Raw genomic sequence first — 127,986 nt, 5'->3', positions numbered from 1 at the left:
AAGTTGATCTGATGGAGACAGGGTGCATATTCTAAAGAAAGTTATGGGGGGATCGCTATTTGTGTACTTTGTGTGTGTATGGTGTTTTTTTTTTTATCCACTTTTTCTCCCATTTTCTATTTTTCTCCCATCCCAATTTCGTATCATCCAATTCAACCCTCCCCTGTCTCGAACACTGTTTCTTGCCTCCCACAAGCCGGCTGCAATGTGGACTAAGTCATACATAGCACGAGTCCCCTCCGATACTCGAGGTAACAGCAGTCGCATCTTTCCACCTGCGCGGCTTGATCTTTCAGCATCAGGGGTCTGCGCTTTGGAGGGGCGCCGCCCCCATCGCTTCCTGATTCTACTGCGCAGGCGCACCAACCGACCTGTAGGAGTCGCTGTCCACCACGCCCGATCCCCACCCATCAGTTTCCCACCCCCTAATACTGCCAATGTGTGTTAGTGCGGACGACCAGCCAAACTGAAAGCAATGTGGAGCGCTGGGCTCGAACAGGCGAACCCAGCGTCTCCAGTATTCGTGGTGAGCGCCTTGCCCACTGCACCACGTAGCCGCCCGTGTGGGTATGGTGTTTGAAAATCAAGATGGCCATCCATGTCACAGTGGCATTTTTTGTATTTTATTTTTTTATTATTTTTTTTAAACAAACACATAAACAAACATGACAACACACGATAAGATATACAAGCATTAGTTGACAGTGCACATCCAATGAAATCACATTTTAGTTAATTGTCATATATAGGATATACCCTTAATACCTGTTATCTAAAAACCTACACACATATGCTCCAGCTCGTACCCCCCCCCCCCTCCCGGACCCCCCATTGGATAATCCATCCATTTTCCCTCGCTCCTAACCAGACATTACCATTATATGCTAGCTTTTATTTTCTCCACCACTTCTAACCACAATGTCATTTTGGATTCATTGAGACCCAAAATTCTTGCTGTAGATATTTCTTGATAGATCACATCGAGATATGTAATAATCCAGACCTTTCGGCACATTTTTTCCGGTTGGAACCATCGTGATGCTATCAGCTTTTTAGCCACTGTGATACCCGATAAAACCAATCTCTTTAGCTGTGGATGTACTGCACACTCAAAAACATCATTCAGCAGTAATACAGAGGGGTGTACAGGTATATTCCAAGTTAAGAGATTTTATAATTGCTGGGTCACCTCTTTCCAGAATATCTTAACTGGTGGGCAGTCCCAGTACATGTGCATAAATGTCCCCTCGTCCCCATTTGTACATAAAGAGCATTTGGAGTCTTGTATAAGACCCATTTTTTTCAGTCTTATAGGAGTCAAGTATGTCCTGTGAATATAGTTAAGATTGATTTGTTGATGGTCCGGGTTCCTTGATGTCTCTCTTTCATAGAAGAATTTGTGGCATCTGTGGTGTTCAATTGGTTTCGTTAATGGAACACCTTGAGTCTTCAAACATAACAATAACTGTAAGTAAAAAAGATGTGTGGACTTGGTGAGATAAAATTTCTTCTGTATTTCTTCATAACTACAGAAACCCTGTTTGTTAAAAACATCCCCTAATGAGTGTATGCCTTGCTTTTCCCATATAGGGAATCTTATAGGTCGTTTTCCAATCAAGAGTGCATTGTTATTGAATAAGGGAGTATGATTGTGCCATTTATGTGGGTTAGGATATTTTTTTTGTGTTTCACGCCATATCCGGATCGCATGAGTAATTATGGGGCCAAATTTCCGTTCGCAATGCTTGATTGGTAGTTTAGTGTATGCTATGTCCTTCAGTCTATGTGGGTCTACTATGTTTTCTTCTAATTTTCTCCAGGATACTAATGCTTGGGGATCAAACCATGTTGTCAATGGTCTTAATGTGTACGCCTTAAAATAGTGGAACAAATCTGGAAATGCCATGCCACCGTCTGCTTTATTTCTCTGTGCGGTGGATCTTTTTATACGTGGTGGTTTGTTATCCCAAATAAATTTGTATGTGGAGGAGTGTAATCTTTTCCAGTAACCCTCTGGAGGGGGTAACGGTAGCATTGAGCTGAAGAAGTTGATTCTAGGTAGTATGTCCATCTTAACTATTGATATCCGTGCCTGTACTGAGTTTTTAAGTTTTGCCCACCTATCAAGGTCGTCTTTGATTTTGTTTTGGATTTTTGTGTAATTGTGCTTCACAGTTTGTCTTATGGTGGGGAATATTTCCACTCCCAAACATCTAAAAATGTTTTACCATAGGTATCTCTCCTGGGAGGGTTATATCTTTTTTTGCTAAAGGTTCTAATGATAGATCGAATAGTCCGGGACTAAGAGGGCAACCCTGTCTAGCTGAGCGTGATACCGGAAAGATTCCTGTTGTAATCATGGCCGATGGGTCTTTGTATACTACTTTAATCATATCAATGAAACCTTTACCTAACCCCATCTTCTCTAATACTGCCCATAGATACGACCATTCCAGCCTGTCAAAAGCTTTCATTGCATCCAGGGACAGCATCGCCTTAGGTATGGTGTCGTCCTTGTCGGCATCTAGTACGTGCAGTATTCGTCTTATGTTATCAGTGATCAGGCGGCCTCTTATGAAGCCAGTTTGGTCCGGATGAACTAAAGACGTCATATGCTTTTGTAATCTGATGGCTAATACCTTAGAGTACAGTTTGATATCGGTTCCGAGGAGGCTTAAGGGTCTGTAACTACCGCACTCGGTGGGGTCTTTGTCTTTTTTGAGAAGGACTGTTATGAGTGCAATATTGTCGTACTTATGGAAGTTCCCCTCCTTGACTGAGTATAAGATCATATTTAGTAATAAAGGGGTCCCCACACGGCGAGCGATTTTAGCCAGGCGACCGATTTTTTTAGCGAGGCGACCGACAGAATTGTATTGCCTCCATTGTTATGAATGGGAGAACCCACACGGCAGGAGATTTTGAAGCGACGGTCGCGCAGCTATTTCTGTTGCCTGGCTAAAAATCGCCTTGATCCTATTTTTTGAGGCGACACTGAAAGGACAATGAGGAAATAACATGACTTCTACTGGTGTATCATTTGTACACCATTAATGTATCAATACATTCATTGATCAATAACCTACATATTATTACCATGCTACTTATGTTAATTATTATTAACAGGAACAATAAAAATAAATAACGTTAGTTGGAGAACTTAAGGTTTAGTGGCCGCTTGTCATTAACTAACTGACAATGCGCCACGATGCACCTACTAGATGTTTTTGTACTCGGGTAACAAAATAAGTTGTGGATGTTGACAGAGTTTAATGTCCAGGCTGCAGCTGATGTGGTTTATACAGTTTATTGTCCAAAGAAATGATGGTTGAGAACAGAACAGCGTCTTCAGTGAAAAAACATTCTCTCTCAGCTGCATAATAATACTTGTCCAATCGGTGCCTAGTGAACGTATTGTAGCGATCAGTAATGTCAGGAAGAATGAGGAGAGGTTGTATTCGTATATGGTGGTTTAATTCCAGCTCAATATGGGTTTTACAGGTTAATATTACCTCGTAACGCGCAACACAGCTACCTGCTAGTGCTAGTGAAGAGCTGCTAATATGCTCACTTCACAACAACATGACGTCCGGTCCCGGCGGTCCGTCCTCCTATATCTCCCGGGGGGAAACAAGTAACCACACCCCCAGCTAGACAGAGCGACGGTCGCCTCTGGTGTGGGGGGACAAGCGATTGTCGTTGAGCAACAGGCGATCGCATCGCCAGGCGACGTTTGTCGCCCGCCGTGTGCAGACCACTTAAGGGTCCAATTATGTCCCAACAAGAGATACATTTCTGGTGGGATACCGTCTCTTCCAGGAGCCTTACCACTTTGCATTTCGGATATGACCTTCTTGAGTTCCTCTAGTGTGATCGGTGTTTCTAACTGTTTAGCGTCATCCTCTGAAAGTTTAGGGAGAATAATTTGATTAAGATATGTGTCCATTTTGTTTTGATCGAAGGTTGTTTCTGATTTATATAAGTTGGAGTAGAATTCTTTGAATGTCACGTTTATTTTTTCAGGGTCTGTTTCAAGTACTTGTTGTGCTCTAATGGTAGATATATCTGCAAATTTTGCATTAATTCTTAATCGCATGGCTAATAGGTGACTAGGTTTAGAACCTTGGGAGTACTGCTGTTGTCTTGTGCTACGTATTTGTATTTCCGATTGTTGTCTGTATATGGCATTGATCTCTTTTTTTAGTACCTTAACTTGATTTTCTAGTCGAGTTGAGTTGTTGTATTGTAAAGAATTAAATAACGTTGAGTAAAGCGTTTCCAGTTCAGCCAGTTTTGTGCATCGATTCTTGCGCATTTTGGAGGAAAAGCTATCAGTGAAATCCTTGATCATTCCCTTTACCGACATCCATATTATTCTGGGGTCTTGCACCGAGTTTGCATTCTCCCGTCCCGTAGGAATACTATAAGAGCTTCTTTGAGTTGTGTAATGAATTCCTTGTTATTAAGCAGCATCGAGTTAAATCGCCATCTTGGGGCTCGGGAAGATAGTATACCAAATGTTCCTTTTAGAAGTAAATAACAGTGATCTGATAGTGCATTGGGTATCATTTCCACTTCATAGTTATCAAATAGTCTCGGGGATGCAAAGACATAATCTATTCTGGATAATGTGTTATGTCTCGCAGATCGACAAGAGTACTTTCGGGTTGTGGGATTAAGTGATCGCCATAAGTCATTTACACCTGTAATCTTCGACCAATCCTTTAATGCATTAGATGAATTCTTTTGTTCGCTGGAAAAGGCGAGGTAAGATTTGTCCATCCTTGGATTCCAAATGGCATTAAAATCCGCACCTATTATAAATGAGTAATCGGGAAGGTCTAACATTGCTTTGGTTAGTGTAGTGAAGAAACCCTCTTCGTACAAATTTGGGGGTATACCTCTGCCAACGCTATTTTCCTGTTCTTGTGTACAATCTTAGCTATAGTTATCCGACCATCTACATCAGACCATACTCCCTTTAATTCAATATTCAACTTACGTCTAACGACTATGGCTACACCTCGAGTTCTCGTACCAAAAGAAGAGTGACTAATATTATGATATGTGTTGTCCGCTAACGTATCTATGTCTTTCTCTAGAATGTGCGTTTCGCTTAGCAGAGCAACGTCCACCTGTTCTTTTTTCATCAGTGTGAGCACGCTTTTGCGTTTGTGTTGGTTATTTATTCCCCCAGTGTTCCAGATCATTATATTCAAACTAGCCATAATCTATACATGTTGTTGTGTAGTTATTGGTAATGCTTCTGGAGTGCGAGGCAACAATAGATATACATCCAACTAGTGAGGTCCCGTTGAGAGCCGAGCTTAAAAACATATATATATACAAATAAAAATCCCCTTTCCCCCCCTCCCATCGAGAGTCGTACAGGATTGTGTCCCATAGACACATCCTACACTTATGACTCCCTCCCTTAGGCCACCGGATTACCCAAATTGAGCTTTGTAATCCTATTCTTCCTATGCTAATTGCCATAGGATCTAAAACTTTCATTCTAATTCGATAGAATGTCGCTTTTGGTCTTGCACCTTCCCATTAATGTACTAACAATAGTTTGAAAAATGAAAAATATACCTTCATTAATATATTCATTTGAACCTTCTACTAACTTATGTAGGAAACATCAGAAAAAAGGAAAATGAGTGGAGATAAACACTAACACCTTAAAATGAAAAAAAATAACAATGAAAGATAAAAAATAACAAAAGGAGTGAGAACTAAAATAAAACTCATCAGAGAAAAACAGAGAAAATAAAATTGAGTAAAGAGAAAAACAGAGACTTTTAGAGCTACATTGTGCAAATCTCTAAATCAGTGGAGTAATTATTTAAAATATTAGAATAACCTTGTTGTGCTTATACATTTAGATGTGGCTAATGTCTTTTTATTTTTTATTTATTTTAAAGCCTTATTAAAGCCTAATTAAACTTCAGTCCTTGAATCCTATGCTTATTCACACCGGATGTTAGTGTTACATTTACAGGCCTTCGTTGAAGGGGTGCATTATATTCTAGAAGGTTGTAGAATACTAGTAAATATGTAAACACTGCTGTTATGATCCAGAATGATCTTCCTACCCAGGGGTCATGACCTTCTAGTATTTTCCGGGATATTCCTTTGTGTCCCTGAGCAGTCGAGAGAGGAGCCCAGAATGTTCCAGAATATTCATAATGTCAATGTTGGATTATTGTCTCCACAGAGACCAGAAGACTGTAAATATAATGCCTTACAAGCCATATTAAACATCTTGTGCCTTATTGTTGCCAGCGTGCATATCATCTGTTACTTTTGTTGAGCCGTGGTAAAGTCATTCTAATAAAATTACTAAAATACAAAGAAATAGAGAGATGAGTAAGCTTATCTGATTCGAGCCAGTGTTGCGTCCTGCCCGGGGGGACCTGATCCATGTAGCTTCATGTAATCTTCGGCGGCTTTAGGCGTGCGTATTCCCTGCCTAATACCGTCTTTTCCCATGATCGATACTAGTGCCGGCACTGCCGGGTAGTTAAGAATTGGCCTGAGACCACTCTTAAACATTCTCTGCATCACATCCTTGTAGGGGAAACGCTGAGCGATGGCCTCCTTACATAAATCTTCGTAGATAGCTATTGAATTTTCACCATATTTCAGTTTCCCCCTTTGATTGCGCGCTGCTCTAATGATGGCGTCTCTTATTACCGTCTTACGCAGGGTAACAATGATAACTCTCGGACCATTACCTCTTTGGCCTCGTGTACCGACTCTGTAACATTGGTCCACTGTCGGCGCTGTGGGAAGGTTGTTATTACCTAAAATATCTACTAACACTGTTGGAAAGCTGTCGTCTGTGCATTTGACTGATTCATCCAGTCCCACGATGCGGATATTATTTCGCCTGTAGGAACGTTGGGTCTCGAGCTGCCTCTCCATTGCTTTCTCTTCGACTTCTTGTATTTTCTTCCGACATTCTTCTTCCACCTGTTTTATCTCCTTCGATAATTCTGTTAATCCATCGTTGAGGTTCTTCTCGTTCACTTGGACCCTCTGTGTAATTTCTATCACCGTATTCTCCACTGCCGTGATTCGCCCGGCCTGTACAGCGGCTGCTTCCATAACCATTTCGAATTTAGCATCGATGTGTGCTTTGAATTCCTCGATAGCGACCATCTGTTCCTTCATCATTCAGGATAGTCAGAGAGTTGAAGTCGGGATGTGAAATTGCACTGCTTGTGTCAGTTGATGTTGTGGGTGCAATGATGGACCCGATGGGTTTGTTGGAGATTATCTTCTCAAATTCCCCTGCTTTATCTTTTACGGTATTTTTACACGTCGTTACCGTTGTGTCGTCAACTGCTGTCTCCCTCTCGGGGCCAGTCGTCATTGGTCCCGGTATATTCTCTACTATAGTCCCCCCATCGGGGCTAGTCTCCAACGGTACCGCTGCTGCGTCAGCTGTGCCCTTCGAACGTGTCAAAATCGGCGCCGTTGGAGGGTTTCTCTTTCCACCCCTTTTCTTATCATTAGTATCCATGTTGAGTCTTTCTGTCTTTTGATATAGTTAGTAGAAGGTCTTATCAATACATACGATGTGGTTTAATCTCTTTTGGTATTGTTCAAATAAGGTTTTTAAACTAAATTAACATTGACGGGAGCGGAGCTATAACCAAACGCGTATCGCTTCACATTGCGTTCAAACCGGAAGCTTTTGTCACAGTGGCATTTATAGATATTTTAAAACGGGATGATACTGAAAATGACATGACAAGAGATGAAGACCAAGTGGGTAATAATCACATGAGCAATGTTTATTCTCACCAACAGATGGCAGTAACATAACACAAGCTAGGCACAGTCCTGGCAGCGTAATTATTTAAGGTAACCAACTTGCGTCTAGCCACGCCCCCGCGGCGACGCATTATGTAGCCGTAATTCCCCCTCTTTTAACATAGACGGTTAGCTCAACTGGTTTGCCGCCTTGCTGTGGATCCTGCGGTGCGTTGGTGACAAGTTTGAATCCCTTCAATTTTTTTATTTTTTATTTTTTTTTTAACATGCATTCTTTCGCCGGTTAAGTTTAGGCATTGTTTCGGAGTTGGTTAAGGTTAGGGTTAAGTTTAGGCATTGTTTCGGAGTTGGTTAAGGTTAGAAGGGTTACGTTTAGGCGCTGTTTCGGAGTTGGTTAAGGTTAGAGTTTGTCTTAGAGCATGGCAATATTCTTTCGGAGTTGGTTAAGGTTATGGTTAAGTTTAGGCATTGTTTCGGAGTTGGTTAAGGTTAGGGTTAAGGTTAGGCATTGTTTCGGAGTTGGTTAAGGTTAGAAGGGTTAAGTTTAGGCGCTGTTTCGGAGTTGGTTAAGGTTAGAGTTTGTCGCAGAGAATGGCAATAGAATGCAGCCTATTTCCGCACTGCCGCTCTCTCACGCTGCCGCGGTCACATGGGCGTAGTGGCCAATCAGAGAAACGCTGAACACAAGTTGGTTGCCTAAAATATTCACGCGTCCTGGCATTGACCTCTTAACTCTTTCTGCGCCAAACACGAGATTTCTCGTGTTTCAAATCCAACCGTTGAGCGCCAAACACGAGATATCTCGTTTTTAGATAATTTATTTCTTTTTTTCGATTTTTCCATTCTAAACATTCGCACAGACCTGCCTGGGTCTCCCTGGCACCGCTGCCTACGTTATAATTGCAATGACGACCGAATCCCGACAGGTGGCAGTATCGCCTACCTTTTGAACTGGGTCTCTCAGTTGTCTTTCAGTGCCTCGTACCTCCGGCTGCAGGAATCCCCTCCCCCTCAAAGTGAAACAGCACACAGCTATCTGTCGCCGATTTGCTCGCCTGAAACCTATTGTTTCCCGTATTATAGGCCAGGCCCAATGCACACCAGTAATGGCGATCATGATGGAACTACTGGGACTATTCATTTTGGAGTACCTTCTGACTAAGGTATAGTCTATTTTACCAAACCTAGAACATGGTTTTGTATTGATCACAGCTTCGTATTTTACCAAACCTAAAACATGCTTTTGGTAACGATCGCAGCTTCATAAAACGACCCCCCCCCCCCCCCCCCCTTGATGATTTTGTGAAGAAACATCATCTAATATGGTATATGGTAGGGATGTTCGATATTGGCATTTTTTTTCTGATATCCGATATACCGATATTGTCCAACTCTTAATTTCCGATACCGATATCAACCGATACCGATATATGCAGGGTCCCCCCCCCCCCCCAAAAGGGAATAATTTCAGGTAATTAACATTACATATCTCTTGTCGTGGAATTAACACAACATTATGCATACTTTTCACAATAAATGAAATAAGAATGTGTTCTTACTTGCTTGCCTGGGTAAATAAAGGTTAAAAAAATATATATATTATTTTTGTTTTGTTTTGAAAACCGATACTGATAATTTTGCAAAAATAGCGAAATAGCGCACAAACGAAAGTATGTAGAAATGAACCGGTTTGTCCATGTTCCTGCCTGTCAAATGAGCCATACTATTGTCTCCATAGCTATAATATAGAATATACGATGGGTCCGCAAACAGCGTGAAAATGGTCAATAAGGCTGGCGCCAGGGAGTAAAGATGGGAAAACAGCGTGGCAGTCAATGAGTTAAGCCCGACGGGTCCGGTACTGGTCCCAAAATGACATCACGTCATAAATCAATCTTTCTAGACTGTATGACATCTGTCCGTTCAATGTCGCCCGTTTCATCTCCCCATGAGAATTCACCGCCATTATCATGACGGCGGTGTACATCCCATCCCAAGCGAATACCGCCAGGGCCCTGGCGGAGCTACAGGGGCATCTAAACATCCACCAGATCAAGCACCCGGACGCAGCCATGATCGTAGCCGGCGATTTCAATCAGGCGAATCTGAAGAAGGTGATGCCGAACTTCTTCCAGCACATCGCTTGCTCCACAAGGGGAGGAAATACGCTGGATCATTGCTACACCCCGTTCAGAGCCGGTTACAAGGCAGTACCGGTTCCGCCATTAGCGGGAGCTACAAGCACATCGGATCACGACACCATCTTTCTCTATCCGGCTTACAGGCAGAGATCACGTGACGCTGTCGTGTCACATGAGGTAAAGAAGTGGTCCGACCAATCAGAGGCAGCGCTACAGGACGCACTTGATGACGTCGACTGGGGTATGTTTCAGACAAGCTCCAGCGGCGTCAGCGAGTTCGCGGATGTTGTTAGTTTTATAACAACACTTGCAGATAACATTGTCCCCACGAAACCAGAAACCGTGGGTTGACAGTACTATCCGAGCGGCTCTGAAAACTCGCACCACTGCTTATAACCTGGGCAGAGAGTCAGGAAACATGGAGGAGTATAAGGCTACAGTCTATACTCTATGCAAGGCTGTAAAGCTTGCTAAGAGGTCATACGCTGACAAGATGGAGGCACAAATGGCACAGAATGACAAGAGGTTTATGGCGAGGGCTACGGACGATAACTGACTACAAAGTCAGCGCCCCCTCAATGGGGAGTGCCGACGCCTCTCTCGCGGACCAGCTCAACTCCTTTTACGCTCGGTTTGGTGCAGACAGTGGTGACGCTAGCTCACCGGCTAACGACGTCACTGACGCGCCGGCCGTCGTGGAGGGGGGGGGCATCCGCGGGGGGTGGGGGCACTCTCTCATTGACGGAACACAGTGTGAGAAGAGCATTTATGCGGGTGAACACCAGAAAGGCCATATATAACAGGACGTATACTTAAGTCCTGTGCTAACCAGCTAGCCCCAGTGTTCACCACCATATTTAATCTATCCCTGGCGGAATCCGTGGTCCCTGCCTGTTTCAAGGTGTCCACTATAATCCCGGTACCAAAGAAATCCTCCCCAACAGGTCTTAATGACTACAGACCGGTGGCACTCACCTCTGTGGCCATGAAATGTTTTGAGAGGCTGGTTAAGGATTACATTTGTGCCTCCCTCCCTAGCGTTATGGACCCTATGCAATTTGCATACAGGCCAAACAGGTCCACTGACGATGCGGTCTCCCAAGTACTGCACAGCACCCTCTCTCACCTAGACTGCCAGAAGGGGGGCTATGTGAGACAGTTGTTCATTGACTATAGCTCAGCGTTTAACACCATAGTCCCCACCAGACTGGTGGACAAGCTGATCGAGCTGGGTCTGAACTCCGCTCTGAGCGCCTGGATACTGGACTTTCTGAGTGAAAGGACCCAGGCGGTCAGGGTGGGGGGTCAGACCTCCAACACCATCACCCTGAGTATCGGGTCCCCCAGGGCTGTGTCCTGAGCCCCCTGCTGTATTCACTATACACACATGATTGTGTGGCCAAGTTCAGCTCCAACTCCATAGTGAAGTTTGCGGATGACACAGTGGTGGTGGGGCTGATCTCTGACAACGACGAGAAGGCCTACCGGGAGGAGGTTGAGGTACTGGAATGCTGGTGCCAGGACAACAGCCTGCTCCTGAACATTGGTGAAACCAAGGAGCTGATCGTGGATTTTAGGAGAACACAGCAGGGGACACACACACCACTGAGGATAAACGGGGCTACCGTGGACAGGGTGAGCAGCTTCAAGTACCTGGGGGTCCACATCTCAGAGGATCTGACATGGACAGCACACATAGACTCAGTCGTAAAGAAGGCGAAGCAGCGCCTCTACCACCTGAGACAGTTAAGGAAGTTCAGAGTATCGGGGAAGATACTCCAGTCCTTCTACTCCGGAGCTGTAGAGAGCATCTTCACTGGAAACATCACTGCCTGGTATGAAAACAGCACGGCACAGGACAAGAAGCGTCTATACAAATAGTAGCTCTAGTTCTGCAGACCCCTCTCTGATTGGTTGAGCTCCATTTCTGCAGCCCCCTCTCTGATTGGTTGAGCTCCATTTCTGCAGCCCCCTCTCTGATTGGTTGAGCGAAGCCCCTCGCGCGTAAGGTTATCGCGGTGCTTTGAGGTGCTTATCGCGGAATCCGCCATGATTTTCATTCAGCGCTTCAGCTCACCTGGCAGAGCAGCGGTCCTGCGGTCCTGCGGTCCGTTGTTGACGAGTTCGAATCCCATCAAATTTCTTTTTTTAACGTGATTTTTTTTTTAACGTGTATTCTTTCGCCGGTTAAGGTTAGGCATGGTTAAGGTTAAGGTTAAGGTTAGGCATTGTTTCGGAGTTGGTTAAGGTTAGAACGGTTAAGTTTAGGCGCTGTTAAGGAGCTGGTTAAGGTTAGAGTTTGTCTTAGAGAATGGCAATATTCTTTCTATGGTTAAGGTTAGGCAGCATGGTTAAGGTTAAGGTTAAGGTTAGGCATTGTTTCGGAGTTGGTTAAGGTTAGAACGGTTAAGTTTAGGCGCTGTTAAGGAGCTGGTTAAGGTTAGAGTTTGTCTTAGAGAATGGCAATAGACAGCCTATTTCCGCGCGACAGCTCCCAGCAGAGGGGCTGCAGAAATGGAGCTCAACCAATCAGAGGGGGGTCTGCAGAACTAGAGCTACTATTTGTATAGACGCGGACAAGAAGGCCCTACAGAGAGTGGTGCGCTCAGCTGAGCGTACTATGGGTATTGCACTACCACCCCTGCAGGTCTTATATAACAAGAGGTGCAAATCCAGAGCCTGCAGAATAATGAAAGACCCTCACCACCCCAACAACAGCCTGTTCAAGCTGCTGAGGTCAGGCAAACGCCTGCGAACACCAGCAACTAGGACAGAGAGACTTCGGCTCAACTTATTCCCCCAGGCCATCAGAGTCATGAACACTGAACTCTCCACACACAAGTACACATGAGCACACACAACACACACACTGTATACGCTCACACACTAGCAGTCACTTTAACATGAACACACACACACACACGCTGCACACGCTCACACTCATGGTCACTTTACACAATGAAAGGTCACTTTAAAAACAAGAACGGGAGTGGTTCTTGTATAGTAAACAGATGGATAGCAAGCTAGCATAAGGACACATAGTATAACTGTAGATTGTATAGTATAGCATTGTATAGTAGTGTACATAAGACCCAGTGCCTCATCCGTAGCTAACAGTGTATTGCAGGACCGTAGCATGTCTTACCATGCTTTTTGTAAACTTCATGTACCTGATGTCTTATTCTTATTACTTGTATTATTGCACAAAATGTCTTATTCTCATCCTATTGGATTCTTATTATTGTATTATTGCATTATTGTATTATTGCACAATCGATGCAGGCAAGACCCCCCGCATTTCACTGTATACTTGTATGCCGTGACAAATAAAACTCTTGACTTGACATTAGGTAGCGGTTTTTTCCAAAATGTATCCAAGAGTAAACATCCTAACCATGTCACAACAGCAGTCATAGTGTATATTTTCAGCAATACGTTTGTTTACCAATATGTTAAAGTGTTAACACTTTCAGTGCCGGCCATTAACATGGTAAAGCATGGTTAAATGCCAGCACCCACTTCAATGATAGCGTTGTGAACGCATAATCTCTGTCTTAAATTATGGCCCGTCGCTTATCAATGACTTGTTTGCAGTCAACATTGTCGAAACGGATTGTTTTTTTAATCGCTTCATTTCCGTTTTATAGCATTTTGAAAAGCCCTCGTTTTCAAGGAAAATATAAAGATTCCATGATAAACGGCATTTACTGGAATATTGATATTCTGGATACACAAAAACGTTGTAATTTTTTTGCCTATTTATGAATCGTTTTCAAATAAACGCTAGATTATCGATAGTATATGTGTACTTATGCACGCTATAGAAGCGGGCTGAAATATCGATTATCTCATTTCCTGATCGCTCGCACAGCCACACACACACACACACACACACACACACACACACACACACACATGGGGCACACGCTGATATATAGGTCAAAACAGATCCGATTACCCCAAGACTGGTAAAATAAATTCCTTACCTTAGATCAGATGTTATCCAAAAAGATTATTCCAATTCCTGATCGCCATTCCAAATATCGATCACGCTTATTGATTACAGTGTTGGGTACTGTAAATACATAATCCACGCTGTTCTGATGGCCGGCGATCACTTGGTCTCTTCAGTTGGCTTGACGGAAAAGTAAAATGAGGAAACTGGCCCCCCCCCCTTCATCAGTCTAAAGTAATGGGGTGCAGTTACACAGGGAGAGACGATAGGGGGCGGTATTTTCCCAATTGAGCTCAGAGAGAGTCTGCAACACTAGCGTGAGGCTCGATTGATGAAATATGAATTCAAATTGGCAATAAAAAAAATACGACAAACAAATGCTATACTATAGCGTTGGCGGGCACTCAAAGGTCGGCATGAACTAACAACAAAAAGCGTGGCTGGCATTCAAAGTGTTAATAGTGAGATTTAAGTTTTTGAAATGTGTTAATAATTTCGTGGAAAACCGCCATTTTGAATTAGCGGCCTTCGCCGAATGATGATTTGTAGTCATGAGAATAGGCATCCAGAGCTCTCAATGAGCGTTGAAATTTCGAAAAACTACAGTACCCAGCGAATTCTAGCTTCATGCAAGCAAATTACTTCTGTATGAAATAAAATTATTTCTCTTATTTCTCGGGATACTCTATCACAAAACTGAACGTTATTGGCATAGATTTGGAGCATATATAGTGTGTCTACCTTCTGTGAACATTTAGCAACCATCCGTGTTGAAATCCGATCCAAAATGGCGGAGCCATATCCATTCTAAGAATCGAACTGTACATACAGTAGATTTCATTCTTCATTCTCGATGCACGCCTGGTGATACTAAATCCAAATTGAACTCTGTCATTTGAAAGAGGAGATTTGGCCCGATCCATAGATGTGCGAGTTGGCTATAATAAGGTAATTTATAGGATTCTATAATAATATTTCAAATTGCATGGGTCCGGATGGCAGAATTCAGTACTGTATCTACAAAACCTTCCGTTTAAACATCTTCCCTTTATTCATTTCCTTAGATCTTTTGTACACGTGGTCTCAAGAAGGTACTGAAGGAGCTCAGTGGCAGTTTCTCAAATTTTTTGCATGGTGTTATTCAAGTCAATTGCAAAGAAAAATCATAATTCATATTCTCCTTTGTTTCATCACAATTTAAGCAAGCCTAGTAATAGACACAATATGTCTGACACTGGGAATACATTCCATGGATGTCCCTAGATACCAAGAACATGCAAATGGACCTTGTAGAAGTGGAGCAATCTTCCATTTACTTGATTTTCAGAAAATAGGGCTCTGGCTCAAGGGGTTAATCAGTATTGTGCTGTCAGAACAGTGTTATGTTTGTAGGTGAAGTTTTTATTGACCTTGTTTAACAACCAGGAAATGCCCAAGTAAGTAAGTAAGTAAGTAAGTAAGTAAGTAAGTAAGTAAGTAAGTAAGTAAGTAAGTAAGTAAGTAAGTAAGTATTTATAAAGCACCTTTCATACATGTCATGTAGCTCAAAGTGCTGTACACAAACATAGGCATATAGAACAGTTAAGTTAGATCAGTTAAGTCAATGTTTAAAAAAAATAATAATAATAACGTAAAAATGAAAACAGTCATTTGCTGACCAGTTTGGGAGAACAGGTCCGCACAAACATGTCCGTTCAGTAGCAACCGGAAGTAGGAAATGCACTAAACCAATGCACTTGTACAGTAGGTAGCAATGTTAGCTCTCATAACGTTAGTGTAGTTACGTTTTTTTTTTTTTTTTTATCCACTTTTTCTCCCATTTTCTATATTTTCTCCCATCCCAATTTCGTATCATCCAATTCAACCCTCCCCTGTCACGGACGCTGTTTCTTGCCTCCCACAAGCCGGCTGCAATGTGGACTAAGTCATACATAGCACAAGTCCCCTCCGGTACTTGAGGTAACAGCAGTCGCATCTTTTCACCTGCGCAGCTCGATCTCTCAGTGGCGAGGAGTAACGCGTGGGAGGCTCACGCTGCCCCCGACACTTTCTGATTCTACTGCGCAGGCGCACCAACCGACCTGTAGGAGTCGCTGTCCACAACGCCCGATCCCCACCCATCAGTTTCCCACCCCCTAATACGGCCAATGTGTATTAGTACGGACGACCAGCTAAACTGAAAGCAAATGGAGCGCTGGGCTCGAACTGACGAGCCCAGCGTCTCCAGCATTTCGTGGCGAGCGCCTTGCCCACTACGCCACGTAGCCGCCCAGTGTAGGTGTAACAGAGTTAGAAATTATATTTGTTTGCATGTGAATTTTATCTAAATTGAGAAACATCATACCGTATTTGTTTGGGAGCCACCTGGTGACGTGTTGAGGTCATTGTATATCGCGCTGCATGTCCCTGTGGGGACACCGTACCTACTCAGCAGTGTTGTACCCGTCTGCTCGAGGTCTACCAGATGTACAGTGACCAGGAAAACACTACAGCTGTTTTTGTTTCATGTCTTTTATAGGTAATAAACAGTCGAAAGCAGTTCCGTCTCTTCAATCTCTGACCAGATGACAACCGTTACACTGGTGCCGTGACCTTCTGAATCTTCAAGATCAGCTCGACGCCAATCGCCGTGGATGCTGTGTGGCTGTCCAGAATTGTGTACAAGATCAGTGTGTGGTCAGATCTGTAACTAGTATATTGGTCAGAGCGAAGTGTTTTCACTCCCATGCATAGAGTGGCGATTATTTTTGTTTTGTTTTGTTAAAAAGAAAGAAAAAATATATTTATAATTATTATTTTGATTATAATTTTCTTTTTCTTTATTTTTATTTTTAATTTTTTTTCATTTGGTATTCCGTAGTTTAACACAACGCAAGTACTTACAATGTCTGAGGGGGGAGTTGATGACGATAGGGTGGATACTTTTGCCAGTCCAGTCTTATCGATGGGAAGAGGTTTGGCGTTTAGTGGCTATGCTGGCGGCAGCGATGTCACCAGGAAGTTTGATAGGGGGGTGGGGCATTCCCGGTCCATGGCTGACAGCGGTAGGGGTACAGGGTTGCGTCAGAGCCCAGGTTGTGCTCCTGTTGGGCAGGTCATGGGGGAGGGTCCTCACACTTCTACACCTAGTAGTGATGCTGATGCTATCTAGGTTGGGGTGGGAAACTGTACATTGGAGGGGGTTGGGTTTGGACATTTACAGGGGCCAGTTTCGAATTGCAGTCTCCCGTAGGTGCTCTTTGAGAGTGGTTTTGAAAGTGGGTAATGATTCACATTCCTTTACAGCTGTGGGTAGGGAGTTCCACATTGATGTGGCATAATTGCTAAACGTGTTTAGTCCCTTGTTTGAGCCGAATCTGGGTTTAACATGATTTGTGGAGCTCCCTCTGGTGTTGTTTGTCAGGTAAAATAGTGTTGTTTTAGTAGATGGCATGTTAATAAAATGCATCAGTCTACATTGAGTGAATTGTGGTGTTTATCATTTATCTTCATGTGATTATGGATATTATGAAGGCAGTTTTCCGTTTTTATATGAAGGTGATGCAGCAATCATGAAACATACATTTCAATGAGATTTAATTTGGTCAACTGAATTTAATTGTTGAAATACTCTGCACAACTGTTACAGAGTGAATCATTAATTTACCTTCAATATAGAAGGAACTAACTAACTATATTAGATAACGGTATGTGGCACCAGGTTGGTTTATAAATATTTTTTGCAAGAAATGCATATTTTCCTTAATTTTTTTTATCTGAAATGTAAAGTCCCAACACTATACAAATATGCAATATACTATACAATAGATTCGAAGAAGATGTATTTATGTCATGCAGATTAACACACACACATGCGAGATGGGCGACACACAGGAACACACACACATCGCCGATGAAATGTCTCTGCACTTGACCCATCCCGTCGGCGTCTATACTTCCCACAAGCAAGTTGTCATATCGCGTTGCTCTGATTGGCCACTGACCTACGGTTTGTGCATTTTGTGAATCTGATTGGCCACTGACGTTTCTGGTCATGTGACATGTGCGCCCAATCGCATGACGAGCAGTGTCTTAGCCCATTTCCGCGTCGAACAGCCTGCAAACGACCTAACGCCTAGTTTACCACTGGTTAAGCTTAGGCGACTCTTTCGCAGTTGGTTATGGTTAGAATCAGGGCTGGCGTTCTATCGCCATGCTCTAAGACAAATTCTAACCTTAACCAACTTCGAAAGAGCGCCTAAGCTTAACCGTCCAAAGAACTTGCCGTCACACGATTGGGCGCACATGTCACATGACCAGAAACGTGCGTGGCCAATCAGAGCAACGCGGAAGGACAACTTGCTTGTGGGAAGTATAGAGGCATCTATCTGCATCTATCTGCAATCTGTTGTGCATGTTTTTCCATTGGGTTTATCTTATTGGGAGGGGAAACCCTTGCGAGCACGGGGAGAACATGCAAACTCCACACAGAAAGGCCCGGGAGATACCCCACCTGGGTACCTGGTAGCGCGGCGACCTGGTCCCCAAGCGGGAATCGAACCCAGGAACTTCTAGCTGTGAGGCGACTGTGTTAACCACTATACCACTGTGCCGCCTCATACAAAGAAGCAACTGGTCCTATCCCTCCATGGTGGTAACATGCCTCAGGCACCCGCACCCCAACAAGGACATGCTCAATGCAGCTTCCTCAACGACAGGTCTAGCTGCTGCGACATCACTGATCTTTATGACATCATGTACAGTTTAGTAGTAGAAACAGGCCTTTGTGATACTTTCAACATTGGCTTAAAAAGATTCAAGAAAGCGATCTTCTAGCTGATTAAAAATCCATAATAATCCATATATCACCTAATGTTGTTTCATAATAATAATAATAATAATAATAATAATAATAATAATAATAATAATATATTATCACCTAATGGTGTGTTTCATAATGATACAAATAATAATAATACATATATTATCACCTAATGTTGTGTTTCATAATAATACATATACTGTATTATTATGTATTTATGGCCTGACATTGACCTGTCACGCCCACCCAGGGATGCAAATGTGTGGTCAATGAGCATTATACTGTATATATAAATTAGATTAGATTGGACATATTGTGCTATTTTTCACAGATGACCCCGTTTCAATGTTTAACAAGGACGTTTGTTTTGAAACCATTGAAAATTATTAGATAGTGACACCAAATTAAATACCATGTTCCTAATCAGAACTGACTGGTGTGATTTATTTCAGCCAACAATCAGACTGGGCTTCCCACGCTCACACATGACACACATGTGCACACACATAGACACATAGACTTCTCAGTTACAGTGGGTGACAATATTGTCACAACAAGGAAAGATGAAATTACATACCTAGGTTCCATCCTAGAGGCAAATCTTTCATGTGACAAAATGGCATCCAATGTAATCAAAAAAAGTCAACCAACGAACTAGATTCTTGTACCGGATCTCCTCACTGGTAAACAAGAATACCCTGAAGACTCCGGCAGGAGCACTCATTCAAGGGTACTACGACTATGCTTGCACCTCATGGTACCAAAGCACCTCAAAGGCGCTAAAAACTCAATTACAAACATCACAAAACAAACTGGTCAGACTACTGCTTGACCTTACTCCTAGAACCCACCTCACCCCTGCCCACTTTGACAACCTAGGATGGCTTAGGATAGACGACAGAGTACCTCAACTTTCAATGGGCCTGGTCTACAAGATACACTACACCACTAAGGTACCCATGTACATGTCAAAATACTTCCCAAAGGTCAGTGAATACCACAACAACACCAGAGGGAGCTCCACAAATCATGTTAAACCCAGATTCGGCAATGCAGACAAACAGCTGCATACAGTGCGACCATTTCACTCACATTTGCCCATTCATTTTTGGACACATCACACACCATCGGCATGTGTACTGTACGTGTGCTGTCATAGCTCCACCTACAGGCCTAATGGAGAACACCAGGATGTGAATGGAGGGTGAATGTGAGGTATATCGTGTAAATAAGTTTTGATTGATCGCAAGACTACACTGTAAAAAAAAAATAATAATAAGTTACCAGAACTTACAAATATTGAGTTCAGTTACTGTGCATTAAGGTTTTCAGTTTTCAATCCATAATAAATTAACAGAAAAATAAGTACACAACCACATTATTTCAACCTAATAAAACTATGTTTATTGTCATTGTTTTAAGAACACAAGTTGACTTGGTAATACTCACATTTTGAGTTAAAAAAAATGGCTTTTAACATGTGCAATGTTCAATGAAATAGACAAATAAATAATAAAATTTGTTGATTAATCCCACTGGTCACAATGGTGACCGTAATAATGTTTTTGTTATAAGGCTCTGCAAATGTTACTGAAAGATGTAGCAATGTATTTCCAGCTAAATTGAAATAATAAACAAATAAAGGGTCTCAATTAAATATGTGGTAGTAAAAAGAACCTGTGGGAGGATTTCAACAAGATAAATGCGACAACAGTGCAAAATATTTCACTATAATATTAAAAAAAAAAAAATAGTATATATATATATATATTTTTTTTTTACTGCTGCCCCCTGTGCCTATGCAAATGCCCCTGCGTGCCTATGCAGGCACGCGTGCCTAGGGTTGCCTACCCCTGCTGTATATGAATGAATGCATGAATGAAAACTTTATTTAACAGATTGCAGAATGGGTACAATACAGTACGGCTCAATACACACAATTGTTAAGGGGATGCAGACCAGAGAAAGACTTTCGTCTTGTTTACATCAGGGTCCCCCATTTTCAATTCATAGTGACATTTATGACATACACAACATACATGACATTTATGGCATAGGGACATACATGACATACAGGTACTGTATATAGTACTGTTACATTTGTGACATACGATATGCAAATATACAGTACTGTTACCCATAGATCCTAACAGAGATTATATACATATGATGGGGAGGAGACTGTACATTAGGAGGGGGTGGGTGGGCGGGAGAAAAAAATATACATACGGTGGGGAGGGGACTGTCTATTTGGGGGGGGGGGTTGGACCTTTACGGTGGCCAGTTTTGAATTGTAGCCTCCCGTAGGTGCTCTTTGAGAGCGGTTTTGAATGTGGGTAGTGATTCACATCTTTTTACGGCTGTGGGTAGGGCGTTCCACATTGTTGTGGCATAATTGCGAAATGTGTTTAATCCCTTGTTTGTGCCGAATCTGGGTTGCACATGATTTGTGGAACTCCCTCTGGTGTTGTGGGCGTGGTATTCACTGACCTTTGGGAAGTATTTCGACATCTACATGGGTAGGCCTACCTGTGTGGTCGGTGTAGTGTAGTGTATCTTGTAGACCAGGCCCATTGCAAGTTGCTGTACTCTGTCGTCTACTCTAAGCCATCCTAGGTAGTCAAAGTGGGTAGGGGTGAGGTGGGTTCTAGGAGTAAGGTCAAGTAGTAGTCTGACCAGTTTGTTTTGTGATGTTTGTAATCTTGTTTTTAAGTGCCTTTGAGGTGCTTTGGTACCATGAGGTGCAAGCATAGTCGTAGTACCCTTGAATGAATGCTCCTGCCAGAGTCTTCAGGTTGTTGAAGTCAGAGGTTCTGTGTAGGATTGTTAGTAACTGTCTAACTGTATATATGGCTGTTTACACTAGTAACTGTTTACCTGCATATATAACTGTCTCCACCAGTAACTGTCTAGCTGCATATATATCTGTTCCCACTAGAGGGCGCTCTAGGCGGAGCCACCCAGGTACACCACCATGTGGCGAGTATAAAAGTAGATGTCTCATCCCACTTCTTTCTCTCCCCCATGTCTCTCAGAGAGAGAAGACCTGTGTTACTGCTCTTTCCATGTGAATAAAAGAAACCACGCCAGTTCAGGCTCAAGATAGAAACCATGTCTCTTGACCACATTATTGTCGCCCTATAGCCGAATTCTGTCAACAGTATTCTTATTTACCAGAGAGGAGATCCGGTACAAGAATCTAGTTCGTTGGTTGACTTTTTATTTAATTTTTTTTTATTACATTGGATGCCATTTTGTCACAGGAATGATTTGCCTCTATATGTAATTTCATCTTTCCTTGTGACAATATTGTCACCCACTGTAACTGAGAAGCCGTCGGTCTTGCTGAGTTTGTTATTTGATCCGAAGAGAATGGACTCTGTTTTACCCAGGTGTAATGATAGTTTGTTATCAGCGAGCCAGATTCTGCCGAGTTCTGAGCTGAGGGTTTACCGTTTTTTCAACCTGTAACTTGTTCTTGTCGGAGACCAGCAGGGCTGAGTCATCCGCAAACAAGTTGCAGTCACTCACAAGCTATTATATTATATATAATATAAATTATGTGCACACACACACATAACTCTTATTTTATACACTAATTGTAATCTTACCCATTCATTTCTAATGACTCGTCGTGTCAGACTGGGAAGACCAATAGATCCACAAAGAATGGATTGCACGGAGCAAGTTGCACCCTTACTTACAATTCATTATGAATTTAAAATGGGGGACCCTGATGTAAACGGGATCATCCCTATGTTCCCCGGGTCCCATGTTCCCCGGGTTCTATGTTCCCTGCTTTGATTGATTAATAGATTGAAATTTTTATTAATTTGTATTATTTTATTAATTATTAATGTTTCGAACGGTTAAGCTTAGGCCCTCTTTCGAACTGGTTATGGTTAGAGTTTGGAATCAGGGCTGGTGGTCTAACATTTTCAATCAATCAATCAATCAAAGCGGGGAACATAGAACCCGGGGAACATAGACATGCTCCCATGTAAACGAGACAAAAGTCTTTCTCTGGTCTGCATCCCCTTAACAATTGTGTGTATTGAGCCGTACTAAATTTGTACCCATTCTGCAATCTGTTAATAAAACGTTATTAATATTAAAATATATATCTATGGTAGTGCCCTTCATGGAGACAGTCCAAGTTGACTTCCTGGCAGCTTATTAAGGCAACACGCTTCCTGGCAGGAAATGTCTGTGTTACATTAATTTGTGTCCCCCATTGACACATGTGTCTGTAACGTAAACATAGCCAAACGAGAAAGTCATGTATTCGTGTTTTAAAGCGAAGGTTGGGGAAGTATTATTGCCAGGAGATGTATTTTCGTTCGAAACACCAGATACATTGTCGATAACCGAAACTGTTAAACCGGAGAAAGTAATTTCTGGTCCGGGATTGAGGAGGAATGGAGACGAGATTCTTGTGTGCAAAAGTGGAATACTCCGACACAAACAGCCGAATATGTACTGGATAGATTCACAACAAAGACGGGTAAACATCATTTAACAACATACGTAGCAAGCAAACCAAACTTTCCAGTATTTTGTTTGACATGTGCACTAACTATGCGTTTGAAATAATGCAGGATTCTTTTCATGCTTGCGAAAATAGCCAATACATGAAGTATACACGTTCTTTTCACTACTGAATACACGCATTGTCCACATAGGAAAAGTGGGTCCCTGGAACATTATAGTTTGAAGTTAGAAAGCTAACGTTACAAGTGTTGTGTTGGTTATTTACAAGTTGAACGAATGTTTGGTAGGCAAGTTACATGTTTGGTTTGCCATGCAGGAGATCCTGGCTTGAACCCAGGTTGATAAATAAACTATAATAATAAACACTGAGCAGAAAAAACATTTAGTGTTTTGTCATCCCTGACTTTACACCGTGTCTCTCTCTCTCCTCACCAGTATGTCCCAGCTAAAGGTGAGAGTGTGATTGGCATAATAACTACCAAATCAGGCGACATCTTCAAGGTGGATGTGGGCGGGAGTGAACAAGCGTCGCTGTCCTACCTGGCCTTCGAGGGAGCCACCAAGAGGAACAGACCCAATGTGCAGGTTGGTGTGATATCTTAATAACCTCTTAAGCCCGGAGCACTATTTTCTGCAAATCCGCCTAAAATACATACCTAAGTAAATGGACTTCCACTTCTACAACCCCATTTGCATATTCTTAATCTAGGGACATCTATGGACCTCAGTGAATGTATTCCCAGTGTCAGAAATATTGTGTCTATATAGGCTTGCTTAAATTGTGATGAAACAAAGGAGAATATGAATTATGATTTTTCTTTGCATCTTTGACAGTGAATAACACCATGCTAATAATGACCAGACATGAAGAACTGCCACTGATCTTGTTCAGTACCTTCTTGAGATCATGTGTACAAAAAAATCGAAGGAAATTAATAAAGGGAAGATGATTAAACAGAAGGTTCTGTAGATACAGTACTGAATTCTCCCATCCGCACCAATGCTATTTGAAATATTATTATAGAATATAGAATAGCAGGCTTATAAATTACCTTATTATAGCCAATTCGCACATTTATATATATACATACATATATTATCTTTCAAATGGCCGAGTTCAATTTGGATTTAGTATCACCAGGCTTGCATAAGAACAGATAATGAAATCTACTGTAAATACTGTAGCTTTTTTATTTTAATCAGGGTGCAACTGTTTTGAAACTAATTTCAAATTTAATTGTTGCTGCATGCTAAAAATAGGGAAGAGAAACTAAATGTGCTTCAATATATGTCAATAACGTAAGTGTTCTGAAGGTCCAGATTAACACTGAAAGTCTGCGTTTATTATTTTGTATAACTTATATATTGTTTATATATATGAGATATATATCTTTACGTCATCTGTTTGCCTAAACAGTATTCTTCGTTCGCCTTATTGTGTCCCATTCTTGACGCTGTAGGCGCCAGGGCGCGCGCCCCCTAGACATGTTTTCTAGACATGTTCAGACATGCCCGGACAAGCCCAGAGCGAGCGCATTGATTCTGTACAGGTGAACAGGCTGAGTCCAACAGGGAACTAATAGAGTATGTTGGGTAGACGACGTGAGGCAGCAGCAGCAGCATAACAGGAAAACTAGCAGAGCGAGAGTAAAAGACGTCTGGTGCAGTTGTACACAGACCGATAGCGGTGTATCGTTATAGAGAGCTAATGGCTACTTAGATACAACTATAATATTGTCGAGCCATTATTGGCACAGTATAGTGACTTGTGTAAGCGAAGTAACGTGTAGAGACTTATAGTTAAACCCAGCGCCGTTTGGATATAACTACTCATTGGAGACCGTCTGCGGGTTAGCTTCACGTACAAACGAAGCTAGCTAGCTACCATCTATGCCAACGGGCTTTTGGATTAATAGCTATTAACCCTGCCATCGGGCGCTAGGAATACAAGGACCGGTTCCGTACGAGACCCCTTCTCCCAGCGACGACAGGATTATCCGACCAGTCTACAGTTTCTCTGGAGCAGGAGCTCTAGAGAGAAACCATCGTCTCCAGCCACCATCTTGCTTTTCCCTGTATCGCCTCGTTTCGTCTCACTCCCTTCAGAGCTCCACCGGTCGAGTATCCGTAGTCTAGGAACTATTCGTTACCGTTGACTTTGTTGCACTGACATTCTAGTATTAAAGGAGAACCGTAATAAATAATATGTATGTTTGCTATTAACATTAAACATAATGCTTGTTCAACTTGTATCCCTGTCCCCGCGCAGTCAATGGAGTGTCCGCCATTTTGTCTAACTGTACTGTCTGGCTATTAATATTCTTTAGTAGTGGTTTAATCTAACATATCTCAATACAGTCAGGGTTGTGTAGCCCCTTAGCTACATTAAGTGTTGTGGTTTATTATCCCGAATAATAAGAGTTATAAAAAAAATGCATACAGAAGTATGAAGCTTGAAACCCCATAGAGCCTTTTGGGAAGTGTCGTTCTGAAAAATGCCAACACTGATCAAGAGCTAGCGATGTCCTTTACAAAATGGCAGCAAAAAAACGACAATTCCCGACGTTCAAATCTTCCAAAAATGGCGACTTTCGCGAACTAAACAAGACCAAATCGAGAATGAAAATCTATCTAATAACACTTTAACCTATTGGTAAACTAACGTATTGATGATATTATACATTATAAATGCTGTTGTGACATGGTTATGATGTTTATACTTGAATATGTTTGAGAAAAAAAACGATACTTTTGTCAAACAGTCTGGAGAGATTGATTTATGACGTGATATCATTTGCGGTCCGCTGATGGACCACACGGGTGGAAGAGGAAGCTGTGGATTGGGGCCCCTATTCTGTGGACCAACATATGACAATGGTGCAAATATGCTAGAATGTGTTCTGGGTTCCAGCATGATAGAGATAATTTCTCACTCTGGTTAAACATTTTGAAAACTTTTTGTGTGACACATTTCCTCATTCCCTTTTAGTTAGTTACACATACATTCAACACCCACTGTTGAAGCTCCCTTGAGCAAGGCACTTAACCCACAATTGCTCCATACAGTGGAGATTGTGGTTGTACTGGGTGGCTCCTAGTGGTTAACAGTGTCAGACTGTGGTTGTACTGAGTAGCTTCTAGTGGTCAACAGTGTCAGACTGTGGTTGTACTGGGAAGCAAGTGGTCAACAGTGTCAGACTGTGGTTGTACTGAGTAGCTCCTAGTGGTCAACAGTGTCAGACTGTGGTTGTACTGGGAAGCTCCTAGTGGTCAACAGTGTCAGACTGGTTGTACTGAGTAGCTCCTAGTGGTCAACAGTGTCAGCCTGTGGTTGTTCTGGGAAGCTCCTAGTGGTCAACAGTGTCAGACTGTGGTTGTACGGAGTAGCTCCTAGTGGTCAACAGTGTCAGACTGTGGTTGTACTGGGAAGCTCCTAGTGGTCAACAGTGTCAGGCTGTGGTTGTACTGGGAAGCTCCTAGTGGTCAATAGTGTCGGACTGTGGTTGTACTGGGCAGCTCCTAGTGGTCAACAGTGTCAGGATGTGGTTGTACTGGGCAGCTCCTAGTGGTCAACAGTGTCAGGCTGTGGTTGTACTGGCAGCTCCTAGTGGTCATACTGGCAGCTCCTAGTGGTCATACTGGCAGCTCCTAGTGGTCAACAGTCTCAGACTGTGGTTGTACTGGGCAGCTCCTAGTGGTCAACAGTGTCAGGATGTGGTTGTACTGGGCAGCTCCTAGTGGTCAACAGTTTCAGGCTGTGGTTGTACTGGCAGCTCCTAGTGGTCATACTGGCAGCTCCTAGTGGTCAACAGTGTCAGGCTGTGGTTGTACTGGCAGCTCCTAGTGGTCATACTGGCAGCTCCTAGTGGTCAAACTGGCAGCTCCTAGTGGTCAACAGTCTCAGACTGTGGTTGTACTGGGCAGCTCCTAGTGGTCAACAGTGTCGGGATGGGGTTGTACTGGGCAGCTCCTAGTGGTCAACAGTGCCAGGCTGTGGTTGTACTGGCAGCTCCTAGTGGTCATACTGGCAGCTCCTAGTGGTCAACAGTGTCAGACTGGTTGTACTGGGCAGCTCCTAGTCGTCAACAGTGTCAGACTGTGGTTGTACTGGGAAACTCCTAGTGGTCAACAGTGTCAGACTGTGGTTGTACTGGGCAGCTCCTAGTGGTCAACAGTGTCAGGCTGCCATTGTACTGGGCAGCTCCTAGTGGTCAACAGTGTCAGACTGTGGTTGTACTGGGCTCCTCCTAGTGGTCAACAGTGTCAGAATGTGGTTGTACTGAGCTGCTCCTAGTGGTCAACAGTGTCAGACTGTGGTTGTACTGGGCAGCTCCTAGTGGTGTGCGCAAATATACCCAGGAAAAATACATATACATAGTATCATAGACGTGAAGTAGGCCGTATGGTGAAGGCTGAGAAGTGGCTAGAAAACTATTATCTTTCCCACCTCGGCGGACTACTTTTCACGTCTGGGTGAAAGATATATTGGTGTAGATTTAGGAACAAAAGGTTCTCCATTGACAAACTAGCCAGTTTTGCGCAATCATAATTTTAAAGTCAGGACTAGATCTTTCCTCACGAACGGATACTTGGTCATCACAGTTTTATTTTACATAATTGGCGCGCGAGTTTGGTCACGTATCTTGCGCTCGATCAATAGCAGCTCTCTTTGTTGCGAGGATACGGCCATCGGGCGACAACAAATTACATCCACAGAGTAACTTTTACGGGACGGAAATGGACAAAAAACACCTTCTAAAGTTCACAAAAAGGTTTCTAAACAATGTTATATGCATCTCACGTCCGTTCAGAAAGAACGTGTACAAGATTTTACACAGACACGGTGGGATAGATATAGAAACTGCGTCGAACGGTGGTTTAACCTACCAGGCCAGAATCATACCATTACGGAGACATACAAACATTGTTTAGAGATCGATTTGTGTCATAAATGTCATGATATATATCTGTATGTCTTGTATGTCGTAAATGTCATGATGAATTGAAAATGGGGGACCCTGATGTAAACTAGATGAAAGTCTTTTTCTGGTCTGCATCCCCTTAACAATTGTGTGTATTGAGCCATACTGTATTGTACCCATTCTGCAATCTGTTAATAAAGTTTTCAATCAATCAAGATGTGGATACACTATTTGATGCTCTTCAGTATCTGAAGAAAACTAGAATGCTAGTTATGTAAACAAAAACACAGCTAAACTGTCTCAGCATAGCATCAAATAGTAAATTTTTCATATTAGTGTAGCTAGGCTTAGGTGTCAGCACTTATTGGGATCTATTGGGGTTGTGACTTTACAGTGCCTTTCATGCACTATAAACCCTAATAAGTTACCAGAACTTTGAGAAAGTTGAGGCAATCAATTGCCTACATGTTTTCAAGTTGATGAACTCAAATGTTTTCAGTTGGCTAAGACTTACAGTTCTCAGTTAAGGCAACTCAAATATGTTCTGTTACTGTGACTTACAGTTCTCTGTATGTCTGCAAAACTGCCATGTACAGATCTTTGTCAATGCCAAAACTGCAAATGTTTCTAAGGAAACGGAGGATATAGGGCTACATGATGACTCAGATGACCGTGGTGAGGATGATTAACATCAGTGTTGCCTGGGAAGTGGTGGTGGATGAGGGGGTTCTGAAAGCTAACATACTTTAAACATCACTATGAACTAGCAGAGCTACATAAACATCACTGTAAACAATAAAACTAGATTGCATACAGTATCTGAAGAGAACTAGAATGCTAGTTATGTAAACAAAAACACAGCTAAACTGTCAAATACATCTTGATTGATTGATTGAAAACATTATTAACAGATTGCAGAATGGGTACAATACAGTAAGGCTCAATACAGACAATTGTTAAGGGGATGCAGACCAGAGAAAGACATTTGTCTTGTTTACATCAGGGTCCCCATTATATCATATATAATATATCATGACATTTATGACACAAATCGATCTCTAAACATAAACAATGTTGTCTCCATAATGGTATGATTCTGGCCTGGTAGGTTAAGCCACCGTTCGACGCAGTTTCTATATCTATCCCACTGTGTCTGTGTAAAATCTTGTACACGTTCTTTCTGAACGGACATGAGATGCATATAACATTGTTTAGAAACCTTTTTGCGGGCGGCTGGGTGGCGCAGCGGACATTGCGCTCGTCACTAACGCAAGAGACACCGGTCTCGAATCCGGCTGTCAGCGTTGCCTCCGGCTTGGGCCGGCCGTCACACTAACTCAATTGGAAGAGTTAGCGGGAGGGAAGTCGAAGGGTGGTAGTCTGGTCGTTGTAAACAGCGACTCCTACAGGTCGGTCAGGGCGCCTGCACAGCAGAGACAGGAAAATGGCGGGGGCAGTGTGAGCCTCCTACACGTTACTCCTCGCCAATGAGAGTCCGCGCTGGCAGGTGAAAAGATGTGACTGGTTGCCTCCACATGTATCGGAGGGTCCATGTGATGGGCTTCTATCCTCCCTACGACCGGCTAGTGGGGGGCACATGCGAGCAACGATCAGGACAGGGGAGGGAGAATTGGCACGAGAGGAAATTGGGATGGGAGAAAAATCACAGAAAAAGGGGGAGAAAAAGTAGATGAATAAACCTTTTTGCAAACTTTAGAAGGTGTTTTTTGACCATTTTCGTCCGTAACGTTACTCTGTGGATGTCATTTGTTGACACCGGATGGCCGTATCCTCGCAACAAAGAGATCTGCTATTGCTCGAGCGCAAGATACGTGACCAATTACCAATTACGTCAAATACAACTCTGTGGTGACCAAGTATCCGTTCGCGAGGGAAGATCTAGTCCCGACTTTAAAATTATGATTGTGCAAAACGGGCTAGTTTGTCAATGGAGAACTTTTTGTTCCTAAATCTAAACCAATATATCTTTCACCCAGAGTGAAAATTGTGTAGTCTGCCTAGGGCTGGGCGATATGACCAAAAACGTTATCGCGATAAAATTATAAAATGATTTTCATATAATTCGATATCGATAATTATCGTCGATATAATGTCCGTCAAGTTTAATTAACTTCTTATGCTGCTGCGAATGTCTCAAGTCGAGTTGATGTCGTCATCAGTCTGCGCACGTTAGCCGACAAGCGGAGTATCTCATGACAATAAATATGACACTAAAATACTCTCTTCCGCCACAATATATTGAAACGACGTCCACTGTATATCCCACACTACCATAAACGTGGCCTCAGAATTCAAAACACACACATACTCGGCACGTAAATATATAAAACAGTGCCGTGCAAGCTAGTTATCCTAGCCAGCCTGTTGGTTCTAAGCGGTGGATTCCATGACAATGTGCTAAATATGACACTAAAATACTCTCTTCCGCCACAATATATTGAAACGACGTCCACTGTATATCCCACACTACCATAAACGTGGCCTCAGAATTCAAAACACACACATACTCGGCACGTAAATATATAAAACAACGGCGTGCAAGCTAATTAGCCTAGCAAGCCTTGTTGTTGAGTGAGTCCTACCTCCTTCCGGGTCTCGGCCATCTCCTTCACTGATTGGTTGTTAGCTGTTGTGCGTAAGCACGTCATCACGTAACGCTGGTTGTTGTGAGTGAGTGTGCTGAGCCGAGGCTGAACGGAGCCAAGCTTGGAAAATCGATATATCGAAACTTTGCGACCACGTTTCATGTTTATTTCGAGGAAATAATTTATCGCGATAGTTATCGTTATCGTTTTATCGCCCAGCCCTAAGTCTGCCGAGGTGGGAACGGGATGAAACGATACAGCCTTCACCTTACGGCCTAAAGCATTCTCGCCAAGATTGTTTCACAACACACCATGCATGTTAGCCGCCACAAGGGGCAGTGTTTCAAACAGTTAGTGAGTGAATAAGCAAACGAGTGAGTGAACCTGATCTAGGTTCTTCACATTAACACTTTGAATGCCCATCACGAGAATTCTCCTTTTATTTTTTTTATTAGCGATCTGAATTAATATTTCATCAACCGAGTCTACCGTTGGTAAACCTGCCCCGCCAGGCGAAAGCGCCCCCTATCGTCTCCCAGATGGTAATGCACCCTTTTGGATTGGACTCAATGAAAATGTATGAGAAAATAAAACTCCGGAATCCACATTTTACTTCTCACGCATGTAACCGGAGCCGATCAGATTCATCGTATAATATGTGTTTTACAGTATACGGCGTTGGATCAATAAAAGGATTGATTTTTGGAATGGCGATCAGCAATTGGAATAATCCATTTGGATACCATCTGATCTCAGGTAAGGAATCTATTTTACCAGTCTTAGGATAATCAGACCCGTTTTCACGGAGATATAAGCTTTTCCCCTATAATGTGATATGGCTGTTTGACTGTAAGAGCGATCAGGAACTGAGAGAATCGATTTTCAGAGCGCGGCACGAGCGTGCACACGTACACCAGCGTTTCCGTTAGCCGGTAATTACCGGTATTTGACCGGCAAAATCTGTTGAAGTCCGACATATTTACTCTCTCCGGTCTTAATGTCCGGTGAAAATAATTCCCTGAGTCTAAGCACAATTTGATTATTTGAATTGTATTAAAATAGGCTAAAATTAAATAGCCTATGCGATGAACGAAACGATCATTACATTTGTTTCCTCGTTGCTTCTAATAATGACAACGACGTCGTCAGCGAGAGCTTAGTGCTGGGTGTGCGAACTTTTGTGAAGCTGCAGAGCCAGAGCACTATCAGCACAATGCAGTATTCCAGCAGTACTCCAATTCAGCCATTTTCAGCCAATGTTGGGTGGGGGGCGCTGCTGTGCGGTTCCCAGAAAAGAGCCAATAACACTGAATCAGCTGCTCTGCAGCGCCATACTCTTTGCAAATAAGTCGTTGCGAGGTGGAGAGTCGTCACGCAAACCACGATAATGTTGCCGTCTCTCTGCTTTCTCAGTTCTTCGCTTGATATAATTAATACAAATGTCCAATATAACGGAATTCGTTAGCTCATAAAAATGTGATTATAACAGACTGCTGTTTAGTGTCGGACCGACTGCCCACATACGCGGTCTATTTTATTTCAAGTCAGCAGCAGCACGGAGTATCGAGGGACTTATTTTATTTGGAATATATTAATGACTGTATACGTGAAGTTGAACATTATGATATGTGTGACGTGTCTGATACAACGAGGTGAAGCGATGTCGACTCGAGATTCATTTGGGGGTGCGTGTGACAGAGCTGCTGCAGCGGGAGCCTGCGGGGCGGGAGCTTGATGCTGGTAGCGTATCGCACTAACTTGAGAGGCGAGAGATAGTAATTTGATTCTGCAAATCAATTTCTCATTCTTCGCTTGATGTAATTAATACACATGTCCAATTATAACGGAATTCGTTAGCTCATAAAAATGTGATTATAATAGACTGCTGTTTAAAACTCTGACCGGAATATCTCGAATATGTCCGGTGATAGAAATCTTGCAGGACACCCAGACCAGCACGAATATGTTCTAACGGAAACGCTGACGTACACATATACTATCGATAATCTAGCGTTTATTTGAAAACGATTCATAAATAGGCCGAAAAATGACAACGTTCTAGAATATTACAGTACAGGGCGATTATCATGGAATCTTTTTCCCCCCCGTGAAAACAAGGGCTTTTCGAAAATGCTATAAAACGGAAATGAACCGATAAAAAAACTATCCGCTTCGACAATGTTGACTGGAAATTAGTCATTGATAAGCGATGGGCAGATTAGACACATAGCCATAATTTAAAACATAGATTAGGTGATATTAATGCTAACATTGAAGTGGATGGTGGGCATTCAAGCATTAAATGTGCGCCCCCTGCTGGGCACTGAAAGTGTTAAAAATAAATAATAATAAATACATAAAACGTAAAAAAAAAAGTATTCAAATACTTGTCATATTGTCTGTTTCAGTAACTCGCTGATATATTTCAATCTTGTGTGTGCGTGTGTGTGCGTGCGTGTGTGTGTGTGTGGTGTCTAATGAAGGTGGGGGACCTGGTTTACTCTCAGTTCATTATAGCCAATAAGGACATGGAACCAGAGCTGGCTTGTATTGACAGCTGTGGACGAGCCAACGGCATGGGCGTGTTTGGAGCCGGGGGGCTTCTCTTCAAGGTCTCCCTGGGACTGGTGCGCAGGTATGTAATGTAGACATATCCAAGAGAGACTGGTCTCTAGTCTTCTGTAATGTAGACATACCCAAGAGACTGGTCTCTAGTCTTCTGTAATGTAGACATTAGGGCTGCACGATTTTGGGAAATAATCGAATTGCGATTTTTCTGACAGATATTGCGATTGCGATTAAATTTGCAATATTTTTTTAAGCAACCCCACAGAGGTTTATTGTAAAATGCGGCTTGCATCTGGCTTACGCGCTGGGTCTGTTCGGGACACCGAGCCTGAAAATGTTTCTTTTTACCTGGGAATCGATACCGGTACCCAACGGTACCTTTTTTTCTGTACTTTACTCTCCCTCTCTGAAGTCTAAACTTCACAACACACAATCTAGAATCCCTTACCTCACTCTCCAAAACCGATCTTGTATCTCAATGGGACTTCCTGGTTAAAATAAATTTTAAAAAAGAAAAGAAAATTGCGATTTTTTTTCTTTTTCTTTTTGTGATTTGATAATTGCATCATTCCAAATCGCGATTTCGATTTAAAATCGATTAATCGTGCAGCCTTAGTAGACATACCCAAGATACTGGTCTCTAATATTCTGTAATGTAGACATACCCAAGAGACTGGTCTCTAATCTTCTGTAATGTAGACACGCCTCCAATCTTCTGTAATGTAGACATATCTAGGAGACTGGTCTCTAAACTTCTGTAATGTAGACATACCCAAGAGACTGGTCTCCAATCTTCAAATTTCTTTTCCCTGTTAATGTTTTGTGGGAGTTTTTCCTCATCTTCATTGAGGGTTATGGTCAGGGGCTGTTCTTCCACTGTGGGCTTAAACTAAGCCAGTTGAGACATATATTGCAATATTGGGCTACAAATATATACCCCTATGTACAGACTCACTGTACATAGGAGCGAAACCTTTGGGAATCTAATGGTTCTTTTTTATTTTGATTCTTGGGGTCACGATTCAATTTAAAATAGATTCTCGAATTCATCATAATCACCTAGGCAAAATTGATAGATTAGATTCCAGATTGCTATTCACCTTTGTGTTGCAAAGCATGTATATTGTGTGAGTGAGCCTTATCAAGCTCCTTCTTCCCTAGGATACTATAAAAACAAGTGTGACCAAACGCCTGCCTTCAATGAAGATGAGCCTGGTTGAATTACATTTTTGTCCACCATGTTATGCTAATTCTACCGGTTGCTTTGCTTCACAACTTGATTAAGTGCATGTTTCTGTGACCACAGCTGTACTGTTGACATAGTGTAGCGAGCTAACGATTCTAAGAACCATATCAGGAGACTGTAAACTGAAAATGTATAGATTTTTCTAAATGTATAAATCAATTTAAAGTAATGTGATTACAGTAATGTTGTTACTTTGTAACACATGTTCCACGTTGATGTACACTAAAAACCTTGTGGAAGTAACCTTCCCACCTCTGTTCACTATCCAGGCTGTTGGCCCCTCAGAGTGAGATCATGAGGGACCTGGAGAAGCTGTTTCCCTCGGAGCTGGTGGTGGGTATGAACGGCCGGGTGTGGGTCAAGGCCAACAGCATCCAGCAGACTCTGATCGTGGCCAACCTCCTGGAGAGCTGTGAGAACATGACCGCCCAGCAACGACACGCCCTCTTTAGGAAGGTGTCCGACGGATCACTGTAGATTTCACGTTTGAAAAGGACAATCTCTCTCTTCTTCTTACATTTATTCTTTTCTAAGTCCTTTTTTTCTCTTTTTATTTTAATTAAAATGTTTGATAATAAATCTAAATTCCTTATTGTATCGGCCTATAATATCTTCTTTTTGTGTTGGTGCTGCAGCTGTTCTGCCTCACTCCGTGTGTTTTATCACATGAGTCTTCAAGTAACTTTTCTGAGAAAACGCTTTGTGACAAACTTGACACTCAAACGCCATTTCTCCTGTCTTGGTCGTCGTGTGATGTTTCAAATTCCCCATATGTGAATGCTTTGCCACAGACTTTGCAACAATAGGGTTTCTCTCCTGTATAAAAGGAACGCTCCAACATTTAGGTAAAACAATTATCCATCTTCCCCAGAGCCAGACAAGAAGACTGATATCAGTTTAATCTCAGTGTGTCAATTCAATAGAGAGGTGTAGTGTATCTTGTAGACCAGGCCCATTGCAAGTTGCTGTACTCTGTCGTCTACTCTAAGCCATCCTAGGTTGTCAAAATGGGTAGGGGTAAGGTGGGTTTTAGGAGTAAGGCCAAGCAGTAGTCTGACCACTTTGTTTTGTGATGTTTGTAGCCTTGTTTTTAGGGCCTTTGAGGTGCTTTGGTACCATGAGGTGCAAGCATAGTCGTAGTACCCTTGAATGAGTGCTCCTGTTAGAGTCTTCAAGGTATTGTTTACCACAGGAGACGAGATCCGGTGGAATCTTGTTCGTCGGTTGACCTTTTTGATTACATTGGTTGCCATTTTGTCACAGGAAAGATTTGTCTCTAGGATGGAACCCAGGTAGGTAATTTCATCTGTCCTTGTGACAATATTGTCACCCACTGTAACTGAGAAGCCGTTGGCCTTGCTGAGTTTGCTATTTGATCCAAAGAGAATGGATTCTGTTTTACCCAGGTGTAATGATAGTTTGTTATCAGCGAGCCAGGTGCAGATTCTGCCGAGTTCACCTCCACCATCTGTTCTCTCCCCTCCAGGTAGGATTGCATCCAGCTCACTGATGAACTATCAAAACAATTGCTTTAGCTTATCAATCAGAATGGAGTGATTGACAGTGTCGAAAGCCTTTTGGAGGTCCAGCATGACCATGCCGCAGTATTTGCCCGCGTCCACCTGGTGTTTGATGTAGTCGTTCAAATAGAGAAGGCATGTGTCAGTGGAATGAGATGTTCTGAAGCCAGATTGGAATTGGTAGATTCGCGCCCCCCCCCCCCCCCCCCCCCCCCCCCGCAAGGTACTTTTCGACCTGTTCGTAGACTATTTTTTTCATAACTTTCGAGATGGAGGTAAGAATAACTGAGTTACACACCGGGTCCATTTGGACCCAGAGGTTTTGTTAACAGAGTACAGCAACTTGCAATGGGCCTGGTCTACAAGATACACTACACGATCAAGGTACCCATGTACATGTCAAAATACTTCCCAAAGGTCAGTGAATACCACGATCACAACACCAGAGGGAGCTCCACAAATCATGTTAAACCCAGATTTGGCTCAAACAAGGGACTAAACACGTTTCGCAATTATGCCACATCAATGTGGAACGGCCTACCCAAAGCTGTAAAGGAATGTGAATCACTACCCACTTTCAAAACCACTCTCAAAGAACACCTACAGGAGACTGCAATTCGAAACTGGCCCCTGTAAATGTCCTAACCCAACCCCCTCCAATGTACAGTAAATTACCTAGTATGGCTTTGTCAATATTCCAATGTACAGTTTTGCTTGTACAGTTGTACAGTGTCCCCCCCCCCAACCTCCTCCAATGTACAGTTTTTACGTCAAATGTATACTCTCTTTTCTGGACTCTTTTTGTATCACAAACGGTACTGTATTTGCAAATCTGGTATGTCATAGATGTATAGATGTAGCAGTACTGTCTATATGTATGTCATGTATGTCATATGTCCTGATGAATTGAAAATGGGGGACCCTGGTGTAAACAAGACGAAAGTCTTTCTTGATTGATTGATTGAAAACTTTATTAACAGATTGCAGAATGGGTACAATACAGTACAGCTCAATACACACAATTGTTAAGGGGATGCAGACCAGAGAAAGACTTTCGTCTTGTTTACATCAGGGTCCCCCATTTTCAATTCATCAGGACATGTATGACATACATGACATACAGATAGTCAGTACTGCTACATCTATACATTTATGACATACCAGATTTGCAAATACAGTACTGTTTGTGATACAGAAGGAGTCAAGAAAAGGGAGTATATACATTTGACGTAGAAACTGTACATTGGAGGAGGTTGGGTGGGGGGGGGGGGGGTTGGGTACATTGGGATATTGACAACCATACTGGGTAATTTACATTGGAGGTGGTTGGGGGGGGGGGGGGCACACTGTATAAACAAGCCAAACTGTACATTGAGGGGGGGGGGGGGGGGGAGGAGACACTGTACAAACAAACAAAATTGTACATTGGACTATTGACAAAACCATACTATGTAAATGACTGTACATTGGAGGGGGTTGGGTTAGGATATTTACAGGGGCCAGTGTTGAATTGCAGTCTCCCGTAGGTGTCCCTTGAGAGAGGTTTTGAAAGTGGGTAGTGATCCACATTCCTTTACAGCTTTGGGTAGGGCGTTCCACATTGATGTGGCATAATTGCGAAACGTGTTTAGTCCCTTATTTGAGCCGAATCTGGGTTTAACATGATTTGTGGAGCTCCCTCTGGTGTTGTGATCGTGGTATTCACTGACCTTTGGGAAGTATTTTGACATGTACATGGGTACCTTGGTCGTGTAGTGGTCTGCATTCCCTTAACAATTGTGTGTATTGAGATGTACTGTATTGTACCCATTCTGCAATCTGTTAATAAAGTTATCAATCAATCAAAACCAAAATAAGATAAACAAATAAGCAGCGCACAAGGGTTAATACAAAAGCACATAATTTGGGTTACAGAGCAATTCAATTGTCAATTTCACATTACTGTACATTTTTTATTTAGTTTGTGCCTGCAATTCACACAATTTAGTTGGCCAGGTAAAATAGTGTAGTGTAGTTTTGATATACCAGATACCAGGGCACATTGAGTGAAGTGTGTTGTTTGTGTAATTTTCTTTATACCACACGCATCAAATACATCCTAAACAGGAAGTGAACATCTGCATGTGTGTGGGTTTGAAATAAGAAACCGGTGTTGTCGCTGTTATGCTGTTGCATCGTTCCTACCGACGTTACAGATAACGTTTACATGCTAAACGTGGTCGCGTTGTTTTTAGGTAAGATCAAAGATAATCTAACTTCACGACCCACGTTTTGGGTGGTTTGTTTCCATGCATTGGTTTTGGGCATTCTACGTGGGACCCGCATACATCCTCTTCCCACGCTTGCTAACTTCAGCCAACGCTAGGCAGCAGGTAACTCTTAGCTGGCTAACAGTGAGCTATATAACGTTATCCAGCTAAACGTATAACATAATATAGCTAATGTTATTAGCGACCAGATATTCCCAGATTTAAGCAATCGTCATTTATTATACGTTCATCGTTTCGAATCTAATATTAGATAGATTATAATAATCGTGTAATTCTAGTTATGTATCAGTGTTACGTTTTGTTGCAGCTAGGTCTGAACAAGCAAACCAGGCCAGCAGGCCCTCGTCTAACGTTAACCTCTCGGTCAAATGTGACATGATCCAGTATGATTATGAATGCACATTCTTGACGTGTGAATATAAAATATTTTTTTCTGGCTTGTTGGACGCGATAGGAAGGTAAATGCACAGAGCTGGTAGCAGTACTGTCTATCTGTATGTCATATATGTTATGATGAATTGAAAATGGGGGACCCTGATGTAAACGAGACGAAAGTATTTATCTGGTCTGCATCCCCTTAACAATTGTGTGTATTGAACCGTACTGTATTGTACCCATTCTGCAATCTGTTAATAAAGTTTTCAATCAATCAATCAAGCAGTAACGTTCATAGAGGTAAACAATGGGTCACGTTACTCTACACTGTGTCTACTACACAGACGCAAAGGTATCCATGTATGGTTATAACTATGGGCATTGGCAATGCACTCATTGAAAACAACAGTGAGCTGTATTGAAATTATCTTTGCAAATTATCAAAATGTAATCTTTTCTTAATTTGTAATAGTTGCAGGCAGCCATTTGTGAAATTTATGAATGTAGTTAATTATATTCAGCATAGTTTGCTTGATTGAAAATTGTATTAAAGGGGAACTATCTTATAAATGGCCTTTTTGAGTGTTTAGCATTGTTTCCTAGCTATGTGAACTTATATTAATATGATCTATGTCTCAAAATTCTCATATTGGCGCATTCTTCCAATTCTCCTCTCACAATATTCACCCTCACTGAACTGAGTCGTTTGAAAATGTGCCTATATGTGATGTCATATAGTCACTGCTGCATGTTAATGTTGGGACGCTCCGCAGTGGTTTAGGTGGCACCTGCAGCCCAGGCTCAAAACAGCTCGAAATCTTGAGGTAGAAAAATGCTGTTTTTGAGGACTTGATTAGAAATACAAAACAATGAATAAAAAAATATATATATATTACAGAGGTGTTCCATAGACTCACAGGAATTGTGTAAAAGTGCCCAAATAGTGAAAGAAATTGTAAAATAGTTCCCCTTTAACAGATTGCAGAATGGGTACAATACACAGTAAGGCTCAAAATACACACAATTGTTAACTCATTCAGCGCCGGGGATTAGCCTTATCCTGTTCAAACTGCGCCTAGGGGTGCGTCACCTTGTTTGTAGAGCTGAGTGAATGAATGAATGAATGAATGAATGAATGAATGAATGAATGAAAACTTTATTTAACAGATTGCAGAATGGGTACAATACAGTACGGCTCAATACACACAATTGTTAAGGGGATGCAGACCTGAGAAAGACGTTTGTCTTGTTTCCATCAGGGTCCCCCATTTTCAATTAATCGGTTGACCTAATATATTCTATATTATAGCTATGGATACAATACTATGGTTTGACAGTAACTATCTTCTGTCCAAGATGCAAAAAAAGAATGCATTTTTTTCATGCATACGTTCGCCCGTTGTCCCGTGGTGAATATAAGTATAGTTCCGGAGTGATCCGGGCTAATTCCTGAAATGCTGAGTTATAGAGCGCTACGTGAATTCTACTAAAAGCATTGGCGTTTCATCCCTGGACACGCTACTATTTCCAAATCAACTGTATATAATAGGTATTATGTTTCATCATGAATGCATGGAAGGGGGGGTTGTTTCGGATGCTTTGATTGTGCCAGTAACGGCATTCGTTATGAATACTACACACGCTGATCAGCCGGATCGATACGAAATCATTGCAGGATCAAGCTGGAATTGACGTCAGATAGCCCTTACCTCTGATCGGGGCTATTCCAAAAAGAATATTCCAATTGTTTGATCGCCATCTGGTCCACGACATAATACGGCACAACACACTCATCGAGTGTCCCGGACCCGTTTCAATGCGACCGAGTGAATCTCTAGGCTTCCCTGTACTAAAAAACTGCGCCCGGCCCCGGAGCGGTTTAAACGTAACACCCGGTCTGGAACAGGGTTTACTGCACTCTCGATACTGCCACCTGGCAGGATATGGCCGGTACTGCACCCTCAGGGTCCCAGTATGCATTTTAACGGCAACATACAGGTCCGTGACATTGAATAGAATATTAAAATAAAAAAAGGAAAACCGATCAAATAACGAGTATACTCGTTAAAAAAAAAATTATATATATATATATATATATATATATATATATATATATATATATATATGTAAGGGACGAGGTCATTGTCGCAAAATAATTGACCGACACAGAGTTTAAAATACCGAGCCGCCTCTGCGAGGTGTTTTAAACGTCAGTGAAGGTCAATTATTTTGCGACAATGATCGAGTATAGCTATACATTATCCCGCTTATTACATGGCTAACTTACTAACAATATACCTAATTCATTTTACATCGACTCGCAACACTGGTTCTGGCTGCGTTCTGGCTCCGCTCGTCGCTCCGCCCCCTGTCATTGAGACTCTTGTCAGGACCAAACAACATCCCCAGTTATCCCATTAGTTCCCCCAAACGTACTGTCGGTCTGTTATGTTAAGCTAAGAAGTCTTCAGCTGGCTGGACCAGAGCTGAGAAGCCACTTTCACAAAGATAGGTAGTGCAAAAAAATAAATAAAAAAAAAAAAAAAAAAATTATGACTAATCGACGCAACAATTCCTCGTCGACGATTTTTTTATAATCGATGTCGTCGATTATGTCGACTAATCGTTGCAGCCCTAGTATCGGGACCGAACAAGTCAGATTGGTGCATCCCTAATCACTACAGATCCACATTCGTATACACATCACTACAGATCCACATTCATCTACACATCACTACAGATCTACATTGAGCTACACATCACTACAGATCCACATTCATCTACACATCACTACAGATCAACATTGAGCTACACATCACTACAGATCCACATTGAGCTACACATCACTACATATCCACATTGAGCTACACATCACTATAGATCCACATTCATTCATCTACACAGACATCACTACAGATCCACATTCATCTACACATCACTACAGATCAACATTGAGCTACACATCACTACAGATCCACATTGAGCTACACATCACTACATATCCACATTGAGCTACACATCACTATAGATCCACATTCATTCATCTACACAGACATCACTACAGATCCACATTCATCTACACATCACTACAGATCAACATTGAGCTACACATCACTACAGATCCACATTCATCTACACATCACTACAGATCCATATTGAGCTACACATCACTACAGATCCACATGCATCTACACATCACTACAGATCCATATTGAGCTACACATCACTACAGATCCATATTGAGCTACACATCACTACAGATCCATATTGAGCTACACATCACTACAGATCCACATGCATCTACACATCACTACAGATCCATATTGAGCTACACATCACTACAGATCCACATTGATATATACATCACTACAGATCCACATTGCCCAGAAAGCCTAGATTAATGTAACAATTTAGTTTCCTTGATGTGTTCACTTTTCTTCCAGTTGATTTCCAACATGTTTCTTGACTGGCCAGTGTAATGAGGGAAGATACTGTAGTGACAAGTCTGACCCACCACCTCCCTGTTTCCAACCCAGAGAGCCACATAGGAGGATCCACACCAGAGGATCCACACCAGAGGCCTTCAAGATGTCCTCTTACCCGGCGGAGAAGTCTGCTGCGGCCCTGAGCATCCTCAGCAGCTGTGGCTTGGAGCTCAAAGACCTGGCCCTGCTGGCAGAGATGCCTGAGGAGCTCATTACGGCACAGACCCTTCCCCACCTCCTCATGCATATAAAAAACAACAGGAACACTGACTCCCAGGCCACCAGCTTACCTTCAAGCAGGGGGTCACCTCCGAGAAGGCCACTTCCGAGAAGGTCACCTCCAAGAAGGTCACCTCCGGGAAGGTCACCTCCGGGAAGGTCACCTCCGAGAAGGTCACCTCCGGGAAGGTCACCTCCGAGAAGGAGTTCACACGCGCGGAGGGTTTCGTCCCCTAGGAGGGCTTCACCTAAAAGAAGAGCTTCACCCAACAGAAGGTGTTCGTCCCCCAAAAGGGGTTCACCACCGAACAGAAATGTGTACGCCTCCAATTTTTATCCAAGTACAAGCTCATATTCCAGTACAACCTCTTATCCAAATACAAGCTCATATTCCAGTACAACCTCTTATCCAAGTACAAGCGCACGACCAAGCTCCACCTCGTATCCCAGCTTAGTCTCTTATCCAACCTCATCGTCATATCATACATTTTCTGCCTCTAGCTCCAGTGCTGGGATTCAGCCTGTTCAGTATCCATTGAATACAGCTCCTGGCCGTAAAACCCTGCTACCAACTCCAGGTCGGCCAACAGTACCCCCACTGATGCAACAATTCAACCCCTGGACAGGTCAGTGGGGTAGCGGTTATCCTGCCCCACCTCCAGTCAACCCTGTGGCTGTTGGTGTAGCAGCTACCTATGACGGTGCAGCAGTAAGCAAAGCAAGCTATGTTGCTGCAAGGTTGAACTACAATCCGCCAGCAGCTCCACAACCCTCCAGCCCGCTGCCTTTGCTCAACGTGGTGCTGCCTAAGAAAAGGTCAGATAAGAGCAACACCTTGACGCCCTTCAAATCTGCTGCCAGGGATTTCTACGGAGACACTCCCATGTGTTACCCCCATAAGTGTTCCCTCTGTCATATGACTTCCCCCAACCAGTCAGTAAGTAACTGCCTCCTGCTATGTGGCCTAACAAAATTAATAGTTGGTTTCAGGTTGCCGACCGACCCTGCCGATTTAGGTGCGACCCAATATATTTTATGAGTTTTTAGAAAAAATTATATAAAAAAAAAAATCATTTTTTTTTTTTTTTTTTATATAAAGTTTCATAGAAATCTTAGTCAAACATTTAGTATTATGGATATTAAACATGCTGGCAGAGTACATGCATCCATGTTGTTGTGAACATTTTAATTAAATAAAGAAATTCCCTATCCATAGTCGCCGTGGGAAAGAATAAAATAAAATAAATTCCCTACCTACCCATGGCCAAACTGACAACCAACCTGAAACCAACTATTAATTTTGTTAGGCCCGTGTACCTCCTCTCATGTAAATACATTTTTACCTAAATTGAATACCTGTACCTTATTTTTTCTTCCTCTCGGTTAGTTAATCAGACATTTTCCAAAGGCACGACATCCTTTATAAAAAGGTGGTTCTGACTTGACTTCCACTCCAGATCCAGACCTCCTCCAGCTCTCCTCCCCCAGGGCCCCACGAGCCCCAGGCTAGATTTCTGCTCCCTGCAGCTTTCCATGTGTTTTCCCTGACCTGTCAATGACCAGTGGTTCTCCCTCTGGTTGAATGTCATGTCAAACCAATAAATGTTGAATCAAACATTCAATTAATTGTTTGTATCCCTCATGCAACTCGATAAATGTTAGAACTCGGCACAGTGTTTCAACATTAGTTTTCTAGGTCCTAAACTCTAGAACACTCATTGAGATAAACAACCTCCTTATCTGTCTTTAGAAAGCAACTAAAAGGCCATTTAATTTCACCATGAATCATCAACCTATTAACCCATTTAGACTTAAAATGCTACAAATGCATTATATAGCCTGCATAGTGCATGCATACAAATGTTTCCCGGTTTCAATGGGTTAAGTTAGTTCTGTGCAACAGTGTTACCAATGTGGCTGGTTCTTTTTCTTCATTATATATTTTCCATATGTTATTCTCCTCTCCCTTGCCTTCTCATACTTTTTTCCCCTTGTTATTGGCTCTTGTTGATGTGTTTTGAACATGATATCTATCCTTGTCTGTCTTCCATTTTTTGTTTGCCTTATGTCTCTGATCTTGTTTTGTGTTCTTTTTTTTGACCATGTTTACATGTATTACGTTCATATTTGATTATGGACATTGATGGGACGCGAGTGGAACTTTATACAAGCCCTTTTGGGCTTCGTTCCCTCCTAGCACTGTTTTTAAATAATGTGCTAAATAAATAAACTAAACTAGACAGTGGCTGGATGAAGTGATGGAAATGAGTTGTAATCTGTTTGTAAGAACACATTCATTTATATTATGTTGCTATCGAAAACACAGAAACACAATGTAAATTTGTTTGGTAACTTTTTCTTGGCCCACAGGGTTGGTTTATCCACATCACCAGTCAGAAGCATTCCGATGCACAACTGGCACTACTTCAAAAGTAAGACGATCTTTGTCTAAAAAAAAGAAATTTGTATTTTAAATTTAGTATCTTAACCTGTTCCACACGTGGTGAAAATCCGCCTAAAATATATACCTAGGTAAATGGAATATTGATCCACTTCTACAAGGTACATCTATGGACCTCAGGGAATGTATTCAGTGTCAGAAATATTGTGTCTATTACTAGGCTTGCTTAAATTGTGATGAAACAAAGGAGAATATGAATTATGATTTTTCTTTGCATCTTTGACAGTGAATAACACCATGCTAATAATGACTAAACATAAAAGACTGCCACTGATCTCGTTCAGTACCTTCTTGAGATCATGTGTACAAAAAATCTAAGGAAATTAATAAAGGGAAGATGATTAAACAGAAGGTTCTGTAGATACAGTACTGCTGAATTCTCCCATCCGGACCAATGCTATTTGAAATATTATTATAGAATAGGAGGCTTATAAATTACCTTATTATAGCCAATTCCCACATTTATATATATATATACATATATTATCTTTCAAATGCCCGAGTTCAATTTGGATTTAGTATCACCAGGTCACTACAGCATAAGAACAGATAATGATATCTACTGTAATTTACTGTAGTTTTTTTTATTTTCACCACAGTGCAACCATTTTGAAACTAATTTCAGATCTAATTGTTGCTACATGCTAACAATAGGGAGGAGAAACTAACTGCGTTTCAATATTTGTCAAAAATGTTACCTTTTGTGGCTTATTATCGCAAATAATTATTGTTATTGATATTATTCATTCAGAACGCTGAACTTTGAACCCCCACAGAATCTACCAGGAAGTGTAGTTTGGAGAAATTCCAACGCTGATCGACAGCTATGCATGCCCTCCACAAAATTGCAGCAAAAAGACTACAATTCCCATGGTTAAAAATTTCCAAAATGGTCGCCGTCTTGCAATAGACTTCAGTAAATCGAAAACTTAAAACTATCTAATGGCACTTTTAACCTATTGCTAAACTAACGTATTGATGATAATATACATTCTACATGCTTTTGTGACATGTTAGTGATGTTAATACTTGAATACGTTTGATTTTAAAATCGCACATTTTTTGCATCACTGATAAATATTGATTTATGACCAGATGCCATTTTGGTCTCGGTACCGACCCCGTCGGGTGGAACAGGTTGCAATAAAGGGGACATGTCTTGCTATTCCTTTCACTATTTGGGCAACTTTACACAATTCCTGTGAGTCTATGGAACACATCTGTAAAGTTTATTTAAAAAAAATTCATTGTTTTGTATTTCTAATCAAGTACTCTAAAGCAGCATTTTTCCACTTCAAGATTTCAAGCTGTTTTGGGCTGGGCTCCGCCCATAAGCGCTTTGAGTGACAGTCACCCACAGTCTGCACTGGCAGACAGAGAGAGATATAGAGAGATTGAGGGGGATACTAGGGCTGGGCGATATGGCCAAAAACGTTATTGCGATAAAATTATTTTCATATAACTCGATTAATTATCGTCTATATAATGTCTGTCAAGTTTAATTAACTTCTTATGCCCGGCGGCGATGGACGGGCTATTAATAGCATAGATATATATATATTGCTGCTGCGAATGTTGATGTCGTCATCAGTCCGTGCACGTTAGCAGTTAGCCGACAAGCGGAGTATCTCATGACAATATGTACTAAATATTACCCTAAAATACTCTCTTCCGCCCCAATATATTGAAACAACGTCCACTGTATACCAAAGTGAATGTAACCGTCCCAAAAATCAAATGTTGTTTCTTTACTTTGGTTTTGTCGTCTATAGTTGTTATTGCCATAAGAAACACCATTCAGAGAAGGGGAGAATAAATTGATTTAGTCAAAAGGCTCCCAGGTGGAAAGATTTCACAAGAATAATTATGATTAAAAATAAATAAATATATATAAAAAAAAGTGTTTAACAAGGTGCTAGTATAGGGATATTTAATTGCCAATGGCTGAATTGGAGTATTGCACAGTGCAATACTCCAATTCAGCCATTGGCAATTCAGCCGTTGGGTGGGGGGCGCTGTTGAGCGGGCCTGTGACCGGACCTGAAAGAGCCCCTGGCTCTGCGGCTCTGCAGCTGCATGCTATTCGCAAATCCAGCATGAGCCAGCTCCCGCTGCAGCAGTCGTTATCAGAACACTACACACATATCATAATGTTTACAGCAAACTGTAGTTGATCACCAGGTATGTTTTATTAACGTAGAATAATTCATATATATATGCGCGCACTGACAGTCGGCTAATTGACATTTCCTGTGAAAAAATGTAATCCTCTCGTCCCGTTTGCGTCCCAAAAAAGATTTCTGTTCGTCCCAAATCAATATTTGATCGTCCCCGGGACGACGGGACATCGTTAGTCTCGAGCCCTGCTGTATACCCCACACTACTATAAACGTGGCCTCAGAATTCACTCCACACACATACTCGGCACGTAAATATATAAAATAGTGCCGTGCAAGCTAGTTATCCTAGCCAGCCTCTTGTTTCTAAGCGGTGTATTCCATGACAATGTACTAAATATTACCCTAAAATACTCTCTTCCGCCCCAATATATTGAAACGACGTCCACTGTATACCCCACACTACTATAAACGTGGCCTCAGAATTCACTCCACACACATACTCGGCACGTAAATATATAAAATAGTGCCGTGCAAGCTAGTTATCCTAGCCAGCCTCTTGTTTCTAAGCGGTGTATTCCATGACAATGTACTAAATATTACCCTAAAATACTCTCTTCCGCCCCAATATATTGAAACGACGTCCACTGTATACCCCACACTACTATAAACGTGGCATCAGAATTCACTCCACACACATACTCCGGCACGTAAATATATAAAATAGTGCCGTGCAAGCTAGTTATCCTAGCCAGCCTTGTTTACTACTAGAGTCCTACCTCTCTACCCAGAGGTGCACCGCGGGTCTCCTTCACTGTCGGCCATCTCCTTCACTGATTGGTTGTTACTAGTGCATGCTCATATCCAAGCTTGGAAAATCGATATATCGAAACTTTGCGACCACGTTTCATGTTTATTTCGAGGAAATAATTTATCGCGATAGTTATCGTTTTATCGCCCAGCCCTAGGGGATACTAATTAATTTCGCCACAGGGGGCATAATCCCACGGGACAATGCATTGGTAACTTGTTTCAAATGACAATATATACCCCTGTGAATATTATTGCACGGATCGGAATACGGGCGTGCGCAATGATATTTTGACAGTGATATGCGAGTGGAGAAGCTCCTGCGCACGGTCGGGAGGTTGTGTGTAAATGCTCCGTGTCCCCCTCTCTCTCTCTCACTCTATCTCTCTCCCTCTCTATATCTCTCTCTTTCTCCCTCTCTCTTGCTCGTTCTCTGCTGTCTCTGTCGGCACCCGCGCACGTCAACCTGTTTGAGGAAGTGTCAGTATTTCCACTCGCTCTGTTGTTGAGCGAATTGTTGATTGTGGGCGGTGACTACAACCAGTGCCTTACTCACGTCAGCAAAACAGTCAAATCAGAATGGCTTAGTTGAGTGAGGGAGGATCTCGTGAACTCGAGACTAGACTGATGAGCCAAAATGAGAATTAGAGACACAGACCCCATTGATACAAACCCCCATTACTAGAAAACAATGCTAAACACTGGAAAAGGCTATTTATAAGACGGGGGACCTTTAATTAAGTGACCCTGAAGTAGGGCTGGGTGTTATGATGATATTATATAAATATCGGGTACAGTTCATTAACGAAAACGATACACTTTATAAACGTATCGTGATGTTTTGCCCTCGCGTTAGAGGCCGCCGCGGCTGAGATGAGACTTACAAGCGCAGTGCTAAATGCTTTCCTCTCCCTCTTGCAGAAAAAAAAGTCAGTCACACTTGCCCAAATTACGTCATCCACACGCACATACACGCACGCAAGCGCACACACCTAGCCAGAGACAGAGAGGCGGTGGCTCGGTGCTAGGGATGCCCCCCGAAACCCAGGAGTATTGATAAGCTCCGACGTTAACGGTACTGCTATCGGTAGTCTATGAGCGGATTAGCTACGGAGCTAACGGAGTGTACCATCCATCTGCGACGCAACAGTGGCAGCAACAGTGGACACGGAGTAATGTTAACGTTATGTCGAGTTCATACTACACTACACGTATGAACTCGACATAACGTTAACGTTACTCCGTTTCCATGAAGTGTTTAATTAGCAGCAATCTGTTGTTGAAAATGTAACGTAAACCGGAAATGGAATGCGAGGACAGGAAGCCGTCATGAAATCGTTGTAGTCATATTGTAGTCTTTTAGTCTTATTAACTAAAATATTTTAACAAAATAAAAAGCAGCAGCACTATTGGATAACCGAGTCATGTTTGCTATGTATTTCTTTCTTTAGGGGAGTAGGACATTTGTTTCACAGTTTTAGCATGATGTTTTATAGATGGCTAGGTTAAACACAGGTTTTTGTTTTTAAGAGGGGGGGTTTGATTTGATTTGATTGACGTTTATTTCAAGTATGCAACACAACAAACACATCAAGTACAGATATAGCCTTAAGCCGTTCAAATAATAAATGTATACATAAATAAATAAATAGTTACAATATATAATCTAATAATCTAAATCTAATCTAATATATAATCTAAAAAAACGAAAGGCTAAAATGCTAAATATATAATCTAAGAATCCAATTATCTAAATCTAATATATAATATAAAAATGCTAAATGCATGAGTCTTTTGTCTTTAATGTTAGCTTGCAAACTCAAATAATGTCTTGGTAAGCCTCATAATGAATTGTTTGGGGGGGAAAAGGAAAAACATTGTGATGTGTATCGTGTATCGCCGAAAGGTCAGAAAATATCGTGATATCATATTTAGGCCATATCGCCCAGCCCTACCCTGAAGGGCCAGGTGATATGAGGGGGACATATTTATTACTGTATTCAGAAGGACCTTTTTCCTGGATAATGTACCAAATATCAACCTGTTCTTTCTTTAACTTCTTGTTCCCCTCGTGTCCTCTTAGGTTTCCTGGTTGGGACTGTCGAATCGACTCAGCCAGAGGCAGAGAGTAAGTGTACTGTTTTTATGTATTCATAGATTAGTTTAATTTGTATCAAAACAATTCTTGTCATCCAAAGATTTATTTTCTAATCTGTCTTTCTTCAGTGGATGTGTGATTTTATGTAAACATAATTTCTAGCGCGCCTCCCGCTCTGCAGACGTCTTCTGCTGAACTACGGAAACTCGGTTGACCAAATTACATCTTTTGACAACAATGGCAGGTGCTGGTCCCCTGAAACCACCGCCATTGTGCACAATTGAGTCGATATTGAATTAAATCTAAATTGATTGAACCTTAAGAATCTAAATTGAATTGGTCATTGGAATTGGTGCTGATACCCAGCCCTATACCAAACATAATTCGATAATGGATAGTTTGAGTCCCATGGTCGGAGTTCTGGACGGGTTCTGAGTGAACCGAAAGCAAACGTGCAGGCTTAACCTGTTAAACCCTAGCCATATTTTCAGAAAATTTGCCTAAAAGCATATACCCAAGAAAATTAAGAATAGCTCCACAACTACAAGGTCCATTTGCATGTTCTTGGTATCTAGGGACATATATGGACCTCAGGGAATGTATTCCCAGTGTCAGATATATTGTGTCTGTTACTATGCTTGAGTAAATTGTAATGTACCAAAGGAGAATATAAATTATTATTATTATTATTATTATTATTATCGCAAATATAAATCACATCCATTGTTATGTCTCGTCACCATCAACTCATCACCAGTACACCACTCCCTGCAATTGAGACTATCTGTCACAAACTGTGTCTGAGGAAGGCAAGCAGTATTGTCGAGGACACTTCTCACCCCTATCCCAGAATGCTTGCCCTCCTTCCCTCTGGGAGGCGCTATAGGAATCTCCATTCCAAGTCAAGCAGGCTCAGGAGCAACTTTTTCCCATCAGCTGTGTCATCTCTCTAGGGCTGTACCGAATGTCATTTTTTAACATTCGAAGCTTATTGAAGTATTCGAATGAAGCTTCGAATGTCCGTCGTCATATTTTATGACGTAATCCAAATCTTAATTTTTTTGTTTTATATAAATATCCTCAAACTAAATGCTCAATTGAATAAAGTGATTCATCTGATTAAATTAGTATTTCTTTTATTAAATCAACCTTATTTAATGAATATAACTCATCAGTTTCGTCAACATAAATAATGGAATAAGGGCACGGTTGGTACGAAAGTGATGGTGACGTCTTGATGGAGCGCCGAGTGCCAATCGGATGCAGGCTACATCATTTATGATAAATGTTTTATTAAAATTGTTATGACGAGTCATATACTATAATAGTATAATACTATAATATTAGTGTAGCCTAATATTTATCTGCAACTGTGAAGAAAAACCCCATTGGTTTAAACAGAATGAATAGACAAAAAAAATATATATACAGTATATATATATTCTTTTATTAAAAATAAAAAAATTCAAATGTTGATTTAGAATTTGAATGTCAACATTATGAACAAAGCTTCGAACTATTTGGTACAGCTCTACATCTCTCTGAACTCTGTACCACAGTGACAGCACCACCCCCATACCATACCATACACATTCTGAACTCTATTGCCTACACCAGTGGTTCTCAACCTTTTTACACCAAGTACCACCTGAGAACATAGCTGGCTCTCCAAGTACCACCATATGACCGACGTTAAAATACTGTTCAGCTACAGTATGCACAGTTCACGCAGGAGGCAAATGTATTCCTAATACCATTATTTATTGTTAACTTTTGTCAGACACAGCCACAATGTACAAAGGGGTAGCACTAGAACTAGCAAACTCTTCCACACAATATACCCCAACAGTCGGCGTGTGGGTGAGTTGCGTCATTACGCTGTCGGCAACTGAGTGCTAGTGCTGTCCCATTTCGTAGTGCAATTCACCCCTTGTGGCTCCGCTCTGAAGGGTGACTCGAGGGGTAGGGCCAAGGGGAGGAATGGGACGCAGCACTAGTCTAACACTGAACGTGCTCCTTCTTTCAGCCAAGACTGTGTGTAGTGGGTGGGAGGGATTATCCATGATATATTCCTGTTTATATTCCTGCATATATACACACTGTATTACTATATTTATATCTATATATGACTTACCGTAATAGTGACCCGGGCTTGTATTTGCTTAAACTGTAGCGGCCGGGTACCAGGCTTTTATTAGGAGGAGGCATGTATAAGAGAGAGGCCTATATTTCTAATTTTCAAACAGATCATGATGAATAAATCAACATTTTGTGTCAATTTGAACCCAGTAAAATGTACTGGGTTCATTTATTGAAACAAAGTACTGTATGAAATAGTAAACAGTGCAATTACAGGTGGTCACTGGTCATTTCAACGTTTTCAAAGTGAAATCAAGTAACTTTACCTTAGCAGCTCAGTATGCAGCTCAGTATATTAGTAACCCGGCTTGTATTAGGAGATCGGCTTATAATTGCTTAGCTCAAGAGCGCACCCGGCCATTAATAGAGACCCGGTTTGTAATTGAATACCGGTACTTGACTTATTCCTCTTTACCCAGTTGGGGGGCATAGGGCGTCCACCAGAGCTCTCCATCTCACTCTCTTCTGGGCCAGGGCCTTTGCTTCTTGCCAGCTCACTCCAATGTTCTTCTATATCTATATATATCCCATACCTACTCTTATGAGTACATAATAATACTGTATATACTGTTACCTTGCACTCTGGTTAGATGCTGACTTCTTTTCGTTGTACTGTACTTGTGCTATGCGATGACAATACATTTCCATGTAATCGATAGGTATTGTTGGGGAAATATTGCATATTGTTATTGTTCTCAAAAAGCACATGGGTGCATCACAAAATGTAATGATGTCATTTCCTCCTAGTGCTCCTGGCGTGTCGTCTAAGAAGGAGGTGGAAACGAAGTGGCCGTCCCACAGTTCACGGTCACGCCGCCGGTCACGCCGCTCAAGGTCACGCCGCCGCTCAAGGTCACGCCGCCACTCACGGTCCCACAGCTCACGGTCCCACAGCTCATGGTCCCACAGCTCACGGTCCCACAGCTCACGGTCACGCCGATCACGGTCACGCCGATCACGGTCACGACGATCACGGGTCCGTCGCCGCTCAAGGTCCCGCCGCTCACGGTCACGCAACAGTAGTAGTAAGTAGTACACTATAAGTCCTATATTCTTTTCAAATGAAGCTACTCTCCAAAACTGAAAAATAACATTCACATTTGTAACTCTCAAAAATAGCTATACAAACACACATCACTCAAAAATCAATATCAACCCCAACGATAGAAATACATCTCCTTTTTTCTTGCTCTCGCTGCCTAGCTATGGACATATTGGATTGTGGTGGCCATTGGGGGCCATGTGATAGGGTATGTAGCATCGGCATTGTGAAACACCTTGAGAAAAAAATTTAATCCTCCTACACACACCCTCACGCACACACATGTGTATATATACTGTACTTTTCGCACTATAAGCCGCACCTGAATATAAGCCGCAGCAGCTAAATTGAATGATGTGTACATATATAAGCCGCACTGGACTATAAGCCGCAGGTGTTTTCATGTTTAATTACCATATGTAATTAGCATTGGGACACAATACTGTCGGACAAATAACAAGAATTAACTCATTTACAAGTTGTATTAAGTTTAGCAAATAAGGGAACAGATGAATAACATTTCAATGCAGTCAAAAAAGCAATATTTTCATTTTTACATTTTCGGGTTTGGTCACGTCGAGTCACATATAAGCCGCACCGTTATATAAGCCGCAGGGTCGAAAAATGGGGAAAAAAGGTGCGGCTTATAGTCCGAAAAGTACGGTACTGTATATGTATATATGTGTGTGTGTGTATACTGAGTAGCATAGATGTTTGCTAGGGGGATTGGTTTTATTCATTGAGTGCTTATCCTTATCATTAGGGCCCAAGTATCTTCTGTTTTATTATAAATAGGGGGATTGGGTTCTGGGCGGAGTGAAGAACAGTCTTCCTAGGTGTTGGGTCACCACCCTCCTCTCTTCCCTCTTCTCAGTCCTCAGAATAAACTGAGTAGCATAGATGTGCGGCAAGGGGATTGGGTTTCTTCATTGAGCGTTTATCCTTATCATTAGGGCACGCATTTAAATTTTTATTAATTTTAATTGCGACGTTCTGGTGAGCAGCCACATGAAAGAGCTCCCGGTCAATGAATATCAAAAAAAGGAAGTAAAACAATTCAAAACGAAATAAAAAGTAAAGATTCGAGGACAATAGAAAGAAGGAAGAATGAACACGAGGACAAATGAAAGAAAAGCAACCCCAGATGAAGTAAATACACTGATGGAAAAGACTCAACACCAGGCAATGATGCAACACTGCAACAGGTAGAACAAGCTAGCGGGACGCTGAATGTCAGTGCAGAGGAGCTACAGGCAAACATACAAACTAGCTTACAAGCTAACATAGAGGCTAACCAGGCCACCACGCAGATTGGATTAGGAGCAATGCGGAGCATACACTGAAAAATCCAACGGAGGTGGCAAGGAAACATCGGAGCTATGTATAAATAAAGAAAATTCAGAAAAAGAAAGGAACCAGGTCCCAACAACGTGCAGGAGGCGGCAAGGGACACGGCACGGGGAGGATGGAAAGAGCCGGGAGGGGAAGGAGAGAGGCCTACGGCCTAGGCCTACGCTGACGCAGAGGATGGAGAGGGCGTGCAGGTGGACCAGAACCGAGAGACGAGGATGAGGAGAGGAGGACGGGAGGAGGAAAAGAGGGGACCTGAACCGATTCAAAGCAGATCAACTATGAAGAACGACAAAGGGACATGAGAAAGGGGCATGAAGGGACACAGTGATCCAAGGAAAGATACAAGACAAAATCAACGTGGAAGAGTACCCAATACAAACATACACACGGGGGACCTGGGGATGAGAATAGATACAACAGATAAGATAAGAGGAGAGATAATTGAACAGTCACCCCAGGTAGTATAAAACTATAACACCAGAATTTAGAATAATTAACACTATGATTTACAATACACACGTTATAGACAAACGATTTGAAATTTATTTTTAAAAAGGGACACGCTGATTAGGAAACATATTGGGGAATAATACATGATGGACTGGTATGAAGGAACTACAGGATTACACGTGACACACAATACAAATGAACATGAGCATAAGAAAGACAAATTCAGAACATTGACCGGGAGCTCTGAGGCCGTCCACAGAACGAAAGTTGGACTTATATAGTGCGCATTTCGCCACTAGGGGGAGCCCTCTCACTAGGAGAGCCATTACTCCTCACCGTTCCAACGGGGAACAGAGGGATACGATTAAGATCTTCTAACAGGGGTTCCCAAACTTGTTCAGCTCGAGTCGAGACCCAAAAGAGAAATTTGGTGTGTCCCCGGGACCCAAACTTACAAAAATACATCATGAATTGCCATAACATACATTTATAAACTACTGATAAAGAACACAACAAACCATGCATTTCAAATGTATATGAAATGTATTTATTTAATTATAAAAGTACATCACAGCAATAATCTGAGTGTAATGTTAAGTTGCTCACCACCTCATAACACTTTTAAATGAACAAACATGTTCTACTCTCCTTTCTATTTCTCACTCCTTTTTCAACTCTCCATTTCTTACCCCCTCCCTCCGTCCCTCAACCTTAAACCCCAACATTGAGCAACATTCTGATTAATTTGTACTGACTTATTTTTTAATTCTACTGACCTGACATCATGCTAGAAGGGGTATAATATTTCATCTATGGCACAATGAAATCTAATGAGAGGTATGTGGCTGGTTGAAGTTTTCAACCAGCAGATCTATTCTGGGCCTGGTTTTTGAAAGTGCTATTCTGAGGTCATGCTGAGCATTTAGTCTGTTTCTGTATTTGTTTTTCAGGTATGCTAAGAGTAGAAAACCCAGATTCACATAAGTATGTGGTGCCAAACTGAATCAACACATCTACAGCTTTTTTATAAAAAAAAAAGTATATAAATAAATAGTTATTAACACTTTAACTGCCGGGAAACGCTTTACAGCGTCATTCCCGGCCATGCTCAAGTTGCCGAAGGACGCTGTACAGCGTCTTTAATATCAATATTTCAAAAATCTGTGATCGGATTCATATTTCCCCTCCACTGGCCTGAGATCCACCAGGAGGACCCACTGAGCTCTCTGGCGGTTCAGGAGCGCCATCTGGTGGCCGATCGGCGCAATCGCCAAACAGGAAGTGCTGTGGAGGTTGTGCTGGTCGGCCATATTACTTCCGGGCACTCGGTACATGTCCCGGGACTCTGGCTCGTCACAATATAATAGCGATCCATTGCCAATAACTCGATAAACAACATGATTTGGACGTATATAGTATTATACAAGCTGGAAATGGTTCATCAGGATAAACATCCCATAATCGAAAACGGTCTACACCACGCTGATCGTCCAACGGCGTGAGGAAGATCCGGTAAGATCCAGCGTTATTTTCTAACGTATTCCATATAAACTGTTATGATGAACATATGACCCACACTAGATGAATGATATAACGCTGCCCACGGAATTATAAACGATCCCCCGCCCATCCGGTCATCATCAGATTATACGTAGATCATTCTAGAAGTACGTCCAATTGACATTTTTTATATCGCCCCGATTACCATCAAACTGTATTTCATCATCAATATAATGCATTTGGGGCTATAGATCACGTTCTGGAGAAAGCTGCAGAAAGAGATGAAAACATACTTATACATTAGACCATACTTTACTATGAATATGTGAATGAAAAAGTTTAACGTTGCTACACAATGAACAATACATATAGGACTTTGAATGGGCCCTAATAATGGCAATGTAGCAATAGAATTTAAAAAGTTATAGCCATGCAAAGAAGGGGTACTTCTCCATAGACAAATAGAGCCGGCAACCTATGGTATATAATGAATTTAACCCATGGCACCCATAGTGTTAAAATATTTTTTTATTGGCGACCCAATAAAAACGGGTCCGCGACCCTAAGTTTGGGAAACGTTGTTGACTGGAAGCAACTCACTGAGACTCGACGACGTTATTAGACCCATAGATATAATATAAGATATATTTTAAGCACTCGCAAATGTCGCAGTCTAAAACGATATCCATTGAATAAAGACCTGGCGATGAAGGGGGATCAGCGCCCCCTGCTGCTGGTGGTCAATGTGTTAAACAGTACTGTAAACACCATGGGAGCACCAATGTCGTCTTTTTTCTTTGAGTTATGTTAGAATCTGAGTTATGTTAGAATAGCAGTTGCTTTAAATGTGCACATGGACATTTGTGAAGGACAAGAATTCAAAATGTTGGACAATAATAGAGGCTTGGGGAATCTCCATTGGGGATATCTCCGTCACTAGGGGGGGGGCTTCTCCCTAGGAGAGCGATTTCCCCTCCAAACCGCCAACGGGGGCAAAAAGTGCTAACCATATAGCTTATTTTATTTTCATTTCAGTTTAATTTTTTCATAAATATATATAGTGATATCGGTGACATGGGAGGTACAGAGGTGGGCAGGCTGAGTTCAGTGGGGGGGAATGTCGGGGGGAGCGGCCATCGTTCTGGCGGTTCGACCCGGGAGAGGGGGGCCTTGCATGTTGTGGGTATGGGTGGGGTGAGGTTTCCTGGGGCCGGTCTGGTCACCGGGCCGGGGGGGCACCGGGCTTGGGGTTGCGGGGGGTCGGGGGGCACAGATCCTGTTTTGTTTTGTTTGTTTTTGTTTTGTTTTCTGTTTTTTTGTTTGTTAATTTCAACCACTTCATCCAATTGGACAGCACCTTGCTTCCTTTTTTATCTTTGTTTTTTCCTGTTGTTACTACCGTGAATCCTCAAATATAGAACGGGTCTTCTATTTACCTCAGCTGCAAAGAGCACCAGGCCTTTATTAGAGAGATGCTTATATAAGAGGCAGGCCTTAATTTAAAAAAATTACACTCATGGACATAATCCCTTCATTTTCAGACTTTTATTGCATTATTATTATTTTTTAATACGTACATTGTCTGTCTACATTTATTTAGACTAGCATTGGTATTTAAATATTGAGTGCAGTTGAGTAATTGTGGGATTAACGTAATTCACACACTGAAGTTGGAACTGTCTATAGGTTGCGGGGTCCGGTGACGATTTAGCGTGTGGTACCTACCTTCTCGACTTCCTCAGTCGAATCGAGTTGATGACATGCAGGCAATAGCTTTAGCTAACGCTATCATAGCATCATGATCTGTAATGTGTCAACTGGACAACGCCAGCCTCGCCTGCCAACGCCATATAGATGGTGAACGTTAACGTTTGCAAACGAAGTCAACGTCATCCAGCTGCCACCACAGATCTAGATATTATGACAACGTTAGCTAACGCCAACCAGAGGGAAACGTTAATGTACGGTAGTCAGTGTAGCGGGAGGCAGCACTTGATTTGCATTGGCAAGAGTTTATCTCATTCTATATCACGGCACGAAAAATAAAATAAATACTTTTTTTTGCGACCTTATATTGGAGACCGGCCTTTATTTGTCTGCATGCATCAAACCCTCTGCCATTATAAGAGGCCCGTCCTTTATTCGAGTACCCTCCACTATTAGAGGACGCCAAAAACGAGTATACTCATTATTGCCCGCCATGCGTTGTGCGCCAGAAACTAGTTAATTCGTTTTTGGGATCAATATTTAATTTCTTCGCCATGGCATTCATAATTCATCCAGCCTCCCTCCGCTGCTGCAGCTGGACCCTGTCTGATATTGCAATGCCTCAATACCGCCGCCTGGTGGATGTCGGGCGAGTTACACTCCAAGCCAAACCGGAAGTGGTGCTCGGTGCATCGAGGAAATTCCTCCGGCAGTAATATCTTGTAGCGTGGATCTAGATACACACTTGAGTGCATTGGGATCGCTTTCGAAACGTAATAATCAATATGATTTCGGCGTTTATTGCATCATACAAACGGGAAATGGGTCTAGCAGATCGACGTCAAATAATTGGAATATTTTTCCTCCAGTCTCATCGGCGAACGGTAAGAGGAAACTAACGTTATTTTCAGCCCGATTGTTTATTCATTTCACGGCAATCCATCTGATCAACGTATCAACCCATAGTCAAAAAAGACGCTACTGACAATCAAGGAATTATAAACGACCCCCCCCCCCCCCTTTCCTTCACGCATGATGAAGCATAATGTATACCGATCATATACATTTGAATTTTTTAATATAGCGTGTATAGGAAAGAAACTCCAATCTATCATATGCGTCAGGGCCTATAACTCGCATTTTAGGAATTACTGCAGAAAACCTTAAAAACATACTTATATTCACGACGGTATTAACACGATGAATGAAAAAATATAACGTTCCCACATCCGGAACGATAGATACCCGATGTTGAATGGGCCATAGTAATGTCAATATAGCTATAATATTTAAAAAGTTATAGCCCTGCAAAGAAGGTAAACATCTCCATAGGGTTACAGCACTGGCAGACTGGGCCCAAGGATGGGTACAATGCATGGCGGACAATGTGTTAAAATCCAATTTATTATTATTATTATTATTATTATTATTATTATTATTATTATTACTGAGCCTGGCCCAATTAAATTCAAGGGACCCGTGTCGCTGAGTGCTCGGCCCCGCGGGGGACGGACCTGGGATGTGGGGGAGCCCTATTCCTAGGGTTGGATGGCGGGAGGGGGGTCCCTCTTGTGGGGGTCTGGGAGGCTGAACGCAGCCATATTCAAGGGGCCCATGTTGGTGTATTGTTGTGTTATTGATGTCATTGTAAGTGTTGTCTGGGTGTTGTGTGTCTGTGTATGTCAATAAAAATCTAAGTCAAAAACAAATGGAAATATGTTTGAAATGGTTTTGTTTCATGGAATCTATGCCTCTGTTTTCCTCATTTCTTAATTATTTTTTCAGAATTGTGTATGGAATCGTGTCCAGAATGTCACACATGGAGGTTCATCTATAACGTTCATCTATCTTGTACATTTTTAGGTCCAAGAAGATCCAGGAGAACCGAGAGAGACAAGGAGAGGGAGAAAGAAGGGAGAGACGGACTTCTTTTGGCGAGCGTGAGACCGGGGAAACTTCATCAAATGAGAACGGATAGAGAGAAGGAGAAAGACTGGGAATTAGACAGAAAACTTGAGGAGAAACGGGTGAGGGAGCAAAAGAGAACAGATAGAGAGTGGGAGAAAGACGAGGAATTGGAAAGACAAGGAATTCTTGAGGTGAGACCGGAGATGGAGAAAGACAGGACGGAACAGAGAGAGAGAGATCGAGATCTTAAGGAGAGACGGGACAAACGTACAGAAAGTCGAGATCTTAAGGAGAAACTTACAAGACTTGCATTTCGTGAACATGAACAGGTAATGTCTGATGTTTCCATTGTACTGTTCCTCCAGGGGCCAAAAACTCATGTTTAGCAAATGACTATGTTGACTACCTTACTTAACCACTAGCTCTATGTTCACTACCTTATTAACCACTAGCTCTATGTTGACTACCTTACTTAACCACTAGCTCTATGTTCACTACCTTACTTAACCACTAGCTCTATGTTCACTACCTTACTTAACCACTAGCTCTATGTTCACTACCTTACTTAACCACTAGCTCTATGTTCACTACCTTACTTAACCACTATCTCTATGTTCACTACCTTACTTAACCACTAGCTCTCTGTTCACTACCTTACTTAACCACTAGGGCTGTGCTGCTAGCTCTATTATTACAAATAGGTAAAGGACCCGGAGCAGATTGGGAAGCCGGTCAAATCAGTTAGCCACAGACTAGCCACATGACTGCAATGTTATGTATTTTGATTAGTGCTGTCAATCGATTAAAATATTAAACTCGATTAATCGCATGATTGTCCATAGTTAACTCGCGATTAATCGCAAATTAATCGCATATTATTATTTTTAACAGGTCTTTTTCAAGTTCCAAGTTTTAATACTCTTATCAACATGCGAGTCAACAAATGCTTGCTTTATGCAGCCATTTAACACAAAAGGATGACCCTCATGCATTGCAAATTTGCATCAAATTCAAAACAGAGTGATGCACAAAATAACTTAAAAGAAAATAATCATTTAAAACAATGAATAAAGTGTGCATGAAATAATAGGGGAAAGAAAACGTTAGGAACTTTAGGAGCCACACAAGGGCTGATTAATCACACACCCCCCTCTCACACACACACTCTCCCAACTCTCTTTCTCTCTTGCCCCTTCCTCATCTCTCTCACCCCCTCTCTCTCTATATCACACACACACACACACACACACACACACACACACTTCAGAAACAAACATAGTATCAATGAGAGCATCAATAATACACCTGAGTGAAGTCTAGTAAAAAAAATAAAAAAATGTAAGTAAAAAAGAATATATATATATTTAAGTTAATCGTGAGTTAAAAATAATAATGGCGTTAATAGAATCGGGCGATAACGTGTTAATACCGCGTTAACTTTGACAGCCTTAATTTTGATCAATTAACTTAAAATTCATTGACATAACTACTTTTATGTAACTGCGGTGCTGTCTGCGTTGTTTGACATATCAAGAGTTGGACGGCAGGGCGGCCGGGTAGCGCAGCGGACTAAGCGCCTGTTTACCACCGCAGAGACACTGGTATCGAATCCGGCTGTCGGCGGTCCCTCGGGCTTGGGCGGTCGTCATACTGACACAATTGGCAGTGTCAGCGGGTGGGAAGCCGGTGGGTGGTATTCTGGTCATTGTAAACAACGACTCCTACAGGTCGGTCAGGGCGCCTGCACAGTGAGGGAAGGAACTGGGTAAGGTAGTGTGATCCTCCCACGCGTTACACTTCCCCAGTGAGAGTCCTCGCTGTCAGGTGAAAAGAGGCTGCTGGCTGTCTCCTATGTATCGGAGGAAGCATCTGATAGACTTCAGGGCTCCCTAGACCGACCAGTGGGGGGGCACATGCGCGCAACGATTAGGAAGGGGAGGGGGGAATTGGCATAACGACTAAATTGGGATGGGATAAAAATACAGAAAAATAGGAGGAGAAAAAGTGGATACAAAAAAAGAGTTGCACGGCCTAGCGCATGAACTTACTCTTACAAAGTACATTTACAAAGTATATACAGACATTTATATCTGCTTGGATAACGAGAAGGACTATGGATATCCCACTAATATGTTCCATATGAGATACAGGATGTACTATTGATTTACTTATTATGTCGAGAGTAATATTTGATGTCATGTCCTTGTGTTTTTATCTCTTTACGACAGACTGGTGACAATTACGACAGACTGGTGGTGGCCAAATTTACTTGTAACTCAACTGCAGAGACTGATCTATCGACACTGATCAAACCATTAGGATCAATAATTCACCTTCACTTATTTCATGAATATGTAAGTTAGTCTCTCTCTGTTGCTAGCTGCCTGCCTACCTACTGATGTTACTATGATTTTGCAATATCCCTAATATCAGACGGGGCTTGGTTATTAACGGGTAATGGTAAATAATATCAATACTTGTAATTTTATAATGTCAGGCGCCGGAGCTATATGGTGAATATAGGTCTAGATGGCCACCACTTTAATCAATGGGAGGACGGGGAGATTTGCGAGTGCTTAAAATATATCTTAAATTATGGCTATGGGTCTAATACACCCGTCGCTTATCAATGAGTTGCTTGCAGTCAACATGTACAAAACGGATTGTTTTTTCATCTGTACATTTCCGTTTTATACCGTTTTGAAGAGTATAGTTTTGGTGATTTCTAGTAATTCAGAGAAAGACGCGATAATAGCCCTTTAGTGGAATACACAAAACACGTAATTTTTCGGTTGATTCATGAACGTTTTCAAATAAACGCTAGATTATCAATAGTATTATGTGTCCTCATGCACGATACAGAAGCGGGCTGAAAAATCGCTCATCCGTGCCTTGGTCGGTGCCAACGGCACGCACACACACACAGACACATTGTGATTGCTGTGAAAGAAACATCTGATTAACCCAAGACTGGTAACATAGAGTCCTTACCTCACATCTCATGTCCTGCAAAAAGATGAATCCAATTCCTGATCGCCATTCCAAATATTGATTGCGTTTATTGATCCAACGTTATATATCCAAAACACATAATCCACGCTGCGCCCAGTCTCCCCAGTCAATGTGGTATAACGATACTGCATGCCCGAGAAGGAAAACCTGGACTGGACTTATTTTTTTATGCACAGTCCCAGCCAATCCAATCCAGTGATGTGCAATACCATCCGGGAGACGATAAGCGGCAGTATTTGCCCTTTTCCGAGCTCAGACCCATTCCCAACGATAACATCAGGTTGGATGGATGAAAATGAATGGATATCGCTAATAAAAGAAATAACGATTAAAACCCGACTATACTCGTGATTGGCGCTCAAGCGTCGGCGAGTTAACCCGACTATACTCGGGTCTGGCGTCCAATGTGTTAATATTAATAATAATAATTTTAAGTTATAGGCTAAATAGCCCAGTTTAGAATGTGGCATTATGAAACCAGTATCACAAGGTTCGTAGCTCAGTTAGCATAGTGTTGAAAATGTTGTAGAATGTAGTTGGCTCTGTGGTTGAGGGCAGTGTGTGAAGGGCTCTTGAAATATTAGTGTTGGGGTCAGTTATTGAATCACTCGGTTGAAAAAGTTGTGGATTCATTCTAAAAGGTGCTCTAAATTCTTACCTTTCAGGCCTTTATAACAATGGGCTCAGCAAATGAGGCCAAGGATGTTGCCGATCACTTCACCAAGAACCCAGTGAAGGTAAAATAAAGTATTCAAAAGTCTACCCTTATATATTGGCACAATAAGTACATAAACACACAAACTGTATTCCATAAATCTCATCCTAGTTAAGATCATATTTGGGATAAGCTCTTCATATCATATATATTTTGTTTTGAAATGTTCTTTACAAATAATAATAATATCCTTACTATAAATATGCATGAGTGAACAGGATATTCTGAATATTATCATGGAAACCGATGATATACAGATGGAACAATCCGAACAATCATTCATTCTTATCCATTATCTTCATTATCCATTTACCAAGACATTAAAAAAAAAAAAATCTTTTTATGTTTGTACTTGTGTACACTACTTGCTTGTAGAAAGGATCCACTCTAACTAACTCTAACCAGTCCGCTAACTTGTGACGGCCATGTTCCAGTCGGGGAGAGTCAGTGTTTCCTACAGGATTTTCAGAGACTATGGGGGGTGAACCTCCGACGCTCTAGGAGGGTCCGCGTGCATGCCCCACCCGGAACTTTATTTTTTTTGTACATTTTAAAGTTAAATACATCAATCTGGTGCACTTTGAGAGCAAAATAAAGAGGCTAGATCTATGATGAACTTTGTGCTCAAAACACAAAATCGACTAGACTAGTGCTTCCCAATCCTCTCCTCGAAGCACCCCAGCCGTTCAATGTATTTGTTAAATTCCACCACCAGCACACCTGATTCAACTTAACTAGCCCTTTATTAGTTTAATTAAGGTGTGCTGGTGGTGGAATTGAACAAATACATGTAACGGCTGGGGTGTCTCGAGGAGAGGTTTGGGAACCACTGGACTAGAGCATACATTTTAGCCATCAAAGAAATTAAGCAAAACCTGTGTTGAACTGGTTTATTTTTTAGAAAATAAAAAAATATAGTGAATTACTATTACGACTACTACCACTGCCAATACTACGATACATCCCTATTGGCAAACTTTATATTAAAAAAAAAAATTAAAAAGATATATATATATATACCTAATATATATTATTATTTTTTTTATTAACCCTTTATCTGCCAGGGATTATTCTGATCATATACCCCTATCTGCCACTGTTGAAAATCTATGGAGATGTTCCCCTTCCTTGCAGGGCTATAACTTTTTTAATTGTATTGCTAAATTGACATTACTATGGCCCATTCAACGTCAAGTATCTATCGTTTAGGATGTAGCAACGTTCTACTTTTTCCTTCACATATTCATACTAAAATATGGTCTAAAGTATAAATGTTTTTATCGTTTTCTGCAGAACATGATTTATAGCCATAAATGCATTATATTGATGATCAAATACAGTTTGATAGCGATCGGCGCCAGATAAAAAATGTCAAATGTATGTGCTTCTAGAAGTTACTACTCATCATCTGATGTTGACCGGATGGGGGGGGGGGGTCGTTTATAATTCCGTGGCCAACGTTAGATGATTCATGTAGTGTGGGTGATATGATCATCAGAGCAGTTTGTATCGAACACGGTAATAATAAACGCTGAAACTTACCCCAGTCTCCTCGGGCCGTTGGGCGATCAGCTTGGAGTAGAAAGTTTCCTATTATGGGATGTTGATCTAGATGAACCATTTCCAGGTTGTATAATACTATATACGTCCAAATAACGTTGTTTATTGAGTTAGGGCGAGCGAGTGATTGATTATCCAGTGTGTCGAGATGGAGCCCCGGGAGCTATAGCGAGTGGCCGGACCGAATTTGGATGAGCACCACTTTCTGTTTCCGGTTTGCTGTTTGGGCGATCCGCCGATCGGCCACCAGATGGCGCTCTTGAACCGTTGGAGAGTTGAGAGGAGATCAACAGGAGATCTCAAGTTTCCGCGGACCGCGGGTGAAATATGATTGCCATCACAGATTTTTGAAATATTGATCTCAATGACGTGTTACGGCGTCATTGGCAGATTACGCATGGCGGAGAATGACGTGTTCAAGTCAAGAGTTTTATTTGTCACGGCATACAAGTATACAATGAAATGCGGGTGGTCTTGCCCGCAACGATGTGCAATACAGTGGTACAACATATAATAGAATCCAATAAAAACAACATTGTGCAATAACAGGTAACAGGTAACATGGTGTGACATCTCGGTATCTGTACATAGTTATTTACAGAGCATATAGGACATGCTAGGTAGCTTTGGTAGTGCAATACACTGTTACTGTTGCTATACTAATTTAAAGTGGCCTTTCCTTTTGGCAATAAGTGTGGGTGAGTGCGGCATGAGTGTGTGCCCACTCATGTTAAAGTGTTAAAGTGGCTGCTAGTGCACAGCGTGCGTGTCGTGTGTGTGCTCATGTGTGCTTGTGTGTGGATAGTTCAGTGTTCTGTGGCACTCAATGTTCATTGTTCAAGGCTCTGATGGCCTGGGGGAAGAAGCTGAGCCTAAGCCTCTCTGTCCTAGTAGCTGGGGTTCGCAGGCGTCTGCCTGACCTCAGCAGCTGGAACAGGCTGTTATTGGGGTGGTGGGGGTCTTTCATTATTCTGCAGGCTCTGGATTTGCACCTCTTGTTGTATAGAACCTGCAGGGGAGGTAGTGCAATACCCGTGGTACGCTCGGCTGAGCGCACCACTCTCTGTAGGGCCTTCTTGTCCTGTGCCGTGCTGTTTCCATACCAGGCAGTGATGTTTCCGGTGAAGATGCTCTCTACAGCTCCTGAGTAGAAGGACTGGAGTATCTTCCCCGATACTCTGAACTTCCTAAACTGTCTCAGGTGGTAGAGGCGCTGCTTCGCCTTCTTTACTACTGTGTTAACTCGTCCTTGGCGATTAAAGGGTTAAAAAAAAAATTGGTTCATTATACAACTGTGGCGGGACTAATTAGACTGTGGCACTAGAGAGTGCAACATTATCCACACTGGCCAGAACTCCAATCATGGCTAATGGAAAATGTATTAAAAGCCACCCTGAGATTCTAGGGCCTGGGACAGTCACAGAGACCAGATTTATTTCTCTGTCCAATAGACCTATTGATACCTGTTAGGATGTAAAGGGAATTTCACCAAATATTACCAAAACTATTGTATACGTGCAGCTGTCACAGGAGTGTTCATCCCAATGATACCGCTGCAACGCCAGTTCTCTGTCGTCATGCTCCAAACCAACACTGGTTTTTATGACGACATCATCAGTTTCCATGGCAGCCATCATAGCCAAATGACCAATCAAAACCATGTAGATCTGAAAGGGAATGGCCACACAATACATTGTATTATTATTTATTATTATTGTGTGTTTCAGAATGACACTGTGGTGAGCTTTCAGCCCATCCCGCTTGGGAAGAGTTTCACCAAAGACCTGATGGCGGCAGCAACACACTTTGGACCAGTGGCACGTTCTTTATTTAAAGCAACTCTGGTAAGCTTACATTTATCTATCAGCTAGCATGAGTGATGGTGGGGAAACTCTTTTGAACAGACTAGCCCTATTTCCTACTGACCAATGATGTTGTTGATCGGTAGAATCCTTTCTCAGCTTAATCCATTCGGTTCCTCATACTAGTTCTGGCTAGTTAGACGAGCTGACTGAAGACAACTGAAATCTACTCCAAAGTGCACACAAAGTAGAGTTCAGTGAGCTTCAGTCAGGTTTTACAGACCGGAGCTTGACCCCATTGACTTTGCATTAGTTTGTGGCTAACTAGCGGGAGCTAGTATGAGGAACAGCATGGATTGTGTTGAGTAAATAGGAAATAGGGTTATGGTTTCTAAAAATCACAACTAACTTATTTGATTCTTTTGAGTTGTCTTTAAGAGGAGAAAGTAGATTCTGAAACTGATTAATTTGATTAATCTTTTTTTAAATTATCATTTTAAGGCCTGCAGCACTCCCCCAATCGTTATCAGCCTCTGTCCGTGCCCGTGCTATCTCTCGATCCTCTGGGTTGTGTTTTTTTGTTTCATCGAGGCAATCGTTCGGTGGAATTCGTACTCCCACGGCTTACTGGCTGAGACACCACTATCTATTCCCCGGTGCATTCGGAACAATCTCACACTGTTTTATATAAAAAGGATAGTTTATTTACATAAACAAAGGTCTAATTCAGAATGAAATGAAGGAGAAAAACAAAAGTCTGAGAAAATATCTATCTATTGTTATTTCTAGCTTGTGGGTCGCCCGCTTCCCTCCCCCAAACCAAGTACGTACTTTACGTACTAATCCGGTTATAATCATAATGAAAACCAGTCATATCTTTCATAGCATAAACGAGTATAGTCAATTATATATACCAATAACCAAATAGTCTAATAACAGGGTTTAAACATTAAAACTACATTAATGTTAAAATATATGCAGCAACATGCGTCTGTAGGGGCTGCAGCCGTAAAGACATGCATGAAGAAATGGTTAAAGGAAAGTCATCATGAGGCCTGTAACCATTTCTGAAAAGAAATGCCTAATTTCTGTGCAGTTGAGTAGGTAAAACATTAGAAAAGCATGATATTGGGCTGCTGGGTAGCGCAGTGGACTAAGCACTCGCCTACCACCGCAGAGACTCTGGGATCGAATCCAGCTGTCAGCGGTACCTCCGCCTTGGTCAGTCGTCTCTACTAACACAATTGGCAGTGTTAGCGGGTGGGAAGCCGGTGGGGTATGTGTCTTGGTTGTTGTAAACAGCGACTCCTACTGGTCGGGCGGGGTGCCTGTTCAGCAGAGAAGGGATCTGGGGGAAATAGCGTGGTAATAGTGGTAATTCACCCTTTTGGATTGAACTCAATGAAAATGAATGGGAAAAAGAAACCCGCACTCCACATTTTACTTCTCACTCATGCAACAGGCGTCTACCAGCTTCATGCTGGACTCACAGAGCATCGGGAATATGTGTTATACAGTATCACGGTGGATTATTAAAAGGAGCGATTTTTTCGAATGGCGATCAGGAATTGGAATAATCCATTTGGATACCATCTGATCTCAGGTAAGGAATCTATGTTACCAGTCTAAGGATAATCGGATCCGTTTTCACGGATATATACCCGTAATTCCTCTAATAGTAACCCCGGCTTGTATTTGTTTCAACTGTAGCGGATACCAGGCTTGTATTAGGAGGAGGCATGTATAAGAGAGAGGCCTATATTTAAAATTTTCAAACGGATCATAATGAATAAATCAACATTTTGTGTCAGTTTGAACCCAGTAAAATGTACTGGGTTCATTTATTGAAACCAAGTACTGTATGAAATACGGTAGTAAACAGTGCAATTACAGGTGGTCAAAAAAAGTTAAATAAAGTAAAAGTGCAATCACAATACTGGTATAATAATAATAATAATAATAATAATAATAATAATAATAATAATAATAATAATAATAACTTTGTTTTATACAGTTCTGAGGTAGGCTTACTCTCTTGGTAAACATTAACACCATACCATTATATGGTATTTACTGCACAGCCAGGCCAGCATATAACAACAATAACAAAATATATTACCTATGGTAAATCCGTTGAGGGAAATACCGTAATTCCTCTAATATACATGAAACCCGGCTTGTATTAGGAGGCCGGCTTATAATTGCTTAGCTCAACAGCGCACCCGGTCATTAATAGAGACCCGGTTTTTAATTGAATACCGGTTACTATTAGAGGAATTACGGTAAGCGTTTATGTGATTATGTGATATCGCTGTTAGACTGTGCGCGCCGTCAGGAAATAGGAGCAGCGATTATCAGCGCACGGCACGAGCGCGCATGCATACACATATACTATCGATCATCTAGCGTTTATTTGAAAACGATTCATAAATAGGCCGACAAATGACAACGTTCTAGAATATTCCAGGAAAAGGCGATTATCAGGGAATCTCTTCTTTTTTCAGTGAAACCGAGTGCTTTTCAGAATGGTAGAACACGGAAATGAAGCGATGAAAAAACAATCTGCTTTGACAATGTTGACTGGAAAACGAGTCTTTGATAAGCGACGGGCAGATTAGACACATAGCCATAATTTAAAACATAGATTAGGCGATATTAACGTTAACATTGAAGTGGCCCTGGGCATTCAAGGGACTAATAATGAATTAACCTTGGGCAGTCAGTGTTCAAATGTAATATCGGAAATCATCTATCGATTTTCAAATATCTTTTTTTTTTACATTTATTTAACCTTTATTTACCCAGGCAAGCAAGTAAGAACAAATTCTTATTTTATTTATTGTCAAAAGTATGCATAATGTTGTGTTAATTCCACGACAAGAGATATGTAATGTAAATTATTCTGTTTTTGGGGGGGGGGGGGGCCCTGCATATATCGGTATCGGTTGATATCGGTATTGGAAATTAATATCGGTATATCGGATATCGGTAAAAAAAGCCAATATCGAACATCCCTATTTTTTTCTATTCAGTTATACGATTTAGTTCAAATATTGTGTGTTAAAAAGGATTTGGAATGTACAGTATCTCGATTCAGTTTAATGTTGAATTTACTAAATAGATATTAAATTGACTTGAACCTTGCTATAATTTGTTCTAATCAGCTTGGCTATTAAAGAATAGCCTGCTCACGGCCAGTTGCTGTTGTCTTTGCAGGTATTGATCGAGATGGAAAATGCCATGGATGCTCAGAGCTTGGTGGAGCACCACAAGTCCAACCCGCTCATAATAGACGGAGAAACTATTGAAGTGGACTTTTCTACACAATACTTCTCACTCAGGTAATTGGAGTCCAGGAATCTAATATTAATTTGTGGACATCGGCAGCTGGGAGAGTAAAGTCCATGGTCTAGCAGCGGATCGGGATGGTTGGTCCTGAGGGGTCCTGGGGTAGGGGTGTGGGAGTGGGGGAAGACATTTCTTTTAAATGTCTTTTAATGTCTTAGTATTTTTATAATTTTTTACATATTTTATTTTTATATACCGGTATATCTTTTGTATTTTTATAATTATATTGTCTTGTGACCTTAGGTGTTTATTGTTATTGTCAATTGATCCGTTTATTATTGTTATATATATTTTATTTGATTGCTCCTTTGTTGTTCTTTATATTATTTATTGTTGTGTTCTGTTATGTCTTGTTGTATGTTATATGTGGGGGGGGGGGGGAATAAAAAGATTTGATCACAAAAAAACCAATACTTCACACTTGACACATTCCCGCCAACAACGAGTTTACTCGTTATTGGCCGCCAATTGTTGAACGCCAACAACGAGTATACTCGTTATTTGATCGTTATTTCTTTTATTCTATATTTCTATTCATTACAGGAGCATGGACTCTGGGTTAACATGGGAAATCCTCATGAGAATGTAAAAGTGCAATACCGGCCGCATCACGCTAGACAGCGGTATCGAGCACCCTTTCTACCCTTGTATCTTTCTCTGTGGGACGGCCCCAGGTCTCCGGTTTCACTTTTCCTTGTCGGGCGAGGGGAGCGGTTCTTCCGGTTCCATCGAAGCGTGTCAAATATCTCCGATCCATATGTTGTGGTGAATTATGCCGTAGACTAAATGGACATTGGATATACCAGATGGCGATCAAACAATTGGAATATTATTTTTGGAATACTCCCAGCCACATTTAAGGGCGATTTGACGTCAATTTGAGCTTGATCCTGCAATGCTTTCATACCGATCGGCTGATAACCGTTTTTAGTGTTCAATGCGAATGCCGTTACTGACAATCGCATAATCAGAAATGACCCCCCCCCCCTTTCATGCATTCATGATGGAACATAATAGCTATGATCTAGATTTGATTTCGGGATAATAGCGTATACAGGCAAGACATGGCAACGTCTATAGTGGAATCGACGTATAGGGCTTTAACTTAGGATTTCATGAATTACCCTAGACCGCTCTAAAACCATACGTATATTCACCACGGTATAAAATGGGAACGTATGGATGGGAAAATTATTTCTTTTTTGCATCTTGAACGGAAGATAGTTACTGTCAAATGACCATGGTATTGTATCCATAGCTAATATAAAATATAGATTTAGCTCTACAAACAAGGTGACTCAGTCCTATATTTTAACGTGTGGCAATGCGACCCACAGGCCCCCGACTAATCCCCGGTGCTGAATGAGTTAAGTAAGACATCTTGGGTCATTTCATACACATGTTTGGAGAGTAATAGATTGCTTATAATGGGATCACAGTAATCTAAGTAATTTACTTTATTTATTGAATTTATTTTAAATGGTATTTAAATACCCTCATTTAATTAAGTGTTTCTGCCAGTTGAAGCTTCAGTGACCACAATATATGCAGGTTTAGCAGCAATAGTAGTCTTCTGAGAAGTTAATATTCCTCTCCCCATCTACAGAAGAGTGTGTACCGTTGACTCCACATCGCCGAGTTCCACGAAGAGGAGGCGGAGCCGGGAGGTGAAGAAGACTATAAAGAGACGCAGATCCGGCGACGGCAGCGTCGGAGAGAAGAAAAGTAAGGCTGTTGTGACGCCTACAGTTTGTTTCGTTTGGTCCAAACCAATGCATTTTAGTTTTTTGGTTCGTTGAGGTTCACACTGCCCCATTGCAAGCGGACAAGGGCTTGTAAACCAGAGTCGGGTAGCTTGTTATTGGACAGTTTTGGTAAGCGGTCATCTTGTACAGGACCTAGTAGCTCGTTATTGGACAGTTTTGGTAAACGGTCATCTTGTACAGGACCTAGGATTTGGTCAATATTGTCCTACCAAAGAATTCATCTTTCTCATCATCCGAGCTGCTGCTGCAGGCGTATTACATTACCATTGAAAAAAATACTCAATGGGACATAATCTGAAACGGTAGCCAAAAGTAACAAAAAGGTTTTAATGATAATTACCATCCAGTTGAGGGTGCAGGAATAACATAAGAGAATAACAAACAAATGACAGGACTGTGCAGACAGGATCAGCCACACAGGAGAGAACAGAACAGATATTCGCAAGGGGATGATGAGAACAAGAAACACCTGGGCTGATTACAAATGGATACACCTGGGAGGGAAACGACAAAGAACTACAGGACCAAGACAAGGAACTACAACTAGACACCACACATCACACTGGAGAACACCGATCAGGATATGAACACAGGATACAAACATACCCACACAGATGCTTAGTCTGCTGCGCTACCCAGCTGCCCTATGCGTCATTCTTTTTAAAACTATGTTTTTTCTCAACTGTCTAAGCATAGATTACTGCATCTGGTATCAGACATGGAAATCAGTGTCCTTTTTACCCATCAGCCCGTGTGAATGAGGCATTGAAACAGATGAGTGTTGCTAAAGGAACACGCCAACATTTTGGAAAATTAGCTTACCGTCTTCTCCAGAGAGAGACAAGAAGATAGATACCAGTTTCCTCTCTGTGCGTTCAGTAGAAAGCTATCTGGCTGAATGTTAGTCTAGCTTAGCACAATGAATGGAAGCGGACATGGCCGGTTAGCCTTCGGGAGAGGTGTTAGTTGGACAATGCCTAGGCTAACCGTCCATGTCCGCTTCCATTCATTGTGCTAATCTTAGAAACTTGTCAGACCCCCTCTTGGCAACTATTTATAATAGACTGGCAACAAGTCTAGCACATGCTTTTATTGACTATTGATGGGGCTGTTCTTATCCCCCTTCAGCGCCAGGTCTTTATTCAATGGATATAGTTTTAGACTGCGACATTTGCGAGTGCTTAAAATATATCTTATATTATAGCTATGGGTCTAATACACCCGTCGATTGTCAGTGAGTTGCTTCCAGTCAACATGCACAAAACAAATTGTTTTTTCATCTGTACATTTCCGTTTTATACCGTTTTGAATATGAGTATGGTTTGGGTGATTCTGAGTAATTCCAGGAAAAGACGAGAAAAAGGCATTTTAGTGTAATCCAGTCATCACGTTGTAATTATTCGGCTGATTATCTAATCATCCTGAAATCAATGCTAGATTATCATTATTATATCTCTTCATGCATACATGAAATGGCTCTCTTAGCGGGCCCCCCCCCCCCCCCCCCCCCCCACCGCAGCCAACGGTAGAAAGCACACACAGAGTCCACACAGATAGCTTTGATCGCGGGAGAAAGAATTATCAGATCAACGCAAGAATTTATATATAGACTCCTTACCTGGTCTCTGAAAAAAGAATCCAATTATCTGATTGCCATTCCAGTTATCTACAGTGATCGTGTCCCCGACATTACCGAGCGTTACACATGAACGGGCGGGCGGGGTTAGTGTTCCATGCCGTCGTTGTAAAGGCCTGCCTCGCCTGAGTATTTAGATCGGCTCAGAAAACACACCAGACCATTTTCAATGGAGTGCAATAGCTCCGCAAGGCAGTAGAGGGCGGTGTTGACCGTCTGCCAGCTCAGACAGGGTCTGAAGGGTCTGCAGAGGCTGCAGCCATGAATTATGAATAGATATAGCGAATAAACTAAATAACGATCCCAAAAACGAGTTAACTCGTTTTTGGCGATATTCGCATGGCGGGCAATAACGAGTATACTCGTTCTTGGCAATTAATGTGTTAACACTGCAGCAGTAAGATGACGAAGCAATAATGTGATCCTATGAGAGGAGAGACAGTCATCTGTTATCAGGTAGGTTCTCTGAGCATGAATGCTCTTTTTCAGCAACTCTCTGCTTCACACTCACACAGTTCCATTCACACCTGGGAGCCGCCCAGTACAACCACAGTCTGACACTGTTGACCACTAGGAGCTGCCCAGTACAACCACAGTCTGACATTGTTGACCACTAGGAGCTGCTCAGTACAACCACAGTCTGACACTATTGGCCACTAGGAGCTGCCCAGTACAACCACAGCCTGACACTGTTGGCCACTGAGCAGCTCCACTCAAGCAGTTTGGGGTTAAGTGCCTTGCTCAATGGCACTTCAGCTGTTGTTATTGAAGGACAGGAGAGAGTTATTCGTTCACCCAGATTCCTTTCTGCCCGTCCAGGCGATCGGACCGGCAATCTTCCGGTTACAAGCTCACTCTAACTTTTAGGCCAGGAATTTGTCCAAATTAATTCAAACTTTTATGTAATCAGAATCCTCTCTCATAACAGCCCCCCTCCTCTCTCCCTCCAGTTGCCCTGTGCCTTTTTGTAATTGCGAGCAATCCCAGCCTTGCACAAATTAATTTGGTTTGCAAGATATAAATAAATTAGATTATCTTCTCAAGTGACGTCATCAGGATGCTTAATCGGAGCTGAATTACAGCTCAATCAATATAATGTAGATAAAGGAAATAGCTTAGTCTACAGATTTATGGAGGGATAATGTTAGTAAAATATAGGTTTCAGTCTAGTAAGTTGAATAAAAAATTAATTGATACTGAAAACTAAACATAAAGCATATACAATTTACAATTATGGAAAATCAACTACACTGACGACTGGGACCAAAATAGAGTACAAATATATTTTGAATAGCTGGTATATTTTCTTTGTTGTCCACAGAAGACAAAGCAGCTCCTTCCAGCTCTTCCAAACAGGAGACCAAGAGGAAGACCTCAGCTGATCAGACCAAGACCCCTCCCACCTCCACCAAGAAACTGGCCTCAGCCAATAGACACGCTCCAAAGAAGGAGGGAGGAACCAAGGATGAGGTATCAGCGGATGGAGAGACAACTGAGGAAACTGAAGCATATTATTATCACTAAAGCTACAGAGCAACGTTATGCTGAAGCATGATATTATCACTAAAGCTACAGAGCAACGTTATGCTGAAGCATGATATTATCACTAAAGCTACAGAGCAACGTTATGCTGAAGCATGATATTATCACTAAAGCTACAGAGCAACGTTATGCTGAAGCATGATATTATCACTAAAGCTACAGAGTAACGTTATGCTGAAGCATGATATTATCACTAAAGCTACAGAGCAACGTTATGCTGAAGCATGATATTATCACTAAAGCTACAGAGCAACGTTATGCTGAAGCAGAGTACAGAGTAAAGGACGGATAGGTTTGCCCATTGCAAAGCTCCAGAGGTAACGTTAGTCTGTGAAAATGTCAATGATTTAGGAGTACTAAGACTTGGACAGGGGAAGTCCCTCCACTACCTTCTCAAAGCACGGGATGATTTTAAGTAGCCAAACGTTACACTATAAAAACTAACTGGATAGTTGATGATGATAGATATTTCACTTCATTAGCTGAAATATTCTAAAATCATTAAGTCTGCTATAAGCCATTCTCCCTCTCTTGTGTGTGTATGCGTGAGTGTTGTGTGTGTGTGTACTGTACATTTGCTATAGGCTTCTCTTTTTGACATAGTCTAGGCTAATTAGCTTTAACAATCCTGATTCCTGGGCCTATTTTGTTTATTATAAGAAGACATTGATATTGCTGGCACAAACACTAATATAACACATAATATACATAATAACACATGGAGATTAGCTATATAGCTCAGCAGCTGTAACAGAATAATTTAAAGTTTATTAAATGATTTAAGTTTCAACAGCGTCAAAAATATTTTCAGTTATTTTATTTATAAAAGATAACCGTATAAAGAATGTTCCATGTTCTGTCATCTAATATTATATTCCATTACTTTTCCTGATGTTTTAGGTTTTTGTCGTGGTATCAATATTTTTACCTCAGTTTTAGAACCGGTATCAAAGTCAAAATATTGGTATCGTGACAACACTACTACTGACACGTCACACATGGTGTTTTCTGAAGATTACTAGGAGGCCAGGGGCGTTGGCCACAAAACATATGAGCAAGCCTGATTTAATACCCAAATAAAACATTTTGTTTTGTTTCAAACTAAACTAAACTAAAACATTTTTAGTTTTGAGGATTTAATACCCAAATAAAACATTTTGTTTTGTTTCATGAGAATTTAATACCTAACTAAAACATTTTGTTTAGTTTTATGAGGATTTAATACCCAAATAAAACTTTTTGTTTAGTTTTATGAGGTTTTAATGCATACCAGAGACATCCTTCATTCAACCCCAAAAAAGTATTTGCCATTTAAAATCCTCTATTGCTTCTTCTTTAAACATGGCGGTCGCGCACCAAGGTCAGTGTTGGTGAGAACACGTGTTGGGGGTAGAATTGGGACTAGCCGTAACAGAGGGGTTGAGTTACTTTAAAGAAGTAAAGGAGACCAGCACTGGAATGTTGAGTGAGTTTTATTTTTCTACAGTTTTTAATGCCTGTGTTTATCCATCTGTCTTGACAGGAGTCACCTCATCTTCCAGAGAGTCTTGAGAACTGTATCACTGTAGATGACATCTCGTCTGATGATCAAGGTAATGTACAGCTACGTGACGAGGCAGGGATGGGTCATACCAGTGTTGTAGTTGAGTCACTAAATCTCCAGTCCGAGTTGAGTCTTGAGTCCCCAGTGTTCGACTCCAAGTCCGAGTCACCAAAGAAGAGCCTGAGTCGAGTCCGAGTCTAGTCCCCATTACCCGAGTCCAAGTCATCAAGGTTGAGTCCACTCCACTCTGGCAGTCAAAGAGCTGACATACAAAAAAAAAATCTACATTAACACTTTCCCCACCAATCACGTTGTACGACGTGTTTCAAGTTCATGCGAATTCTGCCAATCCACGGCGTACGACGTTATTGAGATCATATTTCATATTTTCGCCATGGTATTCATATTTCCCTCACGCAGCCTGGTCTGATGCTGTGTGAGCCGGCACAACTCTGCAACGCTTCAATACTGCCCCCTGGTGGATGATCGGCGAGTTGCCAAACTGGAAATGGTCGGTTGGATATCGGTGCGTCTCCTAAATCCGTCCGGCCACTCGCATATCGTTGCGGGACTCTAGCCACACACCGTGGATATGGATCGCTGCCATAACTCAATAATCGACATGATTTGGGCGTGTATTAGTATTATACAAACCGGAAATGGATCTACTCGATCCCCATCAAATAACTGGGATCTTTTTGCTCCAGTCTCATCGCCCAACGGTAAGAGGAGGCTGACGTCATTTTCAGCGTGAGTGTTTATTATTATCCATACAAACTGCTCTGATCTATATATCACCCATACTACATAAAGCATTTAACGACGATCACGGAATTATAAACGACCCCCGTTCACCCGCGCATGATCAGTCATAACGTTTAGGACCATGTACAGTTGAAATTTTTAATATAGCGTGGATCGGTAACAAACGGCATTTGATAATCTATATATGCATTTATGCCTATATCTCACGTTCTAGGAATTACTGCAGAAAACGATAAAAACATATTTATATTCTAGACGGTATTTTCGTATGAATGTGTGAATGAAAAAGTAAAACGTTCCTACATCCTGAACGATAGATAATCGATGTTGAATGGGCCATAGTAATGTCAATTTAGCAATACAATTTAAAAAGTTATAGCCCTGCAAAGAAGGTGAACATCTCCATAGACTTACAGTACTGGCAGAGAATGGTATAAGATGCTGAAAGTGCGTGGCAGGGAATGTGTTAAACGGTCACCATTTCAAAGGGAGTTTATTTACTTTGTGACACAATAGCCAAACAAATGCACTTGCCATCGATATCTTATGCCAAATGATTAGGGCCTATTACAAGTCCAAGTCGAGTCACAAGTCCTGAAAATCAGTCCAGGACTCGAGTACTACAACACTGGTTCATACAGTGTATCAATATTTACCATTTAAAGCTGTAGCACCTGCAGTGGAATCCACTGTCCTTCGCCAATACACTGTCCGTCCCCCCCGCCAATACACTGCCCCCCCCCCCCCGCCAATACACTGCCCCCACCCGCCAATACTGTCCTTCACCCCCTCCCATACACTGCCTCACCCTCCCATACACTGCCCCCACCCGCCAATACACTGCCCCCACCCGCCAATACACTGCCCCCTTTGCCTCGCCCCCCTTTTGTCTCATCCTCCTGTCCCCCTTGCACCTGGGTACCCTCTTTTGTCATGTATAAATAATCCACGTACACTTCTATATCTGGGAGCCACTTTCGGGCCAAGACTTCCAGATGGGGTCTTCTGAAGCCAACCCCTGTGATTAACCTAAAACATTTGTAACAACCAACTATTGATCAGCAAATTATTTCCTCCGGCATCCACCACACACCTTTAACTCTTTCACTACCACACTACAGAAGGTTAACCCTTTCACTACCACACTACAGACGGTACATATATACCGTCTGTAGTGGTAGTGAAAGGGTTAACCGTCGATCACAACACCAGAGGGAGCTCCACAAATCATGTTAAACCCAGATTCGGCTCAAACAAGGGACTAAACACGTTTCGCAATTATGCCACATCAATGTGGAACGCCCTACCCAAAGCTGTAAAGGAATGTGAATCACTACCCACTTTCAAAAACACTCTCAAAGAACACCTACGGGAGACTGCAATTCGAAACTGGCCCCTAGAAATGTCCTAACCCAGTTGTACAGTAAAGACCAAGTATGGCCTTGTCAGTATTCCAATGTACAGTGCCCCCCCGTACCCAACCCCCCCCCCCCCCCCCACCTCCAATGTACAGCCCCACCCCACCTACCCAACCTCCTCCAATGTACAGTTTCTATGTCAAATGTATGTCAGTATTCCAATGTACAGTGTGTGTCCCCCCCCCCACCTCCAATGTACAGCCCCACCCAACCCCACCCCACCTACCCAACCTCCTCCAATGTACAGTTTCTATGTCAAATGTATATACACTTTTTTTCTGGATTTTTTTTTAGTATCACAAACCGTACTGTATTTGCAAATCTGGTATGTCATAAATGTATAGATGTAGCAGTGTCTATCTGTATGTCGTTTGTGTCATATGATGAATTGAAAATGGGGGACCCTGATGTAAACAAGACGAAAGTCTTTCTCTGGTCTGCATCCCCTTAACAATTGTATGTATTGAGCTGTACTGTACTGTACCCATTCTGCAATCTGTTAATAAACTTTTCAATCAATCAATCAATCAATCTGTATTGTCACAGTGAAAGGGTTAACCCGGGACTTCCGGTTTGCAACGTTCTGGTGACCAGCCACATGAAAGAGCTCCCGGTCATTGAATATCAAAAAAAGGAAGTAAAACAATTCAAAGCAAAATAAAAAGTGACAATTCAAGGATATAGAAGGGGAGGAAGGAGGAACACGAGAAAAGGCGAGAGAAAAGCGAAGAAAAGAGAAGAAGGGCGTTGTACCGCAGCGAGGCCTGGCTGGAGAAGGAGCTGCAAGCTAACATGGAAGTTAACACAGTGAATACGACGCAGCAAGGGATACAAGCTAATGTGGCGTTGGACCGCAGCGAGGCCTGGCTGGAGAAGGAGCTGCAAGCTAACATGGAAGTTAACACAATGAATATGACGCAGCAAGTGATACAAGCTGGTTCGGGAGAGGTGAAACGGACGGCCCCCAGGGGAGGGACGGGGAGACGCTGGATACAACCGGACCAACCAGGACTCTGGCACCGAGGTCGGCCGGACCATCCGCACACGAGATGCAGGCGCGTTGGTCGCCCGGGCCGGTCAAGATGCGAACACGGAGGCCACATACACCAACCGAGATCCGAGCACCGAGATCAACTGGACCAGCCAGAACTTGAACAACGAGGTTTCACACACCAAGCAGGACTCGAGCACTGAGGTCATACACACCGATCAAGATTCAATACCACATATGCATATGTAAGGGATAATGTATAGCTACGAGGTCATTGTCGCAAAATAATTGACCGACACGGAGTTTAAAATACCGAGCCGCCTCGGCGAGGTGTTTTAAACGTCAGTGAAGGTCAATTATTTTGCGATGATGACCGAGTATAGCTATACATTATCCCGCTTATTACATGGCTAACTTACTAACAATATACCTAATTCATTTGACAAATCGCAGTTGGTCTGTGGCTCTGTCAGCCCAAATAAAGTGATTATTATTATCGCGGGCAGCCCGGCAGGTGTGTCTGATTGGCTGCACTGAAACAGTGTGTGTCAGTGGGGCTTGATTACTCCAGCTGCGAAAAACAATAATCACCGGTGGTTATCGAAAAATAATTCACCGCTGTCGGGGGCTATTGACCAATCACAAGCAAGCATTTCGGCGAATGTGAAAACGCCATGTAATAAAATGTGATAGTGAATGGAGGTTATGATTCGAGACACACTGCAGACAGCACACAGACCACTGGGAATACAGACAGGGTAAACACATTAGATGGGGAAATTGGGACTTGATTCAGGACATATACAATACAATACAAATAACATGTACTAGACTAAACTGTAGACACTAACACACATGACGCACAACTAAGCATATTATTTGATAGTGGATGGAGGTTATGGTTCGAGACACACTGCAGATAACACACAGACCACTGGGAATACAGACATGGTAAATGCATTAGTTGGGGAGGTTGGGACTTGATTCGGGACATATAATACAAATAACACGTACTAGACTAAACTGTAGACACTAGCACACATGACACACGGAATCACATTCGGAGACCGGACCGGGAGCTCTGGAAATGTACTAACATATGAAAGATAAAAATTCAAATAAAATGTTGGACAATAATAGGGACATTGGGAGAATCCCCATTGGGGATATCTACGTCGTTATAGGAGGGGCCCTCTCCAGGAGAGCCTTACCTCTCCAACCCGCCAACGGGGGTTAAACGGGGTAAAAAAGAATTACCTGGGAAGTGCCTATTGTCTTTAGTCTTCTTTTATATTATTTTCTTCTGAGTTATGTTAGAATAGCAGTTGCTTTAAATGTGCACATGGACAAATATGAAGGACAAGAATTCAAGATGTTGGACATGAAGAGAGGCTTGGAGAATCTCCTTTGGGGGGGTATCTCCGTCTCTGGGGGGGGGGGGGGCTTCTCCAGTGGTAGGGCTGATCCCCCCCCCCAAACCACCAACCGGGGAAAGAGTGCGAACCATATAACCATTTATATTCATGTAATTTTTTCTTATTGTGTTGTTAGTTTCATTTTTCATAAATATATGCGGTGATGTCGGTGAGGTACAGAGGTGGGCAGGCTGGGTTCAGTGGGGGGGGTGTCGGGGGGGGGGGGGGGGCATCGTTCCGGCGGTTCGACCCAGGGGAGGGGGGGCCTTGCGTGTTGTGGGATTGGTGTGGGGGGGGGGGGGGGGGGGGGGGGGGGGTTCCTGGGGCCCTCGGCCGCCGTGGCCTGGGCGGTGTGGTCACCGGGCCGGGGGGGCACCGGGCTTGGGGTCGCGGGGGGTCGGGGGATCATTGAGGCGTGGTGCTTTGGCCTTCTGCGGGCCTGGGCTTGGGGTTCTCGTGGGCCTGGCGGTCGGGCGGGGGCGGGTGGGAGCTCTGAGTGCTCGGCTTCGCGCATGGTGGACAAGGATATGGCGGTGTTCCATATATGGGGGGGAGTACCACCCCTCGCTCCTCTACATCAAATTCAAGGTACCCGTGTCGCTGAGTACTCGGCCACGGGATGTGGGGGAGCCCTGTTTCTGGGGGTGGATGACGGGAGGGGGGGGGGGGTCCCTCTCATGGAGGTCTGGGAGGCTGAGCGCGGCCGAATTCAAGGGGCCCATGTGGATGTACTGTTGTCTTGTTGATGTCATTGTAGGTATTGTGTAAGTGTTGTTTGTCTATAAATGTTAATAATAAATGTAAGTTTAAAAGAAAAAAAAGAAAGGGTTAACCCTTTGGTAGTGTGATAGTGAAAGGGTTAAATCATAATTTTTATTATCATTTTTTTTTTCAGAACGAAAAAGGAGGAGGAGAAAGAAGAACGTGTCTTCTACCCGCGTCTTCCTCTGTCAAAACCTCAGCCGCCGCTTCTACCTGGACGAAGAGCTCCTCGATGTCTTCAAGGACTACGGCAGTCTGTCCCGCTATATCATCGTCCGTTCAAGACAAATGGTTAGATCATGAGATGGAACAGAGGGGCAATTTACAGGGTTCACACTTGTTTTACATGAAGTGGTTTGAAATACTGTGTAATGTATGTATGTTGTGTAATCATTTGGTGTGGCAGGGAGCCCAGTAGCAGCAGGCCCCTCCCCTTAACCCTTTCACTGCCACACAACAGAAGGTTAACCCTATACTATCACACAACCGACGGTCGCGGTGAAACCGAAGGGTTAACCTTCTGTGTGTTGTCGCGTTGAAAGGGTTAACAGTTTTGGTAGTGCGGCAGTGAAAGGGTTAATGCATTAGGTTGGTTATGGCATTTGATGCAGCTGTTTGATACCGCAGATCAAAATATGTAAGGCACGATCGATTGTTTGCCTGCTCAATGATCATCAAACAAGAATTTGCATCATGTACAAAAGCGGAGCAAGACATAGGGCTAGATCCACAAAGAATGGATTGCACGGTGCTAGTTGCACCCTACTTACAATTCATTATAAATTGAAAGTGGGGGACCCTGGTGTAAACAAGACGAAAGTCTTTCTCTGGTCTGCATCCCCTTAACACATTGACCGCCAGCAGCAGGGGGCGCTGATCCCCCTTCATCGCCAGGTCTTTATTCAATGGATATAGTTTTAGACTGCGACATTTGCGAGTGCTTAAAATATATAATTTTTTTTTATCTACTTTTCTCCCAATTTTTCTATTTTTCTCCCATCCCAATTTCGTATTATCCAATTCTTCCCTCCCCTGTCTCGAACGTTGCTAGACCATGCCTCCCACTGGTCGGCTGCAGTGTGGACGAAGCCTTGCATCACGTGTCCCCTCCGGTACATGAGGAGGCAGCCGTCGCATCTTTTCACCTGTACAGCGCGATCTCTCAGTGGCGAGGAGTAAGGCGTGGGAGGCTCACGCTGCCCCCGATACTTCCTGATTCTGCTGTACAGGCGCACCAACCGACCTGTAGGAGTCGCTGTCCACAACGTCCAATCCCCACCCACCGGCTTTCCCACCCCCTAATACTGCCAATTGTATTAGTATGAACGACCAGCCAAGCCGGAAGCAACGCCGAGAGCTGGGCTCGAACCCAGCATATCCTGCGTTAGTGGCGAGCGCCTTGCCCACTGCGCCACTTAGCCGCCCCTGCTTAAAATATATCTTATATTATATCTATGGGTCTAATAACGCCGTCGACTGTCAGTGAGTTGCTTCCAGTCAACATGCCCGAAAACAGATTGTTTTTTCATCCGTACATTTCCGTTTTATAGCGTTTTGAATAGAGTATGGTTTGGGTGCTTTTCAGTAATTCCAGGAAAAAGATGAGAAAAAGGCATTTTACTGTAATCCAGTCATCACGTTGTAATTTTTCGGCTGATTATCTAATCATCCTGAAATCAACACTAGATTATCATTATTATATCTCGTCGTGCATACAGTCAACGGTAATAAGCACACGGTCCACACAGATAGCTGTGATCGCGGTAGAAATACATATCGGATCAACGATCAAATTTATATATAGTGTTCTTACCTTGTATCTGATGTAATGCAAAAGAAATAATCCAAATATCTGATCGCAATTCCAAATACTGCTCGTGGAGGTCCGTACCACACTACCGACCGTTTCACAATGACGGGCGGGCGGGGTTACTGTTCGATGCCATCGTTGTATAGAACTGGCTCGCCTGAGTATTTAAACCCCGCCCGCCCGGCTCAGATCGGCTCTTAAAACACACCAGCCCATTTTCAATGAGATGCAATAGCTCCGCCTGGCAGTAGAGGGCAGTGTTGACCGTCTGCCAGCTCAGACAGGGTCTGAAGGGTGTACCAGAGGCTGCAGCTATGAATTATGAATAGATATAGCGAATAAACGAAATAACGATCCCAAAAACGAGTTAACTCGTTTCTGGCGCTGAACGAATGGTGGGCAATAACGAGTTAACTCGTTTCCGGCGCAGATTGTGTTAACAATTGTGTGTATTGAGCCTTACTGTATTCTACCCATTCTACAATCTGTTAATAAAAGTTTCAATCAATCAAATTTGATTGATTGAACATTTTATTAACAGATTGCAGAATGGGTACAATACAGTAAGGCTCAATACACACTTGTTAAGGGGATGCAGACCAGAGAAAGACTTTCATCTTGTTTACACCAGGGTCCCCCATTTTCAATTCATAATGAATTGTAAGTAGGGTGCAACTAGCACCGTGCAATCCATTCTTTGTGGATCTACCCCGTTGTGTTTCTGTTTCTCCTGCGATGGTTTGGATATTTTCAGCAGCAGCTTTTCACACAGGAAGACTTCCCAACGTATCTTTTAACCCAAAACACAGTCAACCCTCTACACATGTAACATCAGCTCCCCAAGCCCGATGGCTATAACTGTCCAAGATCATAGGAATAGACAATAGTGCAACATAGGTTCTGTTTTATGGTGGATATTCTTTCACTTGAAGTAAAGGAATTGTTGTCCACCACCTCAGAATCCTACATGTAACATCTTATGCCTTCTTTTTCTTAATTTTTTGCATTTCAGGCTTTCATTGAGATGAAAAGTAGCGCTTCTGTTGAGGCAGTTATCAACGCAGGTCAAGAACGGAGAATTGTATTCATGAAAGAAATCGTGACCCCGACTTACTGTCTCAAATATATGAGACTAACAAAATGGTAAGTGGTCTCAGTATACAATATAGTAAGACATTTCTTCATTATCTACTTTGCACCATAAGCTGTTTAACATGGAACTTGCATATGTCAGATTCAACGCATAGAACAGACATCACATACATTTTCCCACCCCACTTTACAGCTGTTATTTTACACAAAGAGACACCACATACTAGGGCTGACCCCGACTAGTCGAATAGTCGACTACCGGTAATCGATCGAAAGGAGCCGTAGTCTACTGCCAACCTCTTAGTCGAATGCAAAAAAAAAAAAAAGTATAATATATATATATTTTATCATTCTTTCCAAAAGCAAAGAGGCCTAGAAGCGTGGCTAGCGCTAATGGCGCGCATACCAGTGAGGCTAACTGCCTAAGAAAACGGGCACAGAGGCACTGAAAGAGGATTTCACCCATCTAATGAACACACTAGACAAATATCAAGATGTATCCATCAGTGGTCCAATTGCATGCTTTCGCAGAGGACAAGAAGCCGTCAGTCGACTCCTTCAGACATTAACACATTGAGTGCCACGCCCCTTCCGGGAAGTGCATCTGGCCTTGCCGTCCATTAACCCCATGTAAACGTGCACCTTGTTTGTAGAGCTAAACCTATATTTTATATTATAGCTATGGGTCTAATAACGCCGTCGATTGTCAGTGAGTTGCTTCCAGTCAACATGCAAAAAACGGATTATTATTTATTCATCCGTACATTTCCGTTTTATACCGTTTTGAATATGAATATAGTTTGGGTGCTTCTGAGTAATTCCAGGAAAAAGATGCCAAAACAGCGTTTTTGTGTATTCAATAAACACGTAATTTTTCGCCTGATTATCGAATCTTCCTGAAATCAACGCTAGATTATCATTATTATCCTTCCTCGTGCATACATGAAATGTGCCATGTAGATGATATGCACATTCCTGGTGTTGTGTTTTTAAAGTTAATAATAGCCAATCAATTGATGAAATGTGATTAGATGAGGTGCCAACATACAATGGATTTAATTAATCAGTGACTGATATACTCGTAGTTGTTGTAACCCATGAGTTACAATCGATAATATAATGGATATTAATTAAATCTGCGATTGTGAGTTCTACACCTAGGGTGACCAGATGCAAAAAGTCCAAAAGCAGGACAACAGTAAGATTTTTGTGGGACAAAGTCAGTGGCTTTTTATTGAAAATGTGTTTTTTTTTTATATACATTTTTATATATATATATATATATATATTTAAGCCAAATAATATTGCGACAAAATAAAAATGCACACTAAATAAAAATACACATTTCAAGTGTAAACATACAGCTATACTATTCCATGGGCTAGATTTAATAAGATTCGAGCTGAGTAAAGCTCTGCCCACACCTCCAGGGGAGGCCAGACTACTTAGTCTGCTGACAGCCCCGTTTTAAGGTGTGGGCAGGGCTTTAGTCAGCTCGAATCTGATTGGCTAGTATTGGTTTTGGAGTCCACATACATGAATCACATGGTGGAAGCTGGAGAAAGACAGCTCCCCTCTGCCTCCTCTCTGCTGCAGTGACTTGATCAGTGACTGCACTGTGTCTGTCTCATTGTGTTAGAGAGAGTGAGAAGGAGAAGAGGGAGACATTTCAATTTTTTTTATTATAACACAGATGAAAAATAATGATTTTTTTTTTTTATCCACTTTTTCTCCCATTTTTCTATATTTTCTCCCATCCCAATTTCGTATCATCCAATTCAACCCTCCCCTGTCACAAACGCTGTTTCTTGCCTCCCACAAGCCGGCTGCAATGTGGACTAAGTCATACATAGCACAAGTCCCCTCCGGTACTTGAGGTAACAGCAGTCGCATCTTTTCACCTGCGCAGCTCGATCTCTCAGTGTCGAGGAGTAACGCGTGGGAGGCTCACGCTGCCCCCGACACTTCCTGATTCTACTGCGCAGGCGCACCAACCGACTTGTAGGAGTCGCTTGTTCACAACGCCCGATCCCCACCCTTCAGTTTCCCTCCCCGTAATACGGCCAATGTGTATTACTGCGGACGACCAGCTAAACTGAAAACAATGTGGAGAGCTGGATTCGAACACGCGAATCCTAGCGTCTCCACACTGGTGGCGAGTGCCTTGCCCACTACACCACCTAGCCGCCCTCAAAAATAATGATTTTTTTATTATTATTGTAAACTATAAAAAAAAAAAATCTTTTCATATTTCATATTTTCATAATGGGGAGGCCTGGCTTCCGTTGGCTTCCATGAAGATTCGCCACTGGACAAAGTGGGACAGATAGATAATGTAATTTTTTTTATTAGAATAACATGGTCTTCACCGAGACCAATGTTTTTTTTTTTTGCTTCAAAAAGAGGGACATCCTCTCAATATGTGGGACGTTGGGTCAAATGGTGGGACAGTACAACCAAAAGGGGGACACCTGGTCACTCTATCTACACCATATAAGCAATTGATTGAGATCGAGAGTTAGATTTCCATTTTAAAAACACACTACCGGTACTTCTAGCTCATCTAATGCATGCAAACAAATAAACACACAAAATGACAATAGAAATCTGCTTATTGGCAGACAATACCATAATTCTGTTGGAAGGAATATGGGAATAACTAACCTATTTGGCCGTTTAATTTCTAACCTCAATTCAAATAACGTCTGCAACATATTCTATTAAGGTTACAAGGTGCCAACCTGAGAAACGTATGCTACATTTAAATTTTTTTAAATCCCCTCTACTTTATAATGTAGTTAAATGGATAGGCGTTCCTCTGTATTAATAGTGTCGCATTGTATGGGAAAGGCATTCTCCAGCTACCAGTAACTAGTCTAACAGAGGAGTTTGTAAGTGTGTGAAGGTGAGAACAGAGTTGTTTCAAATCCAACTAGAGCGAGGAAATGGAACCCAAGACGGTACAGGAAGCAGAGGCAGCTCTTAGGCATCCAGACATTACAGGTAAGGTGCAACAAGGCCGGGGGCCTAGGGCTCAGCTCAGGGAAACCAGTATGGAGCGAAGAAGGTCCGACAGAAAGAGAGATGGCAACTTTGAGGCATATTCTGTCAAGCTGTAAGACTATTCTTTCTCAAGGCCGGTACATGGAGACATAAATAGAAGAGTGCAGTTGAATTCAGGATGTAATCCGATGGAGGGTGCAGCTATTAAATTCATTAAACATAATAGATCAATTAAACATAATATAATTATTCTTATAACACCAAACCTTAATCAATAATGTTTTACCAGGTCAGTTCAGGAAACGAGGTAATGTTTCACCAGGTCAGTTCAGGAAACAAGAGGTAATGTTTTACCAGGTCTGTTCAGGAAACAAGAGGTAATGTTTTACCAGGTCAGTTCAGGAAACAAGAGGTAATGTTTTACCAGGTCAGTTCAGGAAACAAGAGGTAATGTTTTACCAGGTCAGTTCAGGAAACACGAGGTAATGTTTTACCAGGTCAGCTCAGGAAACAAGATGTAATGTTTTACCAGGTCAGAGGTTCCAGAGGTTCCAGAGGCTCCAGAGACGGAGAATCGGAAGACTGCGGGTACAGAGGGTCCTCCTTCAGGAGATACAGCATCAGCAAGAGATACAGAAAAGGAGGAGGAGGAGAAAGAGGAGGGTCCAGAGACGGAGAATCAGAAGCCTACGGGTACAGAGGGTCCTCCTTCAGGAGATACAGCATCAGCAAAAGATACAGAAAAGGAGGAGGAGGAGAAAGAGGAGGGTACAGAGAAGCCGAAGGAAAAGGTGCCGTCAGAGATTGACATGGAGGAGCCAGAGAAGGAAAGAAAGGAGGAGGCGCCAGAGAAGAAGGAGACCTCTGAGACTGAGACTGAGATGGCTACACAAGCCCCAGGCAGCGTGTCAGAACCACCACAGGAGACCAAAGGGCAAAGGACCACTAGAGGGTAAGTTCCACACCCACACAGAAAGCACCAGGGGGTATTGTCATAATTAGCATTTGTGTGTCTCTGCTCATACATGTAGAAATTGTTATTACTCTATTCTGCTATTAGTCATTCTACTCTTTTTATTTCTAAAGTTTAAAGACACTTGTCTCCTTTTCATAGGCGGAAGACTGCTACTGCGGTAGACCATGAGACACAAGTTGAAACCCGGGTCTCAAGAACCACCAGGAGGAGTGCTCGAAACCAACCAGAACCTGAACCGACACCCGAGACTGCAGAGACAACCACCCAGGAGACCCCTGATAATGAAGTACCCAAGAAGAAAGCCAAGAGGGAGCTCTCTCCTAAAACAACCGAGAAGGGGAAAGAAGAAGACTCTCCTCGGAATGCTGAAGATGTTGCTCAAAAGACTCAAACCGCTGCTGAGGTGGAGGAGCCTCAAGTAGAGACAAGGAATTCAGCTAAAACCACACCTGAAGAAGACAAGCCAACTGAAGACACTACTGAGAAAGATGATGAAATGGATGAGACCCCTGGAAAAAGCTGTGTAACAAGACGAGGCAGGCGAAGAGCCCCCGCAAGGAGGCCAGCAGTAAGAAAAGCTGCTAATAAAAAGGTGGCAGAGAGTGAGGAGGTTACAGAACTGACAGCTACAGTGGAAGAGGAGGCTAGAGAGACCACAGAATGTCCTGAGGAGGTGTCCTTCAAACAGGATGTAAGACCAGAGGAACAGGGGCAGCCTGAAGGGGACACAGACAAACCATCCATCACCTCAGATGTCCAGGAGGCTAGCAGTCCTACAGATGATAATGCTAAGGATGTTTCTGCTGAGAATGACGACAAGCAGGCCAGTCCATCTGAAGAACAGACAGATCCAGAGGTAAAGACAGACTGTCGACCATCCCAAGAGAAGGATGAACTAGTGCCAGAAGAGACTACACCAGGACCAGAGCAGGCTGAAGAAGAGGCAAAGATGGTGACTGAACCAGATTCACAGAAGAGTGGTACAGCTCCACAGGAAGAGGGTACACTAGAAGAAGAGAACACTGAGAAAGATGATGAAATGGACGAGACCCCTGGAAAAAGATGTGTAAAAAGACGAGCCAGGCGAAGAGCCCCTGCAAGGAGGCCAGCAGCAAGAAAAGCTGCAAATAAAAAGGTGGCAGAGAGTGAGGAGGTTACAGAACTGACAGCCACAGTGGAAGAGGAGGCTAGAGAGACCACAGAATGTCCTGAGGAGGTAAGACCAGAGGAACAGGGGCAGCCTGAAGGGGACACAGACGAACCCTCCATCACCTCCAAAGTGCAAGAGACCAGCAGTGCTGGAGATAATGATGCTAAGGATGTTTCTGCTGATGGAGACGACAAGCAGGCCAGTCCATCTGAGGAACAGACAGATCCAGAGGTAAAGACGGACTGTCAACCATCCCAAGAGAAGGATGAACTAGTGCCAGAAGAGACTACACCAGGACCAGAGCAGGCTGAAGAAGAGGCAAAGATGGTGACTGAACCAGATTCACAGAAGAGTGGTACAGCTCCACAGGAAGAGAGTACACTAGAAGAAGAGAACACTGAGAAAGATGATGAAATGGATGAGACCCCTGGAAAAAGCTGTGGAACAAGACGAGGCAGGCGAAGAACCCCTGCAAGGAGGCCAGCAGCGAGAAAAGCTGCAAATAAAAAGGTGGCAGAGAGTGAGGAGGTTACAGAACTGACTGCTACAGTGGAAAAGGAGGCTAGAGAGACCACAGAATGCCTCGAGGAGGTGTCCTTAAAGCAGGATGTAAGACCAGAGGAACAGGGGCAGCCTGAAGGGGACACAGACAAACCCTCCATCACCTCCAAAGTGCAAGAGACCAGCAGGGCTGGAGATAATGATGCTAAGGATGTTTCTGCTGATGGAGACGACAAGCAGGCCAGTCCATCTGAAGAACAGACGGATCCAGAGGTAAAGACGGACTGTCAACCATCCCAAGAGAAGGATGAACTAGTGCCAGAAGAGACTACACCAGGACCAGAGCAGGCTGAAGAAGAGGCAAAGATGGTGACTGAACCAGATTCACAGAAGAGTGGTACAGCTCCACAGGAAGAGGGTACACTAGAAGAAGAGAACACTGAGAAAGATGATGAAATGGATGAGACCCCTGGAAAAAGCTGTGGAACAAGACGAGGCAGGCGAAGAACCCCTGCAAGGAGGCCAGCAGCGAGAAAAGCTGCAAATAAAAAGGTGGCAGAGAGTGAGGAGGTTACAGAACTGACAGCCACAGTGGAAGAGGAGGCTAGAGAGACCACAGAATGTCCTGAGGAGGTGTCCTTAAAGCAGGATGTAAGACCAGAGGAACAGGGGCAGCCTGAAGGGGACACAGACAAACCATCCATCACCTCCAAAGTGCAAGAGACCAGCAGTGCTGGAGATAATGAGGCTAAGGATGTTTCTGCTGATGGAGACGACAAGCAGGCCAGTCCATCTGAAGAACAGATAGATCCAGAGTTAAAGACAGACTGTCAACCATCCCAAGAGAAGGATGAACTAGTGCCAGAAGAGACTACACCAGGACCAGAGCAGGCTGAAGAAGAGGCAAAGATGGTGACTGAACCAGATTCACAGAAGAGTGGTACAGCTCCACAGGAAGAGGGTACACTAGAAGAAGAGAACGCTGAGAAAGATGATGAAATGGATGAGACCCCTGGAAAAAGCTGTGGAACAAGACGAGGCAGGCGAAGAGCCCCCGCAAGGAGGCCAGCAGTGAGAAAAGCTGCAAATAAAAAGGTGGCAGAGAGTGAGGAGGTTACAGAACTGACTGCTACAGTGGAAGAGGAGGCTAGAGAGACCACAGAATGTCCTGAGGAGGTGTCCTTCAAACAGGATGTAAGACCAGAGGAACAGGGGCAACCTGAAGGGGACACAGACAAACCATCCATCACCTCAGATGTCCAGGAGGCTAGCAGTCCTACAGATGATAATGCTAAGGATGTTTCTGCTGAGAATGAAGACAAGCAGGCCAGTCCATCTGAGGAACAGATAGATCCAGAGGTAAAGACAGACTGTCAACCATCCCAAGAGAAGGATGAACTAGTGCCAGAAGAGACTACACCAGGACCAGAGCAGGCTGAAGAAGAGGCAAAGATGGTGACTGAACCAGATTCACAGAAAAAGAATGAACCAGATGCTGAGATTGGAACTGAAGCAGCCATGGTGAGTAACTGGGTGCAGGAATAGTGTTGCTGTGTGTCCCACAGTGTGTTGCATGTGGAAGGTGCCCTAAGTATTCATGGAGGTAGACACAGAAAATCTGACTGAATGTGTACAATCTCAACATCTGTAATGATTATCTGCTTGCTAGCTAGCTGACCTTCAATAATAATAATACTGGGGCGGCTAAGTGGCGCAGTGGGCAAGGCGCTCGCCACTAACGCAGGAGATGCTGGGTTCGAGCCCAGCTCTCGGCGTTGCTACCAGCTTGGCTGGTCATTCATACTAACACAATTGGCAGTGTTAGGCGTGGGAAAGTTGGTGGGTGGGGATTGGACGTTGTGGACAGCGACTCCTACAGGTCGGTTGGTGTGCCTGTACAGCAGAATCAGGAAGCATCGGGGGCAGCGTGAGCCTCCCACGCGTTACTCCTTGCCACTGAGAGATCGCGCTGTACAGGTGAAAAGATGCGACAGCTGCCTCCTCGTGTACCGGAGGGGACACGTGATGCAAGGCTTGGTCCTCACTGCAGCCGACCAGTGGGAGGCATAGTCTAGCAACGTTCGAGACAGGGGAGGGGAGAATTGGCGAGGCGAAATTGGGATGGGAGAAAAATAGAAAAATTTGATAAAAAAAGAAAGAAGTGATGCTACTAGGGCGACTGGATAGCGCAGTGGAGAATGCACTCGCCTACAACCGCAGAGACTCTGGGATCGAATCCAGCTGTCAGCGGTACCTCCGGCTTGGTCAGTCGTCCCTACTAACACAATAGACCTATCTCAACTCGGACAAAGGTAAGCGACAGTTGTGATTGGAGGATCAAGAAAAGAGGGCAGGGTTTGAGATAGGTCTATTGGCAGTGTTAGCGGGTGGGAAGCCGGCAGGGTATGTGTCCTTGTCGTTGTAAACTGCGGCTCCTACTGGTCAGTCGGGGCGTCTGTTCAGCAGGGAGGGGATCGGGGGGAAATGGCGTGAACCTCCGCACACGTTACATTTCCCCAGTGAGAGTCCTCGCTGTCAGGTGAAAAGAAGTGGCTGGCTGACTGCACATGTATTGGAGGAGGCATGTGGTAGTTCTACACCCTCCCTAGGCCGACAGTGGGAAAATGCACGCAACGACCAGGAAGGGAATTGGCATAACGACTAAAATTGGGGACCGGAGCTAAATACAGAAAAAGTGGGGGGGGGGAATAAAAGAAGCGATGCTACTATTCAGTACATTTTTCCATTAGTTACATTAATTTGGAATGAGGACTTTGTAGACTCAGCCACTAAAGTATTTGCTTATTCCACATAATGGCAAACATTAATAAAGCTGACAAATGGAAGTCACCGGGAGTGGGGAAACGAACCCGGGACGGCCGCTACGCGACGCAGCGCGATACATGGTGTGCTACTAGAGCGCCCCCCCTAGTGTTTCTTTCTAATGTTCCGTGATTCCTCTTGTCATCCTTAGCCATTATAATGTGGCTTGACACCTTGTTTTCTTGGTCCTAGGAATCGGCCTCCATGCTAAGCACATCAGAGGGGGAGACTGAAATATCAGTAGCGAAGAAAAGTGAGCCTGCACCAGAGACTGAGGCTGAATCTCAAACACAAGGTATAATAATCATCTTTAATTATTTAATATTGGCTCATTATTATTTTATTGTCAATTAGCAAATAATTTTTTATTTTTTTTTGATCAATTTTTTTTTATTATTAATCACATGAAACAAGACAACACAATAACCACAGTAACAAAAAACACATAACTTCACAGGAGAATAACCACCAATAATACAGAATAATACAGAATAATAAATTATAAAGACAAAAAGAAAAAGAAACAGCGTCCAACCTATCAATATAGATGGCTATTTCAATAACAAAAAGGTTTTCAAACATGCCAACCTTTCCCCACCTTTACAAAGTGGAGTGACTTCACAGATTGTTTACGAGAGTGTTGCCGCAGATTTACTGTAGATAGCCTAGGTCCCTTACACATGTTCAAGACTGCCAAACTCGCAGAAGGTAAAGTGTAAGAAGAAAGAAAATCTTCCTCCAGGTTGGTTGACAGGTCAATCAGTCTGCCAATATTAGTCCCTTGGGGAGATGGCATGTGAATTGACATATAGCGCAGAGTAGCTAAATATCAACCCCCCCTAAAATTCCCCCAGTCAAAGTTAAGAAGGACAAGACAAAAACCAAGACAGACAAGACATTTCCTCCTCCCCCTCCCCAGAGACCGCCGGACCCCCCCGATCAAGCGCCCCAACCCCGCTCAGCCGCACACGGCGGTCTTTACCTTCTCAGCTGCTGCGAACCACAGGTCAATGCCAGCCTGCCCTACCCCAATCACCCGAGCCGTGGATATCTCAAGATAAATCACATCCATTAGAGTTAGGGACCAGTTAATCATTGTAAGCTTCTCAGGCTCCTTCCATCTCATTGCTATAAGCTTCTTCGCTGCTGTGACGCCCGCTAGGACAACCCTTTTCAGTTGTACGGACGCGGGTAGTGTCGTTATATCGTTCAGGAGTAGCGTAACAGCTGTGAATGGGATAGTTAAGCCACACAGATCTGAAAGTCTGTCCGTTATTGACCTCCAGAAGCGGGCCACTGGTGGGCAATCCCAATACATATGCATATAAGTGCCAGTGGCCTTTTGAGAGCACAAAGTGCACCGAGAGTCGGTTATCAGTCCCATAGCAAATAGCTTCCTAGGTGTAAGATAGGTCCTATGAATATAATTAAAATTAATTTGCTGGTGATTGGGGTTGCAGGAAGATAATGCCACATTTGCCCAAACATCATCCCAGTCAAACTCGGGGTCCAACTCCGGGATATCCACACGCCAGATTGTATCCAATGATAAATTTGTATACGTGGATTGAATTAAGAGCGTATAAAAGTCTGAGACAAACCCTCTGGATGTCGTTTTGTCCACTATGAGCCTGAGGAAGGGGTGTGGGTGCAAAGCTTGAGCCCACGGTACGCCATGCGCCCTCAGTGCTGACCTTAGTTGAAGGTAAAGAAAGAAGGACTCGCCGGGAAGATCATAAAATTCTCTTAAGTCCTGAAACGCACGGAGGCCGTTCTTATCATAAATATCCTCCAGAGTATGCACTCCCCTCCTTTGCCATTGAGGAATATTAACCGGCTTGTGCCCTACAAGTAATTGCTGGTTATAAAAAATTGGAGAGTCCAGGTGCCATGGGCATTTAACCCCACACAACCTCTGTACATTACGCCACGTTTGGATCACATGAGTTATGATCGGTCCATACCTCAGCCGGCATTTCGAAATAGAGACAGTGGAGTACACCACATCCTGCAATCTTAGCGGAGACACCGCCGCCGCTTCTAAGGAGCGCCACGATACAGCCTCTACAGGGTCTAGCCAGCACATCAGAGGTCTCAGTGAAAAGGACCAGAAATAAAGTTTAAAATCAGGGATTGCGAGGCCCCCATCTTGTTTTCTACGTTGAGTAGTAGCCCTTTTGATTCTCGGGCGTTTGTTATTCCAGATAAACTTAGATACCATCGATTGTACCTTGCGCCAGTGGTCTATTGGAGGGGGCAGGGGGAGCATTGAGCTAATAAAATTTATCCTAGGCAGGATGTTCATTTTGATTATGGAAGCCCGGGCTTGTAAGGAGTTAGGAAGGGACGACCACCTGTCTAGATCCTGGCGTATTTTATCATAAGTACCCGTGAAGTTGTACTCAGGCCCTGTCCACACGAGAGTTTGGATTTAATATGACCGAAGTTTGAAAAAATAAAACTCCGTCCACACGGTGAACACAGGTGGACAACCGTGTATAACTGCGTACTCACGGGCAGAGCTGGAACCCAGCAACCGATACATTTAGTACAATGTAATACAATGCCAAAGCAGTAGGCGGCGATGTTGTTCAGACATGAAGGCCATTTCAACCAATCAGAAAAGACTGAACGCTCACTAAACTTCCTGTTGGGTCGCGATCTGCCATTAATTTACTGAAGAAGAAGAAAATGCTAACGTAATAATGTAACGTTACCGCTAGTATAATGAATGGATGCAAACGTTATTTAACACATTGCAGAATGGGTACAATACAATACGGCTCAATACAAACAATTGTTAAGGGGATGCAGTCTGGACTGGGTTCCTTATAACAATAACTTGACAACACATGAGTTTAGTTTAGCCGCAGCTACATGTTTACTCTGAGCGTCAGGTCAGGAATGCGACAACAGACATCAGTTGATCACAACACTCTTCAACACAGACGATACGTTTTGAACAAAAGTTTGTTACAATCATTTTCATATAACGCTACTTGGGACAGCTCTGCTGTAAACACTGGTGTAGTTGGCTCTGCTCTAATCTCTCTACCCCGCGGTCTGCCGTGAACATGGGGAATAATTGCGACAGCTCTGCTGTAAACACTGGGAATAACCTCGGTTGCTATGCCCACACGCAACTGCAAAACCGCACAACTTCACCCTGGCCACCGGTTTCAAAAGACCGCGGTTGCAGTGTAGCAAATCCCCGGTTGTGTGTGGCCGAACAGTGCAACTGCGCACATACAATCACGGTTACATTAAACCCAGCGTTCGTGTGGACGGGGCCTTAGTAGTTTGGTTCAGCGTGGGGAATATCTCTATGCCCAAGTATTTAAAATGTTCTACTATGGGGATATCAGCTGGTAGTCGTACCGCCTTGGCCAGCTCATTAAGAGGTAGGCAGGCTGATTTGTTCCAGTTAATCTTAAAGCCTGACAATTTACCAAAGTCGTCGATTATCCTCAATAATTTTGTGGCCGACCGGGAGGGGTCGTCCATGAAAATCAGCAGGTCATCCGCGTAGAGAGCAATTTTGTGTGGAGTATTATTGACCATTATGGGGACGATGTCCTCCGATTGCCTAATAAATTGGGCCAAAGGTTCGAGGGAAAGCGCGAACAGTCCTGGACTCAGAGGACAACCCTGTCTAGAAGATCTGGAGACCGGAAAGAGTGTGGAACAGTTTTTGCCTGTCAGTATCATCGCAGACGGCGAGGCATACAGGACTTTAATCATATGAATAAAACTCTTCCCAAGACCCATGACCTCAAGTACCTTCCACAGGTATGACCACTCAAGTCTGTCAAACGCCTTCATGGCATCCAAAGACAGAACTGTGGATGGAGTTGTATTGTCTTTACTGTTATCGATTACATGCAACAGCCTCCTAAGATTATCTGCAGCCAGACGCCCCGGAATAAAACCAGTTTGATCGCAGTGTATCAATACAGACATAAATCTCTGCAGGCGACGGGCCAGCACCTTGGCAAACACTTTTAAATCGGCCCCGAGAAGACTCAAGGGTCTATAGCTACCACAATCATTGGGATCTTTGTCCTTCTTGAGAAGTAAAGAAATCAACGCCATATTGACATCTCTTGAGAACTCCCCTTGTTCGATAGCGTAATTGATCATATCGAGCATCAATGGACCCAGTTGGTCCCAGAAAGCTAAATACACTTCGGGTGGAATACCATCCCAGCCTGGTGCCTTACCCCTCTGCATTTCAACAATCGTCTCCCTCAATTCCACGAGAGTAATCGGTCTCCCCAGTTCCTTGGCCTCTTCCTCAGAAATGTGGGGTATCTCAAGCCCGCCAATGAACGATTCAAATTTAGAGCCATCAAGATTACCCTCTGAGCTATATAACTGTGAGTAAAACTCTTTAAAAGTGTCATTGATCTTTTTCGAATCAGTAGTGACTGCACCCTGGCTCGTCCTAATCGAGGGGATATCCGAGAAATGATCATTTGAGCGTATTTTCATTGCCAATAGATGGCTAGGTCTGGAGCCGTGAAAGTAGTAATTTTGTCTTGTCCTATGTATCAAGAACTCAGACTGTTGTTTAAGTATGGAGTTTATTTCTTTTTTGACTATCTTACGTTGTGTGTTTAGTCGTTCATTATAGTTAGTTTGCAAGGATGCGTATAGGTCCGCATATAATGATTCCAGTCCTTCTAGCTTTTTTGACCGGGATTTTCGCAAATTGGAGGCAAATAGTGTGACATGACCCCTGATAAATCCTTTCAATGCGTTCCACAGGACCCTAGGGTCTTCTACTGTGCCAACGTTGATCTGCAAAAATTCAGCTAGTTTACTCCTGAACTCAGAACAGAAGTCATCGTTCTTTAGCAAGGTCGAATTAAAACGCCACCTGGGAGCTCTTGCGGAGAGCCTGCCAAAGGTTGCCGTAAGGAAAATCCCCTTGTGGTCTGAGAGAGCCAAGGGAACCAATGAGACATCGAAACTATCAAACATATTAGGGGACGCAAATGCATAGTCAATTCGAGAGAAGCTTTTGTGTCTGGCTGACAGGTGAGAGTAATCTTTGAGGGTGGGGTTGGATAAGCGCCAAAGGTCTGTGAGCCCAGTGTCCTTGGCCCACATCCTAAGGGCCTTAGAGGCCCATTTTTGGTCGCTCGTTTCAGAGGGCCCGGACCTATCCATCTCCGCATCCCAGCACGCATTAAAATCGCCACCCACAATGAGAGCGTATCCATTAAGTTCCAACATATTCTTCGTGATTGTATTATAGAACGCTGAATCAAATGTGTTAGGAGCATACAATGCTATTATAGCCATCTTCCTATGCGAGAATTCAACTTTTGCTATAGTAATCCTTCCCTCCGTGTCCGACCATACATCCAAGACTTTGATATCAAGGTTACGTCTTGTAACTATGACTACTCCTTTCGTTTTATCATCGGCTGAGGATGAGGAGATAACGTGATATTGCCGATTTGCCAGTCTTGACACGTCACCTACCAATAAATGCGTCTCACTAAGGAGAGCAAGGTCAATATTTCTCCTCTTCAATAGCCAAAGGACACTGGCACGCTTGTGTGGGGCGTTAAGCCCTCCTGCGTTCCAAATTAAAATATTCAATTTAGCCATGGTCGAGCTTGTCTAAATGCGTAGAGAACATACCAGTGCAGCCAGGCTGAGTACAGAGGCGCTGATCCAGGCGGGCCCAGACGGTCAATCCCAGGAGTTCAGAGGAGGAACAATTACACACATATAAGACAACAGTACATAAAACACATAAAAATACCACCCCAGCTACAACCCCCCCTCCTTCTACTCTAAACCCTAACCCACCCGTCCTATCATAAGCCCCCCTATACCCACTCTCCAATCCCCACCCTATGCCCCATCCACTGAGGATGGTCATCTTCCTATCACTTCCCACTAGAGACATGGATCCAATAAGACGCTCCCCACTCCAACCCCCCTCTAGATAAACCCCTGAGTAAACCCCCACTAGTCCAATAAACACAAATAATAATAAAAATAAAATTCAATAAAGATATCGGTCGAAAACCACCTGAGCCTTGGCCCCAACATGAGACAACCATAATGGTAAAAATAGCCATTATTAAATAATAACTCCACATCAACCTGCAACCATCTATTTCCGAATCTGCGCTTCAACGTCGCAATGTTATAGCCCAAATGGGTACAGGAAAATTCAAAACAAAATTAAATTAAAGCATCCCAGCCGATAGTCTAAGGCAGGATCGGGTCACAGGTTAATTGTGCAAAATTGTGTGAACAATGTCAATTAAACAATGACAATAATAAGAAAGGGAAAAAAGGGGTTATGGTTAAAGTGCACCCCTGAAGCAGTCCCTCTGATCAGGCACAACGGCTGAAATGACATAACCTATGTAAGAATAGAATTAAACACATTCATTAATCCTGGGATGGTAATAGGCAACACCTGACACCACCTGTTATCATACATTGTTTCAATAAAGATATCGGTCGAAAACCACCGTGAGCCTTGGCCCTAACATGAGATAACTATAATGGAAAAGGAGAAAATAAAAAATAGTCATTATTATAACAACTCAACATCAACCCTGCAACCATCTATTTCCGAGTCTGCGCATCAACGTCGCAATGTAATAGTACCAATGGATAAAGGAAAATTCAAAACAAAATTAAATTAGAGCATACCAGCATATAGTTTAAGGTAGGATCGGGTTCCAGGTAAATTGTGCAAACAAATGTAATTTAAACAACGATGATAAGAGGAAGGGGAAAAGGGGGTTATGGTCAAAGTGTACACCTGTAAGTTCCCCTCTGATCAGGCACCACGGCTGGAATGACATAACCTATGTAAGAATAGAAATAAACACATTCATCAACCTGGGGATGGTAAAAAGCAATACCTGACACAACCTGTTATCATATCTTGTTTATATATATATTCAACCGATCTTCTCCTACCGGAGCCCAAAGCTCAAAACAGCCTGGATATAAAAATAACAGCATACAAAAAGTTAGTTAAGGTCCCCATCACCGTTGAATTGTGCAAGCCGATTGCACTTAAACAGCAACAACAACCAAAGTGCGTAAATATTAACGGGTCTCGAATGTCTCAGCGCAGACGATAGACGAAGCCCGCTAGCTAGCCCGAGGCTAGCGCATAAGCTAGTGATGAATCCGGATAGCACGTTAGCCTATTATGTACATTGTTCAGCTAGCTCGTTAGCTTCCAAAGAGGCGATACACAAGTACGACCATGAGGTCAGCTTTAGCAAGTAACAGAAGTCATTGGGAAGCCCCGCTAGTTGGATGGGCAGTGGGCAGTTAGCATGTCTGGGCATGACAGCAAGTATTTGTGAATAGTCGGCCTAATCAATGTATATAGGCCCACACCGCCAAGTCACTCACCCGACATAGATATCAAGCAACAGTCTCGGGTATCCCCGCGAGATATTCCTTCGCTTTAGCCAACGACCAAAATGAACGCTGACCATCGACCTTCTCCAACACAGATAATTTCGCGGGAGCGAATAACGTGGGCCTCAGGCCTAGTTTCCATAGCTTAGACAGGACCACCTTGTATTCGCCTCTCTGTGCTTGAACCTCCGGCGTAAAGTCTTCGAAAATGGCCACTTTGTGATCGCCAAGCCTCAGATTACCCCTTCTGGTACGAGCCGACCGCATGATGAGTTCTCTCTGCTGAAGCCTGTTCAGCTTGACTATGATGGGCCTCGGCTCTTTGTTCACGCCGGGAGAAAACCTGCCCGCCCTGTAGGCCGACTCACAGACAGGAGGCGAAGGGAGGACGTCCGTCCCTAGTATTTTCTGCAGCAGTTTGGGCATGGTCTCAGAGAGACGGCCTTCACCGCTGGCCTCCGGTACTCCAACAATCCTGACGTTGTGGCGTCTATCCCGGGACTGCATCTCCTCCATTGCCGACTGTAGTTTGTTGACTTCAGCCTGCCTAGCCAGCAGGGCGGATTCGAGACCCGCCATCTTCTCGCACTGTAATGATACCTCCGTCGTTAGCATGGCTAGTTCGTTAGCATTAGCCGAGGAGGCAGCGTGCATCGACTCCATCTTGTCTGTCAGCGGGACTACCGCCAGCCGTATTTCTTCTGATATCTCACGATGGAGGTTGACACAAAAATCCGCCAACACTTTCTTCTGTGCTTCAGCGACGCGTGCCTCAGAGTCTGCGTGTAGCTTGGTCATGACCAAGAGCACAGCTTCGCTTATCTCCCCGACACCGGGCGACGATGCGGCCAGGCCCGGTGGTGGTGGTTTGCTGGTTGGGGCGCTCATGGCTCTGGTTTCCACCCCCGTCATCGCAGAAAGTCGAAAAAAGTCGATGACAGTATACTAAACACGACGACCTAGCAAACAGATAAAAAACAAATAAAAATAAAATAAAGACTAATGGGGAGAAACGTATATTCAGCACGGTAGAAGGGAGCTCATGTGAAACACGTCTACTCCATGATCGCTCAGCTCCGCCCCCCCTGATTTGTTTTTGTTTTTAACCATTTACCAATGGTTAGTAAATTATATAGGCCTATATAATGTTATAATGATATCTAGGTAAAAGCTAAATTTTAAAGCATTAATAAACATTATTTTGGTGGGTTATACATTTGGATATTCAGTATACAGAAAAATGTATTAACTTGACAAGTAACTAGCAGAATACTAGCTTCCAAAAATAATCAAGACACTTTGTATCTTGTGAACTGATTAAAAGCCTTTAACTCATTGGACACCAGACCCGATGATAGTCGGGTTAACTCGCCATCGCTTGAGCGCCAATCACGAGTATAGTCGGGTTTTAATCGTTATTTCTTTTATTAGCGATATCCATTCATTTTCATCCATCCAGCCTGATGTTATCGTTGGGAATGGGTCTGAGCTCGCAAAAGGGCAAATACCGCCCCCTATGCCTTCCGGCTGGTATTGCACTCCACTGGGAATGGTATCGTTTTTTTCTGAGACGATCCAAGCCGTGCGGGCGTGGTTTAAAAATAATCAGGCGAGGTAACCTGATTTCAACGATAGATCTGCGAGGCTGCCCCCCCCCCCCATATGCAATGCCATTGAACGTGGCACGGACCTCCGCGCCCAGTACTTCAAATGGCGATCAGATAATTGGATTATCTCTTTTGCATTACATCAGATACAAGGTAAGAACATCATATATAAATGTTATCGTTGATCTGATATGTATTTCTACCCTGATCGACGCTATATCTGTGTGTGTATGTTTGGCTGTTTTCCGTTGGGTGGGAGGAGGGGGGGGAGCGGCGCTCCGGTCTAAACAACATTGCATACATGCACGAGGAAGGATAATAATTATGATCTAGCGTTGATTTCAGGAAGATTCGATAATCAGCCGAAAAATTACAACGTGCTTTGTGTATTCCACTAAAGGGCTATTATCGCGCCTTTCTCTGGAATTACTTAAATCACCAAAACTATACTCTTATTCAAAACGGTATAAAACGCAAATGTACAGATGTAAAAACTATCCGTTTTGTACATGTTGACTGCAAGCAACTCACTGATAATCGACTAGTGTATTAGACCCATAGCCATAATTTAAGATATATTTTAAGATATAAATCTCCCATTCCTCCCATTGATTAAAGCGGTGGCCATCTAGACTTATATCAAGCATATAGCTCCGGCGCTGAATGAGTTAATAAGACACATGTATACTAATTTAATGTAATAAGACTAATTTATAAATATATTCATGTACAGGCTAGGACAGTCTTCTGTCCAATATTAGGTTGTTAATAGTCTAGCTTCATAACTTACCACCTAATTAACTTACCGGGTACTTACTAATTAACTCACTCAATGTGAACCTTCATTGAGTTTTTAAAGGTGTCTTACCTGCAGTATTATATGACCCTGATGAATGTTTTTTTTGCCATGTAATAATGGAACACTTTTATTTCACAATATATATACGTGTCTTCGATATGTTCGGGAGCTATTTGCTAAAACTCTTCACGCAAAGTTTTTCTTCTATATACTGAGTATATAGTTGCAACTTTATAATAGACTACTAAATAATGTTTATTAATGCTTTAAAAAGGAATTGTTAATTATTAACCAATACTTAATGCACTGTAGTATTTCAAATGTTTTAACCTAAATAATAAAAACGAATTCATAAATGGTTATCTAACGTAAGCTGAAAGTAATTGTTATAATTTTGTTATGATATCCGTTATGATACAATATATTAATAATTCATATTTTGCAAATGATTGGTCATTGCCATACTGTGTTTATTCAACTTCTACTCAAAACTGTGGATCATACTCAGCAGAAATGGCAGTTGAGTCCAGCTCACAGCAGCAGTGTGAACCCACAGCGGAGAACACCAGACCAGAGCAGAACGAACCAAAACCAGAGATGGATGTTCATGGAGCAGAATCCAGTATGGATCTAGATGAGCTCAGTGATCCAGTTGGTAAGATACTGCACTTAATGAGATGATTTAATTTAATTTAATTTAATTAAAATTATGTTTTACTTTATTTAACCAAGCACATTAACTTTGAAACAAATAAGGTACTTAATGACAGTGATGCTCTGACAAAATAGTAATAATGATATTGATAGAGTGGTTATGACAAAACGTCACAGATGAAATGCCTTTCGGCCAGTCATATTGCTAACTGTTAAACAGACTGTCAAGTACAAGATTGTTGTCAGTTTACACAAGGCAATTGAAATTTAAGAAGCCGTGATTAAATTAATTACTAGATGAAATTTCAGGCCTTTCATACTTTCAAGCAGTCGGATGTTCTTCCATAACAGAATCAAATCAAATCAAATTTATTTGTAAGGCCCGACAACACATGTTAATGTCCCCATGGGCCGGACACGTCTTCTTTAAACAAGTCAAGAAGAAACATCACAATAAATCAAGAACAAAACAAAAACACCATAAAGTCCAAACAATTTTAAATAAATAAATGCAACACTCCCAGGCAGACATACCCCATGCGAAGGTAAGAAAAAACTCACTAAAACCTAGCAATAGGAAAAAATGCACCACAGGCAATGTGGAGGAGAGAAACTTTAGAAGGGCCATTCAAGGGGGGATCTCCCTTCTTAGATGTTGGTGATAGTAGTGTTGCAATAAAACAGGCAAAACAGTTGGTAAAGCATGCACTCACAAGCGTAATGAAACACAGATAAGTGCATGCAATAGCAACTGAACATTTTGAAAGAACAGCTTTGAAATGGCATGTGAAGAGTACCACCCTACCAGCTGTTAAAGCAATACTCCATGAAAAAATTAAGCTGATTAATCATCTCACACATATCCCCAAATTATAAATAATTTTGTACAAATGAATTGGTTTTTTTAGTTATTGAGTAGAGTTCAGATGTGTGATGTCATTATGATGTATAGTAGGCTTGCTGCGGGAGTCGGTGTTACCGGTGTTCAAGAGTACATTACTTGCCCACCACCCCACCAGTGTATGCTTTATATATATATTGAAATAAAACCCATATTCATTGGAAATTGATTAAAAACAGACGTAGACGCCTGGACCGACACAGCGGATCAATGTAGCCACATAATGTTGAAGATCAAAGTAAGCACTCTACAGATATTGAGCGTCATCTTGTAAAATGTCCGGTGTCACCCAGTAACACCAGTGTTGTTTTTAATTGGTGGGAAAATGTCCTCACCGTGGCGTCCATAAAATATAGCAAGTAATTTGCATATACCTTTCTAGGAACTGTCAATCACTCACAGCCTTGATATTTAAAATGTTCCTAATTTCACTGAGCTGTATTTATTACTTCCTGGAATAAATTACATCATGATGACATCACATATCTTTTAACTCAATAACTCTCAAACCAAATTAATTGTACAGTTTTGGAATCTGTGTGAGATTATGGCCATAATAAATGTGCTTTATCTTTTTTGGTGGAGTGTCCCTTTATGTATCAATATAATATAATTTTGAATATCACAATACCATACTGTGTGTACATACTTAAGTAATTGTTACTTTATTTTGCTACAGGAACTGAGTTTATCAAACCTGCCACCGGCTATTTCTGTAACCTGTGTGAGGTCATCTATGTCACGAAGGAAGAAGCCACCATGCACTGTAGAACCAGATCACACCGTGAAAAGTTTAAGGTAAGAAGGTGTTCTGATAGATCAGTGGTTTAAGGTAAGAAGGTGTTCTGATAGATCAGTGGTTTAAGGTAAGAAGTAGCCCCTTTCGTGACTGCGTGTAGCCTGGGGCTGTACCGCAGTCACTCTCACGTAGACCGCAACCAGTGTCATAATAAGGTACCAAGCGTGGACGGGGGGCTCGCGGTGGGTCAAAAATATATCAGATATGAATTTCAAAGATACCCAGCGTACAATATGGGTTTAACACATCTTTACAGTATGGTCTGGAAGCTCGGAGTTGCTAATAAACAGTTTAAAACATTGTTACTCCACGATTGGTACTCACAGAGCGAGCCGTGTATTTCCGCCTGTAATGCCTGGACCAGGCAGCCAAATGCCTGGTGCGCATGCGCGGTGACACCAATGGCGGAAATACACGGCTCGCTCTGTGAGAACCACTCATGGAGTAACAATGTTTTAAATTGTTTATTAGCAACTCCAATTGTGTCTAATCTGTCCGTCGCTTATCAATGACTTGTTTGCAGTCAACATTGTCGAAACGGATTGTTTTTTAATCGGTTCATTTCCGTTTTATACCATTTTGAAAAACGCTTGTTTTTGGAAAGTTGCAGGAAAATATAAAGATTCTGTGATAATCGCCCTTTACTGGAATATTCTGGAATACACAAAAAAAGAACGTCATTGTTCGGCCTATTTATGAATAGTTTTCAAATAAACGCTAGATTATCAATAGTATATGTGTACTTATGCACGCTATAGAAGCGGGCTGAAAAATTGATTATCTCATTTCCTGATCAGCACACACACACACACACGTAGGGCACACGTTGATATCTCTGTGAAAAAAGCTCTGATTATCCTAAGACTGGTAAAATAGATTCCTTACCTCAGATCAGATGTTCTCCAAAAAGTTTATTCCAATTCCTGATCGCCATTCCAAATATCGATCGCGTTTATTGATCAAACGCTGGGTACTGGAAATATGTATTCCACGCTGTTCTGGGGCTCGGCAATGAATCCGATCCTCTCGGGTGACTTGCCTGAGAAGTAAAATGAGGAAGCAGGATTTTTTCCCTCCATGCGTTTCATTCAATCCATTCCAAAGGGGTGCAGTACCACAGGGAGAGACGATAGGCGGCGGTATTTTCCCAATGTAGCTCAGAGAGAGTTTGCAGCACTAATGTAAGGCTAGATTGATGAGATCTATCGTCGTTGGCACTGAACGGTCGGCATGAACAAACGAGATATCTCGTTGTTGGCACTGAAAGTGTTAATATATAGAATGTTAATCAATAAAACATGTTCATATATAGAATGTTAATCAATAGAACGTGTTAATGTATAGAATGTTAATTAATAGAATGTGTTAAATATAGAATGTTAATCAATAGAATGTATTAATGTTAACATGTTATTCAGTCGCGGACTGGGACCATAATTCCTACCGGGAATTTGACTCAGGCAGGCCAGGCCCATACCCCCCCCTCCGGTGTGTTTTGTATCTTGCTGCGTTGTATCACGTGGTGGCACTGTAGACTGTAGAGGCTGTATACACTAGTATTACAGCACCATGGACAGCGACGCTGTCACAAAACGGACCATACAAGTTGTATAGAATAACTACTTTCCAAATAATGGATTGTCCAAATGTCGGGTTATAATACGAAAGTGTCCTTTATAGAAGTTTACCGGTGCACGTTACATTACATTTCTCTACTTCACTGGCGCTCTCTGTGATCTATCGATTCATTATAGTATCACTCACCCTCGCGCTGCTGCCGTCAGTTCAACATAATGACGCGCTCCTTCCATCTCCGCTTCAATATCAGCATCCAAATCATCCATCAGACTTATAGCTGTTCTATTTCCCGGTCAGGTTCCAACAAACTGTCTTCTTTAACTCCCACTCTCCAGTACATCCAATAAAGTGCTCAAGTGATCAACATCTGGAGTTTCCACGTCAATTTCAATGTCCATCTGATTCAAAACTTGTGTAGTAACACCTCTGATTGCGCCCCGCTTTCGTCTCATTCTTTAAATTTTAGTCCGACGTCCGTCTTCACCCATTCTAGAGCAATCCAAAACGTTCATATCTCCCGGGTTTCGGCAGAGGCCAAAGCATAACCACTTCGAAGCAGAGAATATTATGTACAAGGCGGAAGAGTTCTTCGGAGCTAAACCAATCAGAGAGGGTCTTCGCTGTACGCGGGCTAGCCAATCAGAGAGCGTCTTCGCAAACTGCGGCTACGAAAAAAAATCACGCATCCCTGCCTGCTTGCCTGAACTTATAGCGCAAATAGAAACATGTATACCGACCTGGCCTGCTTCGGAGTTCAGTGGCCTGACTGCAGGCACAAACAAACAAATTTAAAAATAAAAAAAAAGCATTTGCCAGTCTGTCAGGGCAGCCAGGCCATGCCAGTCTGCCAGGCCACCGGGAAAACTCCCGGTGGTCCCGATGGTCAGTCCGCTAGTGATGTTATTAACTAATCAATTAATAGAACGCAGGACAACCGTAGCCTCTATTCAAAACACAGGTCCCTGGTGGAACAAGTGCAGCATCACCATGCAACTTGCATTGCATTTCCAGTAGTAATCTATGTTATTGTCCCTGCAGAGAGAGAAAGAGGCGTAGGAAGAAAAGAATATATCAAATATCTGATTGTGAAAGTTGAATCAAATTGTGAATTAGGAAAATTGTTACACCTCCTTCAAGACTTTACAAGACATTAAGGTTTTACATTTTTATATGCTCGACCTGAATTCGACTGGGCCTAGTCTTGGACTTTACTTCAGCCCTATAGCGTATGGGGATCCCAAAGAAAGGGGACCGAGATCCATTTTGGGTCCCGAGTCCTGACACATATTGACATATTGGCAGTCAGATGCCCAATCCATTGTAACACACAGTGTTGTAGTCGAGTCACTAAATCTCAAGGTCGAGTCTCGAGTCCTCAGTGTTCGAGTCCGAGTCACCAAAGAAGAGCCCGAGTCGAGTCCCCATTACCCTAGTCCGAGTCCAAGTCATCGAAAGTTGAGTCCACTCCACTCTGGCAGTCAAAGAGCTGACATACATACATTAAACATAAATGACACAGCGGTCACCATTTCAAAGGGAGTTTATTTACTTTGTGACACAATAGCCAAACAAATGCACTACATCAATATCTTATGCCAAATGATTAGAGCGTATTACAAAAAGAATCAAAAATAAATAACTTATCAATTAACAGGTCTGAGTCCTCGTCTGCACCTTCCGAGTCCGAATGCAGTCAATGCTCGAGTCCAAGTCGAGTCACGAGTCCTGAAAATCAGTACTACAAATACGAGTACTACAACACTGGTACCACATGTAATAAATAGGGCTGTCAGTTTATCGCATTAATTGATTACACAGTAAATTATCGCGTTATGACAATTAACTCAAAATTTATTTAAACGTTTTTTTTATTTTATTTTTTATTATTTTTTTTTTTTTATCTCATTCATTCCATAAGAACGTAGAATACACATTTACATGGTCCATTTGCATGTTCTTGGTATCTGATTCTAGGGACATCTATGGATCTCAGAGATTCTCAGGGAATGTATTCCCAGTGTCAGAAACACTGTCTGTTACTAGGCTTGAGTAAATTGTAATGAACCAAATGAGAATATCAATAAAAAAAAGTTATCTTTGACTGTGAATAACACCATGCTAAAATTGACCAGACCTGAAAAATCTAAGCAAATTAATAAATGGAAGATGATTAAACAGAAGGTTTTGTAGATACAGTACTGAATTCTGCCATCCGGACACATGCAATTTGAAATATGATTATAGAATATGAAATATCAGGCATAAAATGGTTATGTGATTAAAATGTGATTAATTTATTACAAATCCTGTAATTAATTAGATTAATTTTTGTAATCGCCTGACAGAACTAGTAATAAACTCTTGTTACTTTTTGTCTTGTCTTTTCCAGGAGCAAGCTGGTGAAGTGGCTGGAGCTGCACCCTGACACCTGTATGTGTTACAATAAAAGGATTGAACTGAAATTACTGATTTCCATTGCAGGGCCAGACTGGGGTAGTCATAGCTACTCATTAGCTGGGATGTTCTGTTCAGTTTTTTCAGAGTTTTTGGACACAACTCTCACAATAGTCTCATTCATTTCTAATGGAGCCTTTTTTTCTACTTGACTCTCCATTGTCTTTTGCTTTTGGTTTTGTCCTGATCACATCCCTGGAAAGTCAAGACAACAGGGAGGTGTAGTGGTTACGTCATTGCTGTTTCCGGCCGGTCCACCTCGCAAAATTGCAACGTATTTCCCCATTGCCCATTTCTAAATCGTCTCGTTTAAATCAAATAAAGCATGAACATTTGCATGGTGTACCTTTCTGTGCGTATTCATCCACAATCTATAGCTCAACATGAAAATATTCGCAATTAATTGTAAAAAGAAATCGCGTAATTTTATTTCAACCAAAAATGCTTAAACAATAATGTTAGTGATAGAAGGGAACTCATTTTGTGCAAAAATGGAAAGCTTTCCAATGTTCATGAGGCAGAATTGTTACAATAGCCGCTAATCCATTTTCCCAATGATAAATCCCTATACGGGTGGACCTCGCGGGCGGTCCAAAGTGACGTCAGACTACACCTCCCTATGTTGGTACCCGAGTTGTGAGGTCATGCCCTTAGACTGGTAGCACCACTATAGTCTGGTTCAGCCGCAAGCAGAACCAGAACCAGCGAACAGAAACTAAAAATGTTTGGTAGAATGTAGTATAAAACTGTTAAATAATAATATTATTTATTATTAACACATTGGGCGCCAGGGTAGCGTTACATCCAGGTAATGTTACATCCAAACAGCCTGTTTAAAAATACTAGAATCCAACATAGCACCTTATCATCCATAAGTGTGATCGTTCTGTCCTCTTCATTATAATCTCCAATAGTTTGCGATCGCCATTGGTACCTCTCCTACTCACTGCTGCTCCCTCTCGAAAAAGTTTTCAAGCCTCTGGAGTGCTCTCCTGGCGCCGACTATACCACGGAGCATTGAACAGAATAGTTACCTCCTCGGCCGGTTTGACTATAGTATTTTTATGATTTCCCAGAAGTACTGAGTCCAATGTAGTCTGGTGAAAACGCACGTTATCATCCATAAGTGTGATCGTTTTGTCCTCTTCATCATAATCTCCAAAACTTTGCGATCGCCATTGGTACCTATCCTACTCACTGCTGCTCCCTCTCGAGTGCTCTCAACTCCGGCATGAGAGCCCCCCACTCTAAACTAATGCAGGACTTAACTCAGAACTCAGAAGTCTTTATTCGGCATGCAACGACATGCAGCGATGGGCGGCACACACATGCACTGTTTTTTTAGGGTCGCCGATGCGATTGAGCTCTGCGCTTGACCCATCCAGTCGTCCTTCCCCCCAAGGGCAGCCGGGAGCAGACAGGGCATCGGCGAGGTACCGTGCCCGGGGACCAATCCAAGTGCTCCTGCCTGTCTTCGTCAGGGACGCGACAGCGTCAGCGATCTGTTGTGCATGTTTTCCCATTGGGTTTCTCTTATCGGGGGGGGGGGGGGGGGGGGCTTGCGAGCACGGGGAGAACATGCAAACTCTACACAGAAAGGCCTGGGAGATACCCCACCTGGGTACCTGGTATCGCGGTAACCTGGTCCCAAGCGGGAGTCGAACCCTGGACCTTCTTGCTGTGAGGCGACAGTGTTAACCACTAGCCCAGTTCAAAAGGTAGGCGATACTGCCACCTATCAGGATTCGATCGTCATTTCAATTCTAATTTACTCAGAGGTACCAGGAACACACGCCAAGGTCTGCTTGACTGTTTAAAATAATAATTTAAAAAATGTAAATGAGAAATCTCGTTTTTGGCGTTCAATGAGTTAAGGGAGTGTCTCCATGCTTACCGCCAGTGATCAGAAGATTATTATTAGTTTTAACTAAATTATTTACGTACTTATTGTACAAATGTTTCTCCATACCTTTGAGACTGAAGGCTGCAGGTCGGAATGAAGACAGCCACCAAATTAACAAAGTTAGAATTTACGAGGACCTGATGAGCAGGGCATTAGTGCCTTGCTCAAGACGGGAATAAACTCTTAACGGAGATTGAACCTGTCACCTTCCACTTTGACATCACACAATGATTAACAACCAAGCCACCCTGTTTAATTTCTCACAAAACAAATGTTTTCATATTCTGTCTTATTGCCAACAGACATAATTAATCTGTTCTGCTGTATTAACAATCTGATTTTCTTCTTGTATCTTGAGAAGATCTTGTACCTGGCCTATCTTTTGATCTTGTATATTGAGAAAATCTTGTACCTGGCCTATCTTTTCTTTCTTACAATCAGAGGGTTACTTTTGAGGGATATGAGGGAGACAAAAATAAAATTGTGTGTGAAATTGATTCCACAAAGTATGGGATTTAAGATTACCGGTATGTTAATCCAGAGATGGACTGGTTAATTTACTTATTCCAGTCTCCACTGTACAGTATATTGTAAAGGTAGCCTAATTTTTATGTTTTTGTTTTCTTTTAAATACAAAATGATTCTATTGTAAATAATAATTGTTAGACTAGAAGTCTTTATTTGTCATGCAGTTTTAACACACACACGCGAGATGGGCGACCCACAGGAACACACACACATGCACTGAGTCGCAGATGAAATGTCTCTCTGCACTTTTCCCATCCCGTTGTCCTTCCCCCCATGGGCAGCCGGGAGCAGATAGGGCGTCAACATTCTCAATTTAGTTTGTCAGGTAAAATAGTGTTGTTTTAGGAGATGGCATGTTAATAAATTGCATCAGTCTACATTGAGTGAATTGTGGTGTTTATCATTTATCTTCATGTGATTTATGTATATTATGAAGGCAGAGTTTTCCGTTTTTATATGAAGGTGATGCAGCAATCATGAAACAACATTTCAATGAGATTTAATTTGGTCAGCTGAAATGAAATGTTGAAATACTCTGCACAACTGTTAGAGTGAATCATTAATTTACCTTCAATATCTAGAAGGAAGTCTTTCCATTACCTTCCAGTCGCCATCAGTTGCTCAGCAAGTTTGTAAAGAACAACTAAATAAAAAAGGGGCCATGCATTTGGAGAACACAATAAGTGATGTATAAGAAAGCATATTAGCCCAACACACCAAGTGATGAGAACCAAGCTACTGCCAGAGGCCAAGTGAATCAGGATGGCCACACTTAAATGACCGTCATTACCCAATTAAGCAAAATCACAGACACAGTGTTGACCCTGGGCAAGTGCACTATATTAGATAACGGTATGTGGCACCAGGTTGGTTTATTTAAAAATAAAAATTGCAAGAAATGCATATTTTCCTTAAAATGTTTTATCTGATCCATCCGCTGTAGCACTCGTGAACTAAATCAAGGCTTTAAAAACAGACTAGTTAAAATACAATTTACAATTTGTAGTGAGCATTACAGGACTAGAAATAAACACTGAACTGTTGTAAGGCTTCTTTTTGTCCTTCCTTCCACATAGAAGCGTGTGGCAGCCCGAAGTTCAAGTTTCAAATTGCTTTTATTTGTCACATATAAAGTACATGTACATTACAATGAAATGTAAAGTCCCAACACTATACAAATATACAATATACACCAGAGAATGTACTGGGGAATGCACTGCATTACTTATAGAGGGGGGAGCAAGGATGGGATAGCCTTAGGAACCTATGACTCCAGTGGGAGGTGGTATGTGAAGCCAACCCTTATGGTTGGCGGATCATTATGTCATTGGCCTCATACCTAGGTGTTTTTTTGTTGCCAAATTGAGATTTCTGCCTAACTGTACTCTCCTCACACTGCTTCATCGCCCCGGCTTAGTGCCTATGTCCTCTGCCAGTCAGAACACTTACGTAAAAAAATCCCCATCTGCCTAACTCACTCGTATTTAAGCATTACATCACGCGCAGGAGTGGTTTGTGAACAATAAACCATGCCTAGGGGTGGTCGTTGGACCCCCCTAGGCATGGTTTATTGTTCACAAATCATGACTGCAAGTGGTGTAATGCTTTTATACAACTGCCATATTCATCCAACCTTATTGCTATACAATAAACACATTAATCGAAGATTTATTGAAAAAACCATCCGCCAGACAAAGTAGTTCCCACAACTACAAAAAAGACAAGTTGCCTCCATGTGGAAGCAGCTTGAAGTGCATCCAACCAACTAACACATCCAACTGTGTATTATTGGAATGATTGAGAGAAGTTGCCTCATGTGGAAGCAGCTTGAAGTGCATCCAACCAACTAACACATCCAACTGTGTATTATTGGAATGATTGATTGAACATTTTATTACCAGATGCAGAATGGGTACAATACAGTACGGCTCAATACACACAATTGTTAAGGGGATGCAGACCTACTTTCTATAGAACTTCATTCTTAGATGCTTCTATAGAAAGTAGGTAAAACAAAATAAAGTTTTCTTTGCCCTATAGGAAAAAAAAGTTTTCTTCGCCTTATTTTTTTATTTATTTTTTTAAACCTACTGTAGAGGGCCTAAACTTAACCAGTTGGAAACCAAGCGTACAGTAATAAAATTAGCAATCAATCAATCAATCAACTCAATAGGCCATGCTCACTTAGAACAGCGCAGCACCCAGCTCTCTCTCAGTCTGACTATCCCCCGCGTTGCAGGCAGAGTGTGTGTGCGTGGGGGGGGGGGGGGGGGGGGTGGCGGACGGTGGGTGGAGACTAGAGCGAGCGCTGACAGTCGAAAGGAAAAAGAAAAGAAAATTGAAAATCAATCAATCAATCCGCGATTTTTCTTTTGTTACAGAATGATTCAAGACCCATCAATTACATCATCCAACATTGTTTAAAGCACTAAGACATTCGCTGTGACAGAATCGCTTGATATTTAGTCGTTATCAACATATCCATTTGTTAAATTATTGTCCGGCATCTTGTGATCCGGCGGAGTGATGTGATGTGATTCGGTTGTGGGCGGGTCCTGGGCCAGCAGCGTGCAATTGTGAAGAATAAACACGTGTAAAATGACTGTTTCAGCCAATCAGAATCGAGAAATTTGCATGCCGTTGTATAAGACTTGTGACTGACTTCCGAGGCTCTTTTCCAGCGGTCTTGGTGGGTGACTTGGGCGGTTGTCGTATGAGGCTAACGATATGGATTAGAAGGGGGGGGGGCATGGTTGATAGAGGGAGTTAGGTGATAGAATAGTGAGGGGGGGGGGGGGTCTAGGTATATTTTGAATTCGTTTTTTTGTTGGGTTTTGGGTCTGTTTTTGTTGTCTTGTCATTATTGTTGTTGTCAATGTTGTGTTTGTTGGGAGGGGGGGGGATTTATAAAAAATATTTATATACAGTAGAAGATGTAATTATTTGTCATACAGATTAACACACACATGCGAGATCGGTGACACACAGGAACACACACGCATGCATTGGGTCGCAGATGAAATATCCCTGCACACCCAAGGGCAGCCGGGAGCAGACACGGGCCGCGCCTGGGGACCAATCCAAGTGCTCCTGTCCGTCTTCGTCAGGGACGCGACAGCGTTAGCAATCTGTTGTACATGTTTTTCCATTGGGTTTATCTTATTGGCAGGGGAAACCCTTGCCAGCACGGGGAGAACATGCAAACTCTACACAGAAAAGCCTGGGAGATACCCCACCTGGGTATCTGGCAACACAGCGACCCGGTTCCCAAGTGGGAATCGAACCCAGGACCTTCTAGCTGTGAGGCCACTACACCACCATGCCGCCTCATACAAAGAAGCAACTGGTCCTATGCCTCAGGCACCCGCACCCCAACAAGGACAGGCTCAATGCAGTTTCCTCAACCGCAGGTCTAGCTGCTGCGACATCACTGATCTTTATGACATCATACAGTTTAGTAGTAGAAACGGGCCTTTGTGATACTTTCAACATTGTCTTAAAAAGATTCAAGAAAGCGATCTTCTAGCAATCTAGCTGATTACAAATCCATAATAATCCATATATACCTGTCACGCCCACCCAGGGATGCAAATGTGTGGTCAATGAAAATACTGTATATATATTAGATTAGATTGGACATATTGTGCTATTTTTCACAGATGACCCAGTTTCAATGTAAACAAGGACTTTTGTTTTGAAACCATTGAAAATTATTAGAGAGTGACACGAAATACCATGATCCCAAGCTGAACTGACTGGTGTGATTTATTTCAGCCAACAATCGGACTGGGCTTCCCACGCTCACACATATGCACACGCAGCACACATATGTGCAAACACATACACACACACATAATATATATATATGTGCACCCCCACACACAACTCTATTTTATACACTAATTGTAATCTTACCCATTAATTTCTAATAACTCGTCATGTCAGACTGGGAAGACCAAGGGTGTACATGAATTCAATAAAACACCCCACCATGTGTATTTTGTGTGTAGGTGTGAAAAAAGTCACGGAATCTTATGAAATTAACTACATTTTTTGAGAGAAATAGTAAATCAGTCTGATTTGACCGCGAAAACAACAGGAGGGTTAACTTCACAATGTAGTGCCCTTCATGGCTTATTGGAATACACTTTAGGCTTAGACAGTCCAAATTGACTTCCTGACAGGAAATATCTGTTACATTCATATGTGTCCCCCATTGACACATGTGTCAGTAACGTAAACATAGCCAAACGAGAAAGTCATGTATTCGTGTTTTAAAGATAAGGTTGGGGAAGTATTATTGCCAGGAGAGGTATTTTCGTTCGAAACACCCGATACATTGTCGATAACCGAAACTGTTAAACCGGAGAAAGTGGTCCGGGATTGAGGAGGAATGGATTGATTGATTGAAAACTTTAATAACAGATTGCAAAGGGCGCTGGGTGGCGCAGCGGTCTAAGCGCTCGTCACCAACGCGTGAGACACCAGTATCGAATCCGGCTGTCAGCGCTGCCTCCGGCTTGGGCCGGCCGTCATACTGACTCAATTGGCAGAGTCGGCGGGAGGGGAGTCGATGGGTGGTAATCTGGTCGTTGTAAACGGCGACTCCTACAGGTCGGTCAGGGCGCCTGCACAGCAAGGACAGGAGATGTCGAGGGTAGTGTGAGCCTCCCACACGTTACATCTCGCCAATGAGAGTCCGCGCTGGCAGGTGAAAAGAAGTGGCTGGCTGACTCCGCATGTATCGGAGGGGATAGGCCGTATGGTGAAGGCTGAGAAGTGGCTAGAAAACGATTCTCGTTCCCACCTCGGCGAATTACACAATTCTGACTCTGGGTGAAAGATATATTGGTGTAGATTTAGGAACAAAAAGTTCTCCATTGACAAAATAGCCCATTTTGAGCAATCATAATTTAAAAGTCGGGACTAGATCTTTCCTCGCGAACGGATATTTTGTCACTGCAGAGTTTAATTTGACGCAATTGGTGCGTGTTCGGTCACGTATCTTGCGCTCGACCAATAGCAGCTCTCTTTGTTGCGAGGTCCTCGCAACAAAGAGAGCTGCTATTGGTCGATCCGGTGTCAACAAAGAAATTACATCCACACTCTAACGTTACGGACTAAAATGGACAGAAAATACCTTCTAAAGTTCGCAAAAAGGTTTCTAAACAATGTTATATGCATCTCACGTCCGTTCAGAAAGAACGTGTACAAGATTTTACACAGACACGGTGGGATAGATATAGAAACTGCGTCGAACGGTGGCTTAACCTACCAGGCCAGAATCATACTGTACCATTGTGGAGACATACAAACATTGTTTAGAGATCGATTTGTGTCATAAATGTCATGATATCTGTATGTCGTGTATGTTATAAATGTCATGATGAATTGAAAATGGGGGACCCTGATGTAAACAAGACGAAAGTATTTTTCTGGTCTGCATCCCCTTAACAATTGTGTGTATTGAGCCGTTCTGTATTGTACCCATTCTGCAATCTGTTAATAAAGTTTTCAATCAATCAAGATAAGATATTCCTTTATTGGTCCCATTGGGTAAATTCAGGCATCATAGCAGCATGGGGAGGGGGGGTACAGGTAGTAAAAACAAGCAGTGTAAACAATATAACAAGTCAATATAATTAACTAACTAACTGAAATATACAGTATTCACATAAGGTGCAGTATAAGGTAGTGTTATTGTCCTTTTTAGGTTCCTAGTAGTTGTAGTTGGATGTCTGGCAGCAGTCCCTGCCCACTGTTGTGGAGCCTGATGGCCGCTGGTATGAAGGACTGACCGGAGGTTTATTCGTCACATCCATACACAACTAACACAAGTTTAAAGTTTGTTTATTATTTATCACAATAAAATACAGGTGCTTTACGATGAAATGCTTGTTTCTTTATGAGCCCCTGAGTGTGCTTCATACAGTAAAAGAAAGTAAGTAAGTAAAGAGGAATATTCAATATACAATACAGAGTAAAATGAGTAAACAGTGAGGTGTGTGGAGAGATCAGTGTCAAACTGATCTCAACAAATACAAACAAATTACTACTGTATAATCCTAATCCCCTCGCCATATACATCCCAATCCAGTCCACACCCTCATCCACCACCACACTTCCCAGGCAACACTGATGTTAATCATCCTCACCACTATCATCTGAGTCATCATCCCATGTAGCCCTATCTTCGGTTTCCTTAGAAACATTTGCACAGTTTTGGCATTGACAAAGATCGAAGGGTTATGTATATAACCCAGTTCTATGAGTTAAATGGTGCGCTCAGCACCTGTCTGCACTGTACTTCACTTCGTGCACGAGCACTGAATAAACAATTCCACCACGTACCTTTACATCCCAACATCCGTCTGACCACACCCCCTTCCGCTTACCTTCATAAGCAGGTGTGTGGTCACCTACTCGCCTCCTTCCCAAACTTTCACCACAAGGCGAGATCAAGGGCCGCAGCGGCGTCCAGGTGCTGAGCGCACCATTTAACTCATAGAACTGGGTTATATACATAACCCTTCGTTCTATGTCGTTAATGGCTTGCTCAGCACCTGTCTGCAACAGGGGCTGAGCGGGAGCCATAGCCCGACCAATGTACCCCGCTGAGGCCCCCCACAACCATCAGACCAGGGAGGACCCAGCCCCCCCGACCCTCCCTAATGGAGGATACCCCCCCTATTGGAGGTTCACGGGAGGGCGACGGATCCAACCGTGCGAAGAGGCACTCAAGCAACCCAACGCACAGGGTGAGCAGACCGTGGCTTGACCCCACGACTACACACACGCACAACCCGCATGCCACCCGGGAACGAACGAGGGAACAACCTCGTTACTGCCCCCAAAAATCACGGGGTCAAGAGCAAACCCAACCCCGTGGCAAGGCCGTAGCAGCGGAGCGCGAAGGAAGACCCAGACCCACTGAAGGGACTGGATCCCGTGGAAAAGGGGGCCTGGAGAGGTCAATGACGCCAGGCATCAAGACCCCACCAGGTGGTCACTTAGTGACACCGCCCCCCACATCGCCAGCGTATTCGGATAAGGCCCCTCCAAGAGCGGGCCCTTTCCCCCCAATAGCACACCGTCTGGCATACTGACCCTGCAGAACAGGCAGTCAGCATGGTCGTAAGCACTCAAAAGGTTAACCAATGGAAGCAGGCAGCGTACCGGGGAAACCAGGCAACTGGATGAGCCTGGAGCACTGCGGACGAGACAGGCGCCAAAGGATTCAGCTGGAAACAGCCCTCCCGGCGGAAGGGGCGGATGCTGGCGTTGTTGATCACCATGACGAAGCCTCCATTAAAAAAAAACCCACCCAGAAGGGTAGAGGCAGAGAAGGCTGACATGATTGGCAGACGTCATGAACGTGCAGGGGCACACTCAACCGGGTAACCGGGGAGTCAACTCTGCTCCAACACACCAGGGAATCAACCACCCTGTCGTTACCAGATGCGTTGGTTGTTCCTATAACCCCTCAAGAAAAAAAGGGGTTATCCCAGGTCTACGGTATCAACGAAACTCTACTTCGGACCGGGCCCGGCGGCCTGGGAAGCACACAGGGTTACCAGAGGAGGTCCAGAAGACCACCCCAACAGCCCCCTCCCCACCATGCGGGAGAGAGGTGCGAAAAAGAGAACCAGCCCCTTATGATAGTGCCAGGTACAAGTACCCAACAAGGGTCTCTACAACGCCTAACCTTGTGACGCCCCGGGCCGACCCGGCCTTTTTTCCCCCTGGAAAAAAGCCCAAGTCCCTCAGGGTACCAGAACAGCAGATCTGCATCCCCGGCGGACAAACGGGTTAACTGACCTGGACCAGCGTGACCAGAACCAGTCCCATGTCCTAACCACGCCGACATGCCTACTCCAGGAGAAGGGGCAGATATGCGTGTTGATCTAAAACATGAAAAGAGGGCGCCACCCAGACGGGCCGGTGTGAACCGCGCTCGGTGGCCCACCCCAAGGGCGTGAGACCCCTCTACATATGTTCAGATCCATTCCGTTATCATCCCCCAGATATGAACGAGAATCCGTCGAGAACCAGTAACAGGTTGTCGGAAGAGGACAAAACCTCCATCCCAGTTGCTTTATAAAAACGCTGTTTTAACCACAAGCAACCAAGGCGTACTAGCTACCCGCATGATTCTTAACAGAACACCCCGAGCTAGCACTATGCGTGCGTCGGGACACAACCACATCAATGAACAGGCTATTTAGACCTTTCAGTGAATCCCCAAGGCGCCTAGGGGAAACGACAAGAGGGGTGTGGTGCTTCCTATACTCCAACTCTTTTATTTAAAAAGAAGGAAGCACCAACAGACATGAATCCCATTTGACACAGCCGAGGGTAAAAACTGTTTATATTTTTACATCCAGTCACCCCTATCACAGAGGACTTTAGACTGAAATTCCCCAGAGAGCCTTCCCACGTGAGTCGTAGAATGAAAAAGCCATGGTAACTTCGAGTCATGTGACCAACTGACTCAAGTTACACATAAAATCGAGCGTAGTGGACCCGTAAGTCCTACGCTCTATCCCGACACTTTGACAACAACAGATCGTACGTAAAGATCTAACTCACGGAAGCCATCGTCAACAGCAACGTGCGTAGTGACGTATGCTATGACGGGGGGAAACCCAACACTCAACGCCTGTTTTTAATAGGAGCAGAGTCAGGGCAACCCTTCCCCCCCCCTCCCTGCCAAGTCGCCTGACGGCTTGGCCCCGACTGGCCTAACAGGAGATGTGTAAACCCCCCTGACCAATCAGAAGAGGGAAGGAGGGGTTTATTCGGCACCCCCTCACAAACCCTTCCCCCTGCACACAATAACAACTGTAGCATATGATACCTTTGGTAGAATGCTAATGAAATAGCGCAAGCTAATACAATGCACGCTACCCACAGATAACTGTGAACAGGGTTTACAACAAAACCAAGTCGCGTGTGTGTGTGAATCCTACACCCGCATCCTATGTTGTACATAGAAAAAACACTGATAGAGAGAGCGAACGGCTGGGCCGTGGAACGTGTGTATACGAGCATTACTGCAACTAACACAACAGTGTTGCAGCTCAACATTACTTGTGTAAGCAACAGACCATACAACTAGCCTCTATCTGCATGTGGAGTCTCAGGCCGAGGTAGAACCTTTCTATAACCGAGTGTAGGCTGCAGACCTTGCTTAAGCTCATAACACGAACGTAACCCTTCTATCAATGTATACTAGTGAAGATTCACACTTTGCAACCTCATCATATGTTTTGGCGAAGAAACACACAGTTTGTTAACAAAAAAGTACAGTCCCCCTTTAGAGGGGACTTTTTATTGTCGAACAAAATTATATGAGAGGCCGGGGAGGGGATTAACAGAGGGGACCACAGGGGGAGAAAGTCACTGGGCCTAGCGGCGCCTGCCGCCTCGAGCCGCTCGGGATTTGCCACCCCGGGAAGCCCCGGAGGGACGGTAGACAATCGGCGGCTGGTCACGGCGATCCCTACCGTCTCCTCCGGGCGCAGATGGGCCGGCTGCAGCGGCGGCGCCCTCTCTCCTCCTGGCCTTCTTCGAAGGGCCAGCAGTGGCGGTGGTAGCAGCAGCAGTCACGGCGGAGGAAGCTCGACGACGTGGCAGCCGTCTGACTCCACCAGCGATGTCGGGAGGGGGAAAATAAGGTTGAAGCACGGAGCGCTCCTCCTGCATTTCTCTGCACGTCGAGGTCATCAACTGCAGGGCCTTCCCGAACAGTCCAGCATCGGAGAGGGTGGCCGTTAGAAGAGGACCTCTCTTCTTCTCCGGCACACGGGCCTGCTCCAGCCAAAGGTGGCGCTGGGTTAGAGTCGCCAGGGCTCTTACTTTCCCAGCGGCTATGGCCTGCAGCTGAGTCAGATGCAGGACAGCTCCTGCCGCCTGGGTGAGCTGGTCATGTTGGACATCACTCAGCTCCATGCCGCCCGTCAATATCCCGGATATGAATCTTGCCAGCTGCGCGACGTTAGACGCGGCAGCCAGAGATTGTGTTCCAGAGATGAATGACTGGTCGCTCCAATAAGCCAACCGCCTCGCCGATTTCCCTTGAGGAACCGGCTTGCGTAACGGCTCCCACACCACCTCCGGACAGAGGAGAGCGGCCATCGGCCTATCAAGCCGTGGCACGCCCTCTCTCATACCTTCGACCAAACCCGCCACCCGCGTAACTTGTACGTAGGCGGGGGTGAGGCCAATGATGTGGGACACCACCTGGCCCCGACGAACATAGGCCCCCATTGAGGGGAAAAATGGGTAGACAACGTCCACCCCTCTCACCGGGCGACGCTGCCAGAGATGACCTATTAGATCATCAGGGACAGGAACAGGCAGTGGCTGCGGCAGCGGCACGCCGTTTGCAACGGCCGCCACCGCCATAAGCTCGGGAAACAAAGCCTGCAGTTCCCCCTGCAGACTTTCCTCCACCGAGCCCGCATCCCTCACATGCAGCAGGCTACGACTGGTCAAGGAGCCACATTCCGATGTGGCTGATAGTAGGGCATCCTGCTGACGAGTCAGATGGTCTTCCCCGACGTCTTCAAACAAGGCGCCCCAAGGAGACATTTCACCCCCCTCCAGTGTTACCTGGACGGGCGGGATACATGTCTCCACCGGGCCTTCAAATAAGAACCCGTCTGCCTCTACCATGTAATCCTCTGTTTTCATCGGGCAGGTAGAGACCGACGCATCCTCACTGGGCTCCAGCAATTCACCAAACCCAGGCCGTTCGCGTCTGCAAGCCACCATCTTGCGACGGGAGCGAGCAGACGCAAAAGGTTTGCGTCTCAAATCCTCTGGAACCAAAGGAACCGGCCGCTCAACAGCGGACGATTCCCCGGAAGCAGAGGAACCAGAGCCATGACCAGGCCATCGCAGAGGCGACGGCACCGGTGCACCAGCTCCTTGGAGAGGCAAACTACCCATCGGACGCCTACCGGGCGTGGCTGTCAACCACGAGAGAGGCAACAGCCCCGCACCAGAACGCACGACGGAGGCGGAAATGGAGAACCGCTGGTGGAGAGTGGCTCTGCGACTCTCCGAAGTAGACATTATGACTTAGATTTTTCTATCGAATATTTATGAGAGAAGAAAAAAATAAGCACAATGTAAACACGTCTCAACTTTCTTCAGCTAACAACCTTGTCAAGTGGGGATCTACCGAAGGCACTTCCTTGTGGTGAAAGTGAAGAAGGAGGCGAGTAGGTGACCACACACCTGCTTATGAAGGTAAGCGGAAGGGGGTGTGGTCAGACGGATGTTGGGATGTAAAGGTACATGGTGGAATTTTTTATTCAGTGCTCGTGCACGAAGTGAAGTACAGTGCAGACAGGTGCTGAGCAAGCCATTAACGACATAGAACTATACATGGCAGTTTTGCAGACACACATGAACATCTTCCTGTCTCAAATTGTCCTTGTTTGCAACCTTAGTGGACTACCTGCAACACACTATCAGAGGCCGGATTTGTAGTCATCTGTCATAGTCACTGTTAACTCCCCATCCTCGACATGCCACCCATTGCCAACAGGTAAAGGGGCACACATTATAGATTTCAATTAATGTCTCATTATAGCTGCTTGGTAATTTGCCCTTTTGCAGCGTTGGTACAATGCGCCACTTGTCGGGGGCATAGAGAGTTCTGGCAAAGCCGATGCCATGCAGAATGCTTTATATCTGGCATCATTCACATTCTTAGCTGATGGCTGGCCATACAGGTGGCACACATATTTGCTAAGACCATCAAAGGTAGACTGGTCTAGGGTGAATGAATGAATGAAAACTTTATTTAACAGATTGCAGAATGGGTACAATACAGTACGGCTCAATACACACAATTGTTAAGGGGATGCAGACCTGAGAAAGACGTTTGTCTTGTTTCCATCAGGGTCCCCCATTTTCAATTCATATAGACATTTATGACATACACAACATACATGACATTTATGGCATAGGGACATATAGGTATTTAGTACTGATACATTTGTGACAAACGGTATTCAAATATACAGTACTGTTACCCCTAGATCCTGACAGAGTATATACATATGATGGGGAGGGGACTGTACATTAGGAGGGGGTGGGTGGGTGGGATAGAAATATATATACGGCGGGGAGGGAATATATACATGCGGTGGGGAGGAGACTGTCTATTAGGAGGTGGTGGGGTTTTTTGGGCATTTACGGTGGCCAGTTTCGAATTGCAGCCTCCCGTAGGTGCTCTTTAAGAGCGGTTTTGAATGTGGGTAGGGATTCACATTCCTTTACGGTAATTCACCTTTCCCCCTCCTCCCACACTGTGCAACATCCTGATGTGCAATATCCACAGTTCAATACCCACCCACTACCGTCTGACACTGTGATTGTTATTTGTGTATTGCTATTCTGTATATTGTTATTTTGTATATTGTACATGACTAACATTGTCTTATTGTATAGCATTTAATGTTTCTGTATAGGATTTTGTTTCTCTTTTATTACTTGTGATTTTATTACTGCACCTTAGGTTTGAGTCCCAAATCTCGTTGTATGCAAATATAATGACAATAAAGTACAATCTAATCTAATCAGGGTCCCCCATTTTCAATTCATCATGACATTTATGACATACACGACATACAGATATACAAATATATATCATGATATTTATGACACAAATCGATCTCTAAACAATGTTTGTATGTCTCCACAATGGTATGATTCTGGCCTGGTAGGTTAAGCCACCGTTCAATGCAGTTTCTATATCTATCCCACCGTGTCTGTGTAAAATCTTGTACATGTTCTTTCTGAACGGACATGAGATGCATATAACATTGTTTAGAAACCTTTTTGCGAACTTTAGAAGGTATTTTCTGTCCATTTTAGTCCGTAACGTTAGAGTGTGGATGTAATTTCTTTGTTGACACCGGATCGACCAATAGCAGCTCTCTTTGTTGCGAGGTCCTCGCAACAAAGAGAGCTGCTATTGGTCGAGCGCAAGATACGTGACCGAACTCGCACCAATTGCGTCAAATTAAACTCTGCGGTGACAAAATATCCGTTCGCGAGGAAAGATCTAGTCCCGACTTTAAAATTATGATTGCGCAAAATGGGCTATTTTGTCAATGGAGAACTTTTTGTTCCTAAATCTACACCAATATATCTTTCACCCAGAGTGAAAATTGTGTAATTCGCCGAGGTGGGAACGGGATGAAACGATACAGCCTTCACCATACGGCCTATTTTGGCCTTTTCGCCTTTGTTACTTCATCTTCATCAATCCCTCAGTTGTTTAACATAAATGTATGTGTAAGAATATGTACATATTTCGCCATATAGCCCCTACACACACACAGACATACACACACACGGTAGCTGTACTACTACAAACATTTTACTAACGTTACATACCCTGGTCCATCTGTCGCTGTTGTTTCTGGTGTTGATGTTGTGTATATCGTGCCGTCGTCGTCATGAAACATTTTGGGTATTTTCGTTACCCTATACTTGACCGTCTTGACATCTTGCTAATAATCAGCTGCGCAAATAAAATACAAAACTACTAAAACGCTACTAAAACACTTCTCAAACGAAGTCACATCCACTCGCCAAAAAACAACTTCCTCAAAAGATATTACAGAGTTACCGACGTCACCACGTCGTGACGTGTACGTTTGAGAACACTACCGTAATGACAGAGAATGAAGCACAGCTTCTCTGCTTCCAGGGACACTTGAAATCTTACACAACTCTGTCGCCTTTTGGGGAGCGGGGAACATAGAACCCGGAGAACATAGGACCCTTTTTATCGCGAGCGGGAACATAGAACCCGGGGAACATAGAACCCGGGAACCATAGACATGCTCCCCCCTACACATTAGGAGCTAACCTAGAGGAAGAGTAGTACCCTACACATTAGGAGCTAACCTAGAGGAAGAGTAGTACCCTACACATTAGCTAACCTAGAGGTAGAGTAGTACCCTACACATTAGGAGCTAACTTCCCTACACATTAGGAAGAGGAAGAGTAGTACCCTACACATTAGGAGCTAACTTCCCTACACATTAGGAGCTAACCTAGAGGAAGAGTAGTACCCTACACATTAGCTAACCTAGAGGAGGAGTAGTACCCTACACATTAGCTAACCTAGAGGAAGAGTATACCCTACACATTAGCTAACCTAGAGGTAGAGTAGTACCCTACACATTAGGAGCTAACTTCCCTACACATTAGGAGCTAACCTAGAGGAAGAGTAGTACCCTACACATTAGGAGCTAACTTCCCTACACATTAGGAGCTAACCTAGAGGAAGAGTAGTACCCTACACATTAGCTAACCTAGAGGAGGAGTAGTACCCTACACATTAGCTAACCTAGAGGAAGAGTATACCCTACACATTACAGGGCTTGACATTAAGGCTTGTCTTATTGTCCGGGACAAGTAAAAGAAATGGTCGGACAAGCATAATACAATTTAACTTGTCCGACTGGACAAGTAAAAAAAATATATATATATTTATATATTCCCCAGAAGAAGTAAAACCAATACATAATAAGTTATAACGATTGTGAAGGAGAAGTTAGAAGCCTAGAGGCTTATCAAGAACGTCCCCTGTTTTATAAAATCAAACATACAAAAATATGCATATTATAAAATACCAGAATACATTCAAAAGATACGTGTTAATACAAACATACATACACACAGTACATACATACATGCATAAACTGTATACTGCATACATAATAATATATAACAACCCACCCACCTGCCTACAAACCTACCCACCCACATAACCAAATGCATACCTACATGTATGACCTATTTATCTATCTACTACTTTTGGATATGAGACTTTTTTTGTAGTTTGCTTTAAAAATAAGCAGAGATGGAGATTTCCTCAGCATAGGATCAGCTGCATTTCAAAGATTGGACCCTCTATACCTCACTGAGAACTGCCTAAGTGAAGTACCACAAGAAGGTATATGCAGGTCCCTGGACTGACGTGTAATATATGAATGAACATCTGAATTAAAAGAAAAAAACGATTAAAACCATTTGGTAGATTGTGATCATGAATGCATTTGTACACAAATATACATATCTGTAAAGAATTAACCTCAGACACAGTCAGAATGTTTAGTTTCTTGAAAAGAGGAGCAGATGGTTCAAATCGATCTGAGAGGGTTGCCAGTCTAACAAATCTTTTTTGAAGTAAAATAATTTTTTGAAGATGAGAACGAATGAGTGCTAGCCCATATTATGTTACAATAAGATATGTAAGGAAAGATAAGACTATAATACAGGATTAAAAAACAACTTCTATTTATCAATGAACACACCTTCCTAATTATACCTACTGACTTCATTGCTTTTTTACAAACATGATCAATGTGTTTTTTCCAATTGAGTTTATCATCAACTAAGATCCCTAAAAACTTTGTTGAAGTTACTTGTTTGATTTCGGCGTTACTGATTAATAGCTTTGCCTCCTTTTTCAAATAACTTTTACCTTTATTACAAAATACAATAAAATTCGATGTTTCTACATTTAACGATAGCTTATTAGTCTGGAACCAATCTGAGACACAAGATAAACCATAATTTGCTTCCCTAATTAATACTGAAAAATTCTCATGTGACATTATTGTTATAATCACAGCACGGGCATACTTCACTCCCCCTCCTTTTTCCCTCACGTTCTTCACACACTCCTCTTCATCCCCCTCTCCATCCTCCACGCACT

General features: G+C 42.9%; 2 protein-coding genes across 2 annotated transcripts; both read left to right on the top strand.

The window, feature by feature from the left end:
- The first annotated feature begins 22,918 nt into the window (after window positions 1-22,918).
- exosc3 (exosome component 3) lies at window positions 22,919-35,104 on the top strand. The gene is made up of 4 exons (XM_084331248.1): window positions 22,919-23,186; window positions 23,609-23,758; window positions 33,185-33,336; window positions 34,785-35,104. Exons 1-4 carry the CDS (start codon window positions 22,962-22,964, stop codon window positions 34,990-34,992), a joined length of 735 nt encoding a protein of 244 aa, XP_084187374.1. The 5' UTR covers window positions 22,919-22,961; the 3' UTR covers window positions 34,993-35,104.
- Window positions 35,105-42,679: 7,575 nt separating this feature from the next.
- LOC311243128 (uncharacterized protein) lies at window positions 42,680-111,331 on the top strand. Its single transcript, XM_084332237.1, has 21 exons — window positions 42,680-42,702; window positions 42,886-43,321; window positions 44,755-44,816; window positions 49,856-49,900; window positions 52,757-53,034; window positions 59,925-60,298; window positions 62,198-62,323; window positions 63,647-63,718; window positions 66,984-67,100; window positions 70,275-70,399; window positions 72,013-72,131; window positions 75,130-75,278; window positions 76,873-76,942; window positions 82,378-82,535; window positions 85,067-85,197; window positions 88,682-89,101; window positions 89,264-92,297; window positions 93,792-93,894; window positions 103,927-104,073; window positions 105,653-105,771; window positions 109,740-111,331. The coding sequence occupies exons 2-21, from the start codon at window positions 42,986-42,988 to the stop codon at window positions 109,773-109,775; spliced, it is 6,021 nt and encodes a 2,006-aa protein (XP_084188363.1). The 5' UTR covers window positions 42,680-42,702; window positions 42,886-42,985; the 3' UTR covers window positions 109,776-111,331.
- Window positions 111,332-127,986: the final 16,655 nt, after the last annotated feature.

The sequence above is a fragment of the Notolepis coatsorum genome (genome assembly GCF_963971535.1).
Source record: "Notolepis coatsorum genome assembly, chromosome: 16".
NCBI classification, from domain to species: Eukaryota; Metazoa; Chordata; class Actinopteri; order Aulopiformes; family Paralepididae; genus Notolepis; species Notolepis coatsorum.
The sequence above is the reverse complement of the archived record's forward strand: the minus strand, read 5'-3'. Positions and strand labels throughout refer to the sequence as shown.

Coding starts and splice junctions, on each gene's coding strand:
- LOC311243128 (XM_084332237.1), top strand. CDS start 42,986: ATGCAACAATTCAACCCCTGGACAGGTCAGTGGGGTAGCGGTTATCCT. Junction 72,132..75,129: donor CAGCGTCGGAGAGAAGAAAA/GTAAGGCTGTTG, acceptor TGTTGTCCACAG/AAGACAAAGCAGCTCCTTCC. Junction 92,298..93,791: donor TTGGAACTGAAGCAGCCATG/GTGAGTAACTGG, acceptor TCTTGGTCCTAG/GAATCGGCCTCCATGCTAAG.
- exosc3 (XM_084331248.1), top strand. CDS start 22,962: ATGTATTCGTGTTTTAAAGCGAAGGTTGGGGAAGTATTATTGCCAGGA. Junction 23,187..23,608: donor TAGATTCACAACAAAGACGG/GTAAACATCATT, acceptor TCTCCTCACCAG/TATGTCCCAGCTAAAGGTGA. Junction 23,759..33,184: donor GGAACAGACCCAATGTGCAG/GTTGGTGTGATA, acceptor TGTCTAATGAAG/GTGGGGGACCTGGTTTACTC.